At 42.9% G+C, this 122,467-nt stretch overlaps 2 protein-coding genes across 5 annotated transcripts in view; both read left to right on the plus strand.

Annotated features, from left to right (window-relative positions):
• The first annotated feature begins 41,073 nt into the window (after window positions 1-41,073).
• Window positions 41,074-100,267, plus strand: CTBP1 (C-terminal binding protein 1). 2 transcript variants are annotated; one of them, XM_039366694.1, is made up of 10 exons: window positions 52,657-52,662; window positions 53,350-53,353; window positions 69,792-69,949; window positions 81,118-81,262; window positions 82,221-82,427; window positions 83,711-83,925; window positions 89,292-89,422; window positions 95,463-95,590; window positions 97,690-97,807; window positions 99,059-100,267. In XM_039366694.1, the coding sequence occupies exons 3-10, from the start codon at window positions 69,812-69,814 to the stop codon at window positions 99,243-99,245; spliced, it is 1,269 nt and encodes a 422-aa protein (XP_039222628.1). In that variant the 5' UTR covers window positions 52,657-52,662; window positions 53,350-53,353; window positions 69,792-69,811; the 3' UTR covers window positions 99,246-100,267. The 2 variants fall into 2 exon arrangements, with proteins under 2 accessions (XP_039222627.1, XP_039222628.1); XM_039366693.1 differs by lacking the exons at window positions 52,657-52,662; window positions 53,350-53,353 and adding an exon at window positions 41,074-41,227 and having other exon boundaries at window positions 69,795-69,949.
• Window positions 100,268-117,760: 17,493 nt separating this feature from the next.
• Window positions 117,761-122,467, plus strand: part of SPON2 (spondin 2) — an 8,287-nt gene continuing 3,580 nt past the window's right edge. Inside the window, exons 1-4 of one of the 3 annotated variants that reach the window (XM_039366727.1) lie at window positions 117,761-117,768; window positions 118,131-118,191; window positions 119,163-119,388; window positions 121,703-121,926. In XM_039366727.1, coding sequence (XP_039222661.1) covers window positions 119,184-119,388; window positions 121,703-121,926 — 429 coding nt within the window. In that variant the 5' untranslated portion in view covers window positions 117,761-117,768; window positions 118,131-118,191; window positions 119,163-119,183. Of the gene's footprint in view, window positions 117,769-117,834; window positions 117,923-117,962; window positions 118,192-119,157; window positions 119,389-121,702; window positions 121,927-122,467 lie in introns of those variants that run through there. The other 2 variants (XM_039366725.1, XM_039366726.1) reach the window with 2 other exon arrangements.

Raw genomic sequence — 122,467 nt, forward strand, 5'->3', positions numbered from 1 at the left:
TTCCAAAGGATTCAACTTTGCAGTCGCTCCCAAACACATCCCCACTGAAACCATTATATGTGGAGTTGAAACCAGCCTGACCAAAAACAACCCCGATGACGCTAACAAAATCAGACTCAAAATCACCAACATCCTCTGCACCAGCAAGCCACCCAAAAGCAACTTACCCAAAGAGGAACAGACAGCACTACGTAACCTGAAAGAAGACACCAGCATAATAATCCTACCAGCAGAAAAGGGCAACGCCACGGTGGTTATGAACACATCTGACTACCAAACCAAATTAACCAACCTACTCCAAGACTCCACATAAAAACCCCTAAATACAGATCCCACCACCTACCTGGAAAAAACCACCAGAACCAAGATAAAAGCCTCCCCCATTAGCGAAGAGATCCAGCAAAGAATCATTCCCAGAGAGAAATCATCCAGATGCACTAAACTCTATGGTCTCCCCAAGATACACAAAGAAGGAACCCCACTCAGACCTATAGTCAGCTCCATAGGCTCACCTCTACAAAACTTAGCCAAATTTCTCGCCAAACAACTACAGCCCTATGCAGAATCCATCACCTCACACGTAAAAAACCCATTCCAGTTTATAGAGATCATAAAGAAACAAAACTTACAGCCCAGCGACCTACTAGTGAGCTTCGATGTCATATCCCTCTTCACCCAAGTGCCTATCAAAGAAGCCTTGACAGCTATTCAAAACAAATATAACCCCCCCAAACACATCTTAGATCTGACCAACCACTGCCTATCCAACACCTACTTCATCTATAACGGACAAAAATACAAACAAACAGAAGGAGCACCCATGGGATCACCCCTCTCACCTGTCATTGCCAACCTCTACATGGAACACTTTGAAACCAAAGCTCTAGAAAAATCTGATCACAAACCCAAACTCTGGCTCAGATACGTAGACGACACCTTCATAATCTGGCCACATGGGAAAGAAAAACTGGAAAACTTCCTCACACACCTCAACAGCCTACACCCCAAAATACAGTTCACCATGGAAACAGAAGCTAACAACCAACTTCCCTTCCTGGATGTCTTAGTCTACAAGAAATCCAATGGCTCCCTAGGACACACAATCTACCAGAAGAAAACACACACAAACCGCTATCTGCACGCTCTCTCACACCACCACCCAGCACAGATCAACTCTGTAGCCAAGACACTCATCTCCAGAACAAAACGCTTAGCTGACGAACAACACCTAAAACCCGAACTACACACTCTCACCAATGTACTAACATCCAATGGATTCCATAGAAATAAGATTACAAACCTAATCCAAAAAGAAACCAACACCAAAATCAAAGACAAAGAACAAGGAAACGGCAAAGCCCTCCTCCAGACAAAAAGGCACCACAGACAGAATCAGTAAGATCCTCATAAACACAACTCAAAAACGCATTCTGACACAAAACAGAAAAAAGATCCACCATCATTAGAAACCCCAAAGAGAAATGATTAGAAAATCACGGAGTATAGAAATACAGATGCACCAATTGTCCCACCACATACATCGGACAAACAAACAGAAGAATAAGTGCACGCATTGAAGAACATAAGAACTCCACCCCCAAAAGAGAAACCAACATCTCCCGGTACAACACCTTAAGTTACAGGACATGAAAGTGACTTTAAAATACAGAACCTAATTGCCAAAGTGAACATTAATAACAGAATAATCAGAGAAGCCATCGAGATGAAAAACGCCCAACAGCATGAACAAAGCGAGATGATACTCCCGCCTACAGCCCTTTGGGAAACCTGCCCTTATGGACAAACGACTCCCCTAAACACCAAAATCTTAAACCCCCTCTGCAACTCAGACTAACTGAGCACAACCAAACAGAACACTCTCCCAGCCAATCAGAGCACAGCCAAGCCCCTAACCATTCAGAACACACCTCCACCCAATCAGAACACAGCCAAGCTCCCACCCAATCAGTTCATACCCTCACTTGCAGTTAAAAGGAAGAAACAGCTAAAACCACACATTGCTGCTCAAAGCAAGAAGCTAAAAACACCAGCCTGAAGATGACGAATGTGACTTCGTCGAAACGTTGCCAAGACACTTCCAATTTTACGCGGGAGAAAACCGAAATCAACCAAAGACTATATAATATAATATATATAGTATATAAATGTTTTATTTGGTAAGCCTCCGGAGTCCTGCAGGAATGGGGCGGTCTATAAATTGAATATCTAATATATATTGATATATATAGATAATATAGTATATATAATATATATATATTATATATATAGAGATATAGGAATATTATATATATGTAGAAATTACATTATAGACCGCCCCATTCCTGCAGGACTCCGGGCGGCTAACAATAAAAACACAATAAAACTTAACAAGACAAACAATACAGTAACATTCATCCAGGGCCGGATTTTATAAACCCCAGGCCTGCCAGAAAAGCCAGGTCTTAAGCAGCTTGCGGAAAACCAACAGGGTGTATACCAGTATTATCCACCCTGGCTATTACCACTACCGTGAGACAGCCCACAAATACAACTGTAGAATCCACAGAGGCGTGTAATCTGAAAACCTGTAACCCACGCAGGTAACTTCAGGTAAGTAGCCTGAAATTAGGATAATGAAGAGAATATGTTATCTACAGACAACATATTAACGCTGAAATTAATAGGATTGCCTCTAGCTGCTTGAAAATGGATATTCCGAAAGTGTTCCTGAAACGAGCAGGAGCTGGATCAACGCTTGATCAATCTGGCCAACGAAAACAAATATGAAAACATTTTAAAAAATGATTGCAGTAGCATTTTCACATGAGGCAGATTGAAAAACAAAATCTAATTGGGAGAACACATCCACCTGCCCCTTAGCTAGCTAGTTCTTCCCAGCAACTCCACATCAATGTTGAAATGCATAGGGCAGGGGTCCCCAGCCACTGGTCCATGGACCGGTACCGGTCCGCGACAGGCCAGCAACCGGTCCACACAAAGAAGCAAAGCCCCATCCGTGGGATGCAGGCAGCACACAAAACCACACACTCTCCGGTCCGTGGAAAAACTCCACAGAACTGGTGGGAAATTCCCAGTTGCAACGTATGGCTGTGAAAGCTGGATCCTAAGAAAGGCTGAGCGCCAAAGAATGGAGGCCTTTGAACTCTGGTGCTGGAGAAGACTCCTACGAGTCCCCTGGACTGCAAGGCGATCCAACTGGTCAGTCCTAGAGGAGATCAATCCCTACTGCTCTTTCGAAGGCCAGATCCTGAAGTTGAAACTCAAGTCCTTTGGCCACCTAAGGAGAAGGAAGGACTCTCTGGAGAAGAGCCTGATGCTGGGAAAGATGGAGGGCAAGAGAAGAAGGGGACAATGACAGAGAAGGTGGTGGCTGGATGGAGTCACTGAAGCAGGAGGCATGAGCTTCAATGGACTCCAGAAGATGGCAGAGGACAGGAAGGCTTGGAGGAACGTTGCCCATGAGGTCGTGATGGATCAGACACGACTTCGCAACTAACAACAACAACAGAACCAAACCTGGTGCCCAAAAGGTTGGCCTAGGAGACAAAAGTCCATTTCCACAAGAAGACATTCAAGGTAACCCCATCTTGATCTCTGGGAGGGGGCATGAAGAGAGGGCAGGAGGATATTTCGACAAACTTTCATGATTATGTTTTGATGCCCTCCAAGCACAGAGAGTTTCGGTTGTCTTTTGTTGTCTACCTCCAAGGAGCAATCCAGAAAAGGGGAACCAGCACAAAAGAGCCTGGAATCTCAGAAAGATCACAGGATCGATTATATCCAAACCTCCCAAAAGATCAAAAGGAAGCCACAGATCGTACTCCCCAAAACAAGAAAAAGAAATCTAAACGAGAAGAGTTAATAACCTTTTTTGGCAACTAAAGGCCGCATCACTTTTTTTTTTTGTTGTTGTTGGGCAAAGAGGCATTACATGCAGGACTGAGATTTTCCCATTTTTCCTAAATTTTGAGCAAGACGTGCCAGGATTATTTGAAAGCGACACCAGGATTTACGGGACAGGCTTTGCACAATTCAAAATACTGATGATGTAATTGATATCCAGCCAGTCTGGGAAAAAGCAACTCATTTCTACAACAAGGCAGTATTGAATTACAATCGGATGTAGAAAAAATATTCTAGAGCTGCCGGACTGATTATCTTGCCCTACACCAGTGTTTCCCAAACTTGACCATTTTAAGGCATGAGGACTTCAACTCCCAGAATTCCACAGCCAGCAACGCTGGCTGTGGAATTCTGGGAGTTGAAGTCCACATGCCTTAAAATGGTCAAGTTTGGGAAACGCTGCCCTACACAATAAATGGCCCTTACTAATGGCCACCCACCCAATGGCATTTTGAGGGGATTTCACTGAATATTTTGGCCCAATAGTACTGAGTAAAGGGACAAACAATCCAGGAAACCTCTATGCAAACTGCAGGAGTTAAAGACCGACGTAATACGATCCCATCACATTCTTAAAAGTTTGACGGCATGGAAGCACAATTACACTGAACTGTATGCCATTATTTTCTATTAAGCTTGATTAAAGGTCTAATTAGATCAGGAGACACAACAGAACTATAGAAGACAAAATGTTTGTCAATTGGGCCGATGGGCCCAGATATTATTGTTAAACCAGTTTGTTTAGACACACTGACCTACATAAAATCACAGATATATTACTTACTGGAGATGAATAAAACCTAACCCTTATGTATATTGCTGGAATTGTTTAGTCTAGTTTAATGAAGAGAAGGACGAAGGGGGACAGGATAGCAGCCTTCCAGTATCTCAGGAGCTGCCCCCAAAAAGAGGGAGTCAAGCTATTCTCCAAAGTGCCTGAAGGCAGGACTAGAAGCAACAGGTGGAAACTGATCAAGGAGAGAAGCAACCTGGAACTAAGGAGAAAATTCCTGACAGTTAGAACAATTAAGCAGTGGAACAACCTGCCTCCAGAGCAGTGAATGCTCCAACCCAGGAAGTTTTTAAGAAGAGACTGGACAGCCATTTGTCTGAAATGGTATAGGGCAGTGGTTCTCAACCTGTGGGTCGGGACCCCATTTGGGGTCGAATGACCATTTCACGGGGGTCGCCAAACCACGCTGTCCGCCATCTTTTTCCCTAGCTGTCCTACTCCCTCTTATTGGTGGCCACACTCACTTGGGGGTCACCACAACATGGGGAACTGTATTATGGGGTCATGGCATTAGAAAGGTTGAGAACCACTGGTATAGGGTTTCCTGCCTGAGCAGGGGGTTGGACTAGATGACCTCCAAGGTCTCTTCCAATTTTATTATTATTGTTATTATTAATGTATGAATGAAAAAGCCTCATTGTATCCATAAGCTTGCTTATAGCCAAATTAATTCCTGAGGTCAAAATAAAAATTTTGCTCCTAGTATGTATGTATGTACACACACATACATACAAAAGTTTTTTTTAATAAATATTACTTTGATTTCTGCTAAATATAAATTGACAAGTTTCCAGAGATACTAATAGCTTTCCACTACCCTTTATAATAGCATCATACAGCGTGACATTTGGTTATCTTAACATACTTTGTACTATCACTTAAAAGTGCCCTAAAACATGTCATCAAGAGATTGCCCCTGAAGGAACTTTAATCCGTGTCCTTTTCTATGCACTTTATTCAGAGAAACCATTCAGTGTTTAAGGATGCTTCAAATGTTTGAGATTCCATCGCACAAATCAACAGAATTGTATTTCACTGTCAGTTGCATTAAAACTGAAATAGGGATAACACTCTTATGTAACTTGTGTGGGGTTTTTTTTAACAAATCTATTTTAACCTGCTTATTTGCTACTGATACTAGAATTTTTTTTTTTACTGTAATATATTAATGCTGGGAGCCATTTTGAGTGTTTTGGGTTTTTTTAGAAAATGAAGACTCAAACTGTAACAGCTACCAGTAGTAATTCAGAATTAAATCCCATGTTTCCTTTTTATATTATCTAATTTCTAGACAGTTCTTTTGTGCAGAATTCCTAGAGTAACGTATAACAAAATCAAAATTAGAAGGTAAATATAGCTACTAGAAAGCCAGCAAAATATATGAGGATCACATTATGTATTCCTGGGTTTCTGAGTACAGGAGGATGTTTACAATATGGCTGAATATTGTAAATAAAGGTAGCCTAGAGAAAAGTCCATGTTGTATAAACAGGAATGTTACTATAATTAAGAAAAAGCAAACAAAGATATTTCAGTTCGTTGCTTCCTGAATTTCATATTCTAATAATTAGAAACAGGTAATTTCTAATTGTTAATATTATTTGCACCCATCACAAATCATCTTAAGAAAAGTCTGAAATACACTTCAATTATCTGGATTCAGTATTCTGAAAATCAGTCACTGCTGGAGATGTGAATAATGATGATTAAGATCTTTAAAAATCTAACGCTCATTTCTATTCCTACCGTGTAAACAGGCTATACATGATTGTTAAAAATGAAAGGGGAAGCATACGCTTAAGTGGGGGGAGGAATCAGCTTTTTTCAATTACTTCCTTACATGAATATAAAAAAGGTGGAATTCCTTTGGCATATTTTACTTGATAACATTGATCCTTCCCAGCCCTGTTATGAAATCGTCTGGTGGTTTGAGCTGTCTCTGTTTGGGGAGGCAGAAACTAGTCCTGCCTCTGTAAGATTTGATTAGTTCAATGTGATCCATATTATTCCAAGAGGCAAATCAGCAGGAATTGAGACAGTTCGCTAGTGTTTTCTCTCTCTCTCTCTCTCTCTCTCTCTCTCTCTCTCTCTCCCACTGCCCATCAAACACTATTGCTGCCCAAACTCCACTTCCTTCCATATCCCATCCCTTTCTAGGGATGGGCTTCACTCAGTCGGAAGGCTGGTAGCTTAGATATACCTGAATGACTGTACGCCAGGGGTCTTCAAACTTGACCCTTTTAGGACTTGTGGACTTCAACTCCCAGAATTCCTCAGCCAGGCATTCTGGGAGTCCACGTCCTAAAAGAGCCAAGTTTGAAGACCCGTTGTAGGCTTTCAACTCCATATGCTGAAAAGAAGCCCAAACGCATCATCATCATCATCATATAACAAAATACAAAGACCTACAAATAGAAATAGAAAGACTGTGGCAAAAGCAAGCAAGGGTAGTACCAACAGTCATAGGCTCCTTGCGTGCAATCCCAAAACAACTGGAGCACCACTTGAACCCCATTGGCATTGACAAATTCGCCATTAGTCAATTGCAAAAGGCGGCCTTACTAGGAACTGCTTCCATCCTGTGACGATACCTGTAATACCATTAAACATCCACATCTGCCTATCCCAGGTCCTGGGTAAGGACTCGATAGGTAAACAAAATGCCAAATCCAGTCTGAACATCTGGCTGACTGTGCGATGATGATGATGATAATGATAATAAGTTGATACCGTCATCATCCAGTCCTTTCTCCTATCCCCACTTCTGAGCCTTTTTATTCCTAACAATTCCATTTTTAATCAAGTGAGGCTCAATTCTTTAGAACCCTAAAGTTTGTTATCTATTGTTGGTTGGTAGTAAATGTACCTTTCTAGCTAAAGAGCAAGGGAAAAAAATGTTTTAGAATAGATACATACATCTTGAACATTAGTTCCCAACCTTGGCAACTTTAAGACCTGTGGACTTCAGCACGGTTGGCTGGGGGATTCTGGGAGTTGAAGTCCACAGGTCTTAAAAGCTGCCAAGGTTGGAACCCCCCCTCCACCCCCCCCCACCCGTAGGTGATTGCTGTGCAACTCCAGATAGTTTTAGACGACCAGTTGCTAAATACATTTAAATCTCATGTATGGTTTTGGGGGAGGACTCCAGCTGTAACAATGTCCCTTGGGAGACAGCGCCATCACAACCTATTAGTTCTGCAGAACATGATCATTAAAAGCAGCCTTTGGAGGTGAAGGTGACTGGACTGCAGAAATGCCATTATCATGTGAATTATCAGCTTCAGAAAGCTGCACCAGGGATCCATCGCTGTGACCCTCAGCAGAGACGCTAATGGTTTCCAGAGCAGTAATTTCAGAGTCTCAAGGCCCTCAACTGGGGAGGAATTCCCAGGTGAATTGGGGTACCTCGGATTTAGAGGACAGATAGGCTAATAACAAGTTTCCTTTCCATAAAAACACGAAAGGCCAAAAAGGCTTTTCAGACCAGCATCTCCCCCCCCACACACACAAAGCATTACACAGCCGAGTCCGACAGCACTGTGACAAACACAATTAATTTGCTATTTCATTATTAAGAGGATAATAGTCGTTAAGGTTTGTTTTTAACTTTTTCTGTTTCGGCTTAGATGTAACTCTAAGCCTGCCAGCATTCCACTATGGCAAGATGGGCGGCCAATGAATTTTATGAATAAACAAATAAAATGAGTACACTCAGTTGTAGCAGAGTGAGAACGGGGGGGGGGGGGGTGTCTGGTCCCACCTTAGCCGTAAAAGGCAGCTGGGCGACTTTGGGGCAATCGCCAGGCGGCTGCGAGTTCTAGTCCTGCCATAGCCACAAAAGCCATCTGGGCGACTTTGGGCCTGGGCCAATCGCCGGGTGCTGGGAGTCTAGTCCCGCCTTAGCCGTGAAAGCCATCTGGGCGACTTTGGGCCAACCGCCAGGAGACGGTGAGTTCTAGTCCTGCCTTAGGCACGAAAGACAACTGGAGGTCTTTGGGCCGGCCCTTCTCCCTCAGCCTGGCCCACCTCACAGGGTTGTTGTTGTAGAGAAGAGAAGCATTACCCCTCTCTGCAGATTAGATAAGAGTTAGATATACATACAAGATAGATAGATAGAGACAGATGACAGATTATAGAAATGGATGGACAGATGGAGATAGATGATAGATATATATACAAGATAGATAGATATAGATAATATAGACAGTTGATAGATTATGGAAATGGACAGATGGAGATAGATGATATAGATAGATAGATAGATAGATAGATAGATAGATAGATAGATAGATAGATAGATAGATAGATAGATAGATAGAGACAGATATAGATTATGGAAACGGACAGGTGGGAGATAGATGATAGAGATAGATAGATAGATAGATAGATAGATAGATAGATAGATAGATAGATAGATAGATAGATAGATAGATAGATAGATAGATAGATAGATATACATACATACAAGATAGAGATAGATATAGACAGATGATAGATTATGGAAACGGACAGATGAAGAGAGATGATAGAGATAGATAGATAGATAGATAGATAGATAGATAGATAGATAGATATAGACAGATATAGACAGATGATAGATTATGGAAATGGACAGATGGAGATAGATGATAGAGATAGATAGATAGATAGATAGATAGATAGATATACATACAAGATAGAGATAGATAGATATAGACAGATGATAGATTATGGAAATGGACAGATGGAGATAGATGATAGAGATAGATAGATAGATAGATAGATAGATAGATAGATAGATAGATAGATAGATAGATAGATAGATAGATAGATAGATAGACATACAAGATAGAGATAGATGATAGAGATAGATAGATAGATAGATAGATAGATAGATAGAGATAGATAGATAGATATAGACAGATGATAGATTATGGAAATGGACAGATGGAGATAGATGATAGAGATAGATAGATATAATAAAAGATATAGATGATAAATAGATATAAATAGATAGATTATGGAAATGGATGGACAGGTGGAGAGATGATAGATAGATGATAGATATAATACAAGATAGAGATAGATATGAGAGACATAATAGAGATAGAGATGATAAACACATAGAAGAGAGAAATGATAGACAGATAGATAGATAAAGGTGGGGCGAGGGGGCTGAACGCCCCCCTTCACAACAGCCCCGGAGCCTCCTTCTTCCCCCTCCCCGCCTTCCCCTCCGCCTAGTCCAGCCTCGGCGTGGAGACCCTCCTTCTGGGGGGGGGTCCTCCCACTCGAGAGCCCCGAGGCGGGGGGGGGGGAACAGCCTCGCCCTCCCTCCCTCCCTGCCCGCCAAGGGGGCGAGGCGGCGCGCGGCCCCTTCCGGGCTCCGAGGGGAGACAATGGGGCGGGGCGGGCACCCACCTTGAGCGTGGGGTACTCCTGCACCTTCAGCGTCATGGAGAGCTGCGCCGCCGACTCCTGCACCGCCATCTTGGGCCGAGCGCCGCCGCCGCCGCCGCGGCAACAGCGCCGCTTCCGGCCTCTCCCGGCAGCCCCCGCGGCCGTCGCGCGCCGCTTCCGCCTCCCCGCCGCTCCCCTCCGCCCCCGCCCCCCCTCACGCCCGTCCGCGTCCTTCCGACAGGAGACGCCTCACCCGCGCGGAGGTGGAGAAAGCCGCCGAACACCGCTGCTCCCCCCCTTCTTCTCGAGCCCGAGTGGTAGGCTCCGTTTGGGACCCGCCAGCCAATGGGACGGCTCGTCGGAGGAGGAGGACAGCCCGAGAAGCCGTTGCGAGCGCCGGCGTGATTGGACGAGAGGGAGGGGCGGGGTTTTAAAGCCACGGGCGGAGGCTGCTGACTTCGGACCGAACCACTGCACGAGGGTGGAGAGGGGGGGCGTCCTCCTGTCGGCCAATCCGAGCTAGAGCATGGAGAGAGTGGGCGTGGCTTGGGAAGGGATCGCAAGGCGGCTTTTTCAACTCGGCCCGAAGGGATCGAGCAGATCCCGCCGCGCTGCGGGGCTCCGCTCCTCGGCTTTCTCCGCCTAAAGCCGGCTTCCTCCAAAACCCTTAGCCTGCATCTTGAGTTTATTGTGTTTTCTTTCCCCTGGGTTCACACGACTGCCTTCACCTGCTTTGCGGGGTTCCCCCCCCCATTTTTCCCCCTGAATTCGCACACAATTTCTTTTACCAGGCAGCCCTCGACTTGTGACCACTATGCAGCCCAACATTTCTGTGGCTAAGGGAGACATTTTGTTTTGCCCCATTTAACGACCGTTGTTAAGTGAATCACTGCAGTAGTCACCCAGTTGTTAAGTGAATCTGGCTTCCCCCATTGACTTTGATGGTCAGGAGGTCGCAAAAGGGGACCATGGGACGCTGCAACCGTCATAAGTACGAGCCAGGGGCCAAGCCTCTGAATTTGGACCACGGAGACTGGGGAGGCTGCAACGGTCGTAACTCTGAGCAACGGTCATCAGTATCATTTTTCGGTGCCGTCATAATGTTGAACGGTCACTAAATGAGGTAAGCCGAGGACCAGCTGTATTCTGATACCTATCACGATGGCTTTAGTCTCCATAGGAATTTTGGCAGTCGGTTTTCACAGTTCTGGGTGTTAATCCCATTAGCTGGCTTTTTCAGGAAGGATTTCAGCCTATTCCTATTACTTTCAGCCTATTCCCTAACGCTAAACCCTAACCCCAGGACGTTTATGTGTGGGTGTGGGTGTGTACATAGCCTCCACATTGCTGCGGACTGCCAGCAACTGCCTGGACAAGGCAGGGTTGTTGGGGGGTTTTTTGAAAACAATTTTTCAGAAGTGCTTTTGCCATTGCCTCCCTCCCAGGGCCCAAGGACACTCAGCCATCTGAAGTCAGCTTAGAGCTCACGGTGCCCTAACCACTACACCAGTGGTTCTCAACCTTTTTAATGCCGCGACCCCCAACCGGTCGTAAGTCGAGGACTACTCAACCGGTCGTAAATCGAGGACTACTCAACTGGTGCAGCACCGTTTGCAGAATGGGACTTTTGGTGGGCTCAGCAGGGCAGAGACAGCCTGGACAATTCCTATTGGCTTTCAAAAGCCAATAGAATAAAAGGGAGTAGCACAGCTAAGGAAAAGGGGAAAAAAATGGCAGACTGCGTTATTTGGCGACCCCCGTGAAATGGTCGTTCGACCCCAAATGGGGTCCCGACCCACAGGTTGAGAACCACTGCACTACACCAAACTGTCTCACTACACAGATCTATGCCTGGAAAAATAAAGATCTCATAGGGTAGCTTTAAGCCAGTTCGCTTTAAAAACCAGATGTGGGATGCTTTAACCTCAGGGCTGGGGGACAATGGTCCTTTTACGATCTGTGAACTTCAACTCCCAGCATTCCTGAGCCAGCCATGGCTGGCTCAGGAATGCTGGGAGTTGAAGTTCACAGATCGTAAAAGGGCCATAGTCCCCCAGCTGCTTTACCTGAACAATTCCTCAGGTGGAACTCCCATTCCAGGTATTTTCCTTCTGATCTTCCAAACTAAGCCCAGATGTTGTTTCCCCAAAGTACACAAACCTGCTCCTCTGTGTGGCTCTTTGCCAGCCATCCTCTGCCACCTGATGGCATTTTCGAATTAAACCACTGCGCTGAAGTGTAAGGAGAGGACCTTAAGATCTTGAGGTACGTTAATACTTCAAACATTTTTAACAAGTCCTGCCATGCGGACCTTGCTTCTCCTAGTGTGCAAATAAATACCAATAAATAAAATGTTCCTAGTCTTTTATCATCGTTTTACCAATTTACCGATTACTGCCATAGAAGAATTCTAGTAAATCTATATAATCTAAATAACTTAGATAGTTGTGTGTGAAAACTAATAATATTCCATTCCTAGAAACCAGCACAATAAGGCGAGAAAACATCCCTTTGATAAAGAATCAAACCTTTTAAGCCTGGCAAATAAAAACAGATTTGGTGGTAAAATTACAATGAGAAAAGACCATTCTATTTCCTGGAAATTAAAACATGATTAAAACATTTGCCTGATTACATTTTCTAGATTTTTGAATAAACTTTGAAAAGTCACATTGATAGAGAAGAACACCAGAGGGAGCTACAGGCTCCCAAAAGTCAGAATGGCTTTTTAAAAACAGCTTTCTTTTAGTTTATACAAAATTGTCTCACTTTAGACAGGGTGTTTTAAATAATAGCTGGTTGAAAAGCCATTGTGGAGTTTATAATTCATGCTGTGCCATTAATCATGATTAAAGAACCAGAATGGCTGAATATGCATTAAGCCACAGCCAAGTAAACAGTATTATAGCTAGTACAGAACTGCCTTACTCCAAACTGTGATTTTTTACTAGTTCAGTTTTTAACTTGAGGAGGATTTCATGTCTTTAATAATCCAGGGTTGTTGTTACGGGAAAAGATAGACAAAGAGACCCGCTAGATACGTTGCATCGAATTCCTGAACAAAATGCAAGCTGTCAGTCTAATACATATTGTATTTTATCCTGATTTTAGCCTGGTCACACCATCCATTACTATATGGTATGATATGGTGTCATGTGTCAGTTTGTGTAGGAGAAGGAGGGACACAGCCAGGGTTAAATGACTTTCATGGTGTCTATTGATCTCATCTATTGATTAGAATAAAAGGAGGTACAATTTAAATTATAAACTAATAGTTGCAGAATCCAGCTATGATAGCTACTTTGAGGTTGGGATCTGCACAATTAAGTCCCTTTGCAGGTAATTATTCTTTGGTTTTCCTGCTCAGTAATCTGGAAACCGTGTCCATAAATGGTTTGGTTGCATCCGTAGGCCAAGTATTTCACCGTTAATTGTCAGATAACTCAGCAACATTTCTGGCTGCTTTTAGGAAAGAAAAGCTGCTGCATTTTAAGCCGTCCTCATTTTGTTAACTCAAAAGCATCCAAGGCAAACAACTCTTGAGAATTTCAAGCCGGAACACAGAGGCAGATTTGCAAGACTTTTGCTATGTTTAGAAACGAAACAATCACGGAGTAAATTAGTTTCCCTGGCAACCGATTTGTTTCCCCAATTTGGCCAGGCCTTGAATAAAGAGAGCAGCATAATGGGAATTATAAGAATTTTAATTACATCGCTCAATACGGGTTAACATCTAGCGTTCCTGGGTTGGTTAAAAAAAAAAAATGATATGAATTGCTTTCGGAGCGCTTCTGCTATAAATATGCTAAACAAGATATCGCATTATTGATTTCTCCATAAAAGCGGGGCCCATAAATATTTAATGAACATCAAGAAGACGTCTTGCCAGGCGTGTCAACTTTTATTTTCTTGACATTTTCACGGAACGTGTTAACTCCTCACTCCTCAATACAGTGTGCTATTCAACCTTGGATGGGGAAGATTTGGTAATGATGTAAGGCACGGAAGGCTATGCAAAGTTTTATATCCCAATCTATTTTATTCTTTACGCTGTTTCCCTCTTCCCTTAAAATACTAACAGAATCCACAATGGTCTTGAGAATCGGTGTCTTCACTAGATAATTGACAGTCAAGCTGAAATTGAGTGATCAACTTCCTCAAACCCCCCAAATAAGTTATCAATCCACATATCAAAGGATAAGGTCTGCAAAACACAAACAGAGTTAATTAAATTACGGTAGGTCTGCCAGAGGAACTGTATATCCACAAGAATAAACATACCTACACACACACACACACACAAACACACACACACCTCAAGTGTCACCCTAGAATCAGCATATAGATACTTCAAGCTCCCCTATAAACATCTGCTGTTCCCCATTTCTTTGCAGCCTGCCCCTAAAGGCAAAAAATGTTTGGCTTTTAGGAATAAATATTTCTTCTTTCCTCACCGCTGCCTGGATCTCATTTTTATTTATTCTTGCGCAGCCCCGGCTCCAGTTGGAACCCCAAAATTATTCTTCTGACAAGGCCGAGCTTACCAATTAGAAAAGGAAACACAAAATCAAAAGTCATAAAGCGATCGGCAAATTTTGTTTTGTTTTGCTTTTTTAAAAAAACAACCTTTCCTTGTGTTCACTAGTGTAGAAAAACAATTTTGCAACACACCATTTTATTCAGGAAGTGCCCTCTGCTGAGATTGGAGTACATATGTGATTCATTGGGGGGGGCAAAAAACATGAAATCTAGACAGAATTTATGATTCTCTGGATTGGAAAAACCTTACAAATTACTTGGGATTTGTTGCATTTTGTGAATATGTCAGGAGGCAATAAAATTAACATAAAAACGGTTGGATGCTGGCTCCTGACGAACAGACAGGAACAATCCTAAGCTGCTTTGATGTTCTAAAATTCGATTCTAGAGAAATACACAAGTAGAGCTCAAATTAGGCCAAAATTGGATTTCCACAGATAAGCAAGACAACCTTTTTTTGCCACAGTTGTTAAGAATAACTGCATTTGTTAAGTGAATTGGGCTTCCCCCACTGACTGTGCTTGTCGAAAGCCAGCTGGGAAGATCGCAAATGGGGATCACGTGATCCCAGGACAGTGCAACTGTCGTAAGTACAAGTCAGTTGCCAAATGTTGTCCAAATTTTGATCCTGTGACCATGGGGATGCTGAAAAGGTTGTAATTATGAGGACCGTACCTTTTTTTTCAGTGCGGTTGTAACCTCGAAGAGTTGCTAAACCAATGATTGTGAGTCATAAACCTACAACTAAAAGTTGCCAGGCATCCTTTAGAGAAAATACATTAGAATTTTAATTGTTTATTATTTTGATGCCTCAAGTGATCTATTTTTCTTCAGTTTTCTGATAGCGTTTTCTTTCCTATTTTTTTTTTTTTCAGATATCTTGAAGTATTTCTCATTCAGATCTGAGTCCCACCCCTGTTTAATTCTGAAGGGGTTACTTGGCCAAATTTATAATTTCGGCCTCATTCTTCTGCTATCCATTAGATGGGGCTGGTATGTCATATAACTCAAAAGTTGGTTTTTAAGTTCCCCCTAAATTTTAAAAAAGGGCAATTTAAACTTTTACAGTTTGATGTCTTCATGTTCTTTATAACATCTGAGCCCTGCTCTGTTTTCCAGATTTTCTTAAATAGCTTACTACTAGTTATTTGGGCAATAGACCCAAACTTTGCTGCTTTTCATCTTCAGGAATAATTCATTCCAAACTCCTTACAAATCAAAAGCAAACGTTCAAAACTCCTGATGAAATACTCCATTTTAAACTATAGCGAGCTTCAAACTAAAAGTAAACACTCAAGAGTTAAAATTAAGAATCCTGCAGTGAAAAAATTCTGGAAACATAGATAAACACCCCAAATTTGATTTGATCAGTTTTGGCATGGTTTTGACTCTGACATGACGCGGGTCTGGGGTAGCTCGCCATAAAGTGAAATGGAAGGAACACGAAATGTAGCACAATACAAAATAAATCAGCAAGATGGAAAGCTGGCCAATTGTCACAAAACACACTCCACAAGGCCCTTGAACCACCCTGGCTTGGAAGAACAGCCAAGCAACGATAGAAGAGAATATTTCCAGCTCAGGGTTCAAATCTGGGGTCCTGGGTGCTCTCTGAGCTGGGTGGTTTCCTTGCAGACATTGTGTGACCCAACTAGCAAACATCTTCAGTGCTAGAGAAGTGTGGGGTTTGTGGGGAGGAGGAGGAGGAAGAGGAGGAGGAGGAGGAAGACTGTGTGGTCCTGGGTGCTCTCTGAGCTTGACCGTTTTGTTGGAGACGTTTCATGACCCAACTAGGGAACATCATCACAGCTACAAGGCTTTGCTAGATCAAACCCCACTCCCTTCTAGCATGGTTGATGTTACCTAGCTGGGTTATGAAACGTCTGGTAGAAAACAACCAAGCTCAGAGAGCATCAAGGACCCCCCCTCCAGACCAGCCAAGTCTTTAAGGCCTTCTAGAACATCACTAATGTGGAATAATGAACAATCACTAGAATAATGATGTGTCTGCATAATTACTGGAATAGTGCTGTGTTAGTAGTATGTGACCTAATGCGCATTACACTTGGATACAATGTATGTAGCAAACTCTCCATTGTATATCTGTGAGAAACAAACCTAATGTATTTCAATGTGTATTTCAATGTGTATTCCTTTGATCCTGAGAAAAAGAAAGTATAAAACTGAAGTCTGAACCCACCCTTGGGGTTCAGAATTGCTTGTTGTTATTGCTTCTGAGCCTGCGCAATAAATCTCTCTGCTAAAACCCTCTGGAATTCGTAAGAGTCCTTTCGTTTTCCACAAGATCACAATTCCTCTTTTGGCGACCGGCTTTCATTTTGAGCAAGGCCACTCCGTTGTTTGACCACACCCAGCTGAGCTTTTCATATAGGAGAGGCGAACGGGAAGGGATATGAGGATCGTCGGTCGTAATCCAGACTCTTTCTGGGACTGGAGACAGATGGATTTACTGACCTGCTGGTTGTCCTTGAGACCTCCGTGTCTTATTGACATGAAGAGCCTTCTGACTTTCCCGACTGGTCCTTCCTACATGCGCGTCAACAATTGCAAGCCAAAACAAGCAAGCTCTCTTCCTCGTTGGAGGTTTTTGTTTTAATGTCTGCAAGTAATTTGAGGTTTGCTGTCTTCTCTAGCGGGTTGTTAGCAAGCAAGCAAGCGAGCGACACCCTCCGAGTTGGCTCTTCCTGCAAATGTCCAACTCAAACATGTTCCAGCCTATTGGGATAATCGGTTTCCTTTCTCTTCCACTCAAGTTCCCAGCCCGGTTTGTATTCATTTTCAGATGCAAACACAGCGCTGAGATCCCTCGAGAATCGTGTGTCGGGTTTGCGAAAAAAACAAAATGGGAGTGGGATTGTGGTTGGAGGTACGCAACGAGGTAGTATTGTGAGTGCTTTTGGGAGGAGGAGAAGGACGGTCAGCTACAAAACAGTTCATTGAATGACGGTTTGAAGTTACAACAGCACTGAAAAAAAGGACTGATGACTGTTTTTCACGCTTATGACCATTACCACTGCGGTTGTTAAGTTAGTAACAACGGTTGTTAAGTGAATCTGGCTTCCCCCGTTGTCTTTGCCTGTCAGAAGGTCACAAAAAGGGATCACCTGATCCTGGGACCCTACAACCGTCATAAGTACGAGTCAGTTGCCGAGCGTCCGAATTTTGATCTCGTGACCAATATGGGGATGCTGCGACGGTCGTAAGTGTGAAAAACGGTCATGTCTCATTTTTCAGTGCCGTTGCCAACTGACTCGTACTTTGAACGGTCACTAAATGAACTGTTGTAAGTCAAGGACGGCCTGTATATATTTAGGGGTATGTGCAGGCCTGCCCTTAAGCTTTCCCTCGGCCGAGCTCCATCTTTGGCAATCCACTGAGTAGCCAGTAAAGTCATTAAATGGATTATCCTCCAAAGAAATATCCTGGCACTTCTTAATAGGTATTTGTGGATAAGTCCAAGTGATCCTTATGTACTATAAGGGGCACGTCGGACTCCAGCCCCTTATCTTAGTTGATGCCTCTGTTTTGCTGCTGTTACTTAGGATTTTGCTACAACGTGAAGTGTAGAGGATAAGAGATCTGAGTAAAGTCCTACAAAAATTATCTCTTCTTCCAGGGCTCTGATGAAGCGGAGACACTGCTAAACACCTAATTTCCATAGCACCATCTTATGCCTAATAGTTATTTACCCATGTAGTAGGGCTGTATTGCTATTATCCTTCTCATCCTCTCATCTTTCCTTCTTCCTTCTCCTATTGGTATCTTATGATTTACCATATTGTTTGTATCTTATGATTTATGATCTATGACTTATCACCTTGTTGTCTGTATGTACACTAAGAGCTTCTGCGATGGTTACAAATTCCTTGTGTGTCCAATCTCACTTGGGTAATAAAGAATATTTCAATGTTCCAGTAAGAGTTAATCAATGCAGGTGTCCTTATGGTTCCTTTAGTAAAATAACACACAGGATAAGCGTGTTATTCCATATTCCTGTTTCTGCATAGGCAGACATGGGATCCTCGAATGCCTGCCTTGTAATAGGGCTGAAGCAAAATATTATAGCTGGCGTGGAAAAATGTTTTATTTAAATACCATCTTTCTCGCCAGCTTCTGCTTTTATCTTTTCTAGCAATCTTCACTTTTAACTTAATGCAAAGCATTTGTATTTCTTGAGTAAGGGATTATCTCTAATGAGCACTTCACTAAGAGTACAGAACATTAGCTTTATTAAAAGAGTGACTTCACCTCAAACAGCATTAATAGCAGAAAGCAGGATCTTGCTAAGCGTGTCCGAGTTACTACTTGGATGAAAGATCGTGCAGGAGTCCCAAGGTTATATATGCAAGAGTGGAAAATGGCCATCAGGTCTTGGAAGAAGTCAACAGTCAATGGTGGCCAAGAGAAGAATATGTCCTTCAGGTCATCAGAAGTCAACTCAAATCAAAGGGGACTTTTCCTTCAGTCGTTCACGATGGAAAATAGCTACCAGGTCAGAAATAAACAATCTGACCTACATATCTATCATATGTTGGTGGTCATCAAGATATTAAAAAGATGTTGAGACTATAAAAGGTGCAAAGAAGAGCAACAAAGATGAGGAAGGGACTGGAGGTTAAAACATACGAAGAACGGTTGCAGGAATTGGGTTCATCTAGTCCAATGAAAAAAAGGACTACTGGTGACATGATAGTAGTCTTCTGATATCTAAGGGGCTGCCACAAAGAAGAGGGGGGGTCCACCTTTTCTCCAAAGAATGCAGGACAAGAAGCAACGGATAGAAGATAATCAAAGAGAGAAGCAACCTTGTTGTTGTTAATTGCGAAGTCGTGTCCGACCCGTCGCGACCCCATGGACAATGTTCCTCCAGGTCTTCCTGTCCTCTACCATCTTCTGGAGTCCATTTAAATTCACACCTACTGCTTCAGTGACTCCATCCAGCCATCTCATTCTCTGTCGTCCCCTTCTTCTATTGCCCTCAATCTTTCCCAACATTAGGCTCTTCTCCAGTGAATCCTTCCTTCTCATTAGGTGGCCAAAGTACTTGACTTTCAACTTCAGGATCTGGCCTTCTAAAGAGCAGTTGGGGTTGATCTCTTCTAGGACTGACCGGTTTGAACGCCTTGCAGTCCAAGGGACTCGCAGGAGTCTTCTCCAGCACCATAGTTCAAAGGCCTCAATTCTTTTGCGCTCAGCCTTTCTTATGGTCCAACTTTCACAGCCATACATTGCAACTGGGAAAACCATGGCCTGGACTATACGCACTTTTGTTGGCAGGGTGATGTCTCTGCTTTTTAGTATGCTGTCTAGATTTGCCATAGCTTTCCTCCCCAGGAGCAAGCGTCTTTTAATTTCTTGGCTGCAGTCCCCATCTGAGGTGATCTTGGAGCCCAGAAAAATAAAATCTGTCACTACCTCCATTTCTTCCCCATCTATTTGCCAGGAATTGAGAGGGCCGGATGCCATGATTTTGGTTTTCTTAATGTTGAGTTTCAAGCCAACTTTTGCACTCTCCTTCTTCACCCGCATCAAGAGGCTCTTTAGTTCCTCTTCACTTTCTGCCATTAGAGTGGTATCATCTGCATATCTTAGGTTGTTGATATTTCTCCCGGCAATCTTAATTCCAACTTTTGATTCATCTAGCCCTGCCTTTCTCATGATGTGCTCTGCATATAAGTTAAATAGGCAGGGCGACAGTATACAGCCTTGCCGGACTCCTTTTTCAATTTTGAACCAATCAGGGTCCGTGTTCGGATTCTCACTGATTGCTTTCTTGACCGGCATTAGGGTTCTCAGGAGCCAAATGAGATGGCTTTAGTACCTCCATCCCTTTAAGAACTTGCCACAATTTGTTGTGATCCACACAAGCAAAGGATTTTGCGATAGTCATGAAGCAGAAGTAGATGTTTGTCTGGAACTCCCTAGCTTTCTCCATGATCCAGCGTATGTGGGCAATTTGATCTCTAGTTCCTCTGCCTCTTCGAAATCCTGCCTGTACTTCTGGTAGTTCTCGATCCACATACTGCTGGAGTCTAGCTTGTAGGATTTTAAGCATAACTTTACTAGCATGTGAAATGAGTGCAATGGTGTGATAGTTTGAACATTCTTTGGCATTGCCTTTCTTTGGAATTGGAATGTAAACTGACCTTTTCCAATCCTGTGGCCACTGTTGAGTTTTCCAAATTTGCTGCAAATTGAGTATAGCACTTTTACTGCATCGTCTTTTAAGATTTTGAATAGCTCAGCTGGAATACTGTCACCTCCACTAGCTTTGTTGTTGCTCAGATTTTCTAAGGCCCATTTCACTTCACATTCTAGGATGTCTGGTTAGAGGTCAGTGACCATCTCATTGTGGTTATCTGGGATGTTAAGCTCATTCTTGTATAGTTCTTCTGTGTAGTTTTGCCATCTCTTCTAATCTCTTCTGCCTCTGTTAGGTCTCTGCCATTTTGGTCCTTTATCATGCCCATCTTTGCATGAAACGTTTCCTTCATATCTCCAATTTTCTTGAAGAGATCTCTGGTCCTCCCTATTCTGTTGTTTTCTTCTATTTCTTTGCACTGTTCATTTAAGAAGGTATTCTTATCTCTTCTAGCTATTCTCTGGAATTCTGTATTCAATTGGGTGTATCTTTCTCTTTCTCCTTTGCCTTTCGCTTCCCTTCTTTCCTCAGCTATTTGCAAAGCTTCCTCAGACAGCCATTTTGCTTTCTTGCATTTCTTTTTCTTTGGGATGGTTTTAGTTGCTACCTCTTGTACAATGTTGCGAAACTTCCATCCATAGTTCTTCAGGCACTCTGTCTATCAGATCTAAGTCCTTAAATCTATTTGTCACCTCTACTGTATATTCATCAGGAATATGATTTAGTTCATACCTGAGTGGCCTAGTGCTTTTCCCTACTTTTTTCAATTTAAGCCTAAATTTTGCAACGAGAAGCTCATGATCTGAGCCACAGTCAGCTCCTGGTCTTGTTTTTACTGACTGTATAGAGCTTCTCCATCTTTGGCTGCAGAGCACATAGTCAATCTGATTTCTATGTTGACCGTCTGGTGATGTCCATGTGTAGAGCCGTCTCTTGGGTTGTTGGAAAAGAGTGTTTGTTATGACCATCGTATTCTCTTGACAAAATTCTATTAGCCTGTGCCCTGCTTCATTTTGTACTCCAAGGCCAAACTTGCCTGTTATTCCGGTTATCTTTTGGGTTCCTACCTTAGCATTCCAATCTCCCATGATGATAAGGACGTCATTTTTTGGTGTTAATTCTATAAGGTGCTGTAGGGCTTCATAGAACCGGTCAATTTCATCCTCTTCAGCACCAGTGGTTGGGGCATAGATTTGGACTACTGTGATATTGAATGGTTTGCCTTGGATTCGAATTGAGATCATTCTGTCATTTTGGGGATTGTATCCCAGTATTGCTTTTCCTATTCTTTTATTGACTATGAAGGCTACTCCATTTCTTCTGAGGGATTCTTGCCCACAGTAGTATACCTGATGGTCATCTGAGTTAAAGAAGTTAAAGAAGCAACCTAGAACTTCCTAACAGGGAGAACAATCAACCAATGGAACGACTTGCCTCCAGAAGTTGTGAATCCTCCATCACTGGAGGTTTTTAAGAAGAGATTAGGCAGCCATTTGCCCAGAATGGTGTTGGGTCATCTGCTTGAGCAGGGGGTTGGACTAGAAGACCTCCAAGGTCCCTTCCAACTCTGCTTTTCTGTTATAACAGGGTACCTGATTACGATCCCTTATTTAAGATCACCCTTGCTTCAAGCTCTATCTCTCTTGCTTCCGTTGTCTTCTGCTTTTCCCCTCACAGCTCCTTCAAGAGGAAAAAGATCCCCTTCTTAGGAGCCGTGTCCCAGTGGATTCATCAGACCTTGGAAACTTTACAATGCAACTTTCTGGTTGCCAATTTTTTATTTATTTGAAGACATTTCCTGATGCAGACGCCCACTGTTGCATTATTGAACATTTTAATATGGAGGCAACCAAAATAGAAGAACATTGTCCCAACACGTTTGGGCAGTATCTTCACTGAACTGAGGAGAATATATCTAAGGAAAGAGAAATGGGGTACATTTCTGTTCTTCTCCTTATCCCCTGGGTTCCATAATCTCCCAGGATCTGAAATGGACACCTAACATTAGAGCCATCATTAAAAAGGCACAACAAAGAATGTTCTTCCTGCATCAACTCAGAAAGCTCAGATTGCCCAAGGATCCATGATTTAGATCTATGACTTATCACCTTGTTGTACCTTGCATGTACACTGAGAGCTTATGCACTGGAGACAAATTCCTTGTGTGTCCAATCATATTTGGCCAATAAAGAATTCTATTCTATTCCATTCCATTCCATTCCATTCCATTCCATCTATTCTATTCTATTCTATTCTATTCTATTCTATTCTATTCTATTCTATTCTATTCTATTCTATTCTATTCTATTTCTATCCTAATTCTAATTCTAATGTCCATCAACCCAAATGAAAGCATGTCACATTGTTTCTGCAGAAGCCAATTCGGGATGACCATGAATGGTAGGGATGAAGTTCATGAAGTAGGAAGTGCGTGGGGGCATTAGGAAAATGTTCAAAACACTATGAAGAAGTCCTGGGAATGCGTCTCCAAAGAGCAGCATCTCTCAGCCTTACTGGCTGGGGAATTCTGGGAGTTAAAGTCCTCCCAGCTTCAAGCCACCAAGTTTGAGAAGCACCTGCATAGGTCTTGACCTCTTTCTGTTGCTCAGAAAAAATGGGTCTGGGTCAAGGTAGGAAGAGCAACCAATTTTTGGCAAGGATTTCTTTGGAGCTATGACAAACAATAGCTTCTGTCCTTGCTGATCCCTACTTTGCCCCAGGTGTAAGGCCCATTGCAACCCATGTGTGCCACCCGCTTCTCACTGGCTCTTGGGTGGAAGTGTGTAAAATTCCACGGAGATTAGACAGGATATAAATGATTGACATTAACTGATTTGGGGATGAGGATAGGAGGACAAACTCATACCCTGTTACTGTATTTAATTGCCATTTTCTCTGGAGGAATGTATAATTATAGGCTGGGGGAAAAATGGCTGGTCCCTTTGTATGCTCAAACACTTTTTTTGTGTTTACTCAGAGGTTTAGCGTAGACCTGTCTTTCTTCTCCATCTGTTTTTGCCTTGACTCATGATTGTGACAGAAGCCTTTAAAAAGATTAGGCCACTAAAGAGGTGTCCAATTGAGAGGTGCCTGAGGTTTGAACATTAAGAACATAGAGTAGAATCAGAGCTGGAAGGGACCTCGGAGGTCATCTAGTCCAACCCCCTGCTCAAGCAGGAGACTCCATCCAAATTTCAGACAAATGGCGGTCCAGTCCCTTCTTAAAAACCTCCAGGGATGAAGCACCCACAACTTCTGGACGCTAAACAGCCATGGCAAAAAAAAAGGCTGTAAAATCAAGATGTGACTCCCTTAAGAACCGCCTTGCTTAGCAACGGAAATTCTGGTCCCCGCTGAGGTTGTGGAGTCAAGGACTGCCTGTGTATGTCCCTCTCCTCCTAAGCCTAGCTGGGTGATGAGAAGTACTGCTGATACTTAGGCTATGATTCGGGAGGTTCAATTCTGCCTAGCAGGGGTCGTCAAACTTGGCCACTTTAAGACTTGTGGACTTCAATTCCCAGAATTCCTCAGCCAGCCTCCATTTTGTTTGTTAGATTTAAGACAGGGGTCTTCCAACTGGGCCCTTTTAGGACTTGTGGACTTCAACTCCCAGAATTCCTCAGCCAGCCTCCATTTTGTTTGTTAGATTTAAGACAGGGGTCTTCCAACTTGGCCCTTTTAGGACTTGTGGACTTCAATTCCCAGAATTCCTCAGCCAGCCTCCATTTTGTTTGTTAGATTTAAAACGGGTCTTCAAACTTGGCCCTTTTACGACTTGTGGACTTCAACTCCCAGAATTCCTCAGCCAGACCCTTGGCCTACGATGATCAAGTTGCACCCCCGGAAGTTACAGGGTTTATTTTATTTTTCCTGAGAGGCTCCCAATGCGTCTTTCTGCTTCTCTTTGCACCTAGGGGCAGTCCTCGATTTGCAACAATTCATTTAGTGACCGTTCGAAGTGACGACGAGACTGGGAAAAGTGAATTATGACCCCTTTTCACACTTAAACCACTGTTGCAGCCTCCCCCATGGTCACGTGATCAAAATTCAGATGCTTGACCACTGGTTTATATAGAGCAGTGATTCTCAACCTTTCTAATGCCGTGACCCCATAATACAGTTCCCCATGTTGTGGTGACCCCCAAGTGGGTGTGGCCACCAATAAGAGGGAGTAGGACAGCTAGGGAAAAGGGAAAAAAATGGCGGACAGCATGGTTTGGCGACCCCGTGAAATGGTCATTCGACCCCAAATGGGGTCCCGACCCACAGGTTGAGAACCACTGATATAGAGAGTCCTCGGTTTATGACCGCAGGCGAGCCCAAGTGAGACATCCGTTCAGTGAGCCTTGCCCTGTTTTAAGACCTTTCTAAGTGAATCGCTGTTCTTAGTCATCCGATTGTTAAGTGAATCTGGCTTGTCAGAAAGTCACAAAAGGAGATCACGTGATCCAGCGGGATGTTGCAACCGCCATAAATATGAATCAGTTGCCAAGCGTCTGAATGTTGATCACGTGACTCCAGGGAGGCTGCAACGGTCGTAAGTGTGAAAAACGGTCCTAATTCTCTTTTTTTCAGCAATGTTGTAACTTCAGTCACTAAATGAACCGTTGTAAAAGGGAGGACTAGCTGTACTTGTAACAATTGCAGTGTCTCGGGGTCACAACCGTGGCGAGTAAAAGTCTTAAAATGGGGTAAAACTCACTTAACCAGTGTCTCGCTTAGCAACAGAGACCTTGCTAATGCGTCAAGGTCGTAAAGCCGAGGACTACCTGTACTTTAGCACCCCCCTTAAAAGCAGCACATCTGTGCCGCCGCTGCAGTTGCGTCTGTGTGAAGCCCGCAAAGGCCACGCGGGAGTGAGGGTGGGGGCTATCGCCTTCTAAGGCTAACAATATATGTCACCCGGCCTTGTCAAAAGCCTATGAATATTCAATGAGGATTTTAATGTATTGTAATCAAGCCAGCCATTTCCGCGGAGAAATATTAAACACGTTGTCACCGCCTTACTTTAAATGCATTGTTTTGCCCATGAAGTGACCTTAGGTAATTTTGAAGAGTCTCCCTCTCTCTCTCTCTCTCTCTCTCTCTCTCTTTCTCTCTCTTTCTGTCTCTCTCTTTCTGTTTCTCTCTTTCTGTCTCTCTCTCTCTCTCTTTCTGTCTCTTTTTCTCTCTTTCTCTCTTTCACTGTCTCTATTTCTCTCTTTCTCTTTCTCTCTCGCTCTTTCTATCTCTCTCTTTCTTTTTCTCTTTCTCTTTCTCTCTCTTTCTGTCTCTCTCTCTCTCTTTCTGTCTCTCTCTCTTTCTCTGTCTCTCTGTATTTCTTTCTCTCTTTCTCTTTCTCTCTTGCTCTTTCTATCTCTCTCTCTCTCTTTCTTTCTCTTTCTGTCTCTCTCTCTCTTCTACGCTTAATTTTCACCAAATAAATCCTGATAAGAGACCCCCGTCTATTCACAAAGGATCAGGTGGGCTTCTAATTAAATCAGGTTTTAAGCCCTGGATTTGAGTTTTGAATGAACATCGAAACAAAAACATTAAGTAAGAAGACGGAAGCTGGACTCTCCTATGGCAGACCTCTCTGCAAAATGCACTTTTTAAAAAAAAAAGAATTTTTTTTTGTAGAACATTAATTTGTCTTCTTTTAGAAGCAATACAATTATTCCTGTTGCACCAATCAATTGATTTCTGTTTACATAAATGCATATGGGCAGAAGAAGATTTTCTCCATCTTTTTCTAACGAGGGGGTTGTTTTTTGTTTTTTTTTTAATCCCTCATTTCTCAAGGAGGAGAGCAGATTTTAATGATCGGTGAAATGCATTTTGCACCAGATAGTTTGGCAATTTTGCCTCGAGCCCTTGAGACCAGTTATTTTTAAATTTTTCATGAGCTAGCTGAGAGCCTCGTGTTATTGGTGCTATTTAAGCATTCTTAATTGTACAAGGCTCTCCGAAAACACACCTATTAATAATGAGTTCTGGCAGCTCCAGAGAATGGTTTATAATTTGAAGAACAGTAATGTTGTAATTATTAAAGAGTATTTATTGACTTTATGTGGTCTGTACAAAGAGTAATCTTTCCGACTCTCCCTTCAAAGGCAGACATTTCCCATTTTGCCACGGAAGGACACATACGGACAGATTGGGATAAATGTTATGTCAGAGTGGTCTGCCCGGAGGAAGCCCGGCAGATAAGAGGGCTGGACGCCCAGCCTGATCTCAGCTGCCCCCTTCCCACCACGGCCTCCTCAAGGGGTTGGAAACTACTACAATTTGTTCCACAGCTCTGAAGTAGCTCAGCTGTGCAAGCCTATTCGGAGGAGGAGGAGGAGGAGGAGGAGGAGGAGGAGGAGGAGGAGGGAGAAGAAGAAGGAAGAAGAGAAGGAGGGGGAGGAGGAGCAGGAAGAGGATGAAGAGGAGGAGAATGAGGAGAAAGAGAAGAGGAAGAGAAGTAAGAAGAGGAGAAGAAGGAGGAGGAAGTAAGAAGAGAAGGAGGAGGGAGGAGCAGGAAGAGGATGAAGAGGAGGAGGAGGAGAAAGAGAAGAGGAAGAGAAGTAAGAAGAGGAGGAGGGGAGGAGGAGCGGGAGGAGGAGGAAGAGGAAGAAGAAGAGAAAGAGGAGGGGGAGGAAGACAGGTAAGAAGAGGGGAGGAGGAAGAAGAGGAACAGAAGTAAGAAGGAAGAAGAGGAACAGAAGTAAGAAGAGGAAGAGGGGAGGAGGAAGAAGGAGGAGCAGGAGCAGGAGTAAGAAACAGTAGAAGAGGAGGAAGAAGGAGTTTGAGGAAAAGAGAAGAAAGGAGGAGAGGAGGAGATGATGATGGAGGAGGAGGAGGAGAAGAAGAAGAAAGAAGAGGAGGAGGAGAAGAAGAGAAGAAGAAGAGGAAGAAGAAGAATAAAGGAGAAGGAGAAGAAGAAAAAGGAAAAGGAAAAAAGAAGAAGAAGAAGAAGAAAGGAGAAGAAGAAGAAGGAAGAAGAAGTAGTAGTAGTTTAGTTTATTCACAGCGGTGGATATTTAGGTTTTCCCATTTTGCTGCTTCTTACTCTTTAAAGGCTTTAAGACAGTGAAAATGAGTCTGTTCCATCTAAACCAGCCTAAAGGACTCACATAAGGCTCAGAGTTCCTGGCAAGGGTCGATTCCATTGAGATATTAACCAGCTTTTTGAGCTGTACATTATTTCTAAAAAAAAATCTTAATAGGGAAAAAATGCACCTATTTTAGGAACGTAACGCCACAATGAGATTAAATCTGATCTACTGTTGGAGCTTCTAAAGGATCTAGTTTGCTCCGATTTCCCTTCATCCTTATTTGAGCAACAGTCAAAACTGGTAAATGTAAAATTTATGTGCATATGTAAGTAGGTGCAGCTGCGCCAGACGGGTGGGAAAATTTCCAGATAGGAATATTATATTCAAAAACAGCTGAGGGGGTATTACTCAACATCTGTGAATAATTAAACCACTACCTTTTAACTAATTAGACAAACAGATTTTTCATTGTATTTAATACAGAACAAAGTGTGCAATTCATGGGTTGTTTTGAGTGCGACTGCAAAAATTGGAAATAAACATGCCAGTCTGGAAAATACGCTTGTCTGCTCTTTTCCTGTTTTAAATTTTAATAGATAATTGCTCAGACTGCGGAACTAAGGGTGTTTTTTAATGTAAAAATGAACTTTTTTATATTAAACCTTTTTATAGCAATATAAATATAATACAAAAATGATCTTTTTTTATATTAAACTTTTTATAGCCACACTTTGAAATACAGGTAGTGCTCAGCGTACGACCGCAACAGAGCCCAAACTTTGTCATTAAGTGAGACATTTGTTGTGAGTTTTGCTCCATTTTACGACTTTGCTTGCCTCAGTTGTTAAGTGGATCACTGCAGCTGATACGTTAATAACCCAGTTGTTAAGTGAATCTGGCTTTTCCCCACTAACTTTGCTGGTCAGACGGTCGCAAAACGGGATGACGTGACCCCTCCAGGACACTGCGACCGTCATAAATACGAATCAGTTGCCAAGCATCTGAATTTTGATCACGTGACCAAAATGGGGATGCTGCAACGGTCGTAAGTGTGGGGAAATGGCCATAGGTCCCATTTTGCAGTGCTATTGTAACTTTGAACGGTCACTAAATGTTTTAACTTGAGGATTACCTGTATAACATTAAACCCAGATCATATTTTGGCATTATGTTCAAAGGTAAGCTTTTGATTTCCGCCACCCAAGGGGGGATGTGGAAAAACAAAATGGCGGACACATCTGCCTGCCCACTCTTCCAGGTTTTTACGTGTGTCATTTGTGTGGTAAACGTAAAAATAGGGTAGGAATTCAATCTCAGAATTTCAGCTGCCATCTTGGCATTTTGACACACAACCCCCCCCCCCAGCCAGACTTGCCCAGAGATTCCTATGTTCTACCCTTTTTTCAAGGGAATCAATTTAGGCAAGCTTGATCGAGATATATTAGCATGAGTGTGCAAGGAAGTATTTAGGAAGTATGGAGCAGTGTTCCAGTATTGGGGGGGCTGCCACAAAGAAGAGGGGGGGTCAAGCTATTCTCGAAAGCACCTGAAAGCAGGACAAGAAGCAAAGAATGGAAACTAACCAAGGAGAGAAGCAACCTGGAACTAAGGAGAAACTTCCTGACAGTTAGAAGAATTAACCAGTGGAACCACCTGCCTCCAGAAGTGGTGAATGCTCCAACACTGGAAGTTTTTAAAAAGAGACTGGACGGCCATTTGTCTGAAATGGTCTAGGGTTTCCTGCCTGAGCAGGGGGTTGGATTAGATGACCTCCAAGGTCCCTTCCAACTACTACTACTATTACTACTACTACTACTTCTACTTCTTTTTCTTCTTCTTCTTCTTCTTCTTCTTCTTCTTCTTCTTCATCATCATCATCATCATCATCATTATTATTATTATTATTATTATTTGTAGGAAATATTAGCAAAGAAACTCTAAGGGAAACTTCTCACCGTGTTTATAACGCAACCAACAAAGGAAAACCCACTGTATGAATCACTCACCCTGTGAATAAATTATCAATATTTAAATGACTAAAACTTAAAACTACAATATTTTGTCTGGAAGGTATGCAAATGAGGATGCTAGGCAAGAGCTCAGATGTTATGAAATATTTTTCCCAAGGAAAGAGATTAGAAGCAAAACTAGATTTCTCGTATCGTTTACTGTGATTTAAAAATATTCCAGCATGCAAACAGAGGAAGGCTATTCCTCCGTATGTCAAATTGAGGACATCTTATTTTATTGATTACAGACTGCATACAAGCAGTCCTCGACTTATGATGGTTCGTTTAGTGACAGTTCAAAGTTGCAACAGCACTGACAAAAGTGACATATGACTTTTTTCACACTTACAGCCGCTGCAAGAGCTCCAGGGTCACCTGATAAAAAAAAATTAGAGGCTTGGCAACTGACATGTACTTAAGACAGTTTCAGTGTCCCGTGGGGGGGTCACGTGATCCCCTTTTGCGAGCTTCTGACGAGCAAAGTCAATGGGGAAGCCGGGTTCACTTAACAACCGTGTTACTACCTTAACAACTGCGGCAAAAAAAGTCATAAAATGGGGCAAAACTCACTTAGCCACAGAAATCTGGGGTTCAGTCTTGTCGTAAGTTGAGGACTGCCTGCATATGGCTTGAGGAAGGAACAGCAATTTGTGTTTAGATGTCAGGCTGGTTTTTACCTCATTGGAAAAGGGTGTCTTAGTAACTTACTACTGAATTCTTTCATGTTTTGGAAAACCAACTGCCTGCCGATTTCTCACGAGAAACTATGACGTGACAAAGTTATTGCGAGACAGATCCCACTTGGCAATAAAATCCATATTCCCCATTAAAAAAATACATTAATCATACTCTAAATCACCTGCTTGCTTAGAATAGTGTTTCTCAATTTCAACAACTTTTAAGATGTGCGGATTTCAACTTGCCGGCTGGAGAATTAACTCTGGGCATTAAAAGCCCAGACATCTTAAAGATGTTGAGGATGAAAAACACAATTCCTAGATACAATTCGGAATACATAAAAATTATCTGTAGGTACCTTCAGTTCTTTACATAGGTATCCTTCGGAAGAAACACCGTTTACAGGACAGAAGAGGGATTGGTATCAAATGCCCGAAGGGAACAGACCGAGATGCCAAACAAATCCTTTAGAATAGAGACGAGACACTACTGAACATTTTGGTGTGCCCACCAAATCATTCATTTTGTCCCTAAAATTTTTGTAGCTACCAACGTGGACGTTCCAGGTCATTCTTTGCCATTTGCTTTGGCAGGGCAGGACCTGCAGCATCAAAGCAATGATGATTTGTTTTTCACTAACATCCCTGAATCAAACTTGATGTCTTCTAAAATTAGGAAGAAATAATGGATGGAAACTAATCAAGGAGAGAAGCAACTTAGAACTAAGGAGAAACTTCCTGACAGTGAGAACAATTAACCAGTGGAACCACCTGCCTCCAGAAGCGGTGATTTGGTGGCATACAATCAATCAATCAACCAATCACTACCTAAATTATTATCATGGTTGTCCCAAAGCTGCTTTTCCAAGAGGCCACTGGACTTGTTTTTCTTGAAGACAATAATAATTTAGGTAGTTATTGACTGATTATATGCCATCAAATCATTTCTGACCCCTAGCAGAAAAGCACCCTTGGGATGTGACGTAAAGTTAACGGTAACTATTGGTACAACTAATTCTAAAACTCTTCTATGATAAAATACCAACAAGAATGCTTCTGCAAATATCAGGAGCAAGAAGATCTTATTTTAAGGTGACCAACTTTTTTACAATGAAAAGGAGGACACAAATAAATTGAAGAAAAAAATATTGTAAATAAAAGAAACATTTTATTCATTGCAACAATAATACAGACAACTTGCATGTGCAAAGTTTGCCAGCCGGGTGTTTTGGCGCGCTCAGCAGCAATTCCTATTAGCTTTTGAAAGCCAATAGTGGGAGTAGCACAGCTTAGGCAAAAGTTGAAAAAAAACCATCAAAAAAAGGTGCCAGAACGCCATTCTATGCATTCTATGAGGGGAAAAAAAGCCCTGCAGATTAGTCTTCAAATATCGAAAAGGAGGACATGAAGGAGGACACTTTTTGAGGGAGGACAGAACTCACAAAAGGAGGACTGTCCTCCCTAAAGGAGGATGGTTGGTCACCTTACATTTGGGTTCAGATCTTAAGCAGAATCAGCCCTTATTCATGATTGAATTGGAGACCTCACCATTTCAGGCCTGTTGGTTTGACTAAATTATTTAAAAAACACACCAAACAAGCAACCTTGTTGGAAAAAGATGATAGCAAACTTAATTCCATAATAAAGTGAAGTGGCGAAGGAAACTGTCAAGCACAGGTAGGTGATAGTAAATGCAATGCAGAAGACACCGAATTCTTTTTTTTTAAATTGAAAAGTTTTATACAATATACATCCCAAGACCCACCCACCCCTCCCCCCTTCCCCCACTTCCCAGAGCTGAATACAGGGTTACAAATAAACAATCAAACTCTAAAAAAAAATTACCCAACTATACAAGTAACCATAACGCACTTTAACTCCCTTATAACATAAATATAAACAAATTAAAAATAAACATAATAATATAAACAAATCAATATTGTTAAACCATACTAAAACTAATAAAAATTAAAAAAAAACTATTAATAATACTCTAAAGTTTACTCATAGGCTAAATGAAACTTTTTAATCCCATATTTATTCTGAATATAATCTATCCATCTTCTCCAAACTGAAATATATCTTGTGAGTGAAGACACCGAATTCTTGATGCTGAGCTGACACAGGGGTCCACCTCTTCACTTCAGATTCAGGATGTTTTTCTCCTTTCAGGATCAACTCTGGAGGACAGAGGAGAGAAAGTGAAGTTGCAAGACAGCTGCAGCTTTCTACCCCCGGAGGAAGTAGACCCATTTATCGTGAGGACGTTAGGTGGAGACTTCCCCCGCCTCCAGGCGTTGCTTTGGATTGTGAGTGTGCTTGCTGCGCACAGTTGGGAAGCAGAGAAAGGGAACACCTGAGCCAGGTACGAGCGACTCAGCTTCCAATGTCTTGGGAGAGGCCATATGGTAGAACAATGGGGAAAAGAAATGTCTCACTTTGTTGTAGAATTCTAAGGTGGAAGGGACCTCAGAGGTCTTCCAGTCCAGCCTTCTGGTTAAGGCAGAAGACCTTAAAGTATTCCAGCCAAATGCTTGTCCGGTCTCTTCTTCAAAGAAGCTGCCTTTTGATGTGTTTTATGTGAATGGGTAGCAAACTACAACTTGCCTACCCCTTAGTGTTCCCAGCCAATATAGCAGTGGTTCTCAACCTGTGGGTCAGGACTCCATTTGGGGTCGAACGACCATTTCACGGGGGTCGCCAAACAACGCAGTCCGCCATTTTTCCCCCCTTTTCCTTAGCTGTGCTACTCCCTTTTATTCTATTGGCTTTTGAAAGCCAATAGAATAGACTCTCTTGAATAGAGTCTAATTCTATTGGCTTTCAAAAGCCAATAGGAATTGTCCAGGCTGTCTCTGCCCTGCTGAGCCCGCCAAAAGTCCCATTCTGCAAACGGTGCTGCACCAGTTGAGTAGTCCTCGACTTACGACCGGTTGAGTAGTCCTCGACTTACGACCGGTTGGGGGTCGCGGCATTAAAAAGGTTGAGAACCACTGCAATACAGTCTTAAGTCTCCTGCCTTGAGCAGGGGGTTGGACTAGAAGACCTCTGAGGTCCCTTCCAGGCCTAGGATTCTACAACAAAGTGGAACATATTTTTGTGGAATTATATCGTTCTACCAAACTTGGTGCTTTTGTCACTGTTTTAAGAGTTTGGCGTGGTCTGGAAGGATTTGCACTCTTCTCCCAAGGGGTGACATTTTGGCAGGAGAATTTGCCCCTAAAAGGCACCAGAACCTGTGAAATATTCTTGGGAGTCACCACCCCCTGTTCAGTTCCAACAGGTTCGGAAGTTAATCCTCCATAAATGTGGTCTACAGGAATGGTGGCCAATGGGAAGCCAGCATTTAGACTTCGCTTGCGTATATCATCCTGTGTGAGATTACAATAATCTCCCTAAAAACCATTCTCTACTTTTGCATTGTTTCACCACTGCCATAATTTGGGTGGGGTTGTTTTGGGTTTTTTTTTTTTTTTTGCTGATTTCTTTCCTTCCAAACTGCAACCCCATCTTTAAAGGGCTTAATCATCATCCTGGCTTAGCAAACTTTCTCTATTTTTTTCCCCCAGAGGTCTTGAGACATAATCTTGCAAAGGGAGCAGTACTGTGGATGGAAATAGAGAAATGATAGGGTTCCTGGGGCGGGGGTGGGGTGGGAGTTACGCAACTTTCCCAGGTGCAAAAGCGGGGCACACGAAAGCCTTAGCTTCCAGGAGCCCTTGTTTCGACGCTCAAAAACAAACAAACAAACAACACTTTTTCAACTCTCTATTTTAGCAGCTAAGAACCGCCTTGACAGCAGGAATGCAAATTTCTCCCTTGTATTTAGGGAGCCCCCGTCAAGTTGAATCCACCTCCCATTGAGACGCATGGATTTAAAGTGGATTTACGTGCCCGTCTGCCCCATCAGCTTGTGAGTCATCAGCACCCTCGGCGTGTGGCTCTAGAGACGCTTCTGTACCTCCTTAAAAACGAATGTTGAGGCTACCTGAGGAGGGAAGAATCTCTCAATTGGAGGCTGGGATTTTCATAGTTGAAAGGTCTCCTTCTGACACATTTGTGGACTGCTAGACCCAAACTCCATTTACGGTATATTCAGTGATAGGAAGGGATTCTTGCATCCCTGTGGGATGGGATAGTATAGGATATAGTATAGAATGCAGAATAGAATAGAATAAGAAATAGAATAGAGAATAGAATAGAATAGAATAGAATAGAATAGAATAGAATAGAATAGAATAGAATAGAATAGAATAGAATAGAATAGAATAGAATAGAAAATATGGAATAGAATAGAATGCAGAATAGAATAGAATAGAATAGAAAATATGGAATAGAATAAAATAGAATGCAGAATAGAATAAAATAGAATAGAATATATGGAATAGAATAGAATAGAATAGAATAGAATGCAGAATAGAATAGAATAGAATGCAGAATAGAATAGAATAGAAAATATGGAATAGAATAGAATGCAGAATAGAATAGAATAGAATAGAATATAGAATAGAATAAAATAGAATAGAATAGAAAATATGGAATAGAATAGAATGCAGAATAGAATAGAATAGAAAATATGGAATAGAATAGAATGCAGAATAGAATAGCAGAATAGAATAGAAAATATGGAATAGAATAGAATGCAGAATAGAATATAGAATAGAATAAAATAGAATAGAATATATGGAATAGAATAGAATAGAATAGAATAGAATAGAATAGAATAGAATAGAATAGAATAGAATGCAGAATAGAATAGAATAGAATAGAATGCAGAATAGAATAGAATAGAAAATATGGAATAGAATAGAATGCAGAATAGAATAGAATGCATAATAGAATAGAAAATATGGAATAGAATAGAATGCAGAATAGAATAGAAAATATGGAATAGACTAGAATGCAGAATAGAATATTGAATAGAATAGAATAGAATATAGAATAGAATAGAAAATATGGAATAGAATAGAATGCAGAATAGAATAGAATAGAAGGCAGAACAGAATAGAATAGAAAATATGGAATAGAATAGAACGCAGAATAGGAATAGGAATGGAAAATAAAAGAAAAAAAGGAAAGAAAAAAGAAAGGAAAGAAAAAAGAAATAGAATTCTTTACTGGCCACGTGTGATTGGACACACAAGGAATTCGTCTCTGGTGCAGAAGCTCTCAGTGTACATACAAACAACAAAGTAATATAACCATAAGGTGCCAATGGGAGAAGGTAGTAGAGAAGATGAGGAGGACAATAGGGAGGGCCAGAGAGGCACCTTCTCCTGGGCGGCCTAAGGAATACAACTCCAGGGCTACAAGCGTAGTCGGAGGGATGGAAAACCTGGCCCCTGGCTAGAAGAGGGTCTCCTCCTGGTGGGAGAGCATATGATCATTCTCGGCTGGGCTGAACACCATCATTTGTTTTCAGGAAGAAGAGTGGGTGGGCTCCCTGACTGAAACCCTGTGCTATTTGGTGCTCTTCCTGTATTTTGGCCATGTTAAATATATTTAATTTGGGGCATGCACATGAAAAACTGTTTTTTTTAATGAATTGCGAGTATCTCTTGATTGCAAATAACTGTTATTTAATAATAATTACATTTGCATAGTATAAATATGTAAAGAGCCAGTTTGGTCTAGACCAAGGGTAGGCCACCTTGGTTCTTTTATGACTCGTGGACTTCAACTCCTAGAATTCCTGAGCTATCATGGGGGAACTATGGCCCCTTCATGACTCGTGAACTTCAACTCCCAGAATTCCTGAGCCAGCATGGGGGAACTATGGCCCCCTCATGACTTGTGGACTTCAACTCCCAGAATTCCTCAGCCAGCATGGGGGAACTATGGCCCCCTCACGACTGGTGGACTTCAACTCACAGAATTACTGAGCCAGCCATGCTGAGGGGTTAGGGAGAGGTTTCCAAGCTGAGCCATCCTGGCTCAAGAATTCTGGGAGTTGAAGTCCACCAGTCATGAAGGGGCCATAGTTGCCCCATGCTGGCTCAGGAATTCTGGAAGTTGAAGTCCACGAGCCATAAAAGAGCCAAGGTGGCCTACCCCTGGTCTAGGGTATATATGGTATGGGACAGGGGTAGGCCACCTTGGCTCTTTTATGACTTGTGGACTTCAACTCCCAGAATTCCTGAGCCAGCCATGCTGAGGGGAAAGGGAGAGGTTTCCATACTGAGCCATGCTGGCTCAGGAATTCTGGGAGTTGAAGTCCACGAGTCATGAGGGGGCCATAGTTCCCCCATGCTGGCTGAGGAATTCTGGGAGTTGAAGTCCACGGGTCATGAAGGGGCCACAGTTCCCCCATGCTGGCTCAGGAATTCTGGGAGTTGAAGTCCACTGGTCATAAAAGAGCCAAGGTGGCCTACCCCTGGCTCTAAACAAACAGTTGTAAGTCAAGGACAACCCATAGCAACAATCTACCAAGATTCACCGGGAGTCCGGCCCTGTTTATTCAATTTATATCCTGCCTTTATTATTTTTAAAAGTAACTCCAGGAAGCAAAATGCTCTTTTCTCCTCCTGTGAGCAAGCCTGTGAGATGAGTTGGGCTGAAGGAGAGACAAGGTTGCCCAGCTGGCTTTTATGGGAGTTGAAGTCCATCAGCCATAAAAGAGCCGAGGTGGCCTACCCCTGCCTTAGGACGTCTTCAAATTTGGCCCTTTGATGACTTGTGGACTTCAACTCCCAGAATTCTGGCTGAGGAATTCTGGGAGTTGAAGTCCACAAGTCATCAAAGGGCCAAGTCTGAAGACCCCCTGCCTTAGGATTAGCATTGTTGTTGGTTGTTGTTAGTGTTATTATATTATTGTTGGTTTTATATTATTATTATTATTATGGATCATCGCACAGTCATCCAGATGTTCAGACTGGATTTGGCATTTTGTCTACCTATTGAGTCCTTACCCCGGACCTGGGATAGGCAGATGTGGATGTTTGATGGTATTATAGGTATCGTCGCAGGATGGAAGCAGTTCCTAGTAAGGCCGCCTTTTGCAATTGACTAATAGCGAATTTGTCAATGCCGATGATGGTGTTCAAGTGGTGCTCCAGTTGTTTTGGGATTGCACATTATTATTATTATTATTATTATTATTACTATTATTATTATTCCAACCGCTGGAGTATTACTTTATGCCCTTACCTCTATCCATCAGCAGCTGGAAGTTTGGGGGGGGGCTCGCGTGAAGGGGAGGAATCAGCGACCCCCTTTTGGTCGGTGGGCTCGGCTAAGGGCCCCCCTCTTTTGTTTGCTTGTTGGGGCGTGGGGCCCGGGATTTGCTGTGTATTTGTGCATTTCCCCATGCAAACAACCCGAAAGGTCTCGACTGAATTGCAAGGAGGGAGGGGGGAGGCGAGGGGAGCCCCCCCTTCCCCGCGGTCAGATTTTCCCGAGGGCGAGTTGCACAAAAAAAAAAAAAAATCATCTCCGTTTCTTCTCCTCCTCCTCCTTCTTGTGCCCCCGTGCAGTTGCCACCGCTGGATAAGGGAGGCGAGCGAGGAACGCGTTCCCACGTTCGTGCGAGGACCCGGCCTGCTTTCTTCCGCCGGGCATGTCTTGGCTGCGCGGCCCGTGGCTCCAGCTGCAGGCAGGTGAGGCAGCCGCCCGTGAAGTGCACGGCCATTACGCGAGTTCAGGGCCTCCTCCCGCCCCCGCCCCCTTCCCCACGTACGGCCGCCTGGGTGTGCTGCATGATGCGAGTCAGTTGACCCGACCGGGCAGCCGCCTGCGCGCAATCCTTGGTTTGACGTCTCCCTCCGGAGCGTTTCTCCCGGATGGGAGAGATCACCAAACTCCACGGCAGGTTTATGGGATCCGCTTCCACGCCCCTCCCGCCCCCCCCGGCTTAAAATAAAAATGGGGGGATGAAAAGGAGGAAAAATGAAGAAAATGCATCCTTTTTGAGATTGCAGGGAGAGTTTTGAAACGGAGTCTCCCTTCCCTGACGCCGCTCCCCCCCCATGCAGAAGAAGGCAGGGGGTTACTTTTATTTTCCTGCTGGGGGGGGGGAAGCCTCCTCCGTTGCACAGGATTTGAACCCGGTGCAGATTTGCAACCCCGGGGAATCTTTGCAAGAACCCAGCGGTGGGCAAAGCACCCTGCTCTTCAAGGATGGGGTCCTGGAAAGAAATAGTCCCAAAGGTGCTTTTTCCAGGATTATATTCCTTGAGGACAGCTGGTCATTTGCATTCTTTTTAGAGAGTCGTTGAGGCCACCTGGAGGCTTATCTGTGTCCTCAGTGCTGCTTTTTCAGGAGGCCACTGGACTTTCTCATTTTGCTTTGAAGATGTTTCCCTTCTCCTGCAAGAAGCTTCTTCAGCTCTGACTGGATGGTGGGGAATGGAAGGATTTATACTCCTTGCAGACCGCTGGTCATTTGCTTTCTTTTGGAGAGTCTTTGAGGCCACTTGGAGATTTGTCTGTGTCCTGAGTCATTGAGAAGTGGGAGCTGTGCTTCATGCAAGAATATAAATCCTTCCATTCCCCACCATCCAGTCAGAGCTGAAGAAGCTTCTTGGGTGAGAAGCGAAACGTCTTCAAAGAAAAACAAGAAAGTCCAGGTGTCTCTTGAAAAAAGCATCTTTGGGACAACCAGGACCTGGATGATAGACACTGAAGGAAAGGAGAATATTTGCTGATCTGCTCTGGGTTGGAGTGCCCCAAAGAAGCACATGTGTGCATTTGAGTAATCTTTCCCAGCTCCTGTTGTATAACTGGACCATCTGCTATTCCCTAATAGGCTGACATTCTGATTAATTTCCTTGCAAATGATCCAGAGGAGGAAGGGGGCTGGATTTGGACCCTGTGACTGGATGGCCTCAACATCCTTCTTCAGTCTGATATTATTCCCCCCCCCCCCAGCAAGATGAATAAATATCCTGATCTAAAACTGGGGGTCCTCTTATCAGTTTCCCCCCCCCCCTTTTGGCCCTTAAAATCTCTAACTGGACAAACTGATTTTAAAAAAAAAGTTTGACTAAAAAAATCCCACTTTTTAACTTTTTTTAAGGACCCCCTCCCCAAGATATCTTCAAAGTTGATCTGGGCTTTTAGTGATTTCATGGATGTAATTTTCACGTTATGAATCTCACATAGTTTTTGGGGGAGGTCAATTTCCAAGTCGCTGAATGGGCTTCTCCAGAGACGCTTTACAATTCTTCAGTCTGGCTGGTCAGCCTGGATTTGCTGTGATCATCCCACAGCTAGTATTCTCTGGTGATTAAGGTACCAGGCTGAAAACTAGGGAACTGTGAGTTCTAGTTCTGCCACAGCCATAAAACCCAGCTGGGTGACTTTGAGCCAATCCCTCTGTCAGCCCACAACATCAGGCTGGGATGACAAGCCGTTTGGTCAATTCCTGTTGCAATCAAGGGATCAACACTTAGTTAATCAAATATATATATATAAAATGCATATATATAAAAATGCAGACTGCATGGAAGGAAAAAAAAATCGAAATTATGACTTGGACTCCATGCAGGTTACTTCCCAGCCCATACTAGGCCAGACAGCCAACTCTGTCATCTGATCACACCAAGTGTAAGATGATAGTGGTAAATTGCAAAGTTTGTTTTTACCTGTAATAAGTAAATTAACTCAAGTAAGAAAAGATGATGTCCCTTAAAGCAGGGTTTCTCAACCTTAGCAACTTTAAGATGTGTGGACTTCAACTCCCAGAATTCCCCAGCGGCAGAGCTCAAGGTGATTGCCCCAAAAGTCACCCAGGTGGCTTTCTAGTCCCTAAAATGGACTAGAATTCTGGACTCCCAGAATTTCTGAGCCAACATGGGGGAACCATGGCCCCCCTCATGACTCGTGGACTTCAACTCCCAGAATTCCCGAGCCAGCCTGGCTCAGCTTGGAAACCTCTCCCTTTCCCCTCAGCATGGCTGGTTCAGGAATTCTGGAAGTTGGAGTCCACCAGTCATCAAAGAGCCAAGGCTGCCTACCCCTGGCCTAAGGTCACCCAGCTGGCTTTCATGGCTAAGATGGAACTAGAACTCCCCATCTCCTGGTGACTGGACCAAAGTCGCCCAGTTATCTTTCATACCTAAGGCAGAACTAGAACTCATCTCCTGGTGACCGCCCCCCCCCCATACCACCCCGTCTCCCTCACTTCTCTCCCCCCTCCTCTCGACTCCCAATCCCTCCCAGACGCCTCCTCAAGCCTCCCTTCCCTCTGACTCCCCCCCGACTCGTGTTCGCAGATCCCCACGGGCCGCCGGCCACCGGATCGGCGAGGGACGCCAGCAAGAGCGGCGGCCCGCTCCGAGCGCCCCGCCTGGCCGCAGCGGGCCCGGCTCGGCCGGCCAGCGGAGGACGGAAGAGGCGGCCGAGCGGCAGCAGCAGCAGCAGCAACAACGCCGCGTCGGAGGAGCCTCAGCAATTGCCGCCTTTGCCCTTGTTGGTCGCCTTCGCCCGGCCGGGTAGGTGCCTCCCGCCTCGCCCGCCCGCCCGCTCGCCTTCCTGCGCCGCCGCCTGGCAGCAACCGGGAGATCGAGGCAGGCGGGCGGGCGGGCGGACCCAGCCTCAGTCCCGGGCTGGGCTGGGCTGGGCCGCGCCTCCCCCTCCCCTTCCCTGCCTGGCTGGGCGCAGCGTCGGGCGGGCGGCGGGGGCACCGTCGGGGCGCCGCCATCTGCTTCGCCTCCTCGCGCCCGGCAGCCGCCCGGAGCCCGCTTCAATGGGCAGCTCCCACCTGCTCAACACGGCCTTGCCGCTGGGTAAGCGAGCGCCGCCGCCGCCGCCAGCGCGCCCACCGCCCGCCCGCCTGGCTGGCTACATGGTGGCGAGGCGGCGGAGACATTGTAGCCAGCGCGCCCGCCGCCGCCTCTGCCTCTTTGTGCGGGCTCCTCGGCCCGACGGGCTGGGGGGCTTCTCCCCGCCGCTCCGCCCGCGCTTCCTGCCGCTGCGGGCCGGGCAGGCCGCGGGGCCTCTTGCCCGGAGAAGGGCAGGGCAGGGCAGGGCCGCCGCCGCCGCCTCCTCCTCCGCCGCCGCCCGGGCTGGCAGCCAGGGGCGCCCGACCTCTCCCGCCCGCGGAGGCCGAGGACGCCTGTGGGGGGGGGTCCTGGGCGTGGGGGGGGTCTTTCCCCGGGAGGGGGGGCGCTGCAGGCCTCCCTCCCTTCCTTCCCTTCCCCGGGCGTGGAGGGGGAGGGAGGAAAGGAGCCCCCCCCGCCGGATCCCACCCTCGCTGCCTCCCCCGCGATGGAGATCCTCGCCCCAGTGGGGGGCTTGGGAAGGATCCGGCCTTGGCAACTCGGCTGTGCCTGTGTGTGTGTGTGTGGGTGTGAAAGTTGGCCTTGGGGCCGCGGCTTATGGGCCTGGGAGTGGGGGAGGGGGTTGACTTGCGGGAGGGCCGTGTCAGACATTTGGGGCGGGGGGGGCGGCGGGGAGGGAGGGAGGAAGGAAAGGAGCCCCTCACCGCATCCCGCCCTCCGCCGGGCCTCGCTGCCTCCCCCCCGTGATGGAGACCCCCGCCCCAGTTGGGGGCTTGGGAAGGATCCGGCCTTGGCAACCCGGGGTGGGTGGGTGGGTGGGTGGGTGTGAAAGTTGGCCTTGGGGCCGCGGCTTATGGGCCTGGGAGTGGGGGAGGGGGTTGACTTGCGGGAGGGTCATGTCAGAAATCTGGGGCGGGAGGGAAAAAGAGCGCGGGGGGGGGCTGCCCCGCTTAACGACAGAATTCCAGGTGGAGGTGATGAAGTGAAAGTTTCCCTTCAAAAAAAAAAAGGAGGGGGGTCTTTTTGGGTCTGGGGGCTCTGAGGGTGGGAATGGTGTCCCAGCCTCCTTTTGGGGGGGGGTTGTGTGAATTAATGCAGGGGAGGCAGATGGGGCCGAGCTGCGAAAACCTGCCAAGCGTGGTGAATGTGCTGGCTTTTCCCAGGGCTACAATAGAGGCCCCGGCTGGGCTCAGCTCTTGATGATCATCATTTTTTTAAATTTTATTTTCGGTGGCTTTGCAAAGCAAAAACGCAACAAAACAACAACAAAAATAACTAGGCCGCTTCTGCTGTTTTCTGAGGCTCCTTTGAAAGGCAGATTATTCTAGCCTTTCTGCTTAGAGGCGGACTTTCGTTTTTAGTAAGACTGACAGGGGTAATAATTGCGGGCAAAATTGTATGACATCCGCGGTAAATATCTTAATACACCAAAAAAAAAAAAAAATCCCAATTAAGTCTTAGGAGGACTTCAGTTCTGGAAGTTTTTCCGTATGATTATTTGGAAGACTGTTATTTATCTCCTCAATTTCTGTAGCTTGCTTTGTTCAGTCAAGGACTCAGTCCTGTCTTTCTTACATATAATTTGATATCTTGATACTGTTTGACTTGCTTACCCTTGGAGAACTTGATTATTAAGCAGCATTTGAGGGATGTTTTGACCTGTGCTATATAGAGCTTGTGGACCTAAAATTGCTGAATAGACACCGTTAAAACATTGCAGATGTTATTAAGTTTCAATTGTTAGTATATCCAGATTGCTAAAAATGACACTGAAAGGCCTCAAGAATTTCTGAAATTCTATAGATGCCTTTGTTTATCATAACAGGAGAAATAAATAAAACAGCACTGGTAATATGGCTTTAAATTATAGTTGTGGTTTGCTGGTATTTTAAACCCTACCAAGTTCCCCCCCCCCCCAAAAATAATTGTTGTTACTTTAGATTATTACATTTGTGTACAAAAGGCACATCCCTTTCCAGTGTCCCAGCCAGCTCTAGGAATTCTGGAAGTTGTAGTCCATACATCTTAAAAGTTGAGAAATACTGAGATAGACAGAACAAAAAATACAATGGGAAACCCGGTTTCATTTTGGCATCTTGTTTAATGAAGCAAACAACGTAGTGTGCTTTATTTTGTGATTAAGATCAGTTCTTTCCATCTGCTGCAAACAACCTTGTTGTGTAAAATGCCTCCAGTCTTGCTGGGTGATATTTTCAATTATAGTGGGGATTTTTTGTGTGTGTGTGTCATGTATCTTTCAGGTGACAGGAAATACCCCAATGATAATGAATTAAGAGGGTGGAGAATATTGGCATAATTGTTCTAACCAAATAGTGGATTGAAAAGAGGTTTTTTCCCAGGAGTTGTTGTTGAATTAATTGTGGTTGGGGAAAATTCATAGCGCAGTCCTTTGTATCTCTATTTAGTCAAGGCCCTGTGGTTTCCTCCCAAGAAGGCATTAAAATTGCACTTTGAATCTAGCCTAGAAATGCTTTTTATTTGGGGATGGAATTTCAGAGTCTGCGCTGGGGTTTTCCCCTCTCCAGCAACACCCTGATTTTAGAAACTCAAGTAGAATTTCTAAAGCAAAACACAGGGAGAAATTGAGCAATTCTTGGGGCTCAGGCACAATCACCATGGAGCCCTAAATTTCTGTGGATAAGCAAAACGGTTGTTAAGTGAATCACTGCAGTCGTTCAATGAGTTACATGATTGTTAAGTGAATCTGGCTTCCCCATTGACTGTGATCCTCAGAAGGTCGCCAAAGGGGTACCCTCCCCCGGGACGCTGCAGTGGTCATAAATACGAGTCAATTGCCAAACGTCGGAATTTTTGATCACGTGACCCATGGGAGAGGCTGCAACGGTCCTAAGTGTGAAAAACGGTCCTAAGTCACCTTTTTTCAGCACCGTTGTAACTTTGAACAGTCACTAAATGAATTGTTGTAAGTAGAGGACTGCCTGTGCATTAAACCCCTAGGCTTCTGAGATACTTCAATGGTGTTTGTAAGACATTTTCACAGCAGGTGCTGAAAAACCTGAGACGAAGCTAGGAGTTATTTTATGGCTGTTTGCTTTACAGCTGCAGATTCTGAGCCCCCTGGAGTTTTTTTGTGGTGGTTTTGGACTGCAAAATTGTGCAGCCCTTGGCAAGGAAAAGAACTCTGCAGTCAAACCTCTTCGGGTTCTGCCAGGATTGATTTAATAGCATTGTAGCAAAGGCTTATATAGATAAAGAGAATAGAATAGAATATAGAATAGAATGTAGAATGTAGAATGGAATGGAATGGAATGGAATAGAGAATAGAATAGAATAGAATAGAATAGAATAGAATAGAATAGAATAGAATAGAATGTAGAATAGAATGTAGAATGGAATGGAATGGAATAGAGAATAGAATAGAATAGAGAATAGAATAGAATGTAGAATAGAATAGAATGCGGAATGGAATGGAATGGAATAGAATAGAATAGAAAATATGGAATGGGATGGAATAGAATAAAATGTAGAATATAGAATAGAATGTAGAATGGAATGGAATGGAATAGAGAATAGAATAGAATAGAGAATAGAATAGAATGTAGAATAGAATGCGGAATGGAATGGAATGGAATAGAATAGAATAGAAAATATGGAATGGGATGGAATAGAATAAAATGTAGAATAGAATAGAATATAGAATAGAATAGAAGAATATAGAATAGAATGTAGAATAGCATGGAATGTAGAATAGAATGGAATGGAATGGAACAGAAAATATAGAATAGAACAGAATAGAATAGAATATATGGAATAGAATATAGAATAGAATGTAGAATAGAATAGAATAGAATAGAATAGAATAGAGCTGGAAGGGACCTTGGAGGTCTTCTAGTCCAACCCCCTGCTCAGGCAGGAAACCCTAAACCATTTCATACGTACGTACATACGTACGTACGTATATGTATGTACATGTACATATTTATGTTTATAGTTGTGATCATTTAATCCAGAGGTCCCCAACCCCCGGTCCATGGACCGGTACTGGGCTGCAGCATGCCAGCAACAAACAAGCAAAGCCCCATCCATGAGATGCAGGCAGCACACAAAACCATGCACTGCCTGATCTGCGGAAAAACTCTCTCCACAGAACCGGTCCCCAGTGCCCAAAAGGTTGGGGGCCTCTGGTGTAGGGTGAGAAGAAGAGTAGAGAAAATGTGTTTTGCCATAACATTGAAACTCAAGAGTTGTGAAATAAACTTGAGTGAGGATAGGGGAAATGTCCGTGAGGATCCTCCGTCATCCAAGGTCCTGGTTGTCCCAAAGATGCTTTTTTCAAGAGCCAACTGCACTTCCTTGCAGTGTTTTTTTCTTGAAGACGTTTACCGAGCGTCTGATTTTTGATCCCGTGACCCATTGGGGAGGTTGTAAGTGTGAAAAAGGGTCCCAAGTCAGTTCTTCAGTTCGAATGGTCCCTAAATGAACCGTTGTACGTCAAGAGCTTCCCGTGCTGGCTCTTCTAGCTTTCTTCAAAGCAAAATGGAAATTCTCTTTATTCAGTTCTTGGGGCTGCTGTGTGAAGATTAAAAACCCACCGCTATTTCCCCCCTCCCTCCAGCTGACCCACACGAGCTAAGAAGCAAAGGCGGCCCAGGGCAGCAGCAACGACTTGTATCAGACACGTCCGTGACTCATCATGTCTCACGTGACTTTTGTGGCTCCCTATCCGACCTGCAGTTTGGCTAGAAACAATGGCACAGGAAGGCGTCTGTCATTTGTGTTTTTGGGAGGATTGGGGTTGGACCTGCAGCGTGTGAACCCTGAAATGAGGTTTTTTTTACCCAGCTTCAAACATTTCCTGCCTGTTTGCGGTCCCTTGTGCCAAGCTGATGTCCAGGAGGCCAGCTTATCCACCATCCCAGTTACTGATAGTCCTTGACATAGGCCAGTTCATTTAGTGACCGTTCAGAGTTACAACGGCCCTGACAGAAGCCAGTTATGACCGTTTTTCACACGACCGTTGCAGCATCCCCATTTTGGTCCCATAATCAAAATTCGGATGCTCGCCAACTGATTCGTATTTATGACGGTCGCCGTGTCCCTGGGTCATGTGATCCCTTTTTGTAAGCAAAGTCCATGGGGAAACCAGATTCACTTAACAACCGGGTCACTAAATTAACAACTGCAGTGACTCACTTCACAACTGTGGCAAGGGAGATAATATGGGGCAAACTTCACTTAAACGTCTTGCTTGAAATTTGGGGTTCCATTGTCGTCGTAAATCGAGGACTACCTGCCTTTTGAGAAGATCTTTCTTACAGCTGGATGCCTCAACAGTTAATGAATGCTTGGGTTATTTTCAAACCAATAACCACATATAATAGATGAGTCATGCCTGCTTTCTTTCTTTATTTTGGCCTCTTACAAAGCATTTTTCAGAGATTTGAGTGGCATTATTCATTTTATATACACACACACACACACACACACACACATTTTAACTCTTTGTTAGCAATCCAAATTTTTTTAGTGCACTCACACACGCATATATATATACACACACATATATATCATATATATATATCATATACATATATACATATATACATACATATACATACACACACAAACATTATTTTTTTATAATCACAAATGCTTAATATTTGATCAGCAACATATTGTCTGGATTTCCAACATTTAACTTACTAATACATATTAAGTTCCTTTCTGTCTGCCTCGTTTTTCTAGCCATTGATAAAAAGTATTGCATTTTCTAAAATATACTGAATCTTCTTTTCTCTTTCATTTGGAATTATTCTTATTGAGGCCTTTTTCCTATGCATTGGCTGGTATTAATGTCAGGATAACTTTGATTCTTTAATGAGCCCGGAGTGACTGGACTTTTTAAGGAAGTAACTGTCTCCTAAAGCGAATAGGAATGGACCCTACACTTGGTTTACATGTAAATTAAGCTTTAATGGACTTTGTTTGGTTCAGCATATGAAAGGAACCTAGTCGTTGTGATTTATAAACCAGAAGTTATGGCTATGTATGTTGATCCTGGTCAATTTCTGCTGTGTAATAAACCACAACGGAAAAAAGCCATAGGTCAGCAATAAGTGTGAATCCTACGGACACTGTTTACTTTCCAATAGTGGAATTGTTTTGTTAAGTCCAGTTACTTCTTGGATAAAAGCAATGTCGATGTGGCAGCACAAGCTATCAAAATCCAGAGCGTCATTAGGTGACATTAAAGACAGAAGCAACCTAGAACTAAGGAGAAACTTCCTGACAGTGAGAACAATTAACCAGTGGAACCACCTGCCTCCAGAAGCGGTGAATGCTCCAACACTGGAAGTTTTTAAGAAGAGACTGGACAGCCATTTGTCTGAAATGGTGTAGGGTTTCCTGCCTGAGCAGGGGGGTTGGACTAGATGACCTCCAAGGTCCCTTCCAACATTATTATTATTATTATTATTATTATTATTATTATTATTATTATTATTATTATTATTATAAACTGAAATAGACGACACAAAAATCCACAATTCTTCTGGATTCTTGCACCCCGTATATAGTAGTCCTAATCCTGATTAGCAGACAGATATTTTTGTATTTGCTTGAGAGTGTAAAGTTTATAGCAGACAGATGTTTTCTGTACTCTAGTATGGAACTGTCCTTGAACTCATCCTTTGGAATTTCAGGAACTGAGATGTTTTTTTTGGTATGCAATTCTGCATCTTCCCATCCAAAGCAGAGATCATAACCTTTAAAATACACGGTGATCAGCACAACTTACCTGTGTTAGTCAGAGACAACTTTTAACCGCATGAGGTTATGTATTCCTGGACTTTTCAAATCAGACCATGCTCCATAACTTTTATCAAGTCTCACATTCTTGGCTTGTTGGACAGGGCTGTGGAAATGATGAACAGAGTCGGGTCATTTCCTATCCAGACTGTTGGGAAAAGTTGCAAGATACTTCTTTTAAAAACCGTAAGCTGAGCTGAGCATCTTGAATGCTGTTATAGTACTGGGGATGGTTGCAGTTATTCAGTTATTTTTTAAATGAATAGAGTACTTTATCATAAACTGCTTTGAACCTTGAAAATACAGCCTGGGAATGTTTTTGCAGAAGGCCCAAGAACCCTGATAATCTCGCTTGGCTTTATCAACAGTTTATATTAATCAGTCAGAGAATTATTTGGAAAAAAGGTTTCCAAGTTTGCATTGCATGAAAAGGACATTTTCCCTTATGGAACGTTGCAATTAGAGCAAAATTACGGACCCCACCTTATATTTTTAGTCATTGCTTATATGCATGTTTCATTGATCAAGAGGGAGGGATTTAAATCATAGAACATAGAATAATAGAGTTGGAAGGGGCTCTGGAGGTCTTCTAGTCCAACCCCATGTTCAAGCACGAGACCCTAGACCAGTGCTTTTAGAGACCGAGTGCCCAAACTGCAACCCAAAACCCACTTACGCATCATCGGGTGCCGGGTGGGTGTGGCCCACTGGGTGGGTGTGGCCCACTGGGTAGGTGTGGCTGTGGTGGTAACGGCAGACTGGGTGGGACTAAAAAGTTCAATCAATCAATTCCAACTTTGCAAGATTTGTTTTTCCCGCAAGAAGTTGAAATTGACTGATTGAAACTTTTTTTTTTTTTTTTTTTGCACATGGTGTCGGAAGCCTAAAGCGAAAAGGTTTTATAAAACCCAGCTGAAGGCCTAGGACTGGGGCAATGGTGCGCATGCCCACAGAGAGGGCTCTGAGTGCCGCCGCTGGCACCTGTGCCATAGGTTCGCCACCACTGCCCTAGACCATTCCAGTCAAATGGCTGTCCAGTCGCTTCTTAAAAGCCTCCAGTGATGGAGCACCCACAACTCCTGGAGGCAAGCTGTTTCTCTAGTTCAGTGTTTCCCAAACTTGACAATTTTAAGGCATGAGGACTTCAACTCCCAGAATTCCACAGCCAGCAACGCTGGCTGTGGAATTCTGGGAGTTGAAGTCCACATGCCTTAAAATTGTCAAGTTTGGGAAACACTGCTCTAGTTAACTGCTCTCACCGTTAGGAAATTCCTCCTTAGTTCTAGGTTGTTTCTCTCCTTAACCAGTTTCCACCCATTGTTTTTCGTCTTGCGCTTTGATGCTGTGGCAAATAGTTTGACCCCTTTGTCTTTGTAGGAGCCCCTCAAATATTGGAGCCCTGCTATCATGTCTCCCCTAGTCCTTCTTTTCTTTAGACTAGACCAGGAGTAGGCAACCTTGGCTCTTTTATGACTGGTGGACTGGTGGACTTCAACTGCACTGGATCTGAATTGCTTTAGTTTATGGCGCTAGAATACCGTACCAAGCATCAAGGAAACAAAGATTTCAGTTCTAGCACAGAATAAATTGGAAGAAGATGCTCAACCAGAATAAGACTAGACCAGGGCTAGGCCACCTTGGCTCTTTTATGACTGGTGGACTCCAACTCCCAGAATTCCTGAGCCAGCCACGCTGAGGGGAAAGGGAGAGGTTTCCAAGCTGAGCCATGGCTGGCTCGGGAATTCTGGGAGTTGAAGCCCACCAGTCATGAGGGGGGGGGCATAGTTCCCCCATGCTGGCTCAGGAATTCTGGGAGTTGAAGTCCACGAATCATGAAGGGGCCAAGGTTTTCCCCATGCTGGCTCAGGAATTCTGAGCCATAAAGTCATAAAAGAGCCAAGGTTGCCTACCCCTGGTCTAGACATACCCAATTCTTGCAACATTTCTTTGTAGGTTTTAGCCTCCACCCCACCCTAAATCTTTAAACTATATCTGGCCTTTAGCTGCCCTGTCCTTTCAAGACAAACATCATTGGTTGTGTGGTAGACCCAGGTGTTTTGGAAGATGGTGGCTTGTTAAACCTGAGCATTATCTCTGCTTGCTGTTGAAGTTTGATTTTGGTTCAGGAATCTCCATTAGCTTTCTATTGACAGGGGCAGCAATTGTTACCTCTTTATGTGTGGCCATCTGTAGTGTTCCCATCCATGGACCCTTCATTATTTGTCGGGCATGCGGCCAAGTAGCCTACTTAAACGTCCAGAGAAAATGGATATAAGCAGCTATCTGAGCATATGCATCCTCATTACTCTTCATTGCTGCTTTGCAGCAGTGCTCCTTAACCAATTAGACTTCAAAACCCATATTCCTCAGCCGAGCAAAACCCATAATGCCCAACTGAAGAAAACCTGATTGGTATAGGCCAGGGCTAGGCAACCTTGGCTCTTTTATGACTCGTGGACTTCAACTCCCAGAATTCCTGAGCCAGCAGGGCTCAGCTTGGAAACCCCTCCCTTTTCCCTCAGCATGGCTGGCTCAGGAATTCTGGGAGTTGAAGTCCACCAGTCATAAAAAGCCAAGGTTGCCTACCCCGTCCTATCCCCACAATGGCTTCTGACTTCACAGGGCTTCTGGGTTCTTTTTTCTCCCCGACAGGGCTCTCTGTTCCCAAGAGATTAAAGTAAATGTATTTTTAGAGCAAAAAAATAATAAAAAAAACATGTTTTGTTCTCAGCATTTCCTGTACTACTCTCAATCTTCTTCTTCTTTTTTCTCTCAACAAACACCACTTGGCTAAATTTAGACTGTTACCTCCAGGGCAGGACGTGCTGCAGCGGTTCTCTTTCCCCTTTTCATGAGGCAGAGACAAAACACAAGCCAGCACCAGCAGATGAAGCCTAAAAACATATCTATCTCTCCATCCATCTCTCCATCCATCCATCCATCTCTCCATCCATCCATCCATCTATCTCTCCATCTATCTCTCCATCTCTCTCTATCTCTCTCTCTCTCTATCTCTACCTATCTATCTATCTATCTATCTATCTATCTATCTATCTATCTATCTATCTATCTATCTATCTAATCTCTTATCTATCTTATCTATCTATCTTATCTATCTATCTTATCTATCTATCTTATCTATCTATCTATCTATCTATCTATCTAATCTCTTATCTATCTATCTATCTTATCTATCTATCTTATCTATCTATCTTATCTATCTATCTATCTTATCTATATCTGTCTATCTGTATCTCTCTCTCTCTCTCTCTCTCTCTCTCTCTCTTTCTCTAATCTAATCTCTCTCTCTACACACACACACACACACACACACACACACACACACCCCTAATCTATATATCTATATCTGGATATCTCAGCCATAATTGAGATATCTCCATAGACACTTCACTAAAGGAATGGGTGTAAGTCAAGGATTGCCTGTGCTGGCCTGCTTCTATAAGTAGTGCTTGACTTGCAACATTTAGTGACTGTTCAAAGTTAACAGCACTGAAAAAAGTGACTTTTGACTGTTTTTCTCTCTTACTATTGCAACATCCACCCCATGGACACGTGATCAAAATTCAGGTGCTTGGTAACTGACTCCTATTTATGACGGTTGTCCTGGAGTTCTGTTCTGTTCTGTTCTATTCCTATTCTACTCTACTCTACTCTACTCTACTCTACTCTACTCTACTCGTTCTCCTTCTCTACTCTGTTCGTTCTTCTCTGTTCTGTTCCATTCCATTCCATATTCTATTCCATATTCTATTCCATTTTGTTCCGTTCTACTCTACTCCACTCCACTCCACTCCACTCCACTCCACTCCACTCCACTCCACTCCACTCCACTCCACTCCACTCCATCCCCTTCCCTTCCCTTCCCTTCCATTCCATATGTTCCGTTCCATTCCATGGCTCATAAGTCGGGGACTGCCTGCATATCATTGGATCAAGACAACCCTGACATTCATCTTACCGCTTTTATTTTCTTTTCGAGCTGCTGATGGGAGCAGCCCCTCCTGGCAGGCTGGGCTCAGCCGAGGACCAACTGTGGGTGCCTTTTCAGAAACAGGAGAGAAATTCAAGCACACCAACGGTGGAGGAACCACCTTGGATCTTGGCTGTGAAATGACCGATGAATAAATGTTCATGACTGCACAGGAGCAGAGCTGGGCTAGCCTTGGACAGCAGAAAATCAGGAGGCCGCTGTTGAACCTTTTCCAACCAACCAATTTGTATGAAAAGACACAAGTTTTTGTAAATTGCAGGTCAATTCCAGATGCACAGATCTGATGCATATCTAGAGAGGCGAGCTGCCTGTTTCTGGGGCTCCAAATAAAAACCCCTAAATCAAAAGAGGCGCTCCCAGACCGTTCCTGATTTCTTTTATTCCCGATCCCATCTCCAACGTTGCTAACACCTATTTCAGGGGATTGTCTATGGAGATGCTCAGCCCTCCAGGTCTTGATTGTCCCAAAGGTGTTTTTTTTTTCCACGAGGCAACTGGACTACCTTGTTTTTTCTTTGAAGACATTTTGCTTCTTGCTCAAAAAGTCCAATCGCCTCGTGAAAAAGCATCTTTAAAGATTGCATTAACGGGGATAGAGTCCAGGTCACGTGAAGGGTTAATACCGCTTTACAAGGCCTTGGTAAGGCCACACTTGGAATACGGCATCCAGTTTTGGTCACCATGATGTGAAAAATGTTGAAACTCTAGAAAGAGTACAGAGAAGAGCAACAAAGATGATCAGGGGACTGGAGGCTAAAACATAAAGAACGGTTGCTGGAATTGGGTATGTCTAGTTTAACGAAGAGAAGGACGAGGGGTGACATGATAGCAGTGCTCCAATATTTGAGGGGTTGCCCCAAAGAAGAGGGAGTCAAGCTATTCTCCAAAGCACCTGAAGGCAGGACAAGAAGCAACGGATGGAAACTCATCCAGGAGAGAAGCAACCTGGAACTAAGGAGAAACTTCCTGACAGTGAGAACAATTAACCAGTGGAACCACCTGCCTCCAGAAGCGGTGAATGCTCCAACACTGGAAGTTTTTAAGAAGAGACTGGATAGCCATTTGTCTGGAATGGTATAGGGTCTCCTGTTTGATTAGGGGGTTGGACTAGAAGACCTCCAGGGTGCCTTCCAACTTCTTCTTCTTCTTCTTCTTCTTCTTCTTCTTCTTCTTCTTCTTCTTCTTCTTCTTCTTCTTCTTCTTCTTCTTCTTCTTCTTCTTCTTCTTCTCCTTCTCCTTCTCCTTCTCCTTCTCCTTCTCCTTCTCCTTCTCCTTCTCCTTCTTATTATTATTGTCATATTTCAGGGAGCTGCACAAATGCACACAGCCGCAGACATAAATCTCTTTTCCTAAACTGAAGGGTAGCCTCAAGGACTTCCTGGTGATCTGCCACCACCCTGGGTCTTTGTTCTTCATTCGAGGCTCTTCAATTGGGGGCTTCCTTAGGCGGGCTCATCCTGTTTTTACCCTCATTTATACATATCAATTGGCTTTTTTGTGTGTGTTTTCGCTAGTGAGATTCCTGGTTAGCAGCTCTCTCCCCCCCCCCCCCTTCCAATGCTTGTCTCTTCTAGTCCATGCAGCCTTTAAAGCTGATACAGGTAGGCATCCGTTTCTATTATAAGCCACATCCATATCGAAGAAAATAACCTTTTTGTCTGAGGAAGAACAGGCTGTGTTTTTAAACTTAACTGTGCAGATAAAGAGGCCGTGCACAAATTCCAGAGGAAGAGCCACACAAAGGCTCCTTTGTGCTGTTCATGTAGGAAATCATTAATTGGGTAGGAGGTAGGCTTGGAAGTGGAATTGCTAATTTTCTTAACTCACCTTTGCAAAGAACGTTCATAATCAGACAGAGTTCACCCCGGAGCCTTTTATTTAAGATTTCGTGTTTTCTTTCCAGTTCCTTTTCCTTTCAGTTCTGCTGTTTATCTGAGCTGACTAAAGGTTGAAGCGGTTTAATCTTTCCGTGAACTCTTGAGGTCTTTGATCAGCTTCTGAGTCTGAGAGTTTTGTAGCTACAGTTGTGTGTTTGAGTCTATGCTGCTTTTATCTGGGAAGTTGCAACACTGAATAAATACTTTCTTTGTTCAAGCTCTTTCTTTGAAGCAGAGTGGGATGGATGGAGAACTTTTGGCTGGCCAGTTTAGCCGATTTCTCCCTTCCTTTATTTGTGACAGACTAGCTCAGTGGTTCTCAACCTTTTTAATGCCGCGAACCCCAACCGGTCGTAAGTCGAGGACTACTCAACCGGTCGTAAGTCGAGGACTACTCAACTGGTGCAGCACCGTTTGCAGAATGGGACTTTGGGCGGGCTCAGCAGGGCAGAGACAGCCTGGACAATTCCTATTGGCTTTGGAAAGCCAATAGAATTAGACTCTGTTCAAGAGAGTCTATTCTATTGGCTTTCAAAAGCCCATAGAATAAAAGGGAGTAGCACAGCTAAGGAAAAGGGGGAAAAAATGGCGGACTGCGTTGTTTGGCGACCCCCGTGAAATGGTCGTTTGACCCCAAATGGGGTCCCGACCCACAGGTTGAGAACCACTGGACTAGAGAGGAGTTGTGGCAGCCAAGACTTTGGGTCAAAACTGATTCTCTTACTTATTTCTTCCATCGAGGCAGCACAAACGATTGATCGAGCCTGGAAATATTGCAAAAATATTTTAGCTGATCTTTGGAAATTGTTCTTTGCACTTTGTTGTGAATGATATAGTTGTCTTCTATATTTTGTTCAGAAACAACAGCACTTTTACTGAAGTGGTAGACAATATGTCCTCAGTGAATAAACATGATCCAGCAAAATGATCAGGTGGGGGGGGGGCTTGAGGCTAAAACCTACGAAGAACGGTTGCAGGAATTGGGGGTGTCTAGTTTAATGAAAAGGATTAGGAGAGACATGATAGCAGTCTTCCAATATTTGAGGGGCTGCCCCAAAGAAGAGGGAGTCAAGCTATTTTCCAAAGCGCCTGAAGGCAGGACAAGAAGCAACAGATGGAAACTAATCAAGGAGAAAAGCAACCAAGAACGAAGGAGAAACTTCCTGTCAGTTAGAACAATTAACCAGTGGAACAGCTTGCCACCAGAAATCTCAGGCACTCCTTCACTGGATGTTTTTAAGAAGAAACTGGGCAGCCATTTGTCCACAATGGTGTAGGATTTCCTGCTTGAGCTTGGGGTTGGACTAGAAGACCTTCAAGGTCCCTTCCAACTCTGTTATTCTGTTATTCTGAATAGCATGTCTCCAGAAGTTGTGGGTGATCCATCACGGGTTTTTTTTTTAAAGAAGAGATTGGACAACCCATTGTCTGAAGTGGTATAGGGCTTCTTGCCTGAGCAGGGGGTTGGACTAGAAGACCTCCAGGGTCCCTTCCAACTGTCTTTCATGCAACTTGCAGAGGTGGAGATTGCATCTAGAGATGAATGTCCATTCTCAATATAGAGAGTATCCTCATGGTCAAAAGTCTGTGAAGCCACTAGTGCAAATGTGTGTCATTCTTCATAGTGCAGGGGTAGGCAACCGTGGCTCTTTTATGACTGGTGGACTCCAACTCCCAGAATTCCTGAGCCAGCCACGCTGAGGGGAAAGGGAGAGGTTTCCAAGCTGAGCCATGCTGACTCAGGAATTCTGGGAGTTGAAGTCCGCAAGTCATGAAGGGGGCATAGTTCCCCCATGCTGGCTCAGGAATTCTGGGAGTTGAAGTCCACGAGTCATAAAGAGCCAAGGTGGCCTACCCTTGGCATAGTGAAATGGACCCCTGTGCAGATTTGTTTATTGTGAGGGGGGGTCTTGTCCGTCCTCTTTAAAAGTCATGGCTTATATTGGGTAACCACGCGTAGCATTGGGTTCCAAGAAGAGTTGGGGGGAAAAAAATACATTTCACCCGACGTACCTCATTTTAATAATTTAAAAAAAAGATAAATGGATTTAACTGGTTTTATCCTTCCTTATGTGTAGGATCACTTGTCCGTTCTCAGATTCAAATTTCAGAATGTCAAGCTTTATCTTTCTATTTCTGAGTGGGACGCTTATCTTTTAATGACTTTTGCCATCTCATACTTATTCCCAAAGGAGCTTTTCTAGCGCTGAGATAATTTCTTTTGTATTTGTTATTTATTGTCCTCCAGTTCTTCCCAGATTCTAAGAACTGCAGCTGATCCCAGGGAGGGAGAGAGGGAGAGAGGGAGAGAGAGAGAGACAAGGAGGAAAGAGAGAGAGGAAAAAGAGAGGAGAGAGGAAAAAGAGAGGAAAGAGAGAGAGAAAGAGGAAAGGAAAGAGAGAGGAAAGAGAAAGAGAGGGAGAGGAAAGAGAGAGGAAAAAGAGGAAAGAGAGAAAGAGGAAAGGAAAGAGAGAGGAAAGAGAGGGAGAGGAAAGAGAAAAGAGAGAGAGAGATAAAGAGAAGAAAGAGAGAGATAAAGAGAGAGAGAAAGAGGAAAGAGAGAGATAAAGAGAAGAGAGAGAGAGAGAGAGAAAGAGGAAAGAGAGAGGGAGAGGAAAGAGAAGAGAAAGAGAGATAAAGAGAGAGAGAGAAAGAGGAAAGAGAGAGAGAGAGAAAGAGGAAAGAGAGAGAGAGATAAAGAGAAGAGAGAGAGAGAGATAGAGAGAGAGAGAGAAAGAAGAAAGAGAGAGGGAGAGGAAAGAGAAGAGAGAGAGATAAAGAGAGAGAGAGAGAGAGGAAAGAGAGAGGAAAGAAAAAGGGAGAGGAAAGAGAGAAGAGAGAGAGAGAAAGAGAGAGAGATCAAATTAATTTTTGGCCAGTTAATTTTTGGCGACATCCAAGATTTCTCTTTTAAAGGGCTGCTTTCCCAAAACTTCCTAACCTAAACTTTTGTAAACCACGTTACGATTCCATTTTAATCTGATATGCTTTTCTCACCCGCCCAATGCCTTTCGTACAAGGTTGAGTGATAATTCTATTTCATATTTTTTTTTTCTTCCTACCCACCCAGCTAGTTCTGGAAAGAACATAGAACGGGCTGCTGAAAGGAGCTACAGACATTTTATAAATAAGATATTATTGTTTGCAGCGTCAAATGCCGTATGACCCTAACCGTATGGTTCCTGTCGTTTGAAATACTAATTGCAGGATGCCAGATTTTCTTCCACGCAGGAATAAAAGGAAGGACCTGCCCTAGACGTACATTAATGGCTTTGGTAGGTAGCAGGAAATACTCCATCAACAGAGGGGACACCCCATCATCAGAAAGCTGATTGACTCTTGTTGAAAGTAGCAACATGACAATCTGTTTGTTGAACTTGAGCTGTTCTGAATACTTCTGGCATGGTAGGATTAGAAACAGATTAGCCTCAATCATCAGCAGGGAGAAACTGTCCATATGAGGCTGGTTAGCTGATTGTGTGAATGTTGGGCTTAAGTGCTCTTTTCTTTCACTTCTAGTGCAGGATGACATTTGGATGTGAAAACAAAGAAAACATACTTTTACCCATTCTTGAACTGTTAGTCCTCGACCACAGTTAAGCCCAAACACTTCTCTTGCTAAGCAAAGCATTTTGTTAAGGAAATGTTGCCCCATTTTACGACCTTCCTTGCCCCAGGACATTGGCAGCCGTCATAAATGCAAGTCAGTTGCCAAACGTCTGAATCTTGAGCACGTGTCCCCGGGGATTCTGCAAGGGTCATAAGTGAGAAAAACAGTGATAAGTCCCTTTTTTCTAGAGCCGTTGTAACTTCAAACCGTCACTAAATGAGCAACTAGAAATAGTCGAGCCCTCTCTGTAAATAGTGCTTGTACGCTGGGCATGTTTTTATACACGGCTGCATTTTTGGAAAAGTAAAATTTGTGCCTTTAATTTATGTTTGATTCATGATTGAATTCAGAAATTGGATTAGGAGTAAACTCTTTGTGGATAATCAGAGTAAAACATCAGGACTTCAGAGAAGGTGTTTTGGCTAGATTCTTTAGGATACATAAGCATGAAAGTAGGTTTTTTTTTGGTACCTGAACTGGAGAATTGAAATTCTTTGCAAGATCATAAAAGATGTAATCCTAGAGGGGTAGGCAACCGTGGCTCTTTTATGACTGCTGGACTTCAACTCCCAGAATTCCTGAGCCAGCCATGCTGAAGAGAAAAGGAGAGGTTTCCAAGCTGAGCTAGGCTGGCTCAGGAATTCTGGGAGTTGAAGTCCACGAGTCATGAGGGGGCCACAGTTCCCCCATGCTGGCTGAGGAATTCTGGGAGTTGAAGTCCACCAGTCATGAGGGGGCCACAGTTCCCCCATGCTGGCTGAGGAATTCTGGGAGTTGAAGTCCACCAGTCATGAGGGGGCCAGAGTTCCCCCATGCTGGCTCAGGAATTCTGGGAGTTGAAGTCCACCAGTCATGAGGGGGCCACAGTTCCCCCATGCTGGCTCAGGAATTCTGGGAGTTGAAGTCCATGAGTCATGAGGGAGCCATAGTTCCCCCATGTTGGCTCAGGAATTCTGGGAGTTGAAGTCCACGAGTCATAAAAGAGCCACGGTTGCCTACTCCTGACCTGGACTTACGATCACAATTGAGTCTAATTTTTCTGTTGCTGAGGCAGTTATTGAGTTTGGCCCCATTTTACGACCTTTCCTGCCACGGTTGTTAAGTGAATCACTGCAGTTTGTTAAGTGAGTAACACTTAACTAGTGAACCTGGCTTCCCCCATCAACTCTGCTTGTCAGAAGATCGTAAAACGGGATCCCGGGAGACACTGCGGCCGTCATAAATATGAGTCAGTTGCCAAGCATCTGAATTTTGATCATGTGACCGTGGGGGATGCTGCAACGGTCGTTAAGTGTGGAAAAATGGTCATAAATCACATTTTCCAGTGCTGTCGTGACTTCAAACGCTCAGTAACAAACTATTGTAAATTGAGAACAACTTATAGTTTAATCTATTGCTCAGTTTTGGATTTTGTTGGATGAGAGAGGAAGCAAATACCTTTATTTTAAAAAACAAAAGGAGGTTTGTTGGTTTCACCAAGAGGTTTAGAGGTAAAGCAATAGCTCAGGGTAAATCAGTGCACATTGCAACTCATGAATAATACTTGGGGATGGGTGACCAGCAAATGTGCAAACGCCAACCTATATTTCAAGCATCGCAAATCAGTTCTTCTTCCTTGTGAAGGGAGAAAATTGCAGCTGAGTTTTTAAAAAGAGACTCCTAGAGCTTGGCTAAGCTACTGCTAGTCATCGCGTAGCTTATAAGAAAATCCAAATTCACCTCTTGCTGCAAAATATTTTACTTGAGGGGCCGTATTATTTGATTTTTGGACCTAATGCAGTCTGACAGCAGAGCACAATTTTGATGCAGTAACTAGAGAACAGCAAAGGCATCCGATTGTTGTGAGGCTGTGTGACATTGCTGCAACTGCAATCACTAGGCCATAAGCAGCTCCCAGGTGGCCTCTAAGGATTCTGATTAAAAGACCAATTAAAAAAAAAAGTGGAGCTTGGGAGCCGGAACCAATAAGAGCCCAAATCCTAAATACAGTGAACATTCAGTGGCCTGTGTAGGGAATATGAAGTCCTTAATGTGCTTTTTTTTTTTTACAGGAAGCTTATATTTCACACGATAAAATTATTTGCTTTAAAATTGACATGTTTATCAGTCTTCAACTTACAACAGTTCCTTTAGTGACTGTTCAGCGGCACTGACAAAAAGTGACTTAGGACCTTTTTTTCACACGTGCGGCCATTGCAGAATCCCCGCAGTCACCTGATCAAAATTCACATGCTCGGCAACTGACTTGTACTTAGGACAGGTGCAGCGTCCCGGGTCACGTGATCCCCTGTTGCAAACTTCAAGCGAGCAAAAGTCAACGAAGCCAGATTCACTTAACAACCGTGTTTGTAACTGCAAGAAAGGTCATAAAATGGGTTAAAATTCACTCAACAAATGCTTCACTTAGTGGCAGAAATTTTGGGCTCCATTGCGGTCGTAAAGCGAGGACTTCCTGTAGTATTAGAGCAAGTGGAATTAATGCTGTTGTTCAACACGTCTATTCATCTAGTTTTGGTTCAAGCACATCCGGACGTCTTAACTCTTCTCTGTTTGAAGATGCCTGATTTTCACATTGTTATGGCCAATTTTGATGATACCCTAAGAAACATGGATTTCAGAAGACGCTTTTCGAAACTGCTTGCTCTCTGTTTTGAGAGTGTAAATCATTGATGCAGAACTTAAGTTTGGATTTCCCCAAACAATGTGTTTGTTTTTCTAACTAAGGTTGAGTCAGACCTTCCCTTAGACACACAGAAACTGGTTCTACTCACATTTCAATCCAAGCGAGGTTGACAGTTGCATTTTAAGGAAATGATCCTCCAAGGGGTGCAGTTGGTAGAGCACCCCTTTCTCCCTGCAGACCTAATTCCGCCAATTTAAACAAGGCACACAGTGAAGTATTCGGAGTTCTGTTGAATATGCTTCTTTTGTGTTACCCCGGCAGGAGATTTTGTGTTGCCCCTGCTCCCGACTTTTGCTGATAGAGAGAAACAGCGACCTGCAAGCTTTGAATTGGCCTTGTTCAAAAAGAGTGACAGACAAATTGTGATAAGATAGCTTGAGTATACACACATACATCATATGTGTTTCAAATATTGTGTGATATCTTTTTGGAGTATCACGTTAATGATGCATTGTTGTTGTTAGTTGCGAAGTCGTGTCCGACCCATCGCGACCCCATGGACACGTTCCTCCAGGCCTTCCTGTCCTCTACCATCTTCTGGAGTCCATTGAAGCTCAGGCCTCCTGCTTCAGTGACTCCATCCAGCCACCTCCTTCTCTGTCCCCTTCTTCTCTTGCCCTCCATCTTTCCCAGCATCAGGCTCTTCTCCAGTGAATCCTCATTAGGTGGCCAAAGTATTTGAGTTTCAACTTCAGGATCTGGCCTTCTAAAGAGCAGTCGGGGTGATCTCCTCCAGGACTGACCGGTTGGATCGATGCAGACCTGTTGCAAATATTGTATAATATCTTTTTGGAACATAGATGCTAGCGATGCAGAGTACATTCAGGTTGGATCACTGCAGATTTAGTTATTACAATGTTTGGTTTGGTTATGTTCATTAGGAAAAATGGCCTGAATTTTAAAATTCAGTTGTTTTTCCACTGCATCTCTCTTCAGTATTCTCCCCCCTTCTTCTTTCTTCCTTGCCTTTTCCTTCTTTATATCCACTGAAATGGTTTTAAATTTTAATATTTTTTCTCCAACTAAGCAATTGCATGATAATCTTTTGGGCTAGCCAAAACTGAGATGGGGAAAACTTTGTTGAAAATACAAGTTTCCTTACTGACTGCCTCATGCCTTAAGAAGAGACTGGACAGCCATTTGTCTGAAATGGTATAGATTTTCTGCCTGAGCAGCGGGTTGGACTAGATGACCTCCAAGGTCTCTTTCATCATCATCATCATTATTATTATTTGCAGCAATTTGAGGTTGTGATGGTGTTGAAAAGGTAACGCTGCAACCAAGACAACACACATTTACTGTACAACTAAGAATGTTTCTTTCTTGTTTAGCGTTACAGTTGGCTGGTGCAATGCATTGTCACTGCACACACTGCACTCCACTTACAACAGTTCATTTAGTGACTGTTCAAAGTTACAACATCACTGAAAAAAATGACTCATGGACATTTTTCACACTTACGACCGTTGCAGCCCCTTCCTGGTCACGTGTTCAAAATTCAAATGCTTGGAAACTGGCATGTACTTATGACGGTTGAAGCGTCTCACCTGATCCCTTTTTGCAACCTTCTGACAAGCACCCGTCAGTGGCGGAAACCAGATTCACTTAACAACTGCTGTGATTCGTTTAACAACCGTGGCGAGAAAAGTCATAAAATGGGGCAAAATTCACTTAAACAACTATCTGGCTTATTAGCAGAAATTTTGGGCTGACTCGAGGTCGTACGTTGACTCCCTGTCATTGAGCCTAAAATTTCTCTCGCAAGTCACGATGGTCATAAAGCAAGTCGCCCTGTGAGTGTCCCCAATTTATGACCTGTTTTGCGGCAGCTGTAAAACGAATACATTGCTCGCTATGGGGACAGTTTTGGAATAACTGTTTGGTTTTTTTGTTAGTCTATACCAGTGGTTCTCCACCTGTGGGTCGGGACCCCATTTGGGGTCGAACGACCATTTCACGGGGGTCGCCAAACAACGCAGTCCGCCATTTTTTCCCCCTTTTCCTTAGCTGTGCTACTCCCTTTTATTCTCTTGGCTTTTGAAAGCCAATAGAATAGACTCTCTTGAATAGAGTCTAATTCTATTGGCTTTCAAAAGCCAATAGGAATGGTCCAGGCTGTCTCTGCCCTGCTGAGCCCGCCAAAAGTCCCCTTCTGCAAACGGTGCTGCACCGGTTGAGTAGTCCTCGACTTACGACCGGTTGAGTAGTCCTCGACTTACAACCGGTTGGGGGTCGCGGCATTAAAAAGGTTGAGAACCACTGGTCTATACATTTATTTCTTCCGATGATTTTCATAAACTTTTTATTTCATGGCTGCTCCCAGCCTAGGGAAAATAAATGTTTCGGCCATCGCCTCTTCTTTTTTTCTCTGATTTCGGGAAGAGCCTTCAACATCCGTTCCCACGAATCGATCTTGTGGATCAGAATTGATCTGTGTGTCTTAGGGGATATAAATGCTGCACTGCATCAACATCAACTCGTTTTTTAAAGGTTTTTAAATGTATATATTATCTTTCCAGCCAGTTAAAGCAATAAAATCTTGCCCTGATTGCCTGAATTAAAGTCTTAGCAGGGTGTCCCTAAAACTCAGCAGTAGAAAACATAATTTCTCTCTGCACTTACGTTTGGGAGTTTCTGAAATTATGGAGCGCTAACCTCCAATGTCTCTGGAAATTATTAAATTATTAAATTAGTTGGACAAGAAGCGAGACGCTTGAGAGCTTCTGGCACTGCAAGCTAGCTCACCTGCAGAGTATAGTTAGCAGTTACAAGGCACATGGGAATTACAGACTTAACAAAATTTATGAGTCCAAAATTTCTGTTGTTAAGTGAAACCTTTGTTAAGTGAATTTTGCCCCATTTTACAACATTTCTTGCCACTGTTGTTAAGTGAATCTTTGCAACGGTTCAGTTAGTAGCATAGGTGTTAAGGGAATCCGGCTTCCCCGTTGATTTTGCTTGTTGTCGGAAGGTCACATGATCCCGGGACACTGCAACCGTCATAAGTACATGTCAGTTTCCAAGCGTCTGAATTTTGATCAAGGAGCTGCAATGGTCCTGTGAAAAACGGTCGTAAGTCACCTTTTTCAGTGCCGTTGTAACTTCAAACGGTCACTAGATGAACTGTTGTAAGTCAAGGACTGCCTGTAGTTACTACTGTATAAAACACAGCCTCTGCAACCTTCTTAGTATGAGAATAACCTTTCAATTTTAATCCCAGAAAAACTTCATGCTGCCTGCAAATTTGGATGTGTTCAGGTGGCATTTGGTAATGAGAAATAAAGTGCAATATTTTTTTCCCCATCCCAATTAGTATGCTTTAAATAAAACAAAATAAAATAAAACCATACTAACTAACCACAGCGTGCTGTTGCTGTACTGGAAACATTTTCTGCCACAAATAGCAGCTCTAGCCAAGGGGGACATGAATCAGATTGAAAGCTTTACTCAATAGCAAACCTGAATATCTCAGGACGAAATAGATGCTTCTCTTTCCAATGAGATAAATCATCTCTAAGAAGAGTTCCAAATAGGTAATTCAGAATTAAAAACTGTTAAGGTTTTTTTCTTTTAAATGTTCAAAAAACACAATTGAAGTTGCTTTTTGCAGCTCTGTGTTTGGTCCCACCGATGCCCTTATATCAAATGATGCTGTTCAGCTGGCGTTGAATAGCCTATGTTAAAATTAAAATAGTTTTCCTGTATTGACTGATTTAACCTTTTCTGCAGAACAGCATATTTTTTTAAACGGATGGAACTAAACAGTCTTCTACCGGGGCCATTGCTGAATTTCGTACGCTGTCCTGGTTTGTGATGTATAGGGTGACTCATGCGTATGTAATATTTTGTATATATTTGCATATATATATACACACACATATAGTTAGAATAATTAATCAGTGGAATGATTAATGTGGATGTTCCATCACTGGAGGTTTTTAAGAAGAGACTGGACATTCACCTGTCTGAGATGGTATAGGTTCTCCTGCTTGAGCAGGGGGCTGGACTAGAAGACCTCCAAGATCCCTTCCATATCTCTCTCTCTCTCTCTCTCTCTCTCTCTCTCTCTCTCTCTCTCTGTGTGTGTGTGTGTGTGTGTGTGTGTGTGTTTTAAAAGACGACAATTTACTACAGACTCCTAAACTGTTCTTGCAATTCTATGTTGTATTATGAAGAATCACGTTGTGCGAAGGATGCTGTAATTTTGTTTCCGAATTGGAGGCTTAGCTTGAGAAGAAGCTTAGCTTGTTTGCTTTCCCATTTGGTAGATTAGCAGAAGATAAATACCCTTTTTCGACGGATGATTTGCAATGCTCTGACTAGCCAGGGGAACTGGATATGCCCTCTCTTAATCTTTCTGTTGAACTTGAGGGTTTATACACACACCTATCGTGGTATAATCAATTAAGAGGACCGAAAAATTATCTTGCATGTTGACATCCATGTAGGCAATACTTGTTGTTTCACAGTTAAAATTGACAGCAGTTTTATTGCTGGCTAGCAGATGTTAATATTTGATGCTATTTTGGCTTAGGCCATCTCTATAACAAGGGCTTTTGAGAGCATTAATCAATCTTAATTTCTTGATCTGTGGGTTTAAAACAATTTGCCCAACCGTTTCCTTTTCCAGATGGATGAAGAAGTGGCTGAATCTTCAAATCCAGACTAGGCAAGAAATAGGTTTCACTTTAGAATCTGAACTGAACATTTAATAGTACAAAATAGTTTGAAAAATACCTGGGGGTGGACAGAGAGTTGCCCAGATTAGTAAGTCTTTTATCAAAGCAGAGAATGCGATCCAGAATAAATGACAGAGGCAGCCGTATCTTCTGCCTTCAAGGCTCGTCTGTAGAATAAAGGCTTTTATCTATGTAGAATTGTCCGATGAATAATTAAAAATAATTTTGGAAAACGTGAAGGGCATAAACTTAAATGCTCTCAATGCTGCGCATTCAAAATTAAGGTTTCTCAGCAGATCTAACAGGACAGCTATAGTTTTTTTCTTTTAAAGGTCATATGACACATTTCACAGTCATAGTTCACGATTTATGATGAAGTGTTTTCATGTTGTATATGATCATGATTATCACTATTACTGTTCTGTTCCATTCTATTCTATTCTATTCTATTCTATTCTATTCTATTCTATTCTATTCTATTCTATTCTATTCCATTCCATTCCATTCCATTCCATTCCATTCCATTCCATATTTTCTATTCTATTCTTACTCTTTCCTGTTCTATTCCATATTTTCTATTCTATTCTATTCTATTCTATTCTATTCTATTCTATTCTATTCTATTCTATTCTATTCTATTCTAGCCTTGGTACTTCTTACACATAAGGACGCTAAGTCCTCCAGTTTCTAAGCTACATTTTAGAATGTTTGTGATGTATTGTGATGTTTGTGGGTCCTCCCAGAGTTGTGGGTGCTCCATCGCCGGAGATCTTGAAGAAAAGATAGGATAGCCCATTTGTCTGGAATGCTCCTTCCAGCTTGGTCAGGAATTTGAACTACTAGAAGACCTCCAAGGTCCCTCCCAGCCTTATCATCCTTTATCTTTTGGATTGCTAAAAGTTCTTTGTCATTGTCTTGAGAACCCACTAAATCCATTAAGCTTATAATTTCAAGTAATATATTATATAGTACCCTCATTGCAATAATCACTTCCCAGTCCTGGTGAATTGATTGTTGAGTCTGTTCTCAAGAAACCTTAGCTTCTAAGTTCTGTTCTTTAGTCTATTCCAGGGGTAGGCAACCTTGGCCCTTTTATGACTCGTGAACTTCAATTCCCAGAATTCCTGAGCCAGCCATGCTGAGGGGGAAGGGAAAGGTTACCATGCTGAGCCATGCCAGCTCAGGAATTCTGGGAGTTGAAGTCCACGAGTCATGAGGGGGCCATAGTTCCCCATGCTGGCTGAGGAATTCTGGGAGTTGAAGTCCACCAGTCATCGAAGAGCCAAGGTTGCCTACCCCTGGTCTGTTCTTTGTACAACAGCCTGCAGGGCTGGTTTTTAAGCAAGATTTAAGAGATTTGTAGAGTTTTTGTTCCAGCATTTTGTAGCTCTCCCAGAGCCACAGATAAGTGTTAATTTATTCCTAGGCATCAGGGACAAAATGGTGACATATTTGATATATCAGTATTTATTATCTACCTTCAAGATCTATTGAAGCCAGTAGGACCTTAATGGAAGATGACAAGACTGCATTTGACAAGGCTCAGTAAGAACAGATTTGAATTTCCTGTCTTTAGCGTGTTTTTTTTTTTCAACCCTTAATGTTGCTTTCTGTATTTTTGTGGGTTTTATTTTTAAAGCAAAAAAACAACAACAAAACGCACTTGTCCAAAAACAGAGGCTGCAGTGAATAAGAAGTTTAAAAAGTTTGGTTTGAGATTTTCAGAGTTAAAGACATGAAAACAGAGGATCAAATGACAGGTCGCCTTCCAGGGACAGAAGACTGTAAACAGCTGAAAAGTGGAATTAAGGACTCTTGAAACTAAAATCCACTAAATTTAAGAAATATCAGATTGGTGGGAGTTCCTGGAGTTGCAACTCTTTTTAACCAAGCTTTTGTTATAGTCAAATGCTTATCAAAATTTGTATCAATTTAATTTGCAGTTGCAGCTAGAATAGAATAGAATAACAGAGTTGGAAGGGACCTTGTAGATCATCTAGTCCAACCCCCTGCTAACAGGACATATTTATCTCAAGTCTTACATACCGCTTCGTTGAAAATAAGAAAATTGGGTTTTTAATCAGAGGAACATCTTTGAGTGCGTGCTAAACTGGAAAAAAAAAAGGGACTTATGATCGTTTTTCATACTTACAAACCGTTGGAGCATCCCAGAGTCATGTGATCCGAGGTCCCTTCCAGCCCTAGGATTTTATGATCTGGATCTTACGTTTCTCCGGCTTTTCCTGTTGCTCCCTGGGTTTTAATTAGCAATTAGTACTCTCTGTCTGTCACTTTGATTTTCTTAGCTTGGCCTGGGGCTGACCAGTTAATTGTTCTTTCTTTCTTTCTTTCTTTCTTTCTTTCTTTCTTTCTTTCTTTCTTTCTTTCTTTCTCTCTCTCTCTCTCTCTCTCTCTCTCTCCTTCCATCTCCTTCCCTCCCTCCCTCCTTTCTCTCTCTCTCTCTTTCTCTCTCTCTCTCTTTCTTTCTCTTTCCTTCCATCTCCTTCCCTCTGTCCCTCCCTCCTCTCTCTCTCTCTTTCTTTTTTTTTCTCTCTCTCTCTCTTTCCTTCCATCTCCTTCCCTTTGTCCCTCCCTCCCTCCTTTCTTTCTTTCTTTCTTTCTTTCTTTCTTTCTTTCTTTCATCTCCCTCCAACCCTCCCTCCCCCTTCCTTCCTTCCTTCCTTCCTTCCTTCCTTCCTTCCTTCCTTCCTTCCTTCCTTCCTTCCTTCCTTCCTTCCTTCCTTCCTTCCTTTCTTTCTTTCTTTCTTTCTTTCTTTCTTTCCACGGAGCCATTCCTTCAGCGCTGCTGCTCAAACAAAGATGTTCAGAATTCAAACGTTTCGCTGCCTTAGTAGTGTGTGTTGCGTAATATCTGTGTTCATATTGCTGGTGTTCTTTCCTGTGGGAATGATGATCGAAGTTGCCAAATATTTGAGGACTAAGAGGCTTAGGGGTTGAAATGCCACGGTTGCCATCTTGCCTGGTTTCAACCCGCCATTCCTAACATAAGTTGTTGGGCTGCGTAAGTTTTGAAGACAACTTGGGAGATCTGATCCAAACTTCTTCGGACAGAGCACCTCTTTGCTGCTCGTAAAAGCAGCTCAACTTAAAGCTGTCTCATTTTGCCACAGAAATGGCAACACAATCGGGCCCAAGGCTGTCGTAAGTCAAGGACAGTACCTGTACTACGATTAAACAGGGCTGATTATAAACAGATCAGGCGGCTGCAAAGGACGCGGACCCGGCTGAGGATTTGGTTCTCACTGGGCCCCTCAAAATTCAGATTCATGCCCGACTCGTCGGTATGTCAGATATGCGCAAACACAACCATCTTCTTTTCCAACATTCGAGCTTGGTGGGATGCAGGGCAGATGCCAGAAAGGACGTTTTGTCGCAATTGTGGGTGTCAGCACCGGTAAGTGCGGCTCCCCAGTTGTGATTCTATTGAAAACTGACGTTGTGGTGCTGCCACCTCTTCTGTCTGCAGGCAAACAGGATGTGGCCTGTTGTAAATGGCTTTCTCAGCAGAGCAGAGAGGGAGAGTCTCCCCCACAAATCCTTACGTAGAGTTTTGCAATGCCTGCGGTTTGTGTCGTCTGGAGGGGAAAACTCCAGTTGTCTTTCTTCATGACTGCACTGGCATAAATTCATCAAATGGTTTGAATTTAGGACTTCCCTTATCGTTCCAATTTTGTTCCCCGCACGTATATTGTCCCATTTTCCAGTTGAATTGAATGTAAATAAATTAAGTAAATAAAAATAAATAATAATAATAAAGTTAGAAAGGACCTTGGAGGTCATCTAGTCCAACCCCCTGCTCAGGCAGGAAACCCTACAACATTTCGGACAAATGGCTGTCCAGTCTCTTCTTAAAAACTCCCAGTGTTGGAGCATTCACCGCTTCTGGAGGCAGGTGGTTCCACTGGTTAATTGTTTTCACTGTCAGGAAGTTTCTCCTTAGTTCTAGGTTGCTTCTCCCCTTGATTAGTTTCCACCCGTTGTCCTGCCTTCGGGCGCTTTGGAGAATAGCTTGACTCCCTCTTCTTTGGGGCAGCCCTTGAGATACTGGAAGACTGCTATCATGTCCCCCCTCGTCCTTCTCTTCATTAAACTAGACATACCCAATTTAATCAATCAATAAAAAGAAAGTGTACAGAGAAGGGGAACAAAGATGATTGGGGGACTGGAGGCTAAAACATATGAAAAATGGTTGCAGGAATTGGGTATGGCTAGGGCGGGACATGATAGCATCTTCCAATATTTGGGGGGCTGCCTCAAAGAGGGAATCAAGCTATTCTCCAAAGCGCCTGAAGGCAGGACAAGAAGCAACGGATGGAAACACATCAAGGAGAGAAGCAACCTAGAACCAAGGAGAAACTTCCTGACAGTGAGGACAATAAACCAGTGGAACAGCTTGCCACCAGAAGCTTTGGGTGTTTCATCACTGGAGGTTTTTAAGAAGAGACTGGATAGCCACTTGTTTGAAATGGTATACAGTCTCCTGCCTGAGCAGGGGGTTGGACTAGAAGACCTCTAAGGTCCTTTTCAGATATTATTCTCTTTAATTCTGTTAATCAGTGGAACGGCTTGCCTTCAGAAGTTGTGGGTGCTCCATCACTGGAGATTTTCAAGAAGAGACCGGACAGTCATTTGTTTTAAATCAGGGGTCTTCCAACTTGGCCCTTTGATGACTTTGTGGACTTCAACTCCCAGAATTCCTCAGCCAGGCACGTGTGCCTGGCTGAGGAATTCTGGGAGTTGAAGTCCACAAAGTCATCAAAGGGCCAAGTTGGAAGACCTCTGTCTGAAATGGTGTAGGGTCTCCTGCCTGAGCAGGGGGCTGGACTAGAAGACCTCCAAGGTCCCTTCCAACTCTGGTTATCCTGCTAAAATGTCTTTCCTTTTCTGTTTTGAAAACCTTAGGCATTCGACCTCCGATCATGAACGGCCCCATGCATCCCCGTCCCCTCGTTGCACTGCTTGATGGCCGGGACTGTACGGTGGAAATGCCAATCCTGAAGGACGTGGCCACCGTGGCGTTTTGCGATGCTCAGTCCACCCAGGAGATTCACGAAAAGGTAAATTGCAAAGGTCTTTATAAACGCGGGCCAGGGACTTTGTTTTTACTCAGGTGAGGATTCCGTTGTTCCGACACTGAGCAGGCTGTGGAACAAAACACAAGGATTGTGCGATTTGTCGTGCCTGAACAGAAGGCAGGGGTCTACTCCAGTTCCTTATAAACTGCCACTATCTGCTCTGGGAAAACTCAGCCTGTTTTGAGAAGGGCTATCATGTCCCCTGGATAATGAGTTTCTTCTGTCTGGGAAAAATAATCCCTAATTATGAACTGCAATTTGCAAGAATCCTCTACTGTGGCTGAGCACATTTGACTATTCCAGCTAGTTATGATTGTACAGTAGTTTGTTTAATGACCATTCAAAGTTGCAGTGGCTCTGAAAAAAAAACCACTTACGACCGTTTGTCACACTTATGACCGTTGCAGCTTCTCCGTGGTCACATGATCAAAATTCAGAGGCTTAGCAACTGGCATGGACTTAATGACAGTTGCCGGGTCCTGGGGTCACGTGATCCCCTTTGTGTGACTTTCTAACAAGCAACTCAATGGGGGGAAGTCAGTTTCGCTTAACGACAGTGTTAACTAACTTAAAAACTGCAATGACTGAGTTAACAACTCAGTAGCAAGAAATGTCGTAAAATGGGGCAAGACTCACTTAACACACATCGCGCTTCGCTAGATCAATTTTGGGCGTAGTTGAGGACTGACTGTAACTGGAGAAGCACAATCAGTTAACAGAAAATGGAATATATATATATATATATATATATATATATATATATATATATATATATATATATATATATATATAATATTTTATTGGTTTTCCAGTTTTACATTTAAGTATTTGGAAAGCAACGTGGTGATTGGGTTAGTCAATACTTCAATAACAAAATCTTTAGTACATATCTCAGGTTACATCATCAAATATTTCTTCTTATTTCCCTTAACGTTTGCTATATCATATTTAAGCTAATAGATTTCTAATTATATCAAACTCAGTTAAAACTTCATTATCACAATTATCGATACATCTTTTGCTTATACATATCCATATCCTGTTTTTAAATTTTACCTAATTTTTAGATTTTAATTACAGTACTCCAATTTAACCTTTAATATCCATAGTATTTAAGTTAACCCAAATTTCCTTTGTCTCACTACATAAAAGTTATAATATCTAAAATACACATATTATTTACTTAAATATATTCTTATTTTAATAGATTCCTAATTTAATAGAAATTTTTTAATAGATTTAATAGATTTCTATTTTAAATCTTATTTTAATAGATTTCTAATTTAATAGAAATTTTCTATTTCTCATCCTAATACATCACCACTTAATAATGGAGAATCCTTTGTTATCTCAAGTCCATCATCTGTGTTGTCTAGGCTAAACAATAATTCAAAATTATTTCCTAATAGTTAGTTTTGATTTCTCTTATAAGTCTAAGTCCTCAATATTACGCCAATTAATAATAATAAGAAAATGGAATCTTAACTGGTTTAATAGCGATGAGCCAAAAGCTTCAGAAAATAGGTTTAATAAATGTGGATCATCAATGTTGGGCCTTCCAAACATTGTCCATATATTAGTTGTGCTAACTTTTTTCTCCCTTTTCCACTTAAGTGTGTCCGATTCTCAAAAAGTATCTGGACAACTCACCACACTTTTTTTAGCTGGTTTTTTTTTGTCATGTCCTCCTTCCTGGTTAATAATTTGTGGAATATTAAGCGACAGAGCTATTGTAGAAATTACCAAGGCAGTGCAATGCATTTGCAGGATATATTGCAGCTACCACCAGCAGCAGCACAGCCTAAAAATTATTGTGGCAGCACAGCCTAAAAATTATCGTGGCTAACAAAGTGAGATGTCCATCCGATTAAGAAGGATCATGATGGATTGTCCTTGTGTAGGTATGTGTGTCTGGTAAATAGGTTTGTGGAACCTAGGAACTTGTTGAATACATTTTACAGAACATATTTATGTATTTTTCAAACAAGTTGGTTCAAGTCAAAGAGCTAGATGAGGCTACATCAATGTTTCCCAATCTTGACAACTTTAAGATGGGTGGACTTCAAATCCCAGAAATGGGGGATTTGAAGTCCACCCATCTTAAAGTTGTCAAGATTGGGAAACATTGGATTATTCAGTTGCAGATCTTTCTCCAGGCTGACACCTTCGTTGAACTGACAACAGCTCTTGCAAAAATCTCCTAAGAAACATGCGTTTTCCTTCCGCAGAAATTAATATCCTTTTTGTCAATTGTTCATAGCTGACCTTTTTGGAGAAATGTCAAGCTTATTTCCTCTAATAAATAGAAGTGTGCTTCTGAGGAGTCGGAAGCATTTTGTAGCGCCGCTTTAATTGAGGACCGCCTCTCGTCAAAAGCTCTTAGATATTTTCGGCCTGAATCAAAGGTCACTCGAATTCAGCTGTCATATTTTGAAGATCTCATTTGTGTTCAAAGGAGTCTCCCATTCCAGGTTTGTCGTGGTGGGTGCGAGTGGAGACGCTGCAACAGCCGTCGCTTTGGGGCCTGGGCTGTACGTCTATTTTTTTTTCTTTTCAGCACTGTCGTAATTTTGACCAAATGATCGTAACTCAAGGATACCTGTAATATTTTTTGTAAGCCATCTAGGGCAGCGGTTCTCCACCTGTGGGTCGGGACCCCATTTGGGGTCGAACGACCATTTCACGGGGGTCGCCAAACAACGCAGTCCGCCATTTTTCCCCCCTTTTCCTTAGCTGTGCTACTCCCTTTTATTCTATTGGCTTTTGAAAGCCAATAGAATCGACTCTCTTGAATAGAATCTAATTCTATTGGCTTTGAAAAGCCAATAGGAATGGTCCAGGCTGTCTCTGCCCTGCTGAGCCCGCCAAAAGTCCCATTCTGCAAACGGTGCTGCACCGGTTGAGTAGTCCTCGACTTACGACCGGTTGGGGGGTCGTGGCATTAAAAAGGTTGAGAACCACTGCTCTAGAGTCCCTAAAAGTGAGTGGTGGCCATTTGGATTCTCTAAGTAAACAAACAATCAATCCATCCATTGGTTGTGATCTTGCGCAACAGCCAGCCTGCCCTGTGTAAAGTCTGCCGGATTCCCCTTAGGAACGGTGGCAAGAAAAGTCGTAAAATGGGGCAAAACTCACTTAACTAATGGCTCACCTAGCAACATAACTTTGGGTCTCAATTGTTGTAAATCGAGGCCTGCCTGCCTGCCTGCCTGCCTGCCTGCCTGCCTGCCTGCCTGCCTGCCTGCCTATCTATCTATCTATCTATCTATCTATCTATCTATCTATCTATCTATCTATCTCTAAATCTCTATATCATCTATCTATCATCTATCTATCATCTATCTCTATATTTATCTATCATCTACCTATATCTATCTATCTATCTATCTATCTATCTATCTATCTATCTATCTATCTATCATCTATGTATCGCTATATTTATATTTATATCTGTATATCTCTGTCTGTCTATCTATCTATACATACATACATACATACATACATACATACATACATACACACACACACACACATACACACACACCCCTAAAATTTTGCATATTGTCAGAAACACGGCAGGTCTTCTTCCACCACAATATTTTAAAGCTTGATATGGAAATTTACTTTCTTTTTTTCTTTTTTTGGCAACCTGCAACTGGTTTGCTGCCAAAAGTAGATTTTTTTTTTTTTTTAAAAAAAAGGTAGTTCAGTTTCTGCCTTATTATAAAGCGGGAACATTAGCAAAAGAACCGAAGGAGTTGCTTCCCGTCAGCGAGTTTCCACCCTGAGAAGCCCAGAGAAACAATCCCTTCCCGCTGGTTGCTGGCATTTGTATCCCCAAAGCAAATCCACATCCCGGGCAGCACCCAGAACAAAGGACTCTTGATGAGTCACGCCTGCAACGTTGCTCAGCAAAATGCAACTTTTCTCCTTATGCTGGCGGAAGAGGAGAACAGCAGCAAACGGCCCAACCAGCTGACTTAGACAGGCCTTCGCAACACAACGCACTGCGAAGTGCCTGAACAGCGCACAAGGGCACGAACAGAGTACACACACACCCCTAAGATCAGCGGTCAGACGGGTGGAATGTTTTGCATTTTAAAATGCATTCTTAATTCTCTGCAGACAGAAAGATACGTGACGAGGCCAGCCTAATGGCAAAGCCCCCCCCCGCCCCAAATCAGCAGGCCAACCAACCCCGTTACTCTTTCTCTCTTTCAGATGCGCCGTTGTAGTTGGAAACGGCAAGAGTCCGTGTTCAGACAGCCAAACAAGCCAACAAAGGCTGTCCTTAGGGACGGCTTCTAGAAATTGTGCAGAGACTGCTCCTGATTTAATGGACCTTTGCGCAGAAGGAGGGGGGGGGTCCGTTAAAAGAGAATGTCTGTTAAACGCAAATGGGATTTGACTCCTGTGTATTCTTGCTTTTTTTATGCCAAAAATAGGAAACGATACTTTGCAGAAGGATATTCTGTGCAATTTATACTTGTAAAGGAGCCAAATGCAAGGATCAAATGTGCAAAAGCAAGCAAAGGATGACTTGCTAAGCATAAGGATGCTCGTCCCAAGGATGCTTTTTCAGCAGGCAATCGGACTTCCTTGTTTTGCTTTGAAGACGTTTCCCTTCTCATCCCAGAAGCTTCCTCAGCTCTGACTGGATGGTGGGGGAATGGAAGGATTTATACTCCTTGCAGACAGCTGGTCCTTTGCCTTCTTTTAGAGGGTCTTTGAGGCCACTTGGAGGCTTATCTATGTCCTCAGGGCCACCTGAGTCATTGAGAAGTTGGAGCTGTGCTTCATGCAGAAAGTATAAATCCTTCCATCCTCCACCATCCTTTCAGAGCTGAAGAAGCTTCTTGGGTGAGAAGCGAAACGTCTTCAAAGAAAAACAAGGAACTCCAGTTGGAAAAAAAAGCACCTTTGGGACAGCCGTGACCTGGATGACGGAGAATCTCCATGGACATAATGAGTAGAAGAACAAGCGGACCCAGGATGTCTTTTCTAAAATGGCAGCTGTTTTGTTCTAAAGCTCTACTTGCAGATCACCCCAACCAGCTAAAAATAATAGCAGAAAAGACTCCCCTGGTCCTCTATCTTCTGCTTTCCCAGACAGGAACACTCAAGAGAAGAAAGACCCCTTTGCCTCAAGGGACGCACCAGATGTGAGATGGCTACACAGAACAGCCAGAAGCAAAACATCTGTTCTGTTTAGAAGATGAAGCATTCTGCAGGACTGATCAGAATGCTTGATCTTAGCCAACAGGCCAAGAAGCAAACCGAGAATCAGTTAGAACTGCTGCTGAGAGCTGGGCCATTTTAGAATATAATAGAATAACAGCGTTGGAAGGGACCTTTGAGGTCTTCTAGTCCAACCCCCTGCTCAGGCAGGAAACCCTACATCATTTTGAGTTTTGCACTCTTCCTTCTCAAGACATCAGCGGATTCCTGCCTTGATTGATAATTTCCTAAATAAATTGATGTTGATTTCTACTTTGGGAATGTAAACTATGGCTTAGTTTGTTATTGGTTGCTTAGCATTTTCAGAGAGCATTCAGAGGTGTTATAAAAGAATGTCAGATGGCTATATTAATATCGCATACAGAAATGTAGATATATATCTCTGTGTACTGTACGGTCATACTCAACTTTATTAAGTTTCAAAGAGAGAGAAGACTAACAAAAGGGAAAATTTAGAGAAAAGGGAATCAAAAAGAAAAAAGTTAAAAGATGACAAAAATGACTTTTGATTTTCTAAAGCACAGATACATGTATATAGTAGAAATGACCTCTTACTCTGAATTAAAAGCACAAGAAAGCCATATAAAATAATAGACAATCAAAGTAGCATTACAATTAGGTAACAAAATGACCTCATGTGTAAGTTTAACCCTAAACATTAAAAAATATAATAGCATTAGAATTATATAACAAAATGACCTCTTACTTTAAACGTAAACATTAAAAAATGCAATATACATACCTAATAGCAAAAATGAAAATACTCAGTATTTTTATAAGAACAGGTCTAATCAACCAATCCTAAAAACATTTTAAATCTTTCTCAAGCAAAAAGTCCAGAAGTGGTTTCCAAAGTAATAAATTTAAAATACTACAGTATATATTATTTTACGTAAATCGGCTTTGAAAAGAAAATAACTAGGTGACTGCACCTGTTCATTAAAATAAATAGATCAAAAGTGAATAAGTGGGCTTTAGAATAATAATAGTACACTAAGCAAACAATTTAATGATCCTGCAAACTGTATATATAAAGTAGACTCATTGCTCTGTTGGTGAGAAAACCATTATGTCAAAACTTCCATTAATAAAAGAGATTTAAAAAGCTTTTCTTTCTTCTCCGTCTTTCTGGAGCGGGCGTATTAGAATTCTTCCTCGTTTTGCTTTCTGCATAGGCAATAGTAAAAGTGTCGAATATATCTCCTGCTTTTTATTTAAACAACAACACAAGGGCTTTCCTTGGCGCGGTTATTTTTTCCTAAGTCTTTCTGTTGTAATAAGCCACAAAGTTTAGAGTGATTTTAGAGTGGAGTTGGTGAACACAGGCAGAGAGGAGGGAAGATTGCATTCATGAATGAAAAGGACAATATATGTTAGAACAGTGTTTCTCAAACTTGACCATTTTAAGGCATGTGGACTTCAACTCCCAGAATTCCACAGCCAGCATTGCTGGCTGTGGGATTCTGGGTGTTGAAGTCCACATGCCTTAAAATGGTCAAGGTTGAGAAACACTGTATTAGAAGATTGTCATTTGGTGTCCTCAGGATCGTGGGAGGAAGGGATGCAAAGCTTGGCGATAGTTGCCTGTTGTGCTTCAGCGAACGCAAATTGTGGAAGAACAAGAATGAGTTTGCGAGGGGAATTGAGCCCCGTGCCGAACGAATGCAATTTAGGGGAAAGATGATTCACGAATGGCTAAATTCCATATAGAAAATGGAATCGGAACACTTGGAAAGAATGAAGAACGTTGATTGTATCGGCTTAGGAAATCTGTCCTGAATATCTGTTTTAAGCAAAAATCAGTTCATAGTTGCAGATGGAGGCCTTTGAACTCTGGTGCTGGAGAAGACTCCTGCAAGTCCCCTGGACTGCAAGGCAATCCAACCGGTCGGTCCTGGAGGAGATCAACCCCGACTGCTCTTGAGAAGGCCAGATCCTGAAGTGGAAACTCAAGTCCTTTGGCCACCTAATGAGAAGGAAGGACTCACTGGAGAAGAGCCTAATGCTGGGAAAGATGGAGGGCAAGAGAAGAAGGAGACAAAGACAGAGAAGGAGGTGGCTGGAGGGAGTCCCTGAAGCAGCAGGCGTGAGCTTCAATGGACTCCAGAAGATGGCAGAGGACAGGAAGGCCTGGAGGAACGTGGTCCATGGGGTCGCGATGGGTCAGACACGCAACTAACAACAACAACAAGTTGCAGATAGAAAAGGAGACCATCAAAAATCTTAATTGATCTGTTTATAGGAAAGAGAGAGATAATTAGCGAATGATGCAAAGTCAGGAGAGGTTTTGGATCTGGGGTAAACTATATTTTAGGAGTCCCAAAGCTGCTTTTTCAAGAGGCGACTGGACTTTTCCTTGCATTTCCTTGAAGAGGTTTCACTTCTCATCCAAGTCGCTTTTTCTAATTCTGACCAAAGAGCTGAACTGTTCGTCAGAACTGAAGAAACTTCTGGGATGAGAAGCGAAATGTCTTCAAAGGAAAAAAACAAAGGAAGTCCAGTTGCCTCTTGAAAACAGCACCTTTGGGACAACCATGGATGACTTGAGAATCTCCATAGACATATATTTTGGCAGTGTCAAGAATAGTCTTGGGGGGGGGGGAAACAGACATGGGAGAAGAACGGAAAGAAACTAGACCGAAAGTAAAATAATAGCAGGGAGGGAAAATATGAATCTTATTCAGAAAAAGCGCTAGAAGGTAGATTAATCATCCCCTGGATGAATAGAAAAGGGGTGTGGAAGCTGAAGTGAAAAGAATTGTGTTAGACGTCCAGTGAAGAGTTGTTAATGAAGAAAAGGAAAAATATGCATCGTGGAACAAAGGCAGAAAAGGCTGCAGATAAAAAAAAAAAAGCATGTCAGTGAAGCTTGCTGCAAAAAAAATTAAAAAAAACCTCCAAGATTAAAAGGAAGTTGTTGTGGAATATATATAGAAAAAAAGATAATTGCAAAGGACGGTTAGGATTAAGAGAAGCAGAGGGAATGCAGGGTGCTTGTGAGAGGAATAAATGGCTTAAAAAGGGTGAGAACTTTAAGGCTGGAATGGAATTAAAAATATTAAAAAGGATATGATATGACCAGGGGTTAAACCGAAGTGAAGGAATATATTAGAGAGGTTTGCATTGAAAGGATATTGAAGTGTCAAAGAAAAGAATGAAAAGAAAAGTTATAAATATTCTGCCCAAGAAAAGCATGAAAAGAATTCATCAATTCTGTGGAAAATGATGAGAAATAATAAGGCAGCAGGTGTTGGTTGTGTAACTAGCCAAATATTAAAAATCTAAATGCGTTCTACGGAGTGGGTGTGTAATATATTTATGGATGATGAATACATAAGGAACGTTTGATACTGGAAGTGTGTTGGTCAGGGGTATGAAGGTATGAATACTTTTATGAGGAAATGAGGTGGTCTTGTAGATTGAAAGCCCAAATTAACATCTGTGAATAAGAAAGATGAACTTGGTCGTCTGATTATGTGATGCAAAAAAAAAAAAGAGCATTTTTGAACCTGAAAAATAATGTGGCAAAAACCAACGAAGTATTGTAGTTTGTGTTATGGAGAATCCATTTAGGTGGAAAACCAATGTTTGTGAAATTTACGTAGCCCTGATGTCTTAATGAAGTATTCAACCCGTGGTTTTTGTTAACTTGGAATACGGGGGCTGGAAGGGACCTTGGAGGTGTTTGGTCCAACCGCCTACGCGAGCAGAAGTCCTTATACCATCTTGGACAAATAGTTGTCCAATCTTGTTTTGAACTCCTCCAGCAACAGAGCACCCACAACTCCAGGTGGCAAGCTGTTCCACTGATCAATTGTTCTTACTGTCAGGAAAATTCTCCTTAATTCCAGACTGGATCTCTCTTTAAAGAGCTTCCACCCATTGCTTCTTCTCCTACCTTCTGGTTCTCTGGAGAATAAATCAACCACCTCTTTCTTGGAACTCCCTTCAAGTATTGGAAGACAGCTGTCATGTCAGCCCTAATCCTTCTCTTCATTAGGTTAGCCCAGGGGTCTTCAAACGTGGCCCTTTTATGACTGGTGGACTTCAACTCCCAGAATTCCTCAGCCAGGCACACGTGCCTGGCTGAGGAATTCTGGGAGTTGAAGTCCACCAGTCATAAAAGGGCCACGTTTGAAGACCCCTGGGCTAGATACACCTCGCTTCCTCAACCGTTCATTTATCTCCAGACCCCTGATCATCTTTGTTGCTCTTCTCTGCACTCTTTCCAGAGTCTCAACAACTTTTTTGTATCGTGGTGACCAAAACTGGATGCAGTATTCCAAATGTGTGGCCTTATAAATGGTATTAACACTTGCTGTCCACTAATAGCAATTTTGAAATGCCACGAAGCAACTAGATTTAAGGCAGCATTAGAAACTTATGAGATATTTCATATGCATTTTCCAGTCAGCATCCATGTGTGCATGTTAAGCTTGACACTACAAAAAGACTTGCTAACATTATTGTAATCACTGAAAGAATGTCATATGTACTAAATAAGGAATACCACCAACAGTATAAATTATACAACAAGTTAAAATATGAACTCTGAAACCCAAATTCTATATAAAAGATTGTTGTCCACAGTAGGGATGATTTTCAGTTAAAATTAAATTCTGTGTCATGTTTACTTTTTTTTTTTTAAAGACATGGAGCCATACTGTCACAATTTAGTCAGCTGTTCTTCACAAGAAGAAATCAAAGTTTTTTTCCGATAGAAAGCATATAATTCTTTGCAACTGTTGACATATATAATGCCAGTTCAATATTTGGAAGGGATCTAAGGCCTGGTAAAATATAATAATAATAAAAATATCTTAAAGGGGTATTGCCCTGGGATTGTAACTTACAAAATTCATTTCATTTTCCAATATTTTGGGCTTTACTTCACGTTGCCACCACATATGAAATAAAATCCGACCGGCTTCTTGTATTTCCAAGAAGTTTAAGAAAAAGAGTTTCATTTTAGCAGCATAGGACTACAGCAAATATGTTGAGGATAAAACATCTTATACCAATTGTCTCTGAATATGACATTCAAAGTAAATGTCATCCCCTTTTTCCACTGAAATTCCCACTGTGCATCTCTCGGTATATTTATATTCTCTGTTTGTTTAATCATGCGATCTGCGACTTAATTCAGATTCTTAGTCATACTTCACTAACATTTATCAACCATGCTGAACAAACGATCAGTATGACAAGATTTTCAGATTCAGTCAAACTTCTCCATGTCCTGCGTTGTTTCTGTAATTCTTTTTATAGTCACACTGCTTATTTGAAGACAGAGAAAGCAGCTGAATCTAGAAAAGCACTATATGGTGAATAGATAGTGGGTCGACTAGATAGATAGATAGATAGATAGATAGATAGATAGATAGATAGATAGATAGATAGATGATGGATGGATAGATTGATGGACAGATAGACAGACAGACAGACAATGTAGAAGGATGGGATGGATGGATGAATGGGGGGAGAGAGAGAAACTTATTCTGAGTTCTATATTCTAGATAGATGATAGATAGATAGAAGATAGATAGGCATGGATGGATGGATATTTGGATGAATGGATAGATGGATGGATGGATGATGTGTATAGATGATGGATGGGTTGATGGATGAATGGATGATGTGGATAGATAGATGCTGGATGGATGGATGGGTCGATGGATGGATGGATGGATAGATGGATAAATGATGTGGATAGATAAAGACATGATGGATAGATAGATGGATGGATGGTGTGGATAGATAAAGATATAATGGATGGATGGATGGATGGAAAGATGGATATATAAAGACATGGTGGAGGGAGGGAGGGAGGGCATGTGTTTCAGCTCATCAGCAAGGAAACCTTACTCTGGATCATTGTTTATTCTTTCCTTGTACCTCTTTTTGTTTTGTAGGTCCTGAATGAAGCTGTGGGTGCCCTGATGTATCACACCATCACTTTAACCCGTGAGGACTTGGAGAAATTTAAAGCACTTCGAATAATTGTTCGAATTGGAAGCGGTTTTGATAACATTGATATCAAATCTGCTGGCGACCTAGGTACTATATCCATTCGCGTCTTTTGAAAGTACTAATCGTTAGCCAAGTTGGGGCGCTAAGGTAGCCAGACCCATCTTGCAATAGTTTGACCTAGGTGGCCCTCCTTATTTGCAGGGATCTGTTCTGGCTTGCATGGATAATGAAAACACAAGTGTGAAGGGATGGGGAGGGGTTGGTTCCAGGGTCCCAGTGACAATTTTCTGAAGATCAGCGGGCGAGCATGGCTGATGGAAAAAAACGGACGGTGAGATCACGAGCATATGGGAGAATGAAAGCCCAGTTTGTACTTTTAAATCAAATTGCAACCGGATGCTTATTGCACTATAAGCATGCAGCCAGTTCCCGGAGAATATGCCTCATTGAATTTGGGGTGATATTTACCGATATGTAAATGCAACACTGATGACTTTGCAGCAAGTTTAATCCTAAACTCTCTCTGTGCTTTCCTGGTTATTATCTGTTTTTAGCATACCAGAAATCTTACGTTTCTAATGGAATAGCAAAACGTTTTCCATGCAACAATCCTTGACTTAAAGCCATTCATTGAGCCACTGTTCCAAGTTATAATGGCACTGGAGAAAAAATGATTTACAACCCTTAGGACTCTTATTATTATTACAGTCATTTTTTCAGGTGTTTGGCAAATTATTTATCACAATTGTGGTGTTCTGGGATCCCCTGGTCACCATTGGCCACCTCCCCAGCCAACTTCTCACTTAGCGACAACATTTTTTGGCCCAATCCTGGTCATAAGCTGAGGACTGCCTGCAGGTCACTTGGGCCAAGTTAACTCTTTCCAACGGCGGCTCGCGATGGCTTGATTGTCCCACCATGAAACCATCTCAGCTCTTCCTTCCTTCCTTCCTTCCTTCCTTCCTTCCTTCCTTCCTTCCTTCCTTCCTTCCTTCCTTCCTTCCTTCCTTCCTTCCTTCCTTCCTTCCTTCCTTCCCCACTCCAGGGATCGCCGTTTGCAATGTCCCGGCGGCCTCGGTGGAAGAGACAGCCGATTCGACGATGTGCCACATCTTGAACCTCTACAGACGAACCACCTGGCTGCATCAGGCTTTGCGAGAAGGCACCAGAGTGCAGAGCGTGGAACAGATTCGGGAAGTTGCTTCCGGAGCAGCCCGAATCAGAGGAGAGACGCTGGGCATTATTGGGTTAGGTGGGTCAAAATGTCTCGCTACAACCAAGGGTGCTTTTGTTGTTGTTCAGTTGCTAAGTCGCGCCCGACTCTTTGCGACCCCGTGGACCACAGCATGCCAGGCCCCCTTTGTCCTCCAGGGTCTCCTGCCCAATTTCACGTTCATCGTGTTGATGACACCATCTAACTATCTCCTCCTCGGCTGTCCCCTTCTCCTTTGGCCTTCCATCTTTCCCATCATCAGGGTCTTCTCCACTGAGTCCTCTCTCCTCCTCTGGTGGCCGAAGTATTTGAGCTTCAGCTTCGGCCTCTGTCCTTCCAAAGGACGGTCAGGGTTGGTTTCCTTCAGGGTTGACCGACTGGACTTCCTTGCAGTCCAGGGGACTCTTCAGAGCCTTCTCCAACACCACAATTTGAAAGCACAAATTCTTCGGCGCTCAGTCTTCCTCGTGGTCCAGCTCTCTCAGCCATGCATGGTTGTGGTTCAGTTGCTGGGCCATGCCTGACTCTACACAATCCCATGGATCACATCATGCCAGGCCCCCTTGACCTCTGCTGTCTCCTGGAGTTTGCCCAAATTCATGTTCGTTCATCATCAACGGCACCATCTAACCATCTCCTCCTCCGCTGTCTCCTTCTCCTTCGGCCTTCCATCTTTCCCAACACCTGGGTCTTCTCCATTGAATCCTCTCTTCTCATTTGGTGGCCAAAGTATTTGAGCTTCAGCTTCGGCCTCTGTCCTTCCAAAGGACGGTCAGGGTTGGTTTCCTTCAAGGTTGACTGATTTGATCAGCTGGCTGGAGTATTCTGAGAATTGACGTCCACACGTCCTAAGGTTGTCCAGGTTGAGACACATTGCTCTAAATAGCAATGGCACTTAGACGTATATCCCGTTTCACAGGGCTTTACAGCCCCCTCTAAGCAGTTTATACAGTCAGCCTCTGGCTCCCAGCAATCGGAGTCCTCTTTTTACTGACCTGGGAAGAATGGAAGGCTGAGGCAACCTTGAGCCGGTCAGGATCGAACTCCTGGCAGTGGGCAGAGTCAACCTGCAATGCTGCATTCTGACCACTGCGTCACCCCGTACAGCTTAGCACCCCATACAATCCAGATTATATAATAATAGCGACAACAACAATAATAGAATTGGAAGGGACCTTGGAGGTCTTCTAGTCCAACCCCCTGCTCAGGCAGGAGCCCCATACCATTTCAGACAAAGGGTTGTCCAGTCTCTTCTTGAAAACTATCTCCGAAAGGAGAGAAGTAGCGCTCCGTTCATGGTCTGAAAACCGCCTTCCTTGCAGGACGAGTGGGCCAAGCCGTCGCGCTGCGTGCCAAAGCCTTTGGCTTCAACGTCATTTTCTACGACCCGTATCTCTCGGACGGCATTGAGCGGGCTCTCGGCCTCCAGCGGGTGAGCACCCTGCAAGACCTGCTGTTTCACAGTGATTGCGTCACCCTCCACTGCAGCCTCAACGAGCACAATCATCACCTGATCAACGACTTCACCATTAAACAGGTAAGGATGGACCCGAGTGGGCCGTGAGGATCGTAACTTCTTTGTGTTGCAGTTCTGAGCGTCCAGGAGACGTTAACCGGTAGCCAGGAGCCTGGGCAAAGCAGGCTGGTCTGGCTGCCGTGCCCCCTTTATTGAAGCTGTGTTACCAATAAAGGGGAATATTTGTAGCTGAGGGTTAAAATGAGGGATCCTGGGTGCTCTCTGAGCTTGGTGGTTTGCTGGCAGACCTTTCCTTACCAAACTAGGTAACCTCATCAGTGCTAGAAGTGGATTAAGGCGAGGAGGAGGAGGAGGAGGAGGAGGAGAATAATAATAATAACAACAACAACAACAACTCTGGGACTTCAGAATTCAAACAGACAAGCACCTGCAACATAACACCCCAGACTTAACAATTGTCGATAAGAAAGACAAAAAAGTCTGGATAGTGGACGTGGCAGTGCCTGGAGACAGCAGAATAGAAGAGAAAGAACTGGAGAAGATAACAAAATACAAAGACCTACAAATAGAAATAGAAAGACTGTGGCAAAAGCAAGCAAGGGTAGTACCAATAGTAATAGGCTCCTTGGGTGCAATCCCAAAACAACTGGAGCACCACTTGAACACCATTGGCATTGACAAATTCGCTATTAGTCAATTGCAAAAGGCGGCCTTACTAGGAACTGCTTCCATCCTGCGACGATATCTGTAATACCATCAAACATCCACATCTGCCTATCCCAGGTCCTGGGTAAAGGACTCGATAGGTAGACAAAATGCCAAATCCAGTCTGAACATCTGGCTGACTGTGCGATGATCCATAATAATAATAATAATGGGGCCCTTGATGCTCACTGAGCTTTTCTTGAAGACGTTTCATTACCCAACTAAGTAACATCATCAGTGCTAGAAGAGAGTGGGGTTTGCTCTCTATTTACACATGGAGACTAGGATTCCCTACTAGCATGGATGATGTTACCTAGTTTGGGTAATGAAACATCTGCAAGAAAACAACCATGCAGCTGTATTATTATGGTCTGCACAAGCAGGTGGAGGCATTCGGCTGTGCAAATGCGCTACATTCCTGCTCACCTCGGTGTGTCCCATGCAGTTGATTTGTCAGCAGGTGAGTTTGGGGGAAATGACACCCCTCAACGCCATCACCTATCGCGTATTGATCTTGATTGACTTGTGCAGTTAAAAGTTAAAAGTTTAAACCACATCAGAAGTATTTGGTTGTGGGTGAGGGACTGGCGCCCCCTAGTGTTCCAAGGGAATAATTAGCACTCTCTTGTTTTATTCTCCACCAGTCGTTTTCCATACAATTTTATACAGAAAAAGACTAGTGGAGAAGAATAACACAAGAGAAGCTTCAGCAATGACTGGAATCTTTTAATTTCCCTAGAATATTTTGTATGGCTGATCCTCACTCAACGACCTCTTGTTCAGCGACTGCTCAGAGTTACGACGGGGGCTGAACGAGGAGACTTACAACTGGTCCTTGAAGATAATCATAACAATGATGATGATGATGATGATGATTAGAGTTGGAAGGGATCTTGGAGATCATCTAGTCCAGTGGTTCTTAACCTGGGTGATATTGCCCCCCAGGAGGCGATTTCATTTTTCAGGGGGGCAATGGAACGAAAAGGGGCAACATGGGGGCGATGGAGCGAGAAGTTTTGGGGACACTTTTGAGACTTTTTCGTACAGTGAATGGCTGTATATCCGTCGTACAAAAACAGCAGATCGCTCTCTATTAGCGGATTGAATTGTGTTTTCAAAGGTTCCTCCAGCTAGCTTCAGTACAGAACGCCGTACATATGTGAATACGCATCGCTTATCTTCATGCGCGTTGTGCAGCAGCCTCTACCCATAAAGTGGCACGCCATTGGCCAGAATATGGGAGATATGGGAAAAAGACTGGAAATAAATTATTTGCATCGATATGTCCTGATGACAATTTTAAAGAAAACAAAAAAAGTGTTTGCATAAATCGAAGAATTATTTCCTAGGTTGTGGTTGAGAGGTTATGTTGGGGAAGGGGGGCGATGACAACTTCCTCATTGGCTCAAGGGGGCGATTCGTTCAAAAAGGTTGAGAACCACTGATTCTAGTCCAGTCCCCTGTACCGTTTCAGACAAATGGCTGTCCAGTGTCTTCTTAAAAACTTCCAGTGTTGGAGAAGGGAGTGAGGAAGGAAGGGAGGGAGGGAGGGAGGGAGGGAGGAAGGAAGGAAGGAAGGAAGGAAGGAAGGAAGGAAGGAAGGAAGGAAGGAAAAAGAATAACAATAACAGACTCGGAAGGGATCTTGGAGGTCATCTAGTCCAACCCCCTGCTCAGGCAGGAAACCCTGTACCATTCCAGACAAATGGCTGTCCAGTCTCTTCTTAAAAACTTCCAGTGTTGGAACAGCCACAGCTTCTGGAGGTAAAGTTACCACCTTGCAGTGGTGTGATTCATGCACCCAGCAACGGCCTCGCAGTTACGACCGCCGCAGCATCCTGTGGTCCCATTTGTGACCTCCGCTGCTGTCTTCCCACACAAACTCCCTGGGGAAGCCAGCGAGAAATTGCAAATGATGATCATACTTAAGAATGTCATAGGCTTCGCTTAGCAACCGCTGTCGTAGGTTGCCATGGTTACATGTCACTGCTCTTTATGCCTGTATTGGTTAGCGACAGTTGCTGGTCCCAAAGCCGTTGTTAAGCGAGGAGTAGTTGCAATCATTCATTTACACTTCATTACGCTTCATTGGTGGGAATGGACCTTGGTGTTCGTTTTTTTTATCCTTACCTGCAGAGTAAAATCAAAGATCTTGCAGAGTTTTGCTACACAGAAGTTCCTCATATGAAACTGCACCATTAACAAAAGGGTCTGATGGTTCAGGATGTTTTAGCCAAAATTTTTAAGGATCTGCTGTTTCTGTCTGATTTTGTCCGAGAATTCAGCTTGCCCTCCACACCATGTTGTTGTTGTTAGTTGCGAAGTCGTGTCCGACCCATCGCGACCCCATGGGCAACATTCCTCCAGGCCTTCCTGTCCTCTACCATCTTCTGGAGTCCATTGAAGCTCACGCCTATGGCTTCAGTGACTCCATCCAGCCACCTCATTCTCTGTCATCCCCTTCTTCTCTCACCCTCTATCTTTCCCAGCATCGGGCTCTTCTCCAGGGAGTCCTTCCTTCTCATTAGGTGGCCAAAGGACTTGAGTTTCAACTTCAGGATTTGGCCTTCTCAAGAGCAGTCGGGGTTGATCCCTCTAGGACTGAGCGGTTGGATTGCCTTGCAGTCCAGGGGACTCGCAGGCGTCTTCTCCAGCCCCAGAGTTCAAAGGCCTCCATTCTTTGGCGCTCAGCCTTTCTTAGGGTCCAACTTTCACAGCCATACGTTGACACTGGGAAAACCACGGCCTGGACTATACGCACTTTTGTCGGCAGGGTGACGTCTCTGCACCATCCCGAGTGCAACTTGCCTTCATTCCTCCAGGAATGAAGTCAAAGTTTTGTGGCCTGCGGTGGCTCTAATTCCTCCCTCTCCTTTTGAGACAAGTTGCAGAAACTTCCTGTCTTTGAACCCTACTGGTTTTAAAATTAGATTCTGAACCCCCGGGGTACAGGACCCTTCTCAAAAGCAACGGTAAAGCTGCTCGGGGCCTGTGGAATAGGAAACAAACAAATCTCGCTGAATTTTAATCGGCTGCCTCGTTGCTACAGGATTGATATATTTTTTAATCTTTTTGATTATTGTCATAATGGCTAAAGACGTGGAAATGGGGGATTGTATAAACATCAAAGGAGGTAGATTCAACCGGGCTTCCATTTCTCTTTGAATATTTTTTGGAGCTCTGATCCGACGCTCTTATTTCCTGAACTTTGAATTAGATGAGTCTGAACAAGCATCCAGTCTCTACTTTGAAAGTCTAGCCACTTGCAGAACGAGATTAACATAATTTACAAGTGAAATTCATGATGTGTTTCGAAATGGGTATTATATTATACAGAGAATTAAAGATAAAAGGATACCGTTTATTGCACGCTTATAAAAGCTTAGACAGCTCTTGTTGAAATAGGTTTGGTTATAAAATAAGCATGTTAATGAAGGTTACTTTAGTCAGAAATCTTCGCTGAATGAATGTCAAACATATAGGTGCTTTTCTGTTGCTAGCTTTGTGTAATGCTATACAAGATCTCAAAATGCTTTTTATTGGTCTGATTGACATGTTAAAACTAAGAGAAAAAATGCAGCTTTGCATCGTTGTTAAAAGCACACATTCAAAACCAAGGCTTTGTTTTTTATCACGATTCCATCTTATTAATGCAAAAGAGCACAAAGATCTTGGTTAAGGTGCTGAGTAGGTCATGAGAAACCATCTTTGGTTATTTTTGCTGGAAGACTGAACTGATCTATCACCACTGATAAGCCAGGATATTAAAAGGGTTGGACCATTGTTTAAATGACATACAGTTTTTCCATTTTCTCGACACAAGTATCTCTTTTCTTCAGAGAACTTATGACAGCAGGGTGACATGATAGCAGTCTTCCAACACTTTAGGGCAGGGGTCTTCAGACTTGGCCCTTTTATGACTTGTGGACTTCAATTCCCAGAATTCCTCAGCCAGGCACGCATGCCTGGCTGAGGAATTCTGGGAGTTGAAGTTCACAAGTCATAAAAGGACCAAGTTTGAAGACCCCTGCTTTAGGGGCTGTCACAGAGAAGATGGGGGTCAAGCTATTCTCCAAAGCGCCTGAAGAAGGCAGGACAAGAAGCAACAGACGGAAAGTAATCAAGGAGAGAAGCAACCTAGAACTAAGGAGAAATTTCCTGACAGTGAGAACAATTAACCAGTGGAACAACCTGCCTCCAGAAGTTGTGGGTGCTTCCATCACTGGAGGTTTTCAAGGACAGACTAGACAACCATTTGACCATGTTATATTTGCAAATAAAAGCTTAGTGGCAACTGTGTTACTGGCCATTTTCTTTTATTCTGTTGCGGTCTTCTTCCTGTTGCTGTATCTTGTGCTTATTTGCTGTAGCCGGCTTTGACTGGGCCCAAAAGAAAAATGGGCAGAAAAGCCTTTACAAGAGTGGGGCAGTGGAAACGTGCTGGGCCCATAACCTGTTAGAAATTCTGTATACAGCCCTACAGAATAAGCAGTGCACCGTCCACATGTGCTTTCCTGCTGCCTTGCCGCAGTTATGCAGAAAAGCACATGGGGACAGTGCACTGTTTGTTCTGCAGGGCTATATACAGAATTTCTAACAGACCGGGATGGTATATAGGGTCTCCTGCTTGAGTAGTGGGCTGGGCTAGAAGATCTCAAAGGCCTTTTCCAACCCAAATATCCTGTGACTTGCATGGTGCTTCGTCTTTTCACACTCTACAGATGCGACAAGGGGCGTTCCTGGTGAACACGGCTCGTGGAGGATTGGTGGATGAAAAGGCCCTTGCACAAGCACTGAAGGAAGGCAGAATACGGGGAGCAGCCTTAGACGTCCACGAATCGGAACCGTTCAGGTGATTTGCACTTCTCATTCTTTAAAAACAGAGATTGGAGAGTGTTGAAATAATAGCTTTGTGGGAATGCTTAGGATTTATATGCAGAGCAGATTAATTTGGAAATCAGCATCCCAAATACATTGTTTAACAGCATTTGCGTTGTTTGCATCAAAATGTAATGGGAAAAGGGACCTTAACCATCTCTAGCATCTCCTGAGACCAAGCCCGTCTCTAAACATATTCTTAATACACATTGTGACTGCAAGGATCTCTCTCATAAACCATTCAGCTGAATGTCTCTGCTTCATTTCTCATCCAGTGGATGAGAAGCGAAATGTCTTCAAAGAAAAACAAAATGTCTTCAAAGAAAAACAAGAAAGTCCAGTTGCCTCGTGAAAGAGCATCTTTGGGACTATTCAACCAAATAACTTCAAGGATCAAAAATTCAAAAATACATAGGCTAGGGCAGGGGTAGGCAACCTTGGCTCTTTTATGACTGGTGGACTTATAATAATAATAATAATAATAGTAAAGTTGGAAGGGACCTTGGAGGTCATCTAGTCCAACCCCCTGCTCGGGCAGGAAACCCTACACCATTTCGGACAAATGGCTGTCCAGTCTCTTCTTAAAAACTTCCAGTGTTGGAGCATTTACTGCTTCTGGAGGCAAGCTGTTCCACTGATTAATTGTTCTCACTGTCAGGAAGTTTCTCCTTAGTTCTAGGTTGCTTCTCTCCTTGATTAGTTTCCACCCGTTGCTTCTTGTCCTGCCTTCAGGTGCTTTGGAAAATAGCTTAATTCCCTCTTCTTTATGGCAGCCCCTGAGATATTGGAATACTGCTATCATGTCCCCCCTTGTCCTTCTCTTCGTTAAACTAGACATACCCAATTCTAGCAACCGTTCCTTATATGTTTTAGCCTCCAGTCCCCTAATCATCTTTGTTGCTCTTCTCTGTACTCTTTCTAGAGTCTCAACATCTTTTTTACATCGTGGTGACCAAAACTGGATGCAGTATTCCAAGTGTGGCCTTACCAAGGCATTGAAGAGTGTATTAATACTTCGCGTGATCTTGATTCTATCCCTCTGTTAATGCAGCCTAGTACTGTGTTGGCCTTTTTGGCAGCTGCCGCACACTGCTGGCTCATATTTAACTGATTGTCTACTAGGACTCCGAGGTCCCTCTCACAGTTACTACTATTGAGCATGGTGCCACCTATGCTGTACTTGTGCATTTGGTTTTTCTTGCCTAAATGTAGAACCTTGCTTTTTTCACCATTGAATTTCATTTTGTTAGTTAGTGCCCAGTGTTCAAGTCTGTCCAGATCCTTCTGTACCTGAAGCCTGTCTTCTGGAGTGTTGGCTATTCCTGCCAGCTTGGTGTCATCTGCAAATTTGATGAGTTCCCCATCTATCCTTTCATCCAAATCGTTGATGAAGATGTTGAAGAGTACTGGGCCCAGAACAGAGCCCTGGGGCACCCCACTACACACTTCCCTCCATATAGATGCAGTTCCATTGAGGACCACTCGCTGAGTACGGCCGGTCAGCCAGCTACGGATCCATCTGGTGGTGGTTCTGTCTACCCACATTTTTCTATCTTGTCAAGTAGTAGGTTGTGATCTACTTTATCAAATGCCTTACTGAAGTCCAAGTAAATTATGTCCACAGCATTCCTCTGATCCACTAATTTTGTCACTTGGTCAAAGAATGCAATAAGATTTGTCTGGCATGATCTATTTTTGACAAACCCATGTTGGCTTTTAGTAATGACTTTGTTTGCCTCTAGGTGTTCGTTGATTCATTGTTTGATTATCTTTTCCAGGATCTTCCCAGGTATTGAGGTCAGGCTGATAGGTCTGTAATTTCCTGGATCCATTTTTTTTCCTTTTTTGAGGATGGGAACTACATCAGCTCTTTTCCAGTCCTCTGGTAGTTCCCCTGTGTTCCAGGATCTTTGAAAAATATAGTTCAGTGGCTCCGATATCACATCTGCCAGTTCCTTGAGAACTCTGGGGGTAATCATCTGGCTGGCGATTTGAACTCATCTAGCTGGACAGGTGCTCCCTAACCATTTTCTTGCCCTTATCTTGTGTTTCTGTTTTGTTTTTTATGGCACTATTTTTGATAGGTTGGTCTGTTTTTTCCCTTTGTGTAAAGACAGATGCAAAAAATGAGTTAAATAGTTCTGCTTTCTCCCTGTTGCTTGTCACCTTCTTGCCACTTCCACCCACTAATGGACCAATCATTTCCTTCACTTTTTTCTTGTTTTTTACATGTTGAAAGAAGCTTTTTTTGTTATTTTTGACTTTGGTCGCAAGCCTTAGTTCATTTTGAGCCTTGGCTTTCTTCACTTCATCTTTGCAGGCTCGGGCTATTTGCTGATATTCTGACTTAGTTATGTTCCCCTCTTTCCACTTTCTATACTTGTCCTTTTTATCTTTCAATTTGTCAGAGAGTTCTTTATGCAGCCATGCTGGTTTCTTTTGAGAGCTGTTGTTTTTCCTCTTTGTTGGTATTGTGCTAGACTGTGCTTTTATTATCTCATTTTTCAAAATTTCCCAAGCTTCTTGAGTTGTTTTCCCCTTGAGGATTCTCATCCATGGAATCCTTCCCAAGCCCTCTCTAAGTTTATTGAAATTACCTCTCTTGAAGTCCAAGACTCTAGTTTGACTGTGTTCTATTGCTTGTGCTTCTATAATGTTGAATTCTAATATTGCATGATCACTTCCTCCCAGGGTTCCTATGGCTTCAACACCTTCTATCATTTCATCTCTGTTAGTGAGAATTAGATCCAAAATGGCTAATCCCCTAGTTCCCTTCTCTACTTTTTGGGAGACAAAGTTGTCTGCTAGGTTTGCCAGGAAACCTGTTTGATCTTCCACTTGGTGCGGAGTTTGTCTCCCAGTTGATGTCAGGGTAGTTAAAGTCCCCCATTACTATTGTGATGTGCTTCCTACATACCTTAGTTAGCTGACTAGCAAAAAGTTCATCTATTTCCTCTGTTTGGTTGGGTGGTCTGTAGTATACACCTATGGCAATGTCATTTCCCCCCCCCTTTTATATTGACCCAAATGCATTCAAGAGAGTTTTTATCATTGTTGTACTCTATTTCTGTGGAGATGTAGTTATTTCTTATATAGAGAGCAACTCCACCTCCTCTTTTATTTTGTCTGTTTCTTTTAAATAATTTAAATCCCTCTAGCTGTGTGTTCCATGTGTGAGTTTCATCCCACCATGTTTCCGTAATGGCAACAATATCGTATCTGCCCTCATTAACCTGAATTTCTAGTTCACCCTGTTTGCTGTTCATACTCTGTGCATTGGTGTATAAACATTTGAGTCCTTTGTGGGTGGCCCTGTGTTTCCTTTCTACATAACCTGTGTGGTGCCTGAGTTCCCCTATTGTCTTACCACCTATTTGGTTAGTGCACTTTATGTGGCACTCGCTATTAGAGGCTTCATTTTGATTGGTAGCAAGGTTGGTATTCTTGTCCACACACACATCTATGCTACATGCACTGATAGCCCTATAGTTTTTAAATTGCCGGGGACAGGGTTGTTCCGTATCAATTAACTCCCTGTCCCCGCTGTTTAGTTTAAATTTCCCCCTTCAACTCCCAGAATTCCTGAGCCAGCATGGGGGAACTATGGCCCCCTCACTTCAACTCCCAGAATTCCTGGGGACTATCACTGGACTTCAACTCCCAGAATTCCTCAGCCAGCATGGGGGAACTATGGCCCCCTCATGACTCGTGGACTTCAACTCCCAGAATTCCTCAGCCAGCATGGGGGAACTATGGCCCCCTCATGACTTGTGGACTTCAACTCCCAGAATTCCTGAGCCAGCATAGGGGAACTATGGCCGCTTTATGACTGGTGGACTTCAACTCCCAGAATTCCTGAGAAAGCATGGCCGGTTCAGGAATTCTGGGTATTGAAGTCCACAAGTCATCAAAGAGCCAAGGTTGCCTACCCCTGGGCTAGGAGAATCTGGGAAATGATCTTGAGCTGGACTTTTCCCAGAATAAAATATGGAGACTAGGAAGTCCAAAAAGAAAAAAGGAACAGATCCTTTTTTAAAAAAAATAAAGTTAATTTAACTCTCTTTCATTGTTCTGAGATTCTGTAGGGGAAAATTAGGGCTGGCTCTTTTGTTAAGCACAGCCTGGCATTTACAGATCTTTTAAAAATCTTGTCTTCCAGTCAAGCTTGACTCCCAGTAACTGTACGGACTTGTCTAGGCAATCTTGTTGACAATATTACACAAAAGGTTGGTCATCGTGTACGTACAGGATGTTTCCTATTTTTCCTAGTCTAGCCTCTAGCTTTGGGATTCCCAATTATCTCTCCCAAGTGCAAGTAGAGACCAGACTTGTACAACGATTTGAAATCAGCCAAATCTACTCAGGAAGAATCACGTAAAAAGACACACTTGGGCTGAACTACACACCTCTTGCGTTGCAATAAAGTTAGCCTCCTGGAGCGGTTATTTATTTATTTTTTAAATCATGTTTCCAGCTTGACCTCTTTCTAGTAAGCTCACTGCAGGTCCTCCCCTTGCGGCAGTTCATTTAGTGACCGTTCGGAGTTACAACGACACTGAAAAAAGTGACTTACGACCGTTTTTCTCACACGACCGTAGCAGCAATCTCGGTGGTCACATGATAAAAATTCAAATGCTTGGCAACCGATTTGTGTTTGTGATGGTTGCTGTGTCTCGGGTGTGTGTGTGTGTCATGCGATCCCCTTTTGCGACCTTCTGACAAGCTGGATTCACTTAACAACGGTGTGGCTAACTCAACAGCCGCAGGGATTCGCTTGGCAACCATGCCAAGGAAGGTTGTAAAATGAGGCCAAATTCACTTCACAAATGTCTCGCTTACCAACATAAATTCTAGCCTCAATTGTGGTCGTAAGGCGAGGACTGCCTGTATTTATAGCCCTCCTTTTCAACATTTTCATCCCACGTGGGATAGTGGTTCCCATAACTCCTTAGCCCCAGGGGTAGGGAACCTTGACCCCCTCATGACTGGTGGACTTCAACTCCCAGAATTCCTCAGCCAGCCTGGCTCAGCTTGGAAACCTCTCCCTTCCCCCTCAGCGTGGCTGGCTCAGGAATTCTGGGAGCTGAAGTCCACGAGTCACAAAAGAGCCAAGGTTCCCTATCCCTGGGCTAGGAGGCTCACCGCTTAAAACAGGAGGACTTAAGACAGGGGTAGGCCACCTTGGCTCTTTTATGACTTGTGGACTTCAACTCCCAGAATTCCTGAGCCAGCATGGGGGAACTATGGCCCCCTCATGACTGGTGGACTTCAACTCCCAGAATTCCTGAGCCAGCCTGGCTCAGCTTGGAAACCTCTCCCTTTCCCCTCAACATGGCTGGCTCAGGAATTCTGGGAGCTGAAGTCCACCAGTCATAAAAGAGCCAAGGTTGCCAACCCCTGCCTTAGCCTGTATGGGAAGTGATGTCCGACGCCTCTAAATCAGCCGTCTGGGAGCTACGTCAGGCTGTCCTCAGCGCTGACGATGCCACAGGTGGTCCTCGACTTATAACCATTTGTTTAGTGACCGAAGTTACAAAAGCCCTGAGGAAAGAGACTTACCTCTGGTTCCTGCCCTCGTGATTGTCGCAGCCTCCCTGAGGTCACGTGATCAAATCTCAGGGCGGTTGACAACCGGCATGTACTCAGGACGGTTGCAGCCTCCCCCCTGGGTCACGTGACCACCGTCGGCGACCCTCCCAGCAGCAAAAAAGACAATGAGGGAAGCTGGATTCGCTTAGCGACCGTGCGTGTCACTTCACAAGCTCAGTGATTCACACTCCACCACCACGGCCAAAAAGCTCGTATCAAATCGGGCGCCCTGCTTAGCGACTGGTCCCGATGAGGGTCGTGCTGTTTTGTCGGCCTGCGTGGAAGCCATGGCCGTCCAGGCTGAGTTTCGAACCGGCCACCAAGCAGCGCTTGAGCTTCGCTGAGACAGTTTCCGGGAGAGAAGTCCCGCGGGAGAGATTTTATTCGAGAAGACGTAATAATTCCTCGGCGTTTGCTTCCCTCAGCTTTAGCCAGGGGCCCTTGAAGGACGCCCCAAACCTCATCTGCACGCCCCACGCGGCCTGGTACAGCGAACAAGCCTCGATAGAGATGCGGGAGGAGGCGGCGAGGGAGATCCGGAGAGCCATCACAGGTGAGGAGCCACGTTCTTCTAATCTCCATGAAGGCCCTCCAGGTCGCGGTCCTCTTTTTCAAGAGGACTATCTTGGGTTTTTTCCCCCTTGAAGACGTTTCGCTTCTCATCCAAAAAGCTTCTTCGCTTCTACTGAACGGTGGAAGGATTTATATTCCTTGCAGTCCTCTGGTCATTTGCACTCCCTCCCTCTGAGAGTCGTTGAGGCCACTTGGACAGCTAAACAGATAACCTGCCAACGACTCTCAGAGGGAAGACTAACGACCGGATGACTGGAAGGAACAGGAATCCTTCCATTCTCCACCCTTCCGTCCGAACTGAAGAAGCTTCTAGGACGGGAAGTGAAACGTCTTCAAGGAAAACCAAGGAAAGTCCAGTTGCCTCTTGAAAAAAAAGGGACACGTTCTTTTAAGGGACTTCCTTGGCCTAGTGTCCTAGCCGGCATCTTCTGTCTTCAACAAGACCAAACAAACCTCGGTTAACTAAAGAACCACACTTGACCAATGGTAACATGTAGAGTTGATAAGGAGAGAAATAACCTCTCCCACGTTTTGTTTTTTTATGTCGCCCATCCATCTCACATCACTTGTTCTTAGGACATTAGAGGGGAACTTGGTGTCCTAAGGACTTGAAAAGGTTTTTGTGTCAACGGCTCCTTTGTCCAAAAATTTGAGTCAGGCAGGGGTCATCCAGGTAGCCATCCCAAAGCAGCACATTTTGAAATCCCATCAAGAGTCTGGAAATCGTTTAAAACTAACCTTCGTGGAATACGTCCCTCAGAGGCTACGGAGAGTTGTCCCCTATGAACATTGTAAAGAACTCATAAGACTGAGCATGCCAGGAGAATAAGACCATTTCTTTATTTAATAATAGCCTTTCCTGTCATAATGGGACAGACATTTTGAGAGCTTCTAGCTGTGGACCTCTGCAGAAGGATGGAGGGTAGTCCTCTGCCAGACTTTTTCTCACTGGGGTATGAGGAGACCTGTTATTCCCTGCTGGCCATAGAGGATTTGAAGGGCCAGGACTGTACAGATAATAATAATAATAAAGTTGGAAGGGACCTTGGAGGTCATCGAGTCCAACCCCCTGCTCAGGAAGGAAACCTACACCATTTTGGACAAATGGCTGTCCAGTCTCTTCTTAAAAACTTCCAGGGTTGGAGCATTCACCGCTTCTGGAGGCAGGTGGTTCCACTGTTAATTGTTCTCACTGTCAGGAAGTTTCTCCTTAGTTCTAGGTTGCTTCTCTCCTTGATGAGTTTCCATCCGTTGCTTCTTGTCCTGCCTTCAGGTGCTTTGGAGAATAGCTTGACTCCCTCTTCTTTGGGGCAACCCCTCAAATATTGGAGCACTGCTATCATGTCACCCCTCGTCCTTCTCTTCGTTAAACTAGACATACCCAATTCCAGCAACCGTTCCTTATGTGTTTTAGCCTCCAGTCCCCTAATCATCTTTGTTGCTCTTCTCTGTACTCTTTCTAGAGTCTCAACATCTTTTTTACAGATGCAGGGGCTCCTTCAGTCTACAGACCAGGGTTTCTCCACCTTGGCAACTTTAAGACACGTGGACTTCAACAACTCTCAGAATTCACGGGTGGCTGGGGAATTTTGGGAATTGAAGTCCACATGTTGATTGCCAAGGTTGAGAAATGCCCCTCATAGGATCTGAAGTCCTCTTGCATTCCTCTGGTGAGTGAGGACAAGAGTGTCAGCCTTGAAGCTCTCAGAGCTAGTTTCCTTTGATTGAAAGACTGGGAAGGAACTTCATCAAGGTTCAAGCAAGGTGAGGACCAGGAACAAGGACCACAGGAAACAACTGTGACATTATATAGAGGATCTACCGTCTACCCTCCTTGGGCTGCTCCGTTGATCCCTTGCTTTTGCTGCTATGACCAGCGGAGGGGTGAAAAGAATAGAATAGTGTAACAGAGTTGGAAGGGACCTTGCAGGTCATCTAGTCCAACCCCCTGCTCAGGCAGGAAACCCTATACCATTTCAGACAAATGGCTGTCCAGTCTCTTCCCATGTTGGAGCATTCACCACTCCTGGAGGCAGGTTGTTCCACTGGTTAATTGTTCTAAATTGTTCTCTTCCTTAGGTCGTATTCCGGACAGCCTGAAAAACTGTGTCAACAAAGAACATTTGACCACAGCTACACACTGGGCAAGCATGGACCCAGGAGTTGTTCACCCGGAGCTTAATGGCGCTACGTACAGGTAGGATGGCCTCCATCCCATTTCCGTCACCTCCCAGGCAGTCCAAAATGGGAAGCGCCCGTGCTCTTCTTTGGGATGTTCTCCCGTGTCACAAAGACCTCAGATGTCCAGGCAGTAGACAAGCAGAGGAGAACATCCATAGCTCAAGGTTGAACTGTGGGGTCCTTGGGGCTCTCGGAACTTGGCCGCTTTCTTCCAGACGTTTCATTACCGAACTAGGGAACATGATCAGGGCTAGCTGGTTGAGGTTTGTCCACAGATGGAAATTCCTCCTGTTGGTGTGCTCAGTGAAGTGTTTGAAATCCAAATATGGTACCAGTGGAAGAGAATACTCGTAGCTCAGAGTTGAACTGTGGGGTCCTTGAGGCTGGGTTGTTTTCTTCCAGATGTTTCATTACCAAACTTGGCAACTTCATCATGATGTTCCCTAGTTTGGTAATGAAATGTCTGCAAGAAAACAAATCAAGCCCAGAGGGCACCAAGGACCCCACAGTCCCTCCTCCTCCTCCTCCTCCTCCTCCTCCTCCCCCCACAATCCCCATTCCCTTCTAGCACTGATGATGTTGCCTAGTTGGGTCATGAAATGTCTGCAAGAAAACAAATCAAGCTCAGAGGGCACTAGAACAGTGGTTCTCAACCTGTGGGTCGGGACCCCATTTGGGGTCGAACGAGCATTTCACGGGGGTCGCCAAACAACGCAGTCGCCATTTTTCCCCCTTTTCCTTAGCTGTGCTACTCCCTTTTATTCTGTTGGCTTTTGAAAGCCAACAGAATAGACTCTCTTGAATAGAGTCTAATTCTATTGGCTTTCCAAAGCCAATAGGAATTGTCCAGGCTGTCTCTGCCCTGCTGAGCCCGCCAAAAGTCCCAGTCTGCAAACGGTGCTGCACCAGTTGAGTAGTCCTCGACTTACGACCGGTTCAGTAGTCCTCGACTTACGACCAGTGGGGGGGGTCGCGGCATTAAAAAGGTTGAGAACCACTGCACTAGAAGGACCTACAGTCCTTCTCCTCCTCCTCCTCTCCCCCCCTTCCCCCTTCTCCTCCCCCCCCCTTCCCTTCTAGCACTGATGACACTGTATTACCTAGTTGGGTAAGGAAACGTCTGCAAGAAAACCAGCCAAGCTCAGAGACCACCAAGGACCCCATGGGGGGATTCAGTCTCGGGATCTGGACTTCCTCGGAAGCGTTTCCGCTCAGCCCTGGCCGTGATTCCCTAGGCATAACGTTGCTCCCTCTCCTCCTCTTTTAGCCGGTATCCTCCTGGCGTCGTGAGTGTGGCTCCCCCCGGAATCCCCACCGCCGTGGAAGGGATCGTCCCCAACGCCATGCCCTTGTCGCATGGGCTGCCTCCGGTCGCCCACCCCCCGCACGCTCCTTCTCCAGGCCAGACGGTGAAACCGGAAGCGGATAGAGACCACGCCAGTGACCAATTGTAGCCTACGAGATGACCCTTCCCAGCGTAGATGGTTGCCCCATTGGTCAAGGACGTGGTGAAACGTTCGGACAGAACCACGGCGAGCCCCTGGCGTCAGGCCACTCACCTTTTTAACGAACTGGTCCAAGATGCAGTATCCTAAAACGAGGAGCGGTGGGAGAGTTGATGGAACGAAGATCGGAAAACTTTATTCCTCCATATAAAATGTAGTTTTATGTCCCTGTCCAGTGAACTGAATCACAAGTTTTTTGTATTCCTGTGGGTTCTTTGTCAAGCCAGAGAAGTTAGTAGTTAATTATATCATGAATGTACTTGTCTGTGTACAGTTTTTAGAACATTAACCAAGGTTTGTTTGCTCCATTGTCAACAGCAAAAAAAAAAAAAAACTACAAAAAAAACCCACAAAGAGAGGCGTTCGACAAACCACTTTCAAAAGTTGAAAACTTTTTTTTTTGTTTCGTTTTTATATGTTAAAAAAAAAAATGCCCCAAAATTGAGGCAGTCGATGAAACTTCTCAGGATAATGACTCCCACCCACCTATTTTTTTTTCCCCCTTTCTTTCTATGCCATACAAGTGCATTGTTTTTTCTACCTTCTTGTCTTATTATTATTTTTTTTTAAGAATAATTTAATAAAACGCAAAACACTTTTCTCCTGATTTTGGCATAAATTCCCCACATTTCAGAATGAAGATGTTTGAAAGAGATTTTTGAGGTGCAAATAAAAGTTTTTTTGTATAAACAAGGGTCCTGCTTTTTTTTTTTTTTTTTGTCACCAGTTAAAGTATATATTATTGCTGGGGTGCAGAGAGAGAAAGAGAGAGAGAGAGAAAGAGAGAGAAAGAAGAGAGACTGACTGAGAAAGAGGCACTAGAGCTACCGAAAAGTAGAATATATTTCATCGCCTACATGAACTCCTTCCCAGTAATGTAGTAGGCTAGCAATATTTTGCGTTAAATCATGTTTGTGACTGTATCCATTTGTATGAATTATTTTAAAGAAATAAAAATTCCAAACAAACCACACGCGACTCTTTTAATTCCTTTTTTTTTTTTTTTTTGACGTCATTCGACTCTGGATTCATTTCATAGGCTCGCTTCATTTTGGCGTGGCTGTCTTAGAAATTAAACAGTACAAAACCCTTTTTTTTTTTTTCTCTTAACACAGGCTGGAAAGAATCTGTGTTCTTGCCAACTTCTAACAGAGCAAAATGGAAGGAGATTGGAAACATTGCAAGTGGGAATTGCTTTCTTTTTTTAAAAAAAAAAACTTTATTGGTTTTTTTAATTAATACAAAGTGCTCGAGACACACCGTGGGGCTGGGGTAATCAAAAATCCAAAAACAAAACATATATAACTAATTCAGTCAGTACATCAAATATTCCCTCTCTATTTCCCTCAAATAGCTTATATATTTAAACTAGTCTATTTCTACCTTAAATTTCTATTAATCCTAAACCTGTTTTAAAGCTTTATACAATTACAAGACCATAATCTAATTTAACTTCAAATACACACATTATCAGTTCAGGTATCCCTTCCAAATATGTCCTAATTCTTTAATTTCATCATAAGTCTTATTTATTTCTTCTTCCACAAATATCTCCCAATTAAAATAAAATAATAATCTTATACATATCTAATCCATCAATCCATCAATTTTTTTTTGTTAACAAAATAATAACCTTAAATCATTTGAGCCCTTTAGACAAGGTTCTGTTCTCATCCAATTAATTATCAAACCTAATATCATCCATATTATCAGACAAAACACATCATCTTATTAAAATCACATTCAATTAATTATTAATTCAGTCCCAATCTAAAACATCTCTTCATTTTTCTTCATTCCATTATATAGTAATTTTCATACATTAATCACCCATTTTTTTCTCATTTTTATTCAAAAATCTAATCCTTAACTCAGTCCGTAGTTCTAAAATGCCTTATATCCAATATATATAATTTTAAATTTATCTTTTCAGTCTTATTCTAGGCTTTTTTTTCTGCCAAGCAGGTTTCCACAACAACGCTTTCAACCGGTAAATCTCTCTTTGTTGCTTGTGATGATATTTGAGGCAGTAATCTTCCTGTCATCTGGATTGGACCTCCATTTCTCTTATTCTTGAAACCTCTCTGCATTAAAGGTCCAAATCTCAATCTTTGTTTTTTCTGGTCCTCACAAATATAGATAAGATGCTTGTAGGATGAAATAAGTTCCTCTATATCCTCAATAAAGTCATCTTTTAGTGTAGAGTAGTCAGGTGTAATCTGAAAGTCACTTTTAAAGTTTGAAGAATAATCTCTGGTTCTTAGTTCTGTGGTAATCTCTTTCATTGTAACAAATTCCTCTTTAATTTCCTTTAATTCCTCTTCTGGTATGTTTTGGTTTATAGCATAAACAGATGTGATCTGAAAGTCAGTTTGAAAGTTTGGGGTAGCATTGACTCTTCGTTCTGTAGTAAACCTTTTCCTTATAGCACATATTTCTTCAGAAACCTCATAAATCTTTTCCAGTGTAAGCTTGCAATTTAAATGAGAGTGGAGTTTCTCCATTTTAAAAGTAATCAAAGAAAGTCTTTTCTGCTTTATTATTTATTTATTTATTTATTTATTTTTTAATGAAGGTTGTAATTAAAACAGTGTCCACCCCGTCTGTTCCCACAGCTGCACCAGCGTATCTCTTCCAGGAATATTTTGAAGGTCAGGTTTCTATCCAAAGAAGAGTTGCAGCACTGACTTTTCACCACTAGATGAAATACAAAATACACATACATCGCCTTCCTTCCTTCCTTCTTTCCTCTCTCACTCTCCCTCCCTCCCTCCTTCCTTTCCTATTCCTTCCTCCCTTTCTTCCTTTCTCCTTCCTTCCTCCCTTCTTCCCTTCTTCCTTCTTTCCTATTCCTACCTTCCTTCCACTCCCTCCTTCCTTCCTTCCTTCCTTCTTCTTCCTTCTTTCCTATTCCTTCCTTCTCTCTTCCTCCCTCCCTCCTCCCTCCTTTCCTCTCCTCTATCCAAAGAATAGTTGCAGCACTGACTTTTCACCACTAGATGAAATACAAAATACACATACATCTCCTTCCTTCCTTCCTTCCTTCCTTCCTTCCTTCCTTCCTTCCTTCCTTCCTTCCTTCCTTCCTTCCTTCCTTCTTTTCTCTCTCACTCTCCCTCTCTCCTTCCTTCCTTCTTTCCTATTCCTTCCTTCCTCCTTCCTTCCTTCCTCCCTCCCTTCTTCCTTCTTTCCTATTCCTCCTTCCTTCCTTCCTTCCTTCCTTCCTTCCTTCCTTCCTTCCTTCCTTCCTTCCTTCCTTCCTTCCTTCCTTCTTCCTCCTTTCCTATTCCTTCTCTCTTACTCCCTCCCTCCTTTCCTCTCCTCCCTCCCTCCCTCCCTCCCTCCCTCCCTTTTCTTCCCAGTATTCCTAGTATGCGATGCCCCCCATAGAAGAGCCGCCCCAGGACGTCCCCCCAGGGTGGGTTTCTCTTCCCTGTGACTTCTACCTGCAAAGGACCTCGGTCAACACTTCCATTTCAGGTTTCCCCAGAACTCTCCCTCTTGGCCTCCGCCTTCTGTTTTCCGTGGAGTGAAACGTGCAGCTCCCTGGCCAGGCCCTCAGTATCATTTGCATCTGGCGAGCTCCCTCCGGGGACTCTGAGACCATCGGCCTGGGCTGGAGAAATAATTGCAGGATGAATCTTACTTTGGAAGCTTACTGGAGCCGTGTGTGCCAGACAGACGTTTTCATGCTTTGCCCTGACAAAAGTCTCCCCCCTTCCCCGGATATGATTAGAAAAACAGCCCAGCAGGGTAAGATTACATTGGCTTCCCGGCGTATTTCAACAAACCTGAGTGACCAAAGCTTTTCCTAAACTTTTCATTTCTCTCAAAATTCACAACGAAGCTGCCACACCATCTGCAAATCTGACAGAGAACATAGAATAATGGAGCGGGAAGGGACCTTGGAGGTCTTCTAGTCCAACCCCCTGCTCAGGCAGGAGACCCTTACTGAATCATAGAATAACAGAGTGGGAAGGGACCTTGGAGGTCATCTAGTCCAACCCCCTGCTCAGGAAGGAAACCCTATACCATTTCGGACAAAGGGCTGTCCAGTCACTTCTTAAAAACCTCCAGTGTTGGAGCATTCACCGCTTCTGGAGGCAGGTGGTTCCACTGGTTAACTGTTCTGTCAGGAAGTTTCTCCTTAGTTCTAGGTTGCTTCTCTCCTTGATTAGTTTTCATCCGTTGCTTCTTGTCCTGCCTTCAGGGGTTTTGGAGAAGAGCTTGACTCCCTCTTCTTTGGGGCAGCCCCCCAAATATTGGAACCCTGCTATCATGTCCCCCCTGGTCCTTCTCTTCATTAAACGAGACGTACCCAATTCCAGCAACTGTTCTTCATACGTTTTTAGCCTCCAGACCCCTGATGATCTTTGCTGCTCTTTGCACTCTTTCCAGGATCTCAGCCTCTTTTTTGTATCGTGGTGACCAAAACTGGACTCAGCATGTCAAGTGTGGCCTCGCTAGTGCAGTATCAAGCAAGAGAACCACTTCCCATGATCTTAAAACCATCCCTCTGTTGATGCAGACTGTGTTAGCTTAATTAGACCAACTTACAACTTTTCACTGAATTTACAAATCCATGATTTTGCCTGAACCTTCTCCAGTATCATTCCCAACGGACAACTTCAAGTAGGCTGAAATGGGAGGCAATGGCGACAGCTGGAAGATGTTGGCCAGGATGTCAGAAGTCCCCAAAACATGGCTTAGTCTTCCCACCCCACCCCAGCTTTCATTTGCAGGAATTCCTTCCACTTAACTACAGACTTCTGATGTTACCAAACAGTGTGGGAAAACATTAAACTGCGTTCATTCCTATGATAGTAAATCAAGCAACAATTGAAAACTTTGCAACAACTTCATTCCGAAAAAGAGTTATCAGACAAGATTTGTGATGGATGTACAATGACTCCTATGCTGCATGTTTTTCGTTCCTCTATTCAGTTCTAGAAATGTGTTCCATGTCCTAAAAAAATATACTGAACAGAAGACCCGTCATGTTACAAAATTTTCTTTTTCATTAAAAAAACAACACACCCCAAGATTTTAAAGCAGAATTATTTTGTACCTAAACGCAATATACAGAGCCCTGTCCTTGCAAATTGGCTTTATCAAAGCAATGCTGGCTCATGTACAATTTAAATCAAAATATCAGCAAGCTAGTAATGTAATTAGAATACAAGACATTAGAATATTTTTTATAGAATGATAATGTAACCACTGTCTTGGTGGAATCAACCAATGCAAATAATGCTTTTTTTATACTCTGGTTTCTGTTCAGATCATAATAAAAAAACTTTTAGACTCAACACCAGGTCAGCATAATAAATACCAGGAGCCCTAAAATCATTTTAAAGAAAGCTCCCAGCTGTTTTTAATAAGTAGGGAACTCACCTTTGGTTACAGAACCAAATCATACCTCTTTGGACTGACCAAAACGTTTTCCTTAATAATTTGGAGTTTCATCTGAACGCTGCATGAACAATCTATGCATTTTGGGGTTTTTTTAAATTAACCTTTATGTGTGACTGTCTGTGTATACAGGTAGCCCTTGACTTATGTTCACAATTGAGCCCAACATTTCTGTTGTTAAGTGGATTTTGCCCCATTTTACGACCTAGAACTAAGGAGAAACTTCCTGACAGTGGGAACAATTAACCAGTGGAACAACCTGCCTCCAGAAGCGGTGAATGCTCCAACAGTGGAAGTTTTTAAGAAGAGACTGGACAGCCATTTGTCCGAAATGGTGTAGGGTTTCCTGCCTGAGCAGGGGGTTGGACTGGATGACCTCCAAGGTCCCTTCCAACTTTATTATTATTATTATCATTCATCGCACAGTCAGCCAGATGTTCAGACTGGATTTGGCATTTTGTCTACCTATCGAGTCCTTACCCAGGACCTGGGATAGGCAGATGTGGATGTTTGATGGTATTACAGTATCGTCGCAGGATGGAAGCAGTTCCTAATAAGGCCGCCTTTTGCAATTGACTAATAGCAAATTTGTCAATGCCAATGGTGTTCAAGTGGTGCTCCAGTTGTTTTGGGATTGCGCCCAAGGAGCCTATGACTATTGGTACTACCCTTGCTTGCTTTTGCCACAGTCTTTCTATTTCTGTTTCTCCACAGTCTTTCTATTTCTTTATTATTATTATTATTATCAATCATCGCACAGTCAGCCAGATGTTCAGACTGGATTTGGCATTTTGTCTACCTATCGAGTCCTTACCCAGGACCTGGGATAGGCAGAAGTAGATGTTTGATGGTATTATAGGTATCGTCGCAGGATGGAAGCAGTTCCTAATAAGGCCGCCTTTTGCAATTGACTAATAGCAAATTTGTCAATGCCAATGGTGTTCAAGTGGTGCTCCAGTTGTTTTGGGATTGCACCCAAGGAGCCTATGACTATTGGTACTACCCTTGCTTGCTTTTGCCACAGTCTTTCTATTTCTATTTGTAGGTCTTTGTATTTTGTTATCTTCTCCAGTTCTTTCTCTTCTATTCTGCTGTCTCCAGGCACTGCCACGTCCACTATCCAGACTTTTTTGTCTTTCTTATCGACAATTGTTAAGTCTGGGGTGTTATGTTGCAGGTGCTTGTCTGTTTGAATTCTGAAGTCCCAGAGCAGTTTAATTTTATCATTTTCTATGACTTTCTCTATTTTATGATCCCACCAGTTTTTGCTTACAGGCAAATGATATTTTTTGCAGATCTTCCAATGCACCATTGTTGCTACTTTGTCATGCCGCTGCTTGTAATCAGTCTGTGCAATCTTCTTGCAACAGCTTACCAAGTGGTCCACTGTTTCTTCAGCTTCTTTGCATAGGCGGCACTTACTGTCTGTTGCTGTCTTCTCAATTTTGACTTTGTATGCATTTGTCCTTAAGGCTTGGTCTTGTGCAGCCAGAATTAGTCCCTCGGTCTCTTTCTTCAATTTTCCTGCTCTTAGCCATTGCCAGGTTTTATTATTATCTGCTTTCCCAGCTATTTTTTTCATGTATTGGCCATGTAGTGCTTTGTCTTCCCATGCCTCTATTCTGTTCTTCATTTGGTCTTTCTTGTAGGCCAGTTTGGTCTCTCCAGTAGTTAGTAAGCCTTCCTGATATACTAATTTCAGTGCATCTTCATCATTGTTCTTCAGATATTCTTCCAAAGCCATTTTTTCTTCTTCAACCATCTGATGTACTTGTAGCATTCCACGCCCACCTATTTGCCTTGGTAGATAAAGTCTATCAATGTCACTGCGTGGATGAAGGGCATGATTCATTGTCATTATTTTTCTGGTCTGCCTATCCATTGCTTTTAGTTCTGCTTGAGTCCAGTCCACTATTCCAGCTGTGTACCTAATGACTGGGATTGCCCAGGTGTTGATTGCCTTTATGGTATTTCCTCCATTGAGTTTGGACTTTAAGATCTTCTTCACTCTCTTGATGTATTCACCTCTAATCTTTTTCTTGACTTCAGTGTGCTTGATGTTGTCAGCTTGAAGGATACCCAAGTATTTGTAGTACTCTTCCTCATCCAGACTCTTAATGTTATTTTCGTGGGGCATCTTGATTCCTTCAGTTTTCACTATTTTTCCTTGTTTGATAGTAAGTGTGGCACATTTGTCCAAGCCAAACTCCATTACAATATCTTGGCTATATATACGGACAGTGTTGAGCAGCGATTCTATTTCAGATGATGTTTTTCCATACAGCTTCAGATCATCCATGTAAAGGAGGTGGGATAGTCTAGCAGATGTTTTTGATGTTTGATAGCCATGTCCTGAGTTATTCAGTATTGTTGACAGAGGAAACAGTGCAATAACAAATAGTAATGGTGATAATGAATCTCCTTGAAATATTCCTCTCTTGATATTAACCTCTCCCAGCTTCTCACCATTGATCTGCAACTGTGTCTTCCATTGTGCCATCGATTTTTGCACAAATTTTCTGATGTTTCTACTTACTCCTGTTATTTCTAGGCACTTGATTATCCAGTCATGTGGCAGAGAGTCAAATGCCTTTTTGTAGTCACTCCATGCCACATTCAGGTGGGTCTTCCTTCTCTTGCAGTTTTCCAAGATCATTTTGTCTATTAGGAGTTGATCTTTTGTTCCTCTGCTGTTGGGGCGGTTTCCTTTCTGCTCAGGTTGGAAAAGAGATTGTTTTCAACTAGATGCTGTTGTACTGCATCAGCTACCACACCAGTTAGTAATTTGAAAGTTGTTGGTAAGCAGGTAATTGGCCTGTAGTTGCCTGGTGTTGCCCCTTTTGCTGGATTTTTCATTATTAGGTAGGTTTCCCAGTTGTTAGCCACTTTTCAGTTTCTCCTCCTTGTAGTATATTGTTGAACTGCTTGGCAATGAGTGGGTGTATAACAGTTAGATGTTTCAACCAAAACCCATGCAGTTCATCTTCACCTGGCGCTGACCAATTTTTGATTTTCCTTGCTCTTTTTTCTACCAGTTTTGTTGTTATTACTAGTTCTTTCATTTCAACTTCTGTTTTATTTGCATCCACCTCTTTTAACCAAGCCGCATCCTTGTTGTATTTCTTTGGGTTATCCCATATATGCTTCCAGAACTGCACTGTTTCTTCCTTGTCAGGTACTGACTGATTCTTTGCAGTTTCTCCATTGATGGATTGGTAGAAACGTTTCTGATTGGATTGAAATTGGAGGTTCTGCCTATAGTTTGCAATTCGAGCTTCATATCTACTGATTTTCCTGGCTATAGCTGTTATTTGTTGCTTTATTATTTCCAGTGCTTCCTTGATCTTCCTTGTTTCTAAGTGGTATTTCGTGATTAGGTATTCTTTGGTCTTCTTGTTCTTCAGCTTCTTTTCTTTCATCTGTTCTAGCTTGCTTGCATGTGATCTTAACTTGCTGATCTTATTTTCTAGTCTAACCTTCCATTTTTGTGGTGCACTGTTTGTTTGTTTTTCTGTTTTGTTGATTTTACATCCCGGTATTTCTTATAAACTGCAGCGGTGCTGGACGCAAATCAGAATGCCATACCGGCTCGGACGTCGCCCGGTTTAACAAGGTCCGCACTAGATATTGGAGTTCCTGGATATCTGGTGAAAAATGGGTTACAGGACTCAGGACTGTTGGCTGAGCAACCAGGGCCAGCAGCTGCAGAACTACTGGAAGAAAAGGTGTTTACCCGTCGCAGATACACAGTGATGGAAAACAAAGAAATAATGATCTGTTACTACAGATCAAGTCCAACAAGAAGAGGATATCTAAAACGAATGCACCAGTTCTGGAAAGAACAACATCAGAATCAGAAATAACAGAACAGAGACTAGCAGATCAACGCCGATTTATAATACAAAATAAAGTATTCACAGAAACAGAAGTGGACGAACTGCAAAGGTTTACCCAGGGCAAAGAAATCAAAGCCTTACAAGAAGTAATTCAGAATGTAGAGGCAAACCAGGGGGAGTTGGCAGTGAAGGAATCCAGCAGAGATATACAACTGTTCTCATTTGGAAACCAGGCACCTCTTCCTCAGGAAGAACAAAACCCTCTAACTAAAGAAATAAAAGAATTGAACAAAGAATAACTGAGCAAGAATAACTGAGCATCTAGAACAGCAAAAAAACAACAGAATAAGGCTACCTGCATTGAAGCTTGTTCCAAAGAAACAGCTAGCACAAGCATTAAAAGATGCAAATATTGCAATATCAAGTATAAGCACATTCATTGCAAGAAACAAAACAAACCAAGTATTATTTATTATTATTATTATTATTATTATTATTATTATTATTATTATTATTATTATTATATTGGATCATCGCACAGTCAGCCAGATGTTCAGACTGGATTTGGCATTTTTGTCTACCTATCGAGTCCTTACCCAGGACCTGGGATAGGCAGATGTGGATGTTTGATGGTATTACAGGTATCGTTGCAGGATGGAAGCAGTTCCTAATAAGGCCGCCTTTTGCAATTGACTAATAGCGAATTTGTCAATGCTATTATTATTATTAATTATTATTATTATTTCTTGCCACAGTTGTTAAGTGGATCTGGCTTTCCCTATTGACTTTGCTTGTCAGGTCGCAAAAGGGGATCACTTGACCCCGGGTCTCTGCGACCGTCGTAAATATGAGTCATTTGCTAAAGTGTCCGAATTTTGATCATGTGACAGCTGGGGATGCTGCAGCGGTCGTAAGTGTGAAACACGGTCGTAAGTCACTTTCTTCAGTGTTGTAACTTTGAACGGTCACTGAAGGAATGATTATAAATTGAGGACTATCTGCACTCAATCCTTACTTTGTGATCTAAAGCAGGGGTTCTCAACCTTGGCAACTTTAAGACTTGTGGACTTCAACTCCCAGAATTCCTCAGCCAGCAAAGCTGGCTGAGGAATTCTGGGAGTTGAAGTCCACAAGTCTTAAGTTGCCAAGGTTGAGAACCCCTGATCTAAAGCAAGAAAGGTTAAAAGCTCCAGGTTTTGCCTCGTTGATTTCTGCCCGGCTCACTCTTCTGAATTTAAATAAAATCCAGATATAGGCCGTCTTTTGCAAAGATGTTTTTTTTTTTTTTTTGCTCTTGAATCAGTTCCAGAGCAACTTTTTCTTGCTTTATCCCAGCTAAATTGGATTACAGCTCTAACCATCCCTAAGACATCACGGTCAAGAAAGAAGAAATTAGAGTCTGCCGGTCCTGGCAAATTGTAGAAGACGTCCTATTCCTGCAAACAATCATTTCTGATATTTTTAAACATGACCCAAGCCAGAAATGATACTTATCAGTAAATATCTCCCAAGTCCCACCCATTTTCCTCACTGAATTGGAGCAAATTCTTTACAGTTCAGTTGCTATGAAAGAATCTGGTTTCTCAGTTTATAGCCAATATCATAATTTCTCTGTGATACTGGGAGACACTTCTTCTCTGACCGTTGGGCCAGGAAAATCCACCAAGAGTCAAAAAAGTCAACATGGCAGCTGCAACGTGTAGACGAAACCTCCCATTTTTTATATGCATCGGAGAGGACCAATTGCTTTCTTTGCCTGATCTGTCTGATCCTAAAAATGCAAGGTTTTTAAGCCTTTATGTTCCTGAGGCTGGCTATCGTAGTGCTTCTTAGATATTTAAAACTGGATTCTTGCTAAACTAGCTCTTTATTTCTCCTGCAGTCTGAGGCATAGCTATTGCAAAGTAAATCTCCTTGATATTAGTAACTCTCACAATATACTGTAAAAAGAGTTCAATACAGCACAGTGGGCTTAACTTTGGAATAAACTAATTTAAGGCTTTTCTTCTGTATTTAACCTCCTCCAGCCCTCTCAATTCCTGGCAAATAGATGGGGAAGAAATGGAGGTAGTGACAGATTTTATTTCCCTGGGCTCCAAGATCACCACAGATGGGGACTGCAGCCAAGAAATTAAAAGACGCTGTCTCCTGGGGAGGAAAACTACGGCAAATCTAGACAGCATACTAAAAAGCAGACACATCACCCTGCCAACAAAAGTGCGTATAGTCCAGGCCATGGTTTTCCCAGTTGCAATGTATAGCTGTGAAAGTTGGACCACGAGAAAGGCTGAGCGCCAAAGAATGGAGGCCTTTGAACTCTGGTGCTGGAGAAGACTCCTGCGAGTCCCCTGGACTGCAAGGCGATCCAACTGGTCAGTCCTAGAGGAGATCAACCCCGACTGCTCTTTGGAAGGCCAGATCCTGAAGTTGAAACTCAAGTCCTTTGACCACCTAATGAGAAGGAAGGACTCACTGGAGAAGAGCCTGATGCTGGGAAAGATGGAGGGCAAGAGAAGAAGGGGACGACAGAGAAGGAGGTGGCTGGATGGAGTCCCTGAAGCCGGAGGCGGGAGCTTCAATGGACTCCAGAAGATGGCAGAGGACAGGAAGGCCTGGAGGAACGTGGTCCATGGGGTCACGATGGGTTGGACACGACTTCGCAACTAACAACAAAAATTTAACCTCCACTTGGGTTGCTTATGTCTGCCTCTAACACACTATCATTCTATTATAATATATAAAATTGTTCTTTGCAATCTATCTATATCATGTATCTATCTATCTATCTATCTATCTATCTGTCTGTCTGTCTGTCTGTCTGTCTATCTATAGATAGATAGATAGATAGATAGATAGATAGATAGATAGATAGATAGATAGATAGATTTCTAATTCACACATTCACTGCCCCAACCACAGCAATCCTGTCTGAAATGGTATAGGGTTTCCCGCCTGAGCAGGGGCTTGGACTTGATGACCCTTCAAACATAATAGTAAGAACAATAACAATAACAATACCATTTGAACTTTTGAATGAGAAATCGTGAAGGATTCTCAGCATCTCTTCAGTCATACATCAAAGCCATAAACCCCTTTTAATGAAGCAGTTTTAATGAATTGGCATTCAGCCTTTTTTTTTTTTTAGTCCTAATTGAGGATTTGATCTGAATAGCATTTTTTTTCCCATCTGCTCTTCTGCCAGTTAGGATTGGGCAAAGCACAATATTTCAAAACTACCCCAGTCAAATGAAATCTTAACGACCGAACGAATGCGAGGAAGACGATGGATGGGTCTTCCCAAAGACAGTCGGGCAGATGGTGCCTGATGAATTCGGTGCCGTCTTTCTAACAGAAACGGCTGTTCTCTCTCTGACGTTCAACCCATCACAACAACGTTAAATTTATTATATCGGGAGGAAAAAATCAGAGAAAGGTCCGCTGCGTGCAAAGCTATCAGTCAAAACTCTCTGGCAAATCTCTAAAAAAAACAAAACTATAACCAGAAAACTTAAAGAGATGTTAAAAGCCAAATGAATTCCATCTCAGGGACTTTTGCTGCCCTGGAGAATTTCCAAAAACTGTTGCTGCAAGGAGACACGGTGTGAGAGACGAAGAAAAAGGTCTGGATAAACCAAAGCTGTATATCTGTCATTTTCTAGATGGATCTTATAGATTCAGGGCCCCCTGCAGAATATAGGAAACCGAATGTAGTTGTACAATGTGCTTGCCTGGAATTTTAGCTGGACAGGGGAGACAATAACCTCTTGAAAACATAATATCATACTTTTCTGTGGAGATTCTCAGTCATCCAGGTCAAAGTTGTCTCAAAGGGGCTTTTCCAAAAGAAAACTGAACTCTTTTTTCCTTTGAGGAAGACGAAAAAGACATTTTGCTGCACATCCAGGGAGCTTCATCGGTTCTTGGATCAGAAGCGAAGTGTCTTCTGTTCTCAAGTTTGAGTTTAATTCCACAGCAAACTCTAGACATAAAATACAATTTTGGATAAGCTCCATTGGCTTGAGTCTTTAATATATATTCCTGCTGGTACGTAAGCAATTTTTGAAAATAAAATACTGTCCTGGAGAAGAAAAGAATTTAATGTCAGCTCTACAGAACTTTTTAGGAAATAAAATATACCCCGGCTGGGAAAAAATGTTGGCTTGTAGTCCTTATGCAATTTGTGGAAATAAAATATTAGGCAGTTCTTAACTTCAGTCCTTGGCTATTAACCACAGTTTTCTCCATCTTCTCCAGTACTTTTAAAAAATAATAGAATAGAATAGAATGGAATAGAATAGAATAGAATAGAATAGAATAGAATAGAATAGAATAGAATAGAATAGAATAGAATAGAAAATAGAATATAATAGAATAGAAAAGAATGCAGAATAGAATATAATAGAATGCAGAATATAGAATAGAATGCAGAATATAGAATAGAATAGAATAGAATAGAATAGAATAGAATAGAATAGAATAGAATAGAATAATAACTTTATTGTCACTTTAAATGTACGCTAATCAACATGGAGTAAAATGAAATTTTGTCACATTCAGCTCTCAGAGGATAACCACCTCCAATATACTCTGCATAAACATGACAAAAGATCATGCATATAATTATGCAAATTATCTTGCTGGCCAGTAAATGCTCCAACACTGGAAGTTGTTAAGAAGAGACTGGACGGCCATTTGTCCGAAATGGTGTAGGGTTTCCTGCCTGAGCAGGGGGTTGGACTCGATGACCTCCAAGGTCCCTTCCAACTTTACTACTATTACTATTACTATTACTATTACTAGATGACCTGAACTTGAAAGACACGGCAAGTCAAGCCACAACACAGCACAGGATGTTGAGTAAGGAGAGGTTCTTTGTAAACAACATTGCAAACACTTTTAGCACCACTTTTGAGAAAATCATTACCTTATGACTACTTCTAAATGATTTGTAACTTTTTTTTGGTTATTCTCAGAGCTTTTTTGCATCCAGTGGAATGACTCTTCTTTTATTTACTGCAGCTCTGGATGAACCATCATCATTCATTTTGGAGAGAACATCTCTGGTTGTATTCCAGTTCTAGAATGATGGACAATTCTATTGGTTGACCTTGTTTAAGGGCAAGACATTTGGAACTGAACAACCTCTAGAATGTGGCTAAAAGCACAGGGATCTGCTGGACTTAAGAGTGGAGAGCAGAGAAGACTGCAGGTTTGAGAGAGAGGTCAACAAGGCCATCTAGGTCAGGGGTAGTCAACCTTGGCTCTTTTATGACTTGTGGACTTCAACTCCCAGAATTCCTGAGCCAGCCTGGCTCAGCTTGGAAACCTCTCCCTTTCCCCTCAGCATGGCTGGCTGGCTCAGGAATTCTGGGAATTGAAGTCCACGAGTCATAAAAGAGCCAAGGTTGCCTACCCCTGATGTAGGTCAACATTGGACAGCCTTCCTTCAACAGGGGGGAGGGGTGTGACACCACCTATCTCCAGGCTACAACACCATCCTTTCAGCAGTCCCAAGAAGGCTCCACCCCCATTTGCACCACTCAGGTGACCCTGAGGACACAGGTAAGCCTCCAGGTGGCCTCAACAACTCTCTAGAAAGAATGCAAATGACCAACTGTCTGCAAGGAGTATAAATCCTTCCATCCCCCACCATCCAGTCAGAGCTGAAGAAGCTTCTGGGATGAGAAACGAAACGCCTTCAAAGAAAAACAAGGAAGTCCAGTTGCCTCGTGAAAAAGCACCTTTGAGAATCTCCACAGGTATGACCTCAGGACACTGTGATGGTCATAAATATGATCCAAGCATTTGAGTTTTGATTACTTCACCATGGGGATGCTATAATGGTCTTAAGTGTGAAAAACGATCATAGTCACTAAACAAAGTGTTAAGTCGAGATTCTTTTTTGACACCTACCTGTCCATTTTAGTTCAGGAACAAGTATGACTCATTATATAAACATAACACTCCCCCCCCCCCGTGTTTTGTTCTGATATTTACAGTCTGGATTAAGGTACAATCTGGATTAAGGGATGGTTCCCCCCTTCTCCTGAATGGAGTAATTCAAACATTTTGCGTGTAACACTAGGTGGAAATCTTGATTGTCCTTCAGCTTCATTTGACTTAGAAATCTATTTTCTCTTAACTGTAAATGGGGGGAGGGTCTTACCTCTGGACTTAATCTAAAAGATTGCACTGTTAGCAAGATTGAGAAAGCATAAGAAGAATATTCCTGTGTTTATGTCCGATTTTTTTTGTAAGGCAAGCTAGGAAGAAAAAAAAAACTGCCAAGGAAGTTTTAATCTTTTTTAAAGATGCTGCTTCTTCTCGAAATGGGATTAACAGAAGAGAAAAATGATGGCCTACTTTTTGCTCTTGCAAAATAAGAAGCGGGTCAGCCAAACTCTAGTCGACCTTTCATGGTTTGCATTTTGGCTAGTAGCCTCTTAGGAAGAAATATGCAACGGTTTAAGCCCGAGGAAAGCAATTCACTTTCTCCTTCTGTCCAATCACAATGTAAGAAAAAATGTACACATAAACAAAACTTTAGAATAGAATAGAATAGAATAGAATAGAATAGAATAGAATAGAATATGAATGGAATAGAAAACAGAATGGAACAGAATAGAGAATAGAAGGAATGAAGAATAGAATAGAACAGAACAGAACAGAACAGAACAGAACAGAACAGAACAGAATAGAATAGAATAGAATAGAATAGAATAGAATAGAATAGAATAGAATAGAAGGAATGAAGAATGGAATGGAATGGAATAGAATAGAATAGAATAGAATAGAATAGAAAACAGAATGGAACAGAATAGAGAATAGAAGGAATGAAGAATAGAATAGAATAGAATAAAATAGAATAGAATACAGAATGGAACAGAATAGAGAATAGAAGGAATGAACAATGGAATGGAATGGAATGGAATAGAATAGAATAGAATAGAATAGAACAGAAGGAATGAAGAATAGAATAGAATAGAATAGAATGGAATGGAATGGAATGGAATGGAATAGAATAGAATAGAATAGAATAGAATAGAATAGAATAGAATAGAAAACAGAATGGAACAGAATAGAGAATAGAAGGAATGAAGAATGGAATGGAATAGAATAGAATAGAAAAGAAAATAGAATAGAAAATAGAATAGAAAACAGAATGGAACAGAATGAAACAGAATGAAACAGAATAGAACAGAACAGGGCTGGGGAATTCTGGGAGTTGAAGTCCACAAATCTTAAAGTGGCCAAGTGTGAGGACTCCTGGTTTAGCAGAGCAGACTCTTAATCCCTATGGAATGCCAACGTAGGGGCTCGTATCCAGTCTAACGAAGAGAAGGACACTAGGGGGTACCACAGTAACCATCTTTCAATACTTGAAGGGACGTCATGGGGAAGAGAGAGTTGACCTATCCTCCAAACCACTTGAGGGCAAGACAAGAGGTAACAGGTGGAAGCTTATCAAGGAGAGGTCCGGCCTTGAATTAAGGAGAAATTGCCGGACAGTGAGAACCCTTAACCAGTGGAAGAGCTTGCCTTCAGAAGTTCTGGGTGCTCCATCACTGGAGGCTTTTACGAAGAGACTGGGCAGCCATTTGTCTAATGGCTGATAAACCTGGATGATATAGGGCCTCCTGCTTGAGCAAGAGATTGGAATGGAGGACCTCCAAAGTCCCTTCCAACTCTGATCTCTTGGTGTTGAAAAGAAGGAAAGGGGGGAAATGGATGATCTTCAGAGAAGGTGGACCTCACCCTCAAAGACGAGGCACCCTCAGGTGGGGTGGGGATAATAAAAATAGTCAAGGCGGTAACTGCAACTGCAGGCACGCAAGACCCCTGCAAACAATGGATGGTCCTTTGGTGATGTGGCCTCCATCTTCACTTTTTGGACATTCCTTCCTCCCCCGATGGATGCTCCTCTTCCAGGTTTGCCTTTTGGTCCTTGAAGACATCTTGAAGAACCAACTTTTGCCATTGTTGGCACAAAGCAGATGTAGGTGAAAGTTTGCGAAGACATGGATAACTTCATGAAATGCAAAGAAAACAATGTACAAACTTGAAATCACAAATATGTTTAATCACAAACATATTTGCAATGTCCTGGGGCTTTTCAGCTGAAAAATGCTGGCGGAGGCCATAGTGACTCATCATTGTGATTAGTCATGTTCATTTCTTGTTTGTTTTCTATCAAGAAAATATTCCACTTCATAACTTAAATATCTGGCCCAGACAGACGAAACTTAGAACATTTGAAGCCAACCCTCAACCCTTTGGTGTTAATACTAGTTTTGTTATATCTAGCACAGGGTATCACTTTGCCCAGGAAGAGTATAACAAACTGGCACTGTATTTGGATCAGGTAACCACATTTCCGGGAGGGGAAATTTTTTATCTTTATGGAGTGTTCAGAAAACAAATAGCAGAATGTCTTATATCTCAGGGGCTGCCCCAAAGAAGAGGGAGTCAGGCTCTTCTCCAAAGCCCCTGAAGGCAGGACAAGAAGCAACGGATGAAAACTGACCAAGGAGAGAAGCAACCTAGAACTAAGGAGAAACTTCCTGACAGTAAGAACAATTAACCAGTGGAACAACCTGCCTCCAGAAGCGGTGAATGCTCCAACACTGGAAGTTTTTAAGAAGAGACTGGACAGCCATTTGTCTGAAATGGTATAGGGTTTCCTGCTTGAGCAGGGGGTTAGACTAGAAGACCTCCAAGGTCCCTTCCAACTCTGTTATTCTATTCTATTCTATTCTATTCTATTCTATTCTATTCTATTCTATTCTATTCTATTCTATTCTATTCTGTTCTATTCCATTCTATTCTTCTATTCTATTCTTCTATTCTATATTTTCTATTCTATTCTCTTCTGTTCTGTTCTACATTCCATTCCATATTCCATTCTATATTCCATTCTTTTCCATTCTATATTCCATTCTTTTCCATTCTATATTTCATTCTATTCTATAAGTCAAATTGAATTTAACTGCCATCAAGAATAACATCAAAGCCTCAGAGTTCTACACACACATACACACACAAACATTGTTTCCTCCATGCTTTCCGCCCTCCCCCCAGATATTTCTCAGGAATGAAAGGGTTCAACCCTACCCCCAGTTTCCCTGGGGGCCTCCATTTCCTAACTCAGGGATCAGCTCTCCGATCCATCCGAGGGAGGGATCTTGGTAAGCTTTCATGATAGGCATCTCTCGAACCCCTAAAACGTAAGAACGACACACACAGAGAGCCCTTGTACAAGAAAGGTTGTGTACCAGAAGCAGCAGCTCTGCCACTGATGGGCACCAAGGCCAGCCTGGAGAAATACCATCAATCAAAAGCCTTGAAGGAGGGAGGGAGGAGGGGCGGGCAAACTTGTAGGTTAGCAAAAGTTGAAATGTAGTTCGTTCTTACAGGGTTTTTTTTTTTCACAGCTGGCCCACAACTCACTGTCACAGACCATGCAGATGTTTCCAGCAGCACAAATGTGTTCAGGGAGTTAAAAAAAAAACCCCAACAACTGTCATAGCTGGACTGAAGAGAGTTTTTGCAAGCATAAATAGCAAGATTTCCTCTCTTCCCATTGCAGATTTTCCAGCTGGGGAGACAAAGCAAGTTCTCCTAACAACCTCAGAGCCACAGGAACACTGGTAAGTGAAAATTGTCTGTATTAATGATTAATGCACAGTGATTTAGCAGTTGTGTATTTATGCCCTGCTCTTAAAGCAGAAGAGCTCCTTAAAGGAAGGTTAAACTTTAGTCTTTTATCTTAGCCTTGCAGGTTTCTTTGCCTTGATTGAATTCTGGGGGTTTTCTAAAAATATTTAGGTAATGAATTAAAGTTGAAATGGATTAAGTGAGCATTCCTTGTTTCTTTACCTTACTTTTAAACAAATATCTCTTAGACAGAAAATTAAAAAGGACACAGCTATGTATTCTCCCACCTAGGTGCACTAAAAAAAACGGTGACCAGAATTAAACCACATTTATGATTCTAATGAGATAACAGATCAAATTAGCCTGCTAAAAGCCTATTGTCAATTATTATTATAATAATCAAGGACAGAAGCAGGACTAAACTTCCTAACAATGAGGACAATTAACCAGTGGGAAAGCTTTCCTCCAGAAGTTGTGGATGCTCCAACATTGAATGCTTTTAAGAAGAGACTGGACGGCCACTTGTCTGAAATGATAGAGGATTTCTTGCTTGAGCAGGGGGTTGGACTAGAAGATCTCTGAGGTCCCTTCCAGCTCTGTTATTCTGTTATTCCTGACAGTGAGAACAATTAACCAGTGGAACCACCTGCCTCCAGAAGTGGTGAATGCTCCAACACTGGAGACGTTTAGGAAGAGATTGGAAGCCATTTGTCTGAAATGGGATAGGGTCTCCTGCCTGAGCAGGGGGTTGGACTAGATGACCTCCGAGGTCCCTTCCCACTCTGTTATTCTGCAACTCTGTTAAATAAGGAAAGTAACTTTTTTTTTCTTTGCCTGGATTTAAAAACAAATCTTCTGGGTCGCCAGTGATCTCTGTTGATGTCATGGGTATAGGTAGAGATGCAGCATTTGCTTGTGGAATCCACTAATTGTGGCTTTTTCTATTTTAACTCCCATGGGCAAGGGAACGAGAAGCTCACAAGACATGTCTGCTTCTGAGAAGACAACCCCAGCGCTGCTCGTAGTACTCTTGAGTTGTGTGGCTTGTGTCCCCCTTGAGGGAGATATCCTGTGTGGTGCAGAGGATCCAGCCACCTACAGCCTTGTGTTCACGGGGAAATGGAGCCAAGCGGCTTTTCCAAAGCAGTATCCACTCTATAGACCCCCAGCGCAGTGGTCCTCCCTCCTAGGTAAGGAAGCCCACCGGTCTTCTGCCAAGAGTGTCCCCAGGGAGATGAGGATGATGGGGATGGTGTTGATATCCATTCAATGATGTCCTACTCTCGGTGATCCCATGGACCAGGTCTCTCCAAAAGTCCCAATTTTGCACTGCTTCTTTGAGTTGTTCTATGCTCTGGCTGGCGTCAGCTTTGATGATATCCATCCACTGTGTTCTTTGGAGACCTGGTTTCCTTTTACAGATGATAGGTAGGTAGAGAGAGTGAAAGAGAGAGAGATGATATGATATGATAGCTATGATAGATGATATAGATATGATAGATAGATGATAAGATAGATAGATAGATAGATAGATAGATAGATAGATAGATAGATAGATAGAAATACAGGTAGAGAGATAGAGAGAGAGATAAATATAGATAGATATGATAGATAGATAGATAGATAGATAGATAGATAGAAAGATAGATAGATAGATTTGATAGATATAGACAGATAGAGCGATAGAGCGATAGAGAGATGATATGATAGCTATGATAGATAGATGATATAGATATGATAGATGATATGATAGATAGATAGATAGATATAGATATAGGTAGAGAGAGATAGAGAGATAGAGATAGAGATAAAGATAGAGATAAAGATAGATAGATAGATAGATAGATAGATAGATAGATAGATAGATAGATAGATAGATTAAATAGAAAGAGGACAGACAGTTAGTTAGATATGATAGATATGACAGATAGACAGATAGATAGATAGATAGATAGATAGATAGATAGATAGATAGATAGATAGATAGATAGATAGATTTCTAACTCACACATTCACTGCCCCAACCACAGCAATCCTGTCTGAAATGGTATAGGGTTTCCCGCCTGAGCAGAGGCTTGGACTTGATGACCTCCAAGGTCCCTTCAAACATAATAGTAATAACAACAACAGAAAGATAGGTAGGTAGGTAGGTAGGCAGGCAGGCAGGCAGACAGAATCCTGATGTTGATGATAATGTTGTTATCCATTCAGTCCAGTCGATTCTTGGGGATCCCCTGGTCCAGGCCTCTCCACCTTTTCCGATCTTGCGCTGCTTCTTTGAGTTGTTCTATGGCTGGTGTCCCCTTTGAGGGGGTCCAGCCACCCTCTTCTTTGGCGGGCTGGTTTCCTTTTACCACTAACTCTTCCGTGCATAATTGCTTTCTCCAGCAATTCCCCCACATGACACGGCCAAAAATAAGCGAGACACAGTTTGTGATTTTTTTCCTCCAGTGATATGTCTGGTGTTATGTCCCAAGAGTATCCTACTACAAGATAGTAACAAAAATCAATATGGCAGACATGGCCACGCTATTAAAACGCCAGTCTTTCTGAAGGCCTATGGAGATTCTCCGTCATCCAAGGTCCTGGTTGTCCCAAAGGTGCTTTTTTTCAAGAGGCCACTGGACTTTCTTGTTTCTTCGAAGATGTTTCCCTTCTCCTCCCAGAAGCTTCTTCAGATCTCGGAAGAAGTAGAGCTGAAGAAGCTTCTTGGATGAGAAGCAAAATGTCTTCAAAGAAAAAGAAGAAAATCCAGCTGCCTCTTGAAAAATGGGTATATTTCAGTATGGAGAAGATGGATAGATTATATTCAGAATAAATACGGGACTAAAAAGTTCCATTTATTTTTATGAGTACATTTTAGAGTATTATTTTTATTAACAGTATATTATAGTGAAATTATTATTAGTTTTATTATTGTTTTTAGCATTAGCATAGTTTAATAACTTGGGATATTGTTTAATAATATGGAATTGTTTATATTATTATGTTTATTTTACTTGTCTGTATTTATGTTAAAGGGGAGTTAAAGTATACTATGAATTTGGTTATTTTATAGTAGAGTTTGATTATTATATTTGTAATAACCCTGTATTCAGCTCTGGGAATTGGGGGAGGGGGAGGGGGGTTAGGGTGGGGGGGGGTTTGGGGTGTAATTCTTTATAAAACTTTTTAATAATAAAAAAAGCACCTTTGGGACATCCAATCTTTCTGAATCGTGGTTGAGGCTGCCATCTTGACTTTTTGGACCCTCCTGGAGGACATTTTTACCTCCTCCTTCTGCTGGTTCTTCAGCTACCTCCAAATTCACTTCCCGGGGAGACAGCACCAAGTACACAATCCTGGAGAGCTTTTACGGCTGGAGCTCCTTTTCTGCAGCAGAAGTCAACCCCGTTCCCTGTGTTTCGAGTCACAAAGGACCTCCCTTCCAGGAAGAGGGAAGCAGCTTGCCTTCCTGCAGGAAGTAATTCCAAATCCGCCTTTTGTGTGTCTCCTCTTCGACAGGTGTGGCCCACAACTCCGACTACGTCATGTGGAAGGCCAACGGCTACGCCAGCAATGGCATGCGTGAGTTGGTGGAGAGAGGGGAACCGTGGGTGCTCATGAAGGAAATAGAAGCAGCTGGAGAGAAAATGCAAAGCATTTATGGAATCCTCTCCGCTGCTCCTGTGGTCACCGGAACAGGACAGACCTCAACGGTCTTTGAAGTTGACCCAGGTCATCCCTTAGTAAGTTGGAAGTATCTCCTAGCGCAGTGTTTCCCAAACTTTTGACATATGTGTACCCCTTCTATAATTTTTGTAACGCTGAGTACCCCTTTTAAACAGCTCCGAGGCTCAACGTTAACTGTTAATGTTCCCGCAGTTTAAAAATGGCCGAACCAGAGCTGCGCGAAGGATGCGCAGAAGTTCCCGTCATAATGAGTTGCGATACGATGTATGATGGCCCCAGTTCCCGTGTAAAAACTGCGATACGCGCCTATTTCTTTCTTTGTTCTGTGGGCGCAGCTAAGCACGGTGCAGTGGATATTCCCACGTGATCCAACGCGTACCCCCACCAAACTCTTCCCATACCCCTGGGGGTACGCGTACCACACTTTGGGAAACACTGTCCTAGCGGCCTTTTAAGGAGCAAGTACGGAGTCCCAAAGCAGTAAAGCTGCAAACAAACTAAAGAATTATTAGTCCAATAGACTTAAGATGGGCAGTTATTATTCTTTAATTATGGCTGCATAAATTTGCAAGCAATTAAATCAGCAGAGGGTTCAAA

This window comes from Crotalus tigris, unplaced genomic scaffold (genome assembly GCF_016545835.1).
Source record: "Crotalus tigris isolate CLP2741 ecotype Arizona unplaced genomic scaffold, ASM1654583v1 scf7180000020351.1464749751:1500972, whole genome shotgun sequence".
In the NCBI taxonomy this organism is placed as follows: domain Eukaryota; kingdom Metazoa; phylum Chordata; class Lepidosauria; order Squamata; family Viperidae; genus Crotalus; species Crotalus tigris.

What these genes read in the sequence shown, in the direction of transcription:
- CTBP1 (XM_039366693.1), top strand. Translation starts at nt 41,188, where the DNA reads ATGGGCAGCTCCCACCTGCTCAACACGGCCTTGCCGCTGG. An exon ending in CAACACGGCCTTGCCGCTGG is followed by an intron (nt 41,228 to 69,794) that starts GTAAGCGAGCGC and finishes TGAAAACCTTAG; the next exon opens with GCATTCGACCTCCGATCATG. An exon ending in CAAATCTGCTGGCGACCTAG is followed by an intron (nt 81,263 to 82,220) that starts GTACTATATCCA and finishes TCCCCACTCCAG; the next exon opens with GGATCGCCGTTTGCAATGTC.